Raw genomic sequence first — 120,308 nt, 5'->3', positions numbered from 1 at the left:
GATTGCTTGCTCTAGGGTTATGTGCATATGTTAATTTTAAAATGAAGCAAATGCGGAGACCCATCTCGACTTCCCCAGGCCGTGGGACACAAGGCTCCCTGGTACATCAGGAGGTGCAGCTGGGAGGCAAACATCCCCCAGAAAATGGGGGCAAACTTGAGTGACCTCAGAGAGGACATAAAGGAGAAGGAAAAACAGACAGAGACCTGAATGAAGGTATCTCACTCACTGGGACTCCTCCACTGCTGCAGAGGAAAGACATGCACGTGCCTTACTCTGTGTCCTGTCGATGTTCTCAGCCCCGTTGCACACCATTTCCCCTGGACTTGCATATATTTGTGAGTAGGACAGCCGGGCCCTGCTTGCTGGGGAAAGGGCAATAGATTTTTCCCGAGATGCCTCTGGTTGTCCCCTCAGTGAGGGCAGCCAAAGGGACAAAGGGGAGGTAGAAGCCGATAACATCTTGGCCTGGCTGCCTGGACCGTAAATCCAGCTTTTTACCATCACAGACCAGTGTGGAGCGGGTGCTTCATCCAGGGTGGGAGGTCTGCTGAAAGTCCAGTCACACAAAACACTCTGAAACCTCAAAACCAGTGAGTGCTGAGGAGACAGGCAGAGACAGCAGTGAGCTGCTTTGTGAGGGGTGGACATCCCTCACCGCCTGCAGCATCCCTCCCCTCCTCCTGTCCAGTGGAGCACCGAGGCCACACACTAGTGCCATGCTCAAACCATGCTGGTTATGGAGGCTTTGGTGGGTTTGGGGTTTGGCCAGGGGGCACAGGAGTGCTCCAGCAACCCCTTTTTGTGGGTGACCTGTTCTTTCGTGGGAGGGAAGGGGAAGCAGTGCACCCTCTGGTGTTCGGCTCTCTCCTGGGCACTATGGAAGGAGAGTTTCAGCTCTTCAGGCTTCTGCTGCTTGGTTCCCATCTACCCCGGAGAAGGGTTGTAAAGGCAGCTGGGGGGAGAACAGCTAGCGTGGGCTGAGACCCCTTTCAGGGCAGCACCCCATGAGACCTTTGAAGACAAAGGGTTCCCCAACGTGGACACACTCAGCCCTGGAGACTGGGCTGTGAAGGCAAAAAGCCAAGAAACAACCCCAAAGCGGGGACGCCGCCTCGCTGTGCTGTTACCCCCCTCAGACAAGGCCATCCTGGCTGCGACACCCCCGGTGCAGCTGCTCTCGTCACCCCTAAAAGAAGCCGATGACCCAAACTCACACGGCCAGGTGTGAAGCCCGGCTCTCGGCGCAGATGGCAGGACCGAGCAGCCCCCCGGGGGGAACAAAAGGCGCCTCACGGCCCCTGCTGCTCTTTTGGAGGGAAGAATGGAGCCTGCCTTCTGCCTCCGCCTCGCTTGTGGGCTCGTGAAACATTAATTAATCTTTGTGCCAGCGAGGGGGAGAGCCTGCGGGGCTCTGGGAGGAGGAGGTAGAGGTCTGAGGGCTGGGATCCTGCCTGCTGGGGGTGCTGGGACTGCTTTTAGGGGGGGCAGCACTGGCGGCGTGCCCCGCAGGCGCTCGCAGGCTGGTGGGGAGCACCCAGCACGGGCGGCAGCAGGATGCTGGGTGCTCCCGGGAGGAAAAACACGGTCAGAGCCCCACCGTGCCCTTCTCCCTCTAGCAGGCACCGTGTGTACAGCAGCAGAGGTTGCGTAGTAACTGCAGCAGGAAGGCGTCAGCTCTGCCCGCCGTGCTCCCGCACACAGCCCAGCGGAGCGAGGTACGTGTCGGCCGCACCAACGGGCCCCAAAACTCCCCAAACTTCCCCTTGCCAAAAAGGGGGAAGCGCAGGGTTTTGGGGCCGCGCGTGGCGGACGCTGCTTTGTCGGGAGCGGCCGGTTGGGGTTATCCGGAGAAGTGAAGGGGAACGGGGTGTTTGCTGCCAGAAGGAGCAGGGGGAGAGGCTGAGATTTAAGGGGGCATGAGGGGGGACGGCGTAGAAACCCCTCAGCACCTCGCTGCCTTCCTCGGGAGGCCTGTGCAAGCTTTTACCCGGGGCTAAACGCATTTGGAAACAATAGCGGGGCCGGGAGCCGGGGGAGGAAGCGAGCTGAGGGATGGCGAACGCCTCCCAGCCCCGCTCTGCGCTGGGTGGGATGTGCGGGAGAAGCCCACCGGGACCCAGCTGGGTGCGTGTGGCCGCTGGGGAAGGCGGCAGGGCTCCAGCCTTCATGCCTCCAGCCATGGGGCTTGGGAAGGGGCCTTCGTGCTGCCCCCAGCTCGTCCTGCTGGGAGGGAATAGGGGAGAACGCAGGGCCAGGGTGGGGGGAGGCACCCCACAGGGCTCCCCAGGGCAGCCGGGCAGCACACAGAGGGATGGGTGGTTTTGGGGGTCCCCCGTTTGAACGGCCCCAAAGGAGTCATGGGGGGAGCCCAAAGTGGGACGGCACTTTTTGGAGTCCTCTCGTCCCTTTTGGGACATGGCTTGTGGCTGCTTTTGGTCCTCTTGTCCCTTTTGGGACACCAATTTTGGTGCTCTCATCCCTTTTGAGGTGCCACTCTCGCTCACTTTTGGTCCTCTCACCCCTTTTGGGGTGATACTTTTGGCGACTTTTGGCCCTCTCGTCCCTTTCGGAACGCCACTTTTGATAACTTTTGGTCCTCTCGGCCCTTTTTGTGCCTTCCCTCACTGGGCTGTGCTCCTGCGGGCTCTGGCAGGGAAAAAGTGGGAGAAGAGAGATGGAAAAAGCGGTAAGAAACAGGGAGGGGGGGGGAGAAGGAGAAATAGGGACGGGGAAAGAATGGAGGAGGAAGGAAAAGGAGGCAGGGGGAGGAATGGGGGAGGAAGAAAGGAAATAGGGGAAGGGGGGAGAGAAAATGGCGGGGGGGCCGCGAGGGGCGGGGCGGCCGCGAGGGGCGGGGCGGGGCCGGGCGAGGCGGGCAGGGAAGGGGCGGGGCGAGGCGCGAAGGGGGCGTGGCAAGGCGGAAGGGGCCGGGCGGGAATCCGGAAAGGGGGCGTGGCCTAGAGGGAAAAAGGGGGCGTGGTCATCCCGAGGGGGCGTGGCGCGGCGGAGCGGAGCGGGCCGGGCGCAGCGCGCGGGCGGCAGCGGTAAGGGGCGGGCGGGCAGGGGAGGGGGGGCCCCAAAGCGCCCCAAAAGGTACCGAGAGCCATAGGGGGCGGGGGGGAGCCTGCTGGGACACCACAACATCAAATAATAATAATAATAATAATAACCCGGGAGGGAGCTCGGGGGCGCTTGGTAAAACACCTAAAAAAAAAGAGTAATAATAATTTTCTGGGGGAACTCGGGGGGTGTTTGGCGGAATTCCTATAAAAGCAGGAGGTGAATAACGAGCCCCGCTCCTAGGGACCGGGCACGGGGCAGCCCCGCAGGGCAGGCGCTGCCGGGCATCGCCGCTGCCTCGCTGGCTTCTGGAGCTGCCCCATTCCGATGCGCTCACTCACCCAGCGCCTCGCTTTGGGGTTTTTTTTAAGGCGTGCTCTGAGTCACGCTGCCAGCGCCGGGATGCCCGAAGTGTGCTCCGTCACCTGGCTGCGGGGCTGCAGGCTCGGCTCCTCGCCCAGCCGCTGGCCTCAGAGCATCCCCCATGTGGGTTGATCGCGGGGTGCTGCGTCCGGGGTGCTCCTGAAGCACAATTGGGGTGCAAAGCGAGGAGAAATCCCTCCTGCCCGGCTCTCTGTGCTTCGACTTGCCCACCCAGAGTGCCGAACCTGATGCACAGCCATTCATTCAGTGGTCAGGAAGAGCTGCCGAAACCCAGCACGTGTGAGCAGTTTTAGGGGCTGCCTCCTGAAGGCTGGGCTGCCCCGACACTGCTGCTCGCAGCAAGCTGCAGAGAGCACAGCCTGCCCACTTGGCGTGGTCTGACCTGTATCCAAGGACTGAATGGGTTTGAAGAGTGTTGCTGTGCTTGCTTCTTGGCCAGCGGCAGAAATAACAGCTTGATTTTCCATTTTCAGATCCTAGCTCAACTTCCAAAATGGACCTTGACATCCAGTGTGAGGAGATGGACCCATCTCGATGGGCTGAGCTCCTGTCTACCATGAAATCCTGCAAAAGCATCAGGTAGTCACTAGCTGCATTCCATCTCCTCAGAGTAAGAGTTGTGTTTCTCTGCTGTGAGAAGAGGTACAAGGCACAGTGCATGTCAGTAGCAAGACTGAGCTGTACTATTGTTGACCCGTGACTTAAAAGAGGCATGGGAACAGAAATGATTTTACATATTTTTGCCCTGAAAGTTGATAAGATAAAAGTGCTCTTGCAAGGATTTATTTGGCCTAGAGAGGAGCATCCCTTGGTGTGAACTAACGCTGCCCTTGTACTACGGCATGCACACTCAGCCAGGTGATGTCTTCAGTGGTTTTCCACACATTTCACCACTGCTTTGGTAATTCTTGACAGTCAGATCCCTCAGGTGAGGGAAGGCAAATGTCCTTCGTGCTCATTAAGTTTCATGCACACTGCCAAGAGACTGTTCTTTGGTTGTCATGCACGAGCCCCATGCAAACACCTCTTAATTCCACAGGCAGTCTCCAAAAGTACCCTCCTGGAATGCTGAGCAAGCTGCTTTGGGGGGAACCGTGTTCCCCAGAGCAAGCAGGGGAATGGGATGAGGCTGTTCAGGAGATTTGCTTTTGCAGTCTTCCCCGCAGGCCATGCCTGGGACTGTGAGGTTCTTTGCAATGCCTTCCTTACCCCCTGCCTCTTCTGTCTCGCCCTCTGCCCGTCCTGCTCTGTCCCTGGCTCCCAGTCCATTCCTTAACTCTCCAGCCCGTTCAGCTCTGTCCTCCTCAACTGAGCGGCAGCAGATAAAACCCTGGCATCAGTGCACGAGGCCGCTGTCGTGCCGCAGCCTTGCTCCACGCTGAGAGAGGCTGTGAGGGCTGCGTGACTCACCCGTAGGAGGCTGGATCCCCCAGGGGCTGGGGAGCCTGGCTGCGGGCCTGGCTGGGCTAGTTGCAGTGCAGAACCAGTCTGGCAGCCCATGAGCTGGCCTCTGGCTAAACGTGGCTTCAGATGTGGGTAGTTTGCTGCTAGTGAAGGCCAGATGAAAGCATTGTCCTCCGGCTGCAGCCCTGCCGAGGGGGGCATGACATGTGGCTGCGCAGCGTGGAGGAGGCCTGGGGCTTGGGAAGCTGCCGTCAGCCCCTCTCGTGTGCCACAGCCCCACAGGCAGAGAGTGTCTTCTGCCCCGTAGAAGCAGAGGTCTGGGCCACGTGTTGCACAACGAGCCACACGCAGCCTTCTGGAGGTGTCCCAGGGCCCAAGGAGGCGTAGGTTGGCCGCTTTGCTTTCCTGGGGAGCGCTTCAGCCAGGGAGACCCTGAGGGCTAACAGACCCCACCTCCTTCTCTTTCAGGCTGGATGACTGCAATCTCTCCAGCAGCAACTGCAAGGACCTCTCCTCTGTCATCAACACGAACCCGTCCCTCACCGAGCTGAAGCTGAACAACAACGAGCTGGGAGATGCAGGCATTGAGTACCTGTGCAAAGGGCTGCTGACGCCCAGCTGTAGCCTGCAGAAGTTATGGTAAGGCCACGCTGATTGCCTCGCTCTGATGGGCTTGCAGAGTGCTGTAGGTGAAGTCCCAAGGCAAACTAGTATGTGATTGTATGAGCAGAGCCGTGCTGGTGCACCTCAGCCGCTACCTAGGTCAGATGATTGGAATACTGCAGGATTTCTTACTTAGCTAGCATATTTGCTGTAAGACTCCAGATTATCCATCTGTCTTCCAGCACAAAGGGGAGGACAGGTAGAGTTTTCCCAGCCAAGCTAAGAGTTTACAGAGACCTTCTTTAGCGTATGTGCCGTTACGACACACCTGACATGCTCAGAAATGTGTTTTTCAGAGTACTCTTCTGCCAGTTATCAGCACAGGGTTTAACAGTCCCATCCATTTTGCTTGCTTCTTTCTCTGGGAACCAAGCAAAAGGGTGTTCCTGTGAGCATTGGTGTTCCTTGGCATTGCAGGAGCTGTCAGTCTTTCTGCACCACACCAAACTGACTCTGCCACAAGCCCTGTGTTGTCAGTTGGGCAGGGGCTGGATGTGGGGCTCAGCTCAAGCCAGCAGTTTTTGCAGAGGCACCAGCAGCATACCATGGCATTAAAAGACTTCCCCTAGCAAGCCCTACAGCCAAACCACGCTGCAGGAGCTTTAGTCAAAGCCAGCAGTTGCTGCCTTTGCTCTTTAGTGACCCTCAATGAGGTGCTGCCTCCTCTGTCCAGGAGCTCTTCTGCAGAGAACTGGAGTTCTCCAGCTCCTGAGGTGCATCTGGCACCTTCCTGATGCTACCTCATACAAATTGTTTCCTTTTTACACCAGATAGGCCTGCTTCAAAGTCACTGTGCCCCTTGCAACGAGGGGTCATTGGCAAATAGAGAGAGAGTAGGCTGAAACTAATCAAGCAGCAGTTCTCAGATGGGCTTCTAAGCATAACTCTGCTATGCTGTACTAGGAGACTGACTCCAGATATTTTTCAGAGAGCTTTGCTCCTGAGCCCCAAACTCTACAGGGCCCCAAGAAATAGCATGGATTAGGTTGCATCAGTTCTGTAAGAACATGATTGTTCACTTTTTCCCTAAGATGCCTTACCAGAACCCCAAAAGAGCAACCAAATCCAAGCCAAAGTTAGCACCACTATGCACAACACTTCTCCATTACAAGGGTGTCACGTCCAATAGCTCAAAACACCCTGTAGAAGTAGCAGCCCGGTTCCTATACAGCTTCTCCTCACCTGAGCACTGAAGCTTCATAGATCCTTCTTGAAGCATACACTAAAACTTCTGAATGATATATCCAGGGGTTTAAGCCAAGTAAGACAAGACTATTACTTTTAGTTACTCTGGATGACATTTCCAGGGGAATAAGAAATCGTAAGATGTGCTTTCTCTCACAGATTAACCTTATTATTATTAAAACACTGCTATAAAGCAGCTGTGGTACTGCTTAATGTAGGGTGGATCCTTCTTCTGCTACATGAGCAATTAGACCAAAGGGAACCTAGGAGTTCACGCTCACGTTACAGGTACAATATTAGCTGGTACAATATTTTGGCAGACCTTAAAATAACAGCACTTACCTGGATGTACTGCTTTCGAGAGAGCTGCACCCTGGAGGTGCCACAGTATCCTTCCTGTGCCCAAACCCCAGCAGCTGCACTTCTCCCAGAAGAGCCCCAGGGTAATCCTGGGGATGCATTTATCTCACCTGAGCTGCGTCTCTCCTTTAGGCTGCAGAACTGCAACCTGACGAGCGCCAGCTGTGAGACTCTCCGCTCCGTCCTCAGCGCACAGCCGTCGCTGACAGAGCTGCATGTGGGTGACAACAAGCTGGGAACTGCCGGGGTGAAGGTGCTGTGCCAGGGGCTGATGAACCCCAACTGTAAGCTGCAGAAGCTGCAGTAAGTAGTCCTGGGCGTTTTGGTCATCAGGCAGTTCGCATAGGTCTTGAATTTGAGACAAACAGGAGTTTTGTTGCCAGCTGTGGATTTCTTCCTGCTTTATCTGAACCTGATTGTGTGGGAGCGGGTCTTGAGGGTTTGTCAGAGCTGGGTGCCTGTTCCCGTAGGCTTTATTCAGCTCATTTGGCAGCGTCCTGTTAATGCAGGATGCCTCCGACTCCCAGGGGAAGGCTGATTCTGCTGCACCTGGTCCTTGCTTTGCCTCTGAGTTGGACCCAGGTCTCTTTGCAGTCTCCAGCTCCTCTCGGGAAGGCTTGGTGGCGAGGCTGCGTGATGTGCCGCAATTCAAAGCTGAGGCAGCCTGTGTGTTGCTTCAGTGGGGGACTAGAGTAAAGTTGGGGTGGGGGGCTAGTCTTGTTTGGTTTCCCTGCGGTCTCAGTTTAAGAAATAACATGCTGCAAGAACTAGTGGCTGCAGTCTGCTTATGGTCCTCTCTCCTTCGTGCATTGCCTCATCTCAACTTGGAGATCCCACTGGCACATTTTCTGCCTCGATGTGTCTGTTGGTAGCAGGACGTGGTGGAGACACTTTTTTTTGCCTGGGTTTCTTTTCTCCTTGCAGGCTGGAGTATTGTGAACTCACGGCTGATATTGTGGAAGCTCTCAATGCTGCTCTGCAAACCAAGCCCACCCTGAAGGAGCTCAGCCTGAGCAACAACACGCTGGGAGATACAGCTGTAAAGCAGCTGTGCCGGGGGCTGGTGGAGGCAAGCTGCAACTTAGAGTTACTACAGTAAGGAAGAGCTGGTCACCTCTAGCTGAAAATAACCCTGCTGCTATTCCTACCATGCACAAAAGAAGGAAAAACTCTTGTCAAGAACGCTTGAAATTTAGGCCAGCTTTTTGCTGGCTCAGATTTCCAGAATTGTGGAAACTGAAAGCACATCTGTTTTTTTTTAACTATCATGTGATTCTAAGTTCACTCCCATGTCTATTGGTGTGGCGTGAACACGTACCCCACGTTAAATTTGCAATTACAAGGAGTGGCTGTTCATCAGTGTCTGTGAGTGAAAGCGCAACAGCCTTCAGAGGCTCTAGTTCTTACCCCTGAGTTACCAGCTGGCTGAGCATATTTATTCAGATCCAGATTTTCTTCAAGAAAGAGATGTTGAATTTGTCCTCTTGTTGGCACAGCCCCTGAAAGGGAGGGTTCAAGGTAGAAGCACAATTGTTTTAACTTGCCCATGTGCTTCAGCACAGCCTGGCTGGAGGAGCACACAGCTGCTAAGTCACTGCTACGTAGATCTAGGGAGCCAGCTCCAGCTGTGCAGAGGCTTCAGGGCTCTGCAGCAGCCAGCAGTCCCTTTGCCTTCATTCCCCGTGTCCCAGTTTGGTTTGTGGCTGCTGGGGACTCACAATGTCATACGTCCAAAAGTTCCTCTTCAAAAAGACAGTCGATATAAGGGTGAATGTCCAAACAGGGCGTGGAGGATCATACCTAATGCGGCAGGTTTGGAGCAGCAATTCAAACTGTGCTTTTTTTTCCTGCAGCCTGGAAAACTGTGGAATAACCAGTGACAGCTGTCGGGACATCAGCGCGGTGCTGAGCAACAAGTCGTCGCTGATAGATCTGTCTGTGGGGGATAACAAGATCGGGGACTCCGGCCTGGCTCTGCTGTGCCAAGGACTGCTGCATCCAAACTGCAGAATCCAGAAGCTGTGGTAAGGGTAGAGAGGGTTTGCTCAAATCCCTCTTGCGGCCTCTGAGCTACCTAGGTTGTATGGTTGGTCTGCTCCAAAGTGGAAAGCTTCTCAGTTACACCCCCTAGTGAAACAAGGATGTCTCTACTGCAAGTTAGTTGCTTCACAAAACCTGGGGAAGGACGCCATGAAGGAGCAAGGCTGCACTGAAATCACTTAGACCAAATTCTGGGGAGAGGGTGAATGAGAATTTGTGATGACTTTGTCTTTTCCTTCTCGTGGGATGTCTGTCTACCAGAAACGAGTGTTCATATTCCCTTTCTGTTACAAACAACGTTCAGTGCAAAGGGTGGAAAGTAGAGAGAAAGCTCTGTGGTATGATACATGGACAAGTTTTGTAAAGGACTGAAGAGAATGAGATGCTGTAACCAGAAGTTCAGAGTACTAACAGAGAACTGTGTTTTCTAATCTAAGTCATTCTTGGGGGGGAAATAATATTTGGTTCTTCCCTGCAGGTTATGGGACTGCGATCTCACAAGCGCTAGCTGTAAAGATCTCTCCAGAGTCCTCAGTACAAAAGAGACCCTCCTAGAGGTCAGCCTGATAGACAATAACCTGAGAGACTCAGGAATGGAGATGCTGTGTCAGGCGCTCAAGGATCCCAAAGCTAACCTCCAGGAGCTATGGTAAGCTGCTGTGAGGCTTCACGTACCCGATACTTTTTTGGAGACCTAACTAAAGAGAGATGTAGGTGAAAAAATACAAAATAAATCCTCAGTTGTGATGGTTCCACAAGTGAAGAGTATAATTGCTTATTGGAAGGACTGGATAAAAGTCAGCACCAAAACCTGTGGTGCCAACTTTACAATCTAAATCTAACCAGAGAAAGTTCGGATGACAAAACCATTCCCAGCATTCTCACTGCTGACAGCATTACATTACATTACAGGTTGGGGTGCTCTGCGATTGCATGGCCTGGAGGGGGAAACTGTTCTTTCACATAAAACTGTAACAGGCAGCTCTTCAGCTTTTCTATGTCACAAGTTCAGCTCCTACACATCAGTGGCGTTCTTGCCTTACCCGAGTGGCATGGGAATTGGTGCAGTGCCCCAGGAGTGCATGGTGGAGCTGAGAGAGCAGCATGCTTTTCTGAACAGGAGTCTGTTTCTGTGCTTCTGTCTGTCCTAGATACATACTCTGAGACAAACAACCCAAATATAAATGGTGGGAGAGGTGCTGCTCTGAAAGGATTGGCAGACAGGGGGGTGGAGAGAAGTTCAGTGGTTGTGGGAAGGCTTCAGTTCCTCTTTTCTCACTCTGCAGGCTCCTCTGAAGTAAACGTGAAGTGAACAGTGCTTGATGCTCTCTAGATCCCTGGAGTTCTCATGTCATTTTTCCTTTGCAGGGTTAGAGAATGTGGGCTCACAACTGCATGCTGCAAGGCAGTCAGCTCTGTTCTCAGCGTGAACAAACACTTGAAAGTGCTGCACATCGGTGAGAACAAGCTGGGGGATGCAGGTGTTGAACTCCTGTGTGAAGGGCTGCTGCACCCCAACTGCAACATCCACTCCCTATGGTAAGGGAGTCATCTCACAAGTCATCTCCTCTTTTGTTGTGTTACCTGTTTTTTTTGTTTTGTTTTTTTTTTTTGCTTGGGGGCCAAAATTCCCACTCTGCTGTGCTCTCTCCTTGCCCTTCAGGCTGGGCAACTGCGATCTCACCGCAGCCTGCTGTGCCACGCTCGCCACCCTCATGGTTGCTAAGCCGTGCCTTACGGAGCTGGACCTGAGCTACAACACTCTGGAGGATGAAGGCGTGAGGAAGCTCTGCGAAGCCGTGAGGAATCCCAACTGCAAGCTGCAGCAGTTGATGTGAGTGATGTTTCTGGTCTTGCTTGTGTTCCCCTTGCAAACAGCAAGCTCCAGCCAGGGGAACCGGTCCTCCTGGTGACCCCAGGGGGCGTGAAGCACCAGCTGCTTGTTGCAAAGCCCTCCCTGACCCTTCCGAGCGGTGTGATCATAATGGCTTAATCCACTTTGGTCCCTGAGGCCCGAGGAAGAGGAGATGGTGATGCTATGGTGGGAATAACACGGTCCAGTTCTGTAAGACCCATAACGGGTTGTTGGGGCAGACTGCCCAACCTAGATGGGGCCCTTTCTGTTGTTATGTGGTCTTCTCATAACAGCAATTTGTGGCTCTTCCTGCTCTCTCTTACCTTAATGGGAGGATCCTTGCTAAACCAGCTTGCCTTTTTGTTTTGGTGCAGTTTGTATGACATTTTCTGGAGTTCTGAAGTGGATGATGAACTAAGAGCCCTGGAAGAGTCCAAGCCTGAAGTGAAGATCATTTCATGAGTGGTGACTGCCTACAGAGCAAAGTCAAAGCAGTGTCCTCTTCTTAATCTGAACTTTTCGTACATAAAGCTAATTAATTTAATATAGAATGTGCTTTTACCAAAAAACACTTGTGGATTCCCTGAGTGGGGTGTCCAGGTAGCTGATAAGCCTTCTGTGCAGCGCTGAGGCTCATGAAAGTGTTGTACATTTTCACTGCAGCATCGTTATCCTTGAAGTAAACAATTACTGGGCATCTGCTAGAAGTGGGTCTGTACCCTTTAGGAGCTCCTTAATCCTGTAATCCCTCCTAACGCATTAGTTGGGCTCTAGAAGAGAGCTCCTTCCCAAAGGCAAGGGAAGAACTACCTACTGTATTATCACTGGGTGGTGCCTTTGCCAGGTCTCTGGAGAAAGCTCTCCAAAACAACAGCAAAACAACAACCAAGCCACATAAGAAATGTGGTTTTTAATCTAAAAGTCAGCTCTCCACTGCCTTTCTGTAGAGGAGTTGTTGGAAAAGCAGTGATGACCAGGCTACTAGAGGAAAAAGAAACGAGTGGCTGTTCAGCTGCTTAACCTCAAGAATTAGCACCCCTTGAAAAGTGATTTTTCCCACAAACAAAAGATGCTGTACATTTCTGCTGGTATGGGAAAAGATTAAATGGTTTGATATGTTTGCTCTGGCAAGAGTGGTTTTACAGGAATTTTATTAAAATCTGTTTGCAAATAATTAAATGCTTCGTTTTTCTACTTATAAAAAGAAAAATAAGATACAACCCATAGCTTGAATCTGTATATTTCTTCTTTAATGCCAATCCATCACTCTGAACTACTCTGCTACTTGTAATTTGTTTCTTGTTTGCTTTTGGTTACGTTCCTAGCTGAAGCCTGTCACGAGAACTTAGTCAAGCCCCTAGGAAGGCTGCAAGCCTAGGAAACATATCCCTTGTTTCAGGGGTTATTGACTGGGGCTACTCGCCCCAGTTGGAACTGTAATAAACCTTCTTGCAAGGGAAAATAAATCTGATGCACACTTAAAATGCTGCAGTGCAACAGAAGAAAGAATGTAGTTTAAAAAATGCAGGTGAGAAGCCCGATGTTGCCCTGAGCTAACCCTACAGAAAGCATGCAAAAGAAATGAATTATCCTGCTTGCTCACATCTCTCTCCATGCAGCAGTTGCTTAGTGTGGTGTGCAATTTGAAGATGCCTTGTGATGCTCACATATTCATCTCATAGAGGCTGTAACTGGCTGTTCTTGGGCTGAGGTAAATCATTGATCTGAGCATGCTTCCAACAAAGGAGAGCATTTGCCTGAGCAGAGTTCCTCCACACTTCTCTTGATGCTGCCCCAAATGCTAAAAACTTCCCTTTTTCTATAATTACTTGGTTTCCATCAAGGGCAGAACGGTTGGACCTCGGGTACCCTTTTACCAGCAGCTCGCAAATACTGGCTTTCTCTTTTATTATGTTATGAAGGTTAATAATAAAATAGAAGATTGAGAAATCCAGGTAGAACTTTCAGTTCATGGCAGACAGCTCAATGCCATTGCAAATTTTGTGCAGCCCAGGGTTATAATACAAATAGCAGGCTAATTTACGCATAAACAAGCTGCTGTGCACCATCTCTCTGCACTGCGTCTAACCCCACAAGTGTGTTTCCAAACACTGACATCTTGACACTTTAAGCAAACCCTTTTAAAAAAAAACATGGCTCTTGAGATCAAATAGATTCGGGAGCAGAGAACTTGAGTCTAGAGCTCTTATATTCTTTCACAGGTTTGTATTTTACATCTCAGTAGTGGCAACAGTTTAGTTTGTGTTAAAATGTTGGGTTTCTGCTAGTAGTTTAGGACTCTGCAACAACCTTTTGCTCACTGCATCATATGATCTAAAGCGGGGAGGTCACGGTGTTCCAGCTCCATTGCCAGAAGCAGTTAAGTGAACATTATTGGCCTCACAGGCAGGTTATACCCCAGCTAAACCTGCTGCTTGCTTTGGAAGAGCGTCGTTTCACTGCTGGCCTGGCAACCCGGGCTGCAGGAGCTTTTAGGGGAAGGGGATAGAGCACAGCAGGGCACCAGGTGCCCCCTCTGAACAACACGGATGCTAACAGCAATTTCGGCTCTCCTGAGCTTCTCCTCTACTAGGATAGTCTGAAACATAGTTTTATGTCCTGCCCTACCTCGCCAGGTGCCATCACACCCCAAGAACCAAGAGGTGTTGGGACAGACCTTCTGCAAAGCCAGCTTTCCCTACCCTAACTTCTTGACCTGATATGCATTGTTTTTGCCTTGTTTCACACTTCATTTAGACGCTTAGTTGAGACCCTAATTATGCTTTGCAGATGATGCACAGGGTACAGAAGCACTCCCCAGGCCATGCTGTAATTGGCTGGGAAGAATTGCCTGCCTGCCATCACTTTGAGGTGTGCCGTGGCTAATTGAGCTCCTTGTAGCCAGGTTTGATGCCTCAGCTCATCTCTAATGTGCAGCAACCGCAAAACAAGGAGCGAGGCTGTGCTTGGGGATCACCAGAATAGAAAGCATCAAGGAGTTTACTCCTCAGCACCTCCCACGAGGAGAAAGGGCTACTTTGTTCAGCCCTTACAGCAGAGGGGAGATGCTGCTGTCTTCACAGCAGACTCCCAGGGGATTCATTCCCCCCTTCCCTGCCACAGCTTGCAAAGCAAATCTAAAGTAGACATGCTGCAAGCAAGGATGCAGCCACATCTCCTAACTGCAGGGATCAAAGATAGCTGTAATCCCAACGGGGTGGGCTAGTGGCTGCTAACACATGCTCTGGGGGAAGAAATCTGGCTGGATTTGGGTGACTGGATGGACAGAGCAGAGTTCCTGACTGGAAAGACCAAACAAGACTGATCCAAGTCCTCAAATCCAGATGGGACAAGGAATGAGAACCAGGTGAGGGAGGAAGGAAAGCCCTGGAGGATGCTGTTCTACCTCTTTCCTCATCTCCCTCCTCAATTCTTGGCCCTCTAATTGCCACATGGCACCACCCTCTTAATTCTGAAGGAGAAAACCCTTCCTACCTTTCAGGTGTCTATGGATCTAGCTCTGGTAGTGTGTGCAAAGACTTCCCATCCAGCTGCCTCCTGGTATCCAGCTGCAACAGCCCCAACATCCACAGGACAGACCTGGGAAAAAAAAAAAATATATATATATCCTATTGCTTTGGGTAAAAGAAGAAGAGTTAAAAAACAACTGCACAGCAAAAACAAACGAAGAGCATGTATTCTTATTCTACTCACCTATCCCATGTTTTCTGGAGGCTTGCACTCACATGTGACTAGACCAGCATTTGCCATGGTTTCGTGATTTTGCCAAGAGCAGCGGAGGGTTACAAATGCTCCTCTCCCAGAACCCAGAAGCCCAGCCTCTCCCCTTCATGCCCTGCTTAGGACCTGCTGGGAGCTGCAGGGTTGCTCAGCATGGAGCACCTCTCGCGGTGACCCTCACAGCCAGATTTGCCAAGTGGGCACCCAGAACCCCATCCCTCTGCAGCTCTTGTGGAGTTAACTGAGCGGCAGCCCTGCCATCGCATTGTTCCACATGTACGCCCTGTTCCGAACCCGCTTCGTCAATATTGGCTCGCGTCTTGCTGAGCAGGGTGGGACCTTGTTTTTCTAGAATAACAAACCGATCTCGCTGTGTGCTGGCGGTGTGCAGGCTCTCAGAGGGCTCCCAGAGACCCGCTTTTAAGCCATTTCTGAAGGTATGATTTTTGTTTAAGTCGCCCAGTGTTGAGTTAGGCACCTGGGAGGAGCTGGGGGTGGGATGTTTGTGTGGGGAGCACCTGGCCTGCTGGAGGCTGCCATCCACATGACAAGGAACGAGTGACAGCCAGATTTAGATGATGGGGACATTGGACAGGGAGATGGACGTGCCATGCCAGGCCTGTCCTGCCCCATCTGTGCGATGGCAGAGCGGCCGTGCACATTTTTGGGGTTGGGCTAACTCACCCAGCAGTGCTGGGGCAGCTCACAGCAGACCTTGAAAGGTGAAGCTGATTTGGAGCAAGTCCCAGGAGTGCCAGGCTGAGTGTGATGGTTCAGGAGCCATTCAGCCTCGCTGCTTTTACTTAAATAGCTGCTTTCCTGCCACGTAATACAGATGCACATTCTTAAAAATAAGAAACCTCTCAGGAAAATGACAGCCAGCCACAAGCTTTAAGGTCTCTGGGTCTGCAGTGCAGAATCAGGACTAATTGATATATGCAATTGTTTGCCTGTTAAACTACAGGTTCTTTTAATTTCGTGCTATGCTCTTCCTGAGGGTTATACTGTAGGTGAATTCCTCTGGATGCCATAGAACTGCCCTTCAGCCTGCTGTGATTCTTTGAGCATTTTTATGGCACAACTACTTATTGCAGGTTAGGAGTGAGTTAAATTTCTCAGCCAGTTTTAAAGGCTCCCCTTAGTCCATTTTTTTTTTTTTTTTCAGGGAAGTGTTTATTTAGACTGAGATTTAGCTCTCACCCACACAAGGATGTCTCTGCCAGTCACTTCCCGTTCATTTCTACTGCTTCATCTCCAGTGGAGGTGGATGGGGTACGTTACACAGAGCATATACCCCAGCAGCTGCACGTGGCCCTGCAACAAACGTACGGATAATACAGTCAGTCATGAGAAATCATAGAAGAAAATAGCTGGTACGAACAGCAACACCTTCTGAGGTGAAGAAATAACACACATTTAGGGATTCTGTGCAGAAAGCTTCACTAAACTGATTCCTGCTTTCAAGCTTGCTTTGGGCTGTGTAAACCAGCAGTAATTTCTTGGAACAGACCTCATCTGAAGCTGGGCTCTGTTTCTTGGCTGCTCTTGTTTGCTAGAGTTAGGTGAAATGTTTGCTCCCTGCAAAGATTAGTGTTCTAATCTCATCTTAAGTAATCATGAAGAAAAAAAAAAAAAAAAAAAAAAAAAACAAAGAAAAAAAGAAAAAAAAAAAACACCACCAAGTGCTATTCCTAACCAGAGCTCTATTGTGAATGTGTGTAAAGGCCTAGGGGGAGGGAGCACTCATCCCTGCTCCTCTCCAGATGGATTCAACCTTCTCCTGAGAAGGGAGATAATGCTCTTAAAGGATATTTACCCTAAGAGGACTGGAAGAATCCCTTCCTCCAGTCCTCATTGTGGTTACTTAGGCTAAGCAGGATGAAAGGCTATGGTGAGCCATAGCCTAATGGACCACTGCCATCTTTTCTCTTGGAGCAAAGGAACAGAGATGGAAGTCCAAACTAAGCGGTTTGGGTTGGAAGGGACCTCAAAGATCATCTAATTTCAACCCCCACCACACCAGGCTGCCCAACCTGACCTTGAACACCTCCAAGGATGGGGCAGCCACAGCTTCTCCGGGCAACCTGTGTCAGTCCCTCACCACCCTCTGAGTAAAGAATCTATTCCTTATATCTAATCTAAACCTACTTTCTTTCAGTCTGAAGCCATTTCCCCGCGTCCTATCACTCCACTCCCTGATAAAGTGTCTCTCTCCAACTGTAGGAGGCAGCAGCGGTATGTGGAGGGCAAGGAAGCAGGCTGAAAAGAAGCTTGCAGGGAAATCACAGGTGTGGCGCATTTCCAGCAGTCTTTCATCTTGGAAGACCGTAAGCTGCTTTGTCAATTGCTCTGGCCAAAAGCAGTGAAATCCAGCAGAAGCCTGCCTGTGTGGCAACGATGAGAACAGATCCGTGATGATGCAGCACTGATCCAGTGAGCACAAACACACATAAATAATATTGCATGCCCAGCAACATGACTAGTTCTGTGCGTGTGGGCCTAAGCTGCAGTTTATGTATGACTTGAATACAGACCTTTTCCTTCCCAGCCTGCATCCTGCTTGAGTCATACAACACGGAGAGGCAGTGCTAGCAATGCTAACCCCTTTCTTCCTTCTCTCTCTCTCAGAGGAACAAGGCATGACAGAGGACAGCTCCATCTCGCTTACCTTGCACAGCTTACAGCTACCCTTTTCCAATACCTGGAAGTATGGGATCTTGGCAATAGCCATCCTTTTGCTCCTGGTGGCCCTGACCATCTTAGCTTGCCAGGTGTGTCAGCTCCGGAAACGCCACAGGGCTAGAAAAGGTAAGTATTGGGCAACAGTGCTCAGCAGCCACCAGGGGCCTGTTTCTGCTACCTTTTCCTCTCAAAAAGCAACTTCCATCCTGGACCAGATGCAGGAGCTGAGCATTGCTTCACTAACAGTTATGTCCTCAGTTTTTATGCTTCCAGCTGCAAGCATTTCTGTCACAGTCACTGTGCCACACACCATGCCCACAGTGCCCTGACATGAGGCAGGTGAAGGACCAGGTTCCACTTGCTGACATGATATGGAGCTGGGGCAGGCCACCTCTCCTGGCTGTCACCTGTAAGGAGACAAATGAGGCACACATTTCAGGACCCCACAAGCATGCCTTGCACATACAGTTGTAGTAGCCTTGCTTTGCCAGAAAACCAGCTGCTTCTTCACCAGGCCAGAAATGTATGCATGGCTTCTCCTGTCCCTTCAAGCCCATCTGTTATCGCAGGCCCCAGGTGATGCCAGGCTCACCAGCTCTTCCTTGCTCTCATTCCAGCTCTCCTTGGCCTCCTGTCTCCCAGCCTCAGCAATCCCTCTCTGCTTGGATGGCTTTTACAAAAGAAAAATGATGAAAAATCCAATCCTTCCCTTCCTTTCCCAGCTGCATGGTGTCATAAGCCATGCTACTGAATGTGACTCACCCCACTTCTCTTGTCTGGGAGCATCAGGCCAAGTGCCATCTGAGCACAGCTTGCTCGACAGCTCCAAGCTGCATTTTTATTGTAAACGTATTGCAAGGCTGTCCCCAAAAGTCTAAAATATAGGGCATTCACACCAGGAGGTTGGTGTGAAAGTCTTCTCTAAAGACTTTCAGAAATCCCAAATAAAAATCCAATACTCAGACTTTCAGCCTCCAAACATCATCATCTCCATCCAAACTGGACGTGACTCACTTGGCTTTTCTTTATTCCCACAGAGAAGAAATACCACAGTGAAGACAGGGTGAGGATAAAGGCAGAGAACGGCTTTTGGGGGAAGAAGATGCCACCTCTCCTGCTTGACACCTCTAAGCCGAGCAATGTGGATTTCAAGGCAAGTACACTGATGCTAGGGCAAGGTCGAGAGCCATCCCTGTTTGCAGAAACCCCACAAGAGGTGGGCTGACTGACAGCCTCTCAACTCTGCTAGAAAACAAGATGCAAAACCCTGTGGCAAGAAAACTTATAAAGAGAGACTGTCTCCAGCTGAAAGGAATGGAGGAAGAAAAATACCGCTCTTTCACTTAAGTAACAACCTTCATGTGGGGTGCCAGGGCCAGACCTGTCTGAGGGCCACAAGCCCACTAGTCCCTGTTTCCCAGGCATGACCAGACAGTCCCAGAGAGACACAGGAGGAAAGGGGGGGAGCAAAAGAAGAAAAACACTGACACACAGTGACCCCAGTGCAGTGGTTTTATGGGTACTGCAGTCTGCCCACAGCCCCAGTGCACTCAGGCCATGTGTGTCATCATCCCTCAGCCTCTCAGTGGGTACTGGGAATGCCCTGGGTGAGTCTGGGTGACAAGTTCAGATTTAGACATCTCCTAAGTAGGGCTGCTAGGAGATGCTCCAGCTCTGCAGGCTGCAACCAGGTGTTGAGGTGTGCAGCAGGGACCTTTGCAGCTAATTCAGGTGTTTTTGGGGCAGTTGTAGAGCCCATGGAGTCTGTTGTTGAGGGAAGTGAAGAAACCCGCCGTGCCATTTCTGGGGAAACTGGTGGAAAACCTCACTTGATCACAAGTTTCACTTCTCCTTGCTTCTCTTTCATCCAGAATTTATCTGGTTTTCTTAAAGAAGCAATCTGTGGGCCTTTCCCATCCCCTCTCCCTCCCCCACAACCCGCTTTCTTCCCCACTTCCAGCCTGTGCCTCTGTTACCGGAGGGATGTGGTTTCCAATAAAACGAATTCCTCAAGTTCCTGCTGACCTCCCTGCAGCTGGCCAGGCCTCGCTGCAGAGCAGGAAGCAGAGCAGCAGTGAGGCAGGCGCAGACGGCTCTGCAGCGGGCAGAGAGCCTGCTCAGCAACAGCCCCAAAATACCACCAGCAGCTGCTGAGTACAAAATGGCTATCGCAGGGCTGCAGCTGCTGGGCTCTCACTGGAGAAAAAAAGCAAGGCAAGAAGGGAAAAATGCTTAAAGAGTGGCCATCCTGCACGGCCAGGTGGCTGTGCTGATGCCCATGCTCTCGCCGGTACAGTGTGGCTGTTGGGCTCCACCGTGCAGGGTGCTCAGCGTCACGTCCACAGCACTCATTTTCAGAGAAAATGAAAGCAAAGAACACTTTGAAGCTTCTGGGGATGCCCTGGAGAGGCCCCTGTGGCACAGAGCCCAGCAGAGGATGTTTGCAGAGCAGTACCTGGGGGTGGTGGGAGCTTGAATGCAGGTCCCGAGGGCAGCAAAGCTTCTTCGACCTCTTTCTTCCCGTGGTCTGAACCAGCCCGTGAGGCTGTGCTATGCCAGGGAGCTGGCCTGTCAGGCGCTGGCATGACAGCACGAGCAAAAGCACTAGGTATCAACACACCTTCTGTGTCTACCATTGTAGGAAAAAAGAGGAAAATTCAACACCACCACACTTTAAAAGACCCATCTCTCTCTCTCTCTTCCTCTCATCCTTGTTTTCCTTAGATGACGGAGTTACGAGCAGAGCCGGGCGAGCCACATTCCTGCCCCTCCTGCAGCACCACTGAAGACCCGAGCAGTGACGGGGGACCCCTGCCCAGCTCCCGGGGCAAACTGAAGTTCTCTCTCCTCTACCGCAGAGAGCAATGTGAGCTGCTCGTGAGCAGCCTGGAGGCATGGGGGCTGCCAGGCCGCGGGCACACCGGCTCTGCTGTCCGGGTCCGACTGCTGCAGGAGGTCCCATCCCGCATCCCCGGGCTCCAGTGCGTGGTCCAGGAGTGGAGAAGCCGGGTGGTGAAGAGCTGCAGCAGGCCAGCCTTCAGGGACCATTTTGTCTGCTCCCTGCGGGATGCCGAGGTGGAGAAGAGCACTCTGAAGTTGGAGGTGGGCTGGGTTGCGAGCTCTGGTAGCAGGCATAGAGGCCTTGACCTCAAGCCTCTTGAGGTGTCTCCATCTCTTACCCCTCTGAAGAACGAAAAAAGGGGTTGGTAACTCTCCAGGCTCATTTACCAGCTCCTCTTGGATGACAGCCAGCTGAGATGTTGGCTCTTTAGTGACAGAAATAGGGCCACGGTCACCAATGCCATGTGGCACTGACAGACAGAAGGGTCAGAAAGCCTGGAGATCCTAAACACTTTGGCTTTCAAAGGGGTGCCCAACTGGTTTCGTGGGCATTTTAAGGCTGTAGGGATGGTTTTATTTCCCTGAAATCTGTATTTGCTTGTGTTCTCTTGTCCTTTGTCACAGCCATCCCCTGGTCTGCATGGTCCTGCAGTAGGGTATGGCATAGAGGCTGGGGCCTGGGGGAAATGCATGGTTGCCCCCTGAGCTGAGGGATATCCCACAGTGCTGGCAGGGCAGAGGTAGCTGATGGGGATAACTTGGTGAGCAGATGCAGCCTGAAACCTCTTCTACCTAATTCTTCCTTACCATGGTTTGATAGCTTCAGACTTACCTCACTTAGAGCCAGTTCAGGTCTGCCCCTATAACACTGCAGTGTACCCATGAATGCCCAGGGATTTAAAATGTGCCTTGGCAACAGATAGCTGTGAGACACCCTATACACTGGGGTGTATTTGAAATGCATGCTGAGGGGACAGCAGCAAAGGCATCACCAGTGAAATCCACAGCAGACAGGACATTTCCTTGCCAGTCCCACTGTTCTGCCCACAAGCCAGCAGTCAGACATGAACCAGCAGTCAGCTGGGGCAGGAAGATGAAGTCTTTGTGCTTTCTTCCTTTTTCCACTTTATACCACGGAGCAATTTCTGTTTCAGAAGGCATCAGTGGGCTAGACAGACTGCTGGTCTGAATGTGAATGGTGATCCCCACGTGTTGCTGCAGATCTCATGTTCCCTGACTAATGTCCAGACTCACATTACTTCAAAGCCCCTCTGATTTGGCCATTACATTTTCCTGTCTCGGTTTTGTTTACTCCTCGTTCAGTTTTTGAGTGCCCCTTTCACAAGCAAAAGCACTTGGCGGGTTTATCAAAGGAAACCACCGCAGCAAAGCAACAGCTCGACATGGCTGCAGCGGAAGGGCAGGAGCACACTACAAAGGGGAGAGCTGGGCTGTGCAGGCAGAGCAAGAGGTGGAAGGAGAGACGGAGGTGGAGCTGCAAGAGACCTCAGGGGAGCAAGACTGCTAGCTGCTGAAGTGGTTTCACGCTGCTCCCTTCCAGACCCTGGCAGATCTGTGCACTGACATTGAACTATAGGCTCCTAATGTGACAAAGCGACAGCAGTAAATCTGTTCCCCATCAGGCAGCAGTTTTAAGTGATTTCATTTGAAAACTAAAACACGCCTGCAAAAAACATGTGCGCAGAGCCATGGCCACACACTGTGACCGTGCTCCCGAGAGGGAAGCAAGCAGCAAGGCCTGGGAGCTCAGAGCAGAGCAGGGAAACGGCTGCATGCCGGAGAGCAAACTGCTGGGGAAACAGCTGCAGAGGGCAGGCACAAATCAGGACTGAAGCCACGTGTGAGCACATGCAGAAAAGGCCCCGAGCTGGCCCCGAGCAAATGTGGGCAGCTGTCAGAAGACACTTTCTTGTGCAAGGGGATTCCAGCAACCACCCGGCCAGCTGGGAGGGAGCAAACCTTGCACAGAGCAAGGGCAGGATTCAGCAAGGCCAGAGGGGCCAGGCTGTTAGCAGAGGTGGAAGCACTCCTTTGAGTGATGCTACTACATCTGAATTTTGCTTCTTGCCATGGGCATCCTTTGCTATCAGGACAGCCTGGCTCCCAAAAGCCTGGTGCAAGGTTTGCTCCCTCCCGTCCCACACCTCACCCGATGGACATGCCTTTTTCCTCTTTCCCACAGGTTCAACGGTTTGACAAATACTCCAGAAACGCTGCGCTGGGGGAAGTCAGGGTTGCCCTGAGGGAGCTGAAGGCTTCCCGAAGCCTGGCTGTGTGTGCAGAGTTGCAGAAGACCACAAAGGTAATTAATGACTAACACATGGCCTTACCCAGTGTGCCCACACACTGCCAGGGAGCTGCATGTCAGTACAGCCACCCCTTAGTTTTATTAGTGGAAAAGCCCAGCCCTGCATCCCTGGGATCCGTCTGTGGGATGCAGGTGGTAACAGACCCCTTCTGCTCCCAGCACTCTGCTCAGGTAGGCTCTGCAGGAAGGCTGGGTGCGTGGAGTTTCAAATTGCCTCTTAAAGGTGAGATCTCCAGGGAAGGATCGAGGCGTATTGATGACCAGGCTTATGTTGCAGCACCTTTTCCCTCCTCTACCCACAGAGACAAGAGTTCACAGCGCATTTGGTTTGTTTAGAGACTGATGGTCCAAAAGGAAAACACGTGATGTGTTCCGGTAAAGAATTAATAATGGTTTTTAAATGATAGCTGTGCGTTTTAAATGGTTGCTAACAACAGCAGGGCATAATGTAACAGAGAAAAAGTGGCATCCCAAGTCCAGCAACCGGAACAATTAACTGTAAGAAACATTGATTTGTTGCTGGTACATGGGAACTTGTTGCAAAATGTGAGCAACATGAATTTAGTTGCAGTCCTGCTTCTCATAGCACCCCAAAATGTCACAGTCTGCAGCCTCTAGCATTTCCTGTAGCCCTCTGGAAAAAAACACTGTGGTACCATAAGAATTAGTATTTTAGTACCATGAAATCAGCACAAATTAGTCCGTACGGTAGTACCTCATCTCTCACCACCCCTAGGAACAAGAGAGAGCTGAAAGCCTCTTTCGTGTAGCCCAGAGCAGCTTGTTTAACTCTGCTAAGTGATGGTTCAGGTACTGGTGCTCTGTGGTGACAAACCAGTCTGTGTTTGGTGAGCCTGAAACTCAGAACTGCACCCAGGTAATACAGATGAAGGAGAACAGGGGCCCTTTTGTTCCTCATCAGGAGAAAGAGAAACTGCTACACCGAATGAATAAAGAACCAATGCTGGCAATTGCTGAAAGTTAAAAAACTAAAAGTCAGTCACAATAAAAATGCTGAAAATCAAGGTACGGCCAGAATGCTGCAGTGGTCCTGCAGGCTTGGTTGATGGGCCACTAAGAGCACCCTGGTGAGCTGCAGAAAGGTTGGCGTGTGGTCCCGGTGGCAGCAGATTGTTGCACTGGCTGCTCACTGCATGCCCTTGTGCCCTCCACAGGACATCGTGGGAGAAGTGCTCGTGTCGCTGAAGTGCCTTCCCATCTCTCAGAGGATAGAGGTCGGGCTGCTCAAGGCGAAGACGACTCCCCCTCGCAGCACTGCAGGTAAGAGTAAGGGTTTTATATCCCCTGTTGGCTGGGCTTGTCGCTCCTCTCTGTTCTGCTGCCTGCTACCTTTATCTCACCCACTCAGAGGAGCGTGGGGGTGTCGGAGAAGCAGGTCCCTTTCATGCCCATCACACCCCAGCCTTGGCAGAAAAGCGCTGCTGAATCAGTCCCCAAGGCCCGTCACACTAATGAAACACCCAGCTACTTCTTTCAGGCAGCGCCTTTCCTCCTCTTCCCTCCATCACAAGACTTGAATTCCCTTTCTCTGCTCTGCAGAGACCCCAAAAGCTGGATTTCATTACAGTCCTGTTGCCCTCAGTATGGAGCAACAATTTGCTTTTCCTCTTGAGGATGCCCTAGGGTGAAGAAAGTGCAGAGGTACTACGGTGCTCCTCGGGGTTGTAACCAGAGCACCGCTATCATCCTTCAATGTCCACCAACGAGATGACACCTGAGATCAGCCTTAGAGATGCTCTGCATTGTAGATAAGCTGTAAACAGCTCCTTGCCCTGAAAAGGCTGAGGTAGAGCCACCTTTTTTTCCTATAACCCAACATTTGATGCAGGCAACCAGCCCGACTCAGCCACACTTCACATTTTGCACCCTTGTCTTATGTGGATTTCTCTCCTGCACCAAGCAACAAGTTGGAGGACGAATGGAAAGCCACTTTCCCTCTGCAGCTCTCAGCACATGAACAGCATGAAGGCAGGCAGCTCTTCCCCTTCCCTCACTTTGTGTCCTGCTCTCCCTCTTTGCTGTATTCCCAAGATCCTCAGTCTTTGGGACTGAGAGAAGCACAGCAGACTTTGATATCCCCAGGCTGCTGTCTCCTGGGCTGAACTCTTCCCATGGCCTTACGTGCTCAGATCTCTTATCTGAACCTCTAAAGCCACACTTTTCCATTTCGCTAATTAAATACAGCTAAAGCAATGGCAAAGGCTCCTGTCTGCTGTTTCATTCTGAGCCTTGCTGCAGGTGTTGGGTTTAGCATAAGCATTAGTAGGACTAACAGAAGTAAACTTTCCTCCATCGTCCTGTTCCTACTAACTTCAGAGCTTGTTACACAACTGCAGAGCTATTTGGAGGTTGTCCCTGTCAATTGTGCTTTGCCTTTTGCAGGATCACATAGGTCTTACTAGCTACTTACCTAGTAAGATGCAATTGCCTTGGCCAAGTAGTCTGATTTCCAGCATTGCTGAAGCCAACCGAGACAGACAGATGCTGCAATGCTCCCAGGCACCTCTCTTTCCCTTTCTCTTTCCCTCCCAGACGTATATGCGAGGATCGATGTTTCCTGCAGGCACCACAGACAAAAGCACCAGAAGTCCAGGCCGCGGGCCCACACACCGCTCATCATTTTCAACGAAACTTTTCTGTTCCACATGCCTGAGCCTCCAGTGTGGGACTGCACCGTGCTTGTCTCCATTTACCAAGTGGGCTCTGACCCCAGGCACCTCATCGGACAGGCCACGGTGGAGAAGAGCAGAGCGAGGGAAGCGTCCGACCACTGGGACCTCGTGAAGAAGTCCATCCAGCAGCCCGTAGCTCAGTGGCACCCTCTCCTCGTTTAGAGGAGCACCGGTTCCTCATGCTGAAGCTGGCCAAGTTGTCTTTCACGAAGACAAAAGAGCAACGCTCATGGCGGGCATAGCTAAAAGATGGGTCAGAGCCTGGAACTGTTGATAAGGCAGAAATAATGATCTCTTCCGTGTTTGGCTCCCTCCCACTCCGTGCTGCTTCTCCTGGCAGGGAGAAGGTTCTTCTTCTCTGCTGGTCCCGTATCATATTTAATATAGCAGCAGGGTTTTAGCACCGCCTTGGGCTGGAGGTTTGCCCCTATGGAAGGAAATAACGCCTGCCCTGAGGTGCTCACTGCTTTGGGTGGACAAGAGGAAAAAGGGGATGGGGAGGAGGAGTCACAGCTTAACATTTCACCTGTCTCCCTGTCCTGGTCTGATAAGAGAACCATTTGGCATTTCCTACACTTCTAGCATGTCCTTCTGACTGATTTCCCAGGCTTTCAGGGTGGCACATTCCCTCACGTGGATGGCAGCAGCCATCCTCCCTGCCTGCCTGTGGACAGGTGTGGGGTGGAACTCCAACTTTCCCTTTTTTACATTTTTTTCTTAGTGACAGTCCTCAAAAATCCTACCTCTGCTCCAGTCACAAGACACGTAAGATGTCACCTTATGAGAAAGCTGTTAAATGTGTTTCTGCACACAGCGTGACCAAAAAAAAATATGGTAATTTAGGTCACAACAACTTACGTGGTGTGGGAAGCAAGTGAAATGAGGCCAGCAAAGAAGAGAGAGGAGGATGCGCTGGTGCTGATGTCCTGCAGCCACCAAGCCTTGCACAGCTCCCCTCTTGTGTTTGTTTGCCTCGAAAGGTTGCAGCACAGACCTTTAGTTGCGCTGCTCTTGCAAGCAATTACTGAATGCACGTGGCCAGCAGGTCTGAAAGGCCCAAGCAGCTACAAATTTAGGAAGAAAAAGGTGGATTATAAATAAAGAGATACTATTTCTATATGAATATACACATTATACAAAGACATACAGGCATGGATACAGGTGAGCAAATAACTCTGCAAATCCTACCAGGAAAACATCACCAGAGCAAAGCACTGTCAAACAGCAGGGCCATATCGTTCACTTACTTTCCCCATCTCAAGGCCAACCTGCAACAAATAAATCAGCCTCTAGCTCACAGGTGAACACGCCGCTCAGGAGACTGTCAGTGCAATGAGTCAGTGTGTTTATACTGTTAAACTATTAAGATAATTTTAATCCTTGAACTGTCAAAGCTTCTATAATTAGCCTCCAGCAACTTCAGATTTGGAGCTATTAAAATGAATTGGAGATTTATTTCTGTGCAATTGCTCATCCTGGCTGTTGGCAATTTGGCTGGTTTGGGTGTGCCTGTGCTAGCAGGACTCTGAGCACGAACCACAGGCTTGAGTCCTTGCACAGCTTCTCCAGCCTACCCACGGCAATTACAGACAGCAGCGTTCTTGGTGTCGGAGCAGAATTCCCTGCTGAATTGAAAGGAGAAGTGTTCGTCACCCACAAGTTCCTGAGGAAGGATGGTCCCACAAAACACGCAGTTACAGAGAACATCCCAAAAGCAGCACTGACACAGACAATAGCAGCACGAAGCGCCAGGGATTTCATGTGCTTGAATGTCATCTGAATTCAGAGAGAGATCTTAATTACCTGGAAATACTTTTTTTTTTTTTTTTTTTTTTTTTTCCAGTCTTTTTGCTTCCTTGGTAGGAAATTTCTCTCTGACAGAGTAAATACTACAATATGTGCAAGTAGCTGTGTGTGTGACTGTCATTGCCCTGCACCCCAAGTAGTTACCGCGTCTGAGCACGGCTTCAGACAACGTCATGCTGATGCTTCCCTAAGTCTCACCAAGCCCCAGGCAGCCAGTGGGACATGCAGTGTCCTCACACCCCCTGTGCCTATGGGGAGCAGTGGCCCAACAGCCTGTACAAGCTCCCGGGGACCTTAGCTGTATTTAAAAAATGAGCTATTGGGCAAGACACCTCGCAGAAATGAGCAATGGCTCCCAGGCGGGCAGGATGCTCACAGGCTGCAGGGCTGGGAGCGCTGGCAGGGCATGTCCTGCCTGGCAGAGCATCGTGTGGGGAGCTGACACAGAGCTGCGGAGGCGGCCGGGCACAATAAATACCTCGGGAGGGAAGGCCAAGGACACCTGCGCCTGCTTACCGGAGTTTGAGGGAAAATAATCGAGAGTACAACATCTGCTGTTTCCTCTCTGCTGCTCTTGGGGCATCGTTACCAGGGTGACAAAGAATTAAGTGTTCCCGTTGCCAAAGCAGTGGGAAGTGCCTGTGCTGGCCGCTGCCTGTCCTGTTCCCTTGGTCGCATGGTCCTTGGGGACAGCAGCCCCCTGCACCTTTGGGGTTTGTCCCCCCGGGCACCATGCACAGCCCCATGAGCTCTCCCTGGCACGTGTTTGAGATGCAGCAGCTGGGGAGGGAGCATCTTTCTCCTTGAGAGAGTGCTGTGCCCCTGTGCCCAAGGTGGGGCCGCTGAGAACTAAAAATAATATCAGCTGCTCATGGATTTGCCCACGGAGAACAGCCACCAGCCAGGCAAAGTCATTCTGGGGGTTGGAAGTCCTGCACTTTGGTGCAGGGGCTAACAGCAATGCATTTGGTCCACCTTGCTCCAGCACTGCGCACAGAACAAGCACCAACCTTCACTCAGGGGTCTGAGCACCCACCAGCATTAAACTGGGCACCTCCACAAGCCCTTTAGTTCTGTGTGGCACCGGGTGCCTGGGCTGCCGAGCCCCTCTGGGATCTGGCTTTTGCTTGGGGTGCTTGCTCGGGTCTCAGGCTCGCTTCGGGTTCTTCCCTTCCCCACTGACGCAGGGGAAAGCCATCCCCCCGTGCCTCTGGCACCCCTCCAGCCGTGCTGTGCCAGGCTTTCTGGCTCTGTGCTCCCTGCATGGAGCATGGAGAGTTCAAGCAACAAACACAGAGCATCCTCCGGCTGGGGAGCAGCGGAACCGGGGCGGAATTCCTGAATTCAGCAAACATGATCCGCATCTGGCTGCTGTCATGACGGGGATGTGGCAGGAAAAGCAACACTGCAAACAAGGTGCATGCGTGGGGGCTGAGGCAGGCAGAGGAAGAGGTGTAAGCAAAAGGAGGAAATGCTACACGGGGCCAAATGAGACTCTAGGGAGAGGCTCCTTCAGGTACAAGTGATTCAGCCAAATGCAGCCTTAAATTTGTTCTTTGATGAGAGGCAAAGACTTTGCTTCTCAGCCCACAGCCCTAGGAGAAACTCTGAGCCTTGGAAATGAACCCTCCTGCTGCTCTCTCCTGCAGCCAGTCCTGCTCCTACAGGGATGGTCTTGCAACCCAAACACAATTTTCTTTAACTCTTTTCAGAGCAAAAAATAAAATTTGGGCAGCCAAACCTTGTAATTCTATTTGAAGCACCCAGCACAGAGACAAAAGGTGTCTGAAGGCTTAGCGATGTCTTTTTAACACTTGAGGTAATTCCTAGTGCATAAAGGGGGGACACTTATCCCCTGGGGATGATAAGCCCAGCTTCAGAGCACAGCACCGGCCAGGGACAGCCTCTCTCAGAGGAGTGCCGTGGTCCCCGGACAATCGCAGCACTATGAGTCAAAAATAGCAGCTCCGTCCTTGCCATGGCAACCCTGCAGACACTGAATTCAGCAGATTTTGTGAATGGAATGACAACCGAGTTTCTCACTCAGGGGACAGGTCTCCGTGGGGCACCTTGCACTTTTTCTGTACACACTGCTGGACACAGGGACCCTGCTGGATTCATTTCTTCCCCCAGCAGCTCAGCAAACCAAATGCATTTTGAATTTCTCTTATTCCAGCCCCAAAGAAGTCTGCAAATCCATCCACAAGCCTTATCTCCGAGGGCAGCAATCTGACTTTTCTTTTTTTTCTTTTTTCTTTTTTTAGCTCAGCAAGACTGACAGCTGGAAAAATATATTTAAGCCAGCATTAACAGGTATCGATAAGGAGAGTCCTGGAAAGGATCCAGCTGGTGTGGGCTGCAGCATGCCCCGTGTGTACACAAGGTTCCTGCTACACCAGCAGCTACGGGGTGGTGGCCAGGACGGGGACGTAAAGCAGAGATAGGTGGCCACATGGGTGGGGGAGCTGCTGAAGCAAGATGTTGATGGCTTAGGGAAAGTTAGGATTATGAACCGGCCAAGGAGAGCCCAACAAGTTTTCTGTCTGCCCTAATACTTGTGTGGGGTGCAGCAATTTTGCGTTTGCATTGCCTTAGTACATTACAGCAGCCACCCAGGGCCTGGGCAGCTGAAAGCCATCAAGGAGACAGAGCAATGTTATTGCTTCTGGATTTCCCCTTCTGACAAACCCTCCCCTGGAAACCCCCTCTGGGAAAAGGAGGCTTCTTTCCACCCCTGGTTTGAGAATGGTGCTTCAAGATCAGCCCTAATGTCACCCTCTAACGTCACAAAGCCTGCCAGTGGAACCCAGCTCCCTTTGCAATATTTCATAAAAATTAGGTCTTTTCTCCTACCACCACAGCTCCATTTTTAAAACAAGGACAAATGCTTATCCATCCGCCTCCCCCCCCCCCCCCCAGTAAGCAGGCACGAAATGGGACAACGTGCTCCCCAGGTGACATCATGGAAACAGAGCTCTGGATATCGTTTTCCTGAAGCACTTGGATAATGGAGAAATATTTCACGGGCCCTCCTATGCCTAAGGAGTTTCTAAAACGCAAATTGAAATAAAACCCGGCTGACCAGATGCCAGATTCAGACTATCCAGTAGCCTGCACATGTCCTCGCAGATTGTGAAACCCCCTTTTGTAAAATAGGTTCTGCTCTGCAGAAACACCCGGTGCTTGCCATGGCCCAGCTGGAAGTCGCTGCTCAGGGGCTGAGCGTGTTACGTCTGCCCAAGACCCCTCTCTGAGGCTCAGCTCAGCCTTGTCTGCAACACGTTTCCCCCGCTGCTCCGGGGACTGGTGATGGGGATTCTGCTTAAACTTGTTCCCAGAGAAAATGCAAGCCTCAGCGGCGCCCACGTCTCGCTGCCAGCTGTGTAAAGATCTTTGCTTGCAGTAACGTTTTTAGAAATATACATGCACCTCTGCTGCCCCAGACTGCTTGCTACCCAGGTCAGGTAATTGTTGCACTTTGTTTACTTAAGATTAGGCTCTTTCATCTGGGTATCCAGATAGGGAAAGGTTACCTTTTTTCTTTCCTTTCCTTTTATTTTTATTTCTTTCTAATTTTTTTCCTTTTATTTTTTCTCTTCTGTTCTTTTATGTATTTATGTATTTATTTATTTATTTTTTAGGCTTCCTGCACAGGTGCTGGTGTTTTGAAGACAGCTCTGGTGCCTCTGACCAGTCTGGTTCCCTCCAGAGCCCTGCACAGCACAAACCTGTTCCTCACGCGGCCGTTTCCCCAAGGTCTACAAAAGATGGTGGGATTTTGAGAAAACGCCCTCAGCAAGCAGTCTGCAGGCGCCTTGTTCTCACCCATGGGAAGAGAACTGATCCCTTCCCTAAATGAGAGAGAGACAGACTTGTAGATTTGGGTCAAAACCCACATTAAACGTGTGCCCACAGGCGTCTTCCAGAGAGTGTCCTTGACATCTGGTTTTAAACATATGTTAGCAAGCAACCCCATGCCTCCAAGCAAAGTCACGGTTCCCAGAAGAACGTCTTAATCATTAACCACAAAATACGTTATTTCCCTGCAATTTAGAAAGCACAGCTTGAGATTGAGATAACAGCAAAGGCCACCAGCACAGGCACACGGGCCCAGTAGCGCCCGAGGAGTGGGGAGAGGTTGCAGAGGGCCTGGATTTGGGCCAGAAGTGGGACATGTGAGGTTCCCTGGAAACCCCCAGCAGCACGGCAGGTGCTGGAGCCCTGGCACAGGCTGCTCAGAGGGGGCTCCTCCTTGGGGATCTCCAAAAGCCACCAGGACGTGGGCCTGGGCACCCTGCTCTGGGTGGGCCCAGAGCTCCCTTCCCACCGCAGTCATGCCGTGGTTGTGTCTGCAGTGAGTCCAGGATGGGACTCTGACTGTACACATCCCCTATGGACTTGTTTTGGTCTCTACTACCTGAAAAACAATAAAGGTTTCTCACACAAACGCCTCTTGCTAGTCCGAATGTTTTAACCAAAAGCATCCAGACATTGCCAGGCAGGTCTCTGGTTCAGGGAGGCCTTCAGACCTGCCTGTGCTCACTATGTGATGGTTTTACACACAGGAGGAAGGGTTCAAGTCAGCAAAAGGTACCACAAAACGAAGCATTTAAAACGAGCAACTGCTACCCACAAAGTTGTTAATCAAGATGTCCTCAAGCTAGTTTGTTTCTTTTTCTGTATATTCACGTGTTCAGATGGCCTCCTGCAAGTACAGACTGGATACTTTTTGTTAAACAAATGGACCCAAAACTCTCCTGTGGCCCTGGAAGGCAGAGCTCTGCTTGAGTTTCTTCAGGCTGAAGACAAAGGAGCCAGTGAGGGCTGCAAACAGAGGTCGTGCTGTTGGTTTTCCTCACAAGGGCACCGACCTGGGGGCAGATCCTCTCCTGTGGTTGGCCCAGTATCTTTATCAGCTGCCCCACAACCAGCCTGCCCTGCAGCCGGTCACTCACTGCACACACAGAATTTGCTTTCAAGTACTGAAGCCGAAACCAAGATGCTCCAAAGGATGGGCAGGGCCCAAATCACACAGACCTGGAGATCCCTGGGTCTCCAGCAGCAGGCGAGGAAATCTGGCACCGAAGCAAAGCAAAGCCAAGCCCTCTGCCTTCTCCCCTCTGTTTGCAGAGCTCATGCCGTCCTTTGCCTGCATCTTAATGCAGATTTCAGATAACTTTCTGCTGGAAATCTGAGGCAGGGAGGAACGGCAGCCCAGTAACTAGTCAGCGCCTGCTGTCTTCATGGCAACCCTGCCGTAATAAACCACTAAACCAGCAGCCGTGAGCCGTGTCCAAACCCAAACCCATATGGCACAAGCCCACAGCCACTCTTGCTTCACATGAACACACATAATGACAATCTAAGCCCTCTGTTTTTAACATTTTACCTTTTTCCATCTAAGTGGGTGGCAGCAAGACACATCTGTAGTACGTCTCTTTGCCCCACAAAAGACCTTTTTTTAAATTTAGTGCTTTTCCAAAGCTAAAGGATCAGATATGAGAAGGGCTATCACAAGGTAATTAAATCTGAAGAGGAAAAAAGAGCAAAGTAAACACTTGTAAAAGTAAGTAGTTGCAACATGAAGCCATAAAGCACATGGAAAATATGGCTACAGCGAGCAAAAGGGCAGAGATCAGCATACATTCTCTGGCTCTGTAATAGAGGGAGGTGAAGGTTAAGCCAAGGAAAGCTGTTGTTTTAGCTGGGGCATGAGGAGAGAACACTGCTGAAAGCCCTCCTCTTCTGAGTGACATCCTCTTCTTCTGCACTGGGGTTAGAAATTCGGCACAAAGGGCAAACGGCCTTCATGCGAGCTGCCCCCAGTTCTTTAGGGAGGACACAGCAAGAGCCACTAAAATCCCTTCCAGTGACCCCAAAGAAGCTGGAACTGCAGGCAGAGGTTAAGCCCAAAGCTCCCCTGAGGAAGGAGTGGGCTAAGCAGAGCCAGGATGGGCAAAGCTCTGTTGCAATTTCTGGGACAAAAGGTGTAAATAAGCTTGTCGACCCCCTGACCTCCAGCTACCACAAGGGGACAAACCAAGCAGTAACACTTAGCTCCACTAGATCCTGAGTCTGGCTCCCTCAGGACCAGATCTGGTGAGCACCAGTTAAAGCTATTAAAATTATTTCTTTCTTCATCATACACTGGAAGGGTATCAAGCTGCACAGGGTGGTTGCTCTCCAGGCTACGGTGACTCACTGGAGATGGGTTCTGAAAGCTTCCTACACTTCCTGCCCTCTGTCTCTGTAACTTCACACATGTATCTGGAGCCCAGCACATCACCACGTGTATTTCTGAGAAGTTGGCAAGCTTGTACTCGCAGAGCATTCAGCTTTTCCAGAGACAAAATATTAGCTGCTTTCCAAAATAAAGCTGTTTGATGTGTATTTATGCCCATGTTACCAGGTTTATGCTGTTCTGCCACTGAAAGAATCTATAATGCACAAGTACACTGGAGTTAAAGTTACTTTTAGAGCAAAATATGCAGTGTGAACAGAAAGTGATTACTGCATGTATTTGGTCAAATCCACACCAAGATTTCTGCAAACCTCCAGCAGCTAGTGAAAGCGAGAAGCCCGGTTTGTGTGTCAAAAGTCAGTGAGGATCTGGTGTGCCCATCCGCGGGGCATTCTTGTCTGGAGGATCTTTGCTTCAGATCCCCACTCCCGCCTCCTGGGCTCCTTTAAAACCACCCCATGTTGTCACCAGCCTTTGCACAGTGCAAAGCTGGAGGCACGCAATTAGGAGCATCGTTCTCACCCTTCCAAGAAGGAAATCCTGTTTTCTAGCACTTTCATAAAGGAAAAGGCTGAGGCATCCCAAGACAAAGACCGGCACTTGTTAAGAAGAGTTTTGGGACACCTGGGAGGCCACAAAGCAGCCAGGCAAAGGCAGAAGCACGAGCCAGTGGTGGGGGACCCTGCTCCCTGGAAGCTCCACGCTGCAGGACACGCTTTGCCCACCCAGGTGGGGAGCCAAGAGGTATTGGAAAGGCACAGCATGGCATTCCCCTGCCACCCCCACAGGTATGCACCAGCCACGGAGGAGGTTTAGGGTCAAACCAGTGACTTATGCCACCAGGGCATTTGTGCAAATGCTATTTACAGTGTCTCCAGTTTCGCCCTTTTCTCCATTCCCTTCCTCTTTTTGGGGTTATATTTACTTTTTTGGGAAGTGAGAACGCAAATTTTGACACAAACAACGGTTTCATATCTAACCTCATTGGACCACGTGTCCACAGTGACTGCTGCTTGGGTATGACAACTCGTTTTTCTTTTTTTGACTTTTTGATGAAATTGAATGGTAGAAATTACCATAACCATGTGATCTACATGCTCCTCAGGAAATAAACTTGTACATTTATAGGTGTACAAAATCCTACTAATATAAATAATTTATAAAAGCCTGCATATTTATAAATAAGTGTAGGGAAAGGGAAGGGAAGGAAAGGAAAGGGAAGGAAAGGGAAGGAAATTAAGATGTAATGGAAATTATTCATTTTACTTTCAGTTGCTTACACTTTCAAACTGGAATGAAAAACATCTCAAAGTGAATTTCAAAAACCTTGAGTTTTGGGTCTTCACCCAAAACATAATTTAATGCAAATAAATGATTTATTTTATTTCTGAAGAGAAACCAGTATTTTTCCAAATTACTCTACCAAAGGATTTATGAAATAACCATTTTCCTTTACAGCTGTACCCTTCTAATTAGACTTTCTTTATAAGGTGACTTTTTAAACCCTTCAAAACTGAGACATTACACACAATCCTCTATAATCTCTTCCTGGGGAAATTATTGTATTATTTAATACTCTTTGTCTCGGGTAATTACAGCAGGCTTCCTTCCGCCTTTCTATTTGTTGTTCTCTTTATTTACATCTGCAATAGGCTTATATGGCCATGGTCTATACTGACTTCCAGTTCTCACAGTTCAGCGTGGTGCAGTGAGATGTAGCTATTTAAATAAAAAGAACACGGGCAAAGAGGGATTTTGTGGCATGGAAAATTTGGGTTGCAATGCCCTTTCCTTTGGTGTAGACAAGACAAATCTTGCATGGTCGTTTCCTGACAAGCTGCAGGAGGATGTGCAATGGCAGGGGGAAAAACCCAAATGCAGAGGAAAGTCTGAGAGTTTCCAGATGGCAAACACCAGAGCAGAGTTCAGCAAATTTTTGAGATTATTGCAGGCGGAGCAATGACCTCAAAATGTTTGATTCTCTGCCCAATTGGAGGTTAAGCGTGCTACTTGAAGGTAGGAGATGCCCTCTCCAAGCAAGGGCACAGGCAATTGGTAACGTTTTGACCCTTTACAAGGCTCTGGTCTCTTCTAGGCTTGGTGGGAACAGGCAGTTTCTCATGGATGCCATCACAGGCTGCCAGAACTCCCAAGCTCTGCTGGTCACCATTTAAAATCTGCTACGGTGCCACCTTAGACAACAATTGCCAAATCTGACTTTATAGCACCTTGAAAGCTGTAGGTTTCTGATATTAGGAAAGATGGCTGATTCCTGGGTCATATTTTACTTTTATAATAAGGGAATAACAAATAAAAATAGCATTCTTTCTGGTGTGGCAGCAGAAACAGCATTTGCAAGGCTTTCTGAGCCAGCAGAGTGGGCTGGACCTTAACTGCTGCGTGCTATTTATTCCCGGCTCTGCCACAGACCGTCTGTGACCTGTAACAAATCACACCACCTCTGCTTACCCTTCTGCCTTTTCTAGCACCATTCCTCAGATGAGCACTTCAGTCCCATGCCGGGCTGAGGCTCAAACCAATTCTCTGTCAAGAAGCTTTCTCCTAAGGCAGCGCTGATGCGAGTCAGACCGGGCTGCATTCAGAGTCCATTGGCTGACCCCTGCTTAATGAGAACAGCAGATACAAATCATATGCGTCTGTTTGCACATTATAACACAATCACACTTAACCCCGAGTCAGTAGGAGCTCTGCATACTTTGAAAATGAAAGCCATAAACAGTGAATTTCACATCAGGAAAAAACAAATGGACTGTTTGCCAGTGATCAGCTTTGTTGCCTGGGTACCAAGTACAGTAGCTCCTTTTTGCTCCCTGCCAAGGCCCTGTAAGTGCATGCTGTATTTTATTTCAGTCCAGAACCATTAGGGCTATTTATTCATCTCCGGTGAAAGCTCCATTTGCTGTTTCACGTTGACATAGGCAGGCAGGCATCAGAGATGATCCTGCCTGCATGCAGAGGGAGCCTAGCCAAAGCTGCCTCAAAGATCTTTCAGGGAGGATTTGAATTGTTAAAAGCCTTATTCTTTGTAAGACACAGCAAACTGGGCTTCTCCCCCCTACCTGCTTTTTTTGCAAGTCCCAGAAACAATACAGGGCTGTGCTGCACTGCCTGGCAGCTGCTGTCAGCTCCCAGCACCAGCTGTATCTCGCTGCTATAGCTGAATTGTGGTGGAGAAACAGCAGCAGGTCAGTTGCATTCCACCTGCCGGACTTGTGATTTTACCCTTCCTAAGAAGCTGTGATGATTTACCATGGACATGGTCTGCAGAGAAAGAAAGCTTGTACCTTGAGGCATCAGCAGATCCAGTCACTGTGATTTAACACAGCATCGCTGCTTAACACAAGAGAAAGTACAATCCTTACTGAGAGCAGCACATTTGATTGAGACATGCACGCACAGAGGAAGGGAGTGACATGTTCAGATAACTACTTTTCAGAAAGCAGTTTCAAAGAGAAATGTTAAACAGTTGCATTAAGTTTTTGTTTTAGCATCTTCAATGCTGGGGAACAGGGATTTGCCAGTGTAGCTTACACTGAAAGTCTCACTTTTGTCAGTTAAAAGCAGGTCCTTTCTCCCGTGTCTGAACTTGCAAGGTGATATGAACACTAAGATAAGAATTTGAGTAGTGAGATGTAAAGTTAAAACAGGAAAAAAAGCTCAAGCACAAGTTTTCTCTGCAAATCACATGGATTAATCAGTTTTACATTGCCTGAGATTAACTGTAACTATTTTGAAGCTATAAAATAATTATAACCACTTTTATGCCAAGCCCTATGAATACAGCTTCACAAAACAGCATCTCATTACACAAGTGCTGATACATAGAATCATAGAATATCCTGAGTTGGAAGGGACCCTTAAGGACCATCAAGTCCAACTCTTGACACCGCACAGGTCTCTGGCTAGTTTAGAAGTGAGCTTTAACCATTGTTACAAGACTACCCCAAATTAAGGGACTATAGGAGAAAACAGCAACTACAGCAGTCTTACATGTTCAAAGGAAAAAATGATCTATCCTTAGCAGGCCATCTATAGAAAACTACTATAGAAAATACAGGAAAAACTGCACTTGGAAAAAGAGCCTAAGCAATAGTTTCTGCTCACTAGTTTTGAGTTACCTGTGTCCTCACTCAAGCCTACCATGTGCCAGGTGTAAAGAACCTCCCCTCTTTAAAACACTCATTTAAAAGAGGCACAAGACAGCATGTTTTGTTTGTCTTTGGAGCCTCCTCCCCTAGAAGGAATACAGCCCTTTTAGGAATAAATACAGCTCTTTTCAACTAGCTTCATAACATCATTCTGAATTGTTTCCATCCCTTCCATTATCCCCTGCCCTTCCCACTGGATTTACTGTATGCAGAAGCATGTGTTAAATGAAGCCTTCAGGAACCTTGATAAATTACCCAGATACTCATACTACAAATGCTTCATGTGGTATGTCAGTAAAACAATACATGCTCACAGATTTCGCCTTTGTTTTTAGCATGGTTAACAGGACAGTGTTCAAACCAACCCATTAGCCATTTACTGTAGTTAATGGGACAGGAAAGCATTGAAACCTAAACCTTTAAACTGAGCTTTAGAGGCAAGTGTATAGGTTTAATCTATACTGCCTTTCTACCTCATTCTTTCTAATAGTAATCAGTTATACAATAAATGCTGAAGATAGATTTACGTAGAGCATTTAAGTAGAAGGGATACCCCACCACATTGAGCCTGAAGTTTAACTTAGTCTGCCTTTAAGGTAATCAAGGAAGTACTTCCAAGCACAGATTAAGGCTAGAAACAGCAAGTGGTTTATCCTGCAAATACAATGAAGACTTAAGAATATCAACTATGGCATTTTTAAGTGCTTTATATTTATTATAAAGTATTAATAGTTGCATATGCAAAATGATTCTCTATACTAGAGAATAAAATGACAGCTTTTACAAGTTATGCTATACAGTACATGAAATGCTGCACATTTTCTTCAACTGCTTGGAACAGTATTTGCTATACAAATGAAAAAGGGTAGACTTAAAAGTTTATTATATTTATAATACAGTGTTAGAAAGCACAAACAACGTTCAAAATAAAACGAGTTCCCCCAAAAATCTAAAGAAATCTTTAGATGACATGTACACAGATTATACTCAAGTTTCAATATACACATTATTGTTCTCCACAAGACGCTCCACTTTACTGGATTGCTGGAACATGAAAATTGGAGGTACAAGAAAAGCACCTCCCAAGCCACATAAGCATTGGATGGGCAGAACAGCAATTTCCTGAAGTGTTCTCCGCAGTCTTTGGCTCTACTGTTCCTTATAGCCATATACTGTGGCAACAAGTCAAGAAGAGAGATGGGCTCCAATTACAAGTATTGTCAACGTCAATCCAGTTGTCTGGGGAGTAGCTGGAGTAATTCAAGGCACTCTTCCCAGTGCTGCCAGCCCACAGAACCCCCTGTGCAGGACGCAGCATTTTAAGAGACAACCAGGTCGGGCTAAAGCATGTTCTCAAAGGATATGGAATGAACAGTTCAAGACAAACTCCTTCAGAATGTCCAGTTCAAAGTTCATTCATACTTCACAGGCACACCAGCTTAAGAGAAACATTCATGTCTATGTAGATAACACCTTAAAGCATAACACTTCAAGGTGTTTAGCTGTTTTATGGTTAAAGTGGTGTAACATATCAGCAGCTTTGAAGATAGTGTTCACGGGGCATGTTGAATCTAATCTCACAGTAAGATTTGAAGATTTGAAGTAAGATACTTCACAGTATAACAGTTGTCTCCTTTGCTTTTCCTTCTCATTAAGGGGCAGTGTCTACAATGCGTCATTACAGCTGTTCTGCTTCCAACATTCACCCTAATGTCAGCACACCCCTAGAAAACATACTCAGAGTAACACTGTTTGCTCTAATGCACATGGTATTGACACTTAATTGTAAGCTTCTCCCACAATATAAAATACCTTCTAGATTAAAAGCATTTAAAGATATTGCACTGTTGTATTTTTACTTTTGCCTCCCCACCGCATTCCATGTATTTATGAAACTGTAAACAAGTCATTTCTATACAGCCTTCAGTATTGTACACCTGCCTTCCAAGGAACTGGAATTCAGTGACACCTTCGTTACAGATACAGTAGCCTAAGCACAGTGAAAGTTCTGTCCAGCTGCCCTCTTCATACAGTAACCACCAGGCCGCTCCTCTCACATTCACACCTTCAGCTTCTTCTTCTGATCAAAGTATGCATCAAATCTGGATAATGCATATTCCTGGGGAAATAAGGAACGTTCATACAGTGAACAGTTCTGTTTCTTTATTTGGTATGGGGAAACAGTGAAGATATTTGTGTTACTTTAATCCATCAGCTCAAGTAATTAGATCTATTTGAGAAAGATCTCCAAAGGTGGTCTCGCTTCTAGAATTTCCTACGGTCTTATTTCAACTCTAACACTGTTAGCTGCTACCAGAACATCAGAAAGAATAGAAATTTTAAAAGGACAGGATTTCACTAAGAAGAATGGCTTCTGCAACAGTTCCCACAGGATTTTCTACATACCTGAAAGTTATATCACTTTGCAGAACACTAAGCATCTTGTACCATGAATTACTGATTTGTAAGCAGAAGCTCCCTGCCATTGATACTGTTGCACAACAGATATGAACCTGTTACACATGCACTTGGATAGTGTTCACTTCACAAATTCACACCTACTGCATGGTAGCTTCCCTCTTGCATGGGACCTCTTACTGCAGAAGAATCACTGCACTGCAAGACAGTCATGCCACTGCAGCATCTGCCACATAAGGCTAGTCTATGTAACAATGGCAATCATTTCTGAAATTTATAGAATCTTAAGTGTTATCATGCTAAGGAAAGAGCACAAACTAGTACTGAGTTGATTTAAGTTTTTTGTTACTCCACTTAGAAGTTTAGTTGTGTCAAAAAGCCATTTCATTTACTCTGATGTATCAGATTCCTTAGAGCATACATTTTTAATTAAAACTTTAATCATAAAGATCTTACCAGGTAACCAAATTCAATGGATGAGATCTTTGCTTGTATAATAGACCACAGACCCCAGAAGAAGTGTGATGCAAGGGCAAACCTGAAATAACATGACTGTATTTACCAAGATATCCAGCTATAGTCACAACACTTATTTCAATATCCCATTACAAATGATTCCATTAGTTCCCCCACTGAGTAATATTTTATGTACTCCACTAAATGCATGTCACATGTCTAATATTTGACTTTGACAGATTTTTCTTTACCATAAGGAAAGAGCTTAGTTTCTCCACCCAATGAGGTATACATGCAGGCAGCATGGAAGTTTCAAGACAGCTGAGAACGGTAAGTTACCTGTTAACTTCTATCAACACTTCCTCTTCTAGCTTGAACTTCTCTTCATTGCTCAGATTTTCAAAGCCATCATGGAATGCAGACAGGTAACTGGAAATAAAGTGAAGCTAGAAGGCAAGGAATCAGAAAGTTACAAATTTGTCTCAAAACATATTTGACTTCTTTCAGAACTTAGCAGGCCTTTTCATGTGTTATTTACATTTTCCAAACATTGACACTGTTGAAGTTAGTTTTAAGACTATCAGCAACTCCACTAGTTGCTTGGAAGTTTGGTTTACCAAAGGCATATTAATACTACTGACATTTTGTTACTGCCAGCTTGTTTCAGTGCTGTACTCCCCAACTACAGGATTTTGGTTTTGTGGTGCATATCTACATGGCAAATCATAAATACTCTATCCTGAATGGCTGCTTGTAATGAAGTTTGTAAGGTTTTAAAGCAAGGCAGTCAGGATTGTATCAAGTATTATACATGAGGAAGTCATAGAAGAAAGGGTTTGTGACAAAGCAAGTCCAAACCAGAATCAGAGGGTTAAGATCTGAAAACTCTGGACTCTGGCTTATTACTTATTTTAATGTGCCTACCTGTTGCTTCTTTGAAGGATATTTCAGAGCGCTAGCTTTGAAGAATGGATACTTCTCATACGTGTAATCATACATCCATTCACAGAAGTGATTTCCAATGTCAAAACCTCTGGAAAAAAAGAAAGCCTTTATTTACACACTAGTCATCTGTTCTTGCTTAAGCAAGCCTAAAATCAAGTTTAATAGCACAAGGCTACTCAGAACTTGCTGCAGTTTTTGCAAAAGGAGGTAGAGATGAACTGCACCTTTTTTGCAAGTTAAGATCAATTAGTAAAAATGAGCAGTTATAAATCAAAACTCTACCATGAAAGTTTTACATCAATGCAGTCACCTAAAATACCCAAGTATGCATTACTTCTTAAAGCTAAGTCAGATGCGTCTAACATCAGCATTCTTGCAGGCAAGATCATACTGATCAAGCTACTTAACACACCCCACTTTTATATGTTGGCATTCAGAGTTCTATTTATGTTTCAACTCTGCTAACATTTAAATATGTGGAGTTGTTGGGATCATTAAGTCATCCATAAACACACGACTGAGATGACTGAGGTAAGAACAGAAAGCATTTTGGGTAACAGAAATCCTAGGATCACTGTTAGCATTGTTTGCACAGATGAGAAAACCATTCGAAAGAACTTCACAAAGTAGAAAAGCAAAGCTTTTCCTGTATATATTAGGTACAAGCAATCCACTATTATCATCTTGCCACTAGAAAGAAGTTTTGATGGGCAGACAAGCTATGTGTGTATAAACAGGCTCTCTAGTCCAACAAGCTCCAGCAACTGCAACCATGCTGTTTCTGCTATGCCTACGCAAAGCCATCAGGACCAAAGCTGTTTTGACTGGTTACATTTCTTGTCCACCACTAAGAACAGAACACATCTCATTAGAATGAAGAGATAATCAGCAGTGCAGCACTTGCTCTCACTGTGTCTTTTACAAGGCAATACACATGTTTGCTGATCAGAAAAGACTAAAATGGGTTACCGGTAATTATAGCTGCTGTATTCGAAGTCAATGAGCATCAGCTTTTGTTTTTCTGAATTCTCTCTGCCTTCCAGAAGCAAGACATTACCTAAAAATGGTAAGATAATATTAAGCAAGATAGTGTTAAGATGTACAGCATATTCAGTGAAGTCACATGAACATTACAGAAAAGCAACACCACTTTAAGAACCATTGTTCAGATCATCCCAGTTATCCTTTACATCCACACAGATGAACAAAAGGAGTAGTCAAGTTGCACTGGCTATACACCAGCTCACTGGAAGTTGAGATAATTGAGATAAATACTACAGAACTTGTGAAGCTGAAAGCAAGGTTTTCTTCTGTACAGACCGGGAAGTAGTTTCCCCAAGGGTCCTGCTTCTCCATTACAATGTTTAGCTTGCAGCTAAATCAGGTGACACCATCAGCCTTGGCAGCCCTTGCTGAATTGCTTCTTTTCAATGCTTGAGGTCTAAATTATGCAGCACCTCTCATATGTGCACAGCACTATTGCTGATCACACAACACTTGGGACAGGAATTGCTTTTTAGCAGCCTGAAAGCCATGGCCTTGATTACTTTGCTGCTCTATGTGGCACAACAGGTACCCACTGAAAAGCTCAGCCTTCTGCTGTATGACGTGGTTTAACCATCCTTTCAATTCACTGTCACTACAACTCATCTAAAAGTCAATGAGACTGCCTGTGCCAAGTGATAACTTTTTACTGCCAGTAAATCAATTTATACTAATTCTAATTTCTCTAATAGTTTGCCCCCTACCCATATGTACACCTGTCTTCTATGCCCTACCTTTGCACCAACAGAGCAATCACAGTATTTTTCCCTGTGCCTTCAAATACTTTCCTTCTGCCTTGGAAATTTAACTTGCAAAGCTCACCCCAGCCCTGTCATGCTCAACTCCTCTGGTATCACACCTTGCCCACACCAGCAACAAGAGCCTGAACTCCACCACTACTGAGCAGGCTCTTCAGAACTAAGACCAGTGGCTTCCCCCATACCACCACCTCATGCTACTTATCCCTCAGGACAACCCTTTTCCAGGCCCATTCCTCAGCCTTAGCTACCAAGGCTGGGACCCACAAGAACATGATAGCCCCACATATGGTCCTAGTACAGCATCCTTCCAGCTCAGCCCAGCTTACCCTCCATACAGGGTAAAGGAAGTCCCGGCACAGCATACTCAGCACCTTGAGCCCTGCCTCCTCTTTCCTCACCTCCTTGGAGAACTGGTTTAGAAAATGTATTATTCCCTCCATGACTCCCAGAGAAATTAAGAACCAGACAAAATCCCATTTTCATCAGTAAAAATTGACAACTGCTGACAATCTTTCCACATCTCCATTTTCACCATTCACTGTACTTTTCCATTATTTTTCTTTCAAAAGGGCTACGGGATATCCTACCCTACTCATATTTCAGACCACTAAGAAAGGTATACAGTCTTGATAGGAATCACCCAAGGCTCCCAGCATCAGCTGACCTGCGCTAACAGCAGGTGTTAGTACAGGTCACACGCTTGGTTTAACACAGTTATGACACTATAACCTGTCTTGGAGGGCTGTTAAAGTCAAAGCATTTTGCCTTGCCAGTGCTGCCAGGGCAGTACCAGGATAATGGGACTACCTCTCAGAGAGCAAACAAATGATCAGAAAAAGGCTGAACAATGCATCATTGATCACAGCCATTAGTAGCTCACCTTCCTGACAGTCATTGTGGCAAAATACAACCGGTGATGGAGTAGCTTCAAGCATAGCTCTAGAAAACAGCAATAGAGAACCTAGTCAGCAACAAATCCTTACATTCAGTTCAACTTCCAGGTAAAGGACAAGTTTTGCTGTGAGAATTTTAAGTACTATTCATTTCTGTCAAGACCCAATTTCCTCAATTATGAGCACAAGATCAGGACTGAAGTTGGACAGTGATCAGCAAGTGATTATCAATTTGTAGTAACATTAGACTCAAGTTGGTCACAGAATCACAAAATCTCCAACTTGTCAAGTGAAATTAATAGGGTATTATGCTGTTCAATGTGTTAGAGCAAACATACACATTTGTAATAAAACTGTGTGAGGTGGAAGATAGTAGATAAGCTTACCTCAGATTTTTCATTTCCTGGGGTAGATTGTAACTGAGGAGTTTGTTCAGTTTCCTAGTTTTGGATTCTCTGGTAAATTTAATCCTCAGCACTTGATTTAGATACCTGTTAAAAATAGAGAAAACAGCACAGTGTTTACGTCACAGACACGTCTTCCCGTATTACAGTAAGATTTAAACTAAAAATAAGAAAGTTTAAAAGAGTGACTAAATGAAACGCCCCTCCACCCCCAAAGTTATTTTAAATTCCATGGGTAACTACAGAACATTTTTTGGGTACTCTGCTTACAAGAAATCTTGTTTCATGTAGTTTAAAGTAACATAAAACTTACTTTTCCATTGTCCCAAAAAGCCACTTCGGTTCTTTATTAAATGGCATTTTCATGCCATGAAATCTAGCCATCTTCTCAGCTATTTCAGCGGATATGTCAGGTAAGCTTAGTTCCTCAGTATTTAGTTTCCTGCTCTGTAATAAAATACAGTATTCTGTAAACATGGTTGAGAAATACAAGTACTAGCATGAGATAGTACTCAAGCAATACACTTTTCTTCCATCCCAAATGAACTTTCAGAACTGCTGCCTTTGGAAAAGCCAAGTTAACTAGCCTACCTTACTTATAACTTAGTCAATTTCCTCCTAGATCAAGACCTGGGGAATATCAAATCTCACACCAAGAATATCCTCAAAGCAGACTGAGCAGAAGCATTTAAGAACATCATAAGTACCTGCTCTTGCTGCTGTTAGAGGAAAGTGTTACCCTATAGCTTCCAATGCTATGTTTGGTATCTAACAGCCTTTTTATCTTCATTTATTAGCCTCTGCTACAGCTGAAGAGGTTTTAGATATCTCTCCCTGGCAAGAGCTATAATTGGGCTCTCCAACACCCAGTATAACTGTATCAAATTACAGCCAGCAATTACTACAGACTGCCAAGTATTCCATTCCCACATCCCTGCTTTTCCGGGCAGTCCAGAGACCTTCTTGTCACAACCAATTAAAACAACTACCAGCCCAATAAATAATCATGAACAGAACTTACGGGAATAAATTCCTCCAGTCGCCCTTGTGGAAAGATTCCATACAGCTTTGGACCAAGAGCTCTCTCTGCAAGAATGGCAAACATAACACTTTCCAAAACCATGGCTTCTGCCCCCTTCATTAAAAAAATGAAATAAAAAAACAAAACATAACATTAGCTGGTGCTTCCACAACAATAACTTAGGTATATGCTATAGCTAAACTGCTTCAGAGTAAGAAATTTTAGGGCTAGCTTCAAGAGAACTTGGCATTTTACTAACTCAAGTTTCCTGACTAATAACAAGTGGTAATTAACATGGCAGCAATACAAATGTTTTACTTTCAAGTTTAAAACTGGGGAGGAAATAAGCATGACTTCGATACCAATACATGGGCCAGGTCAAAGGAAGACTACACAAAAAGCAGACTATTTTCTCCTCCCTAACCTGTGGGAACTCTGCAAATTTATTTCCTGAAGCAGCTTATCCTACTGAAGCACATCACAGAAACTATAAATATTATTCTTAGCAATTTTAACACAAACTTTGGAGCACTGCCTTACAAAAGGACATTTTAATTATGCAAGTGAATGAAGCAAGTGACTGAACTAACCAGTTTTTCATTCAGAAGAATGAATTAGGATTTGTGCCTGTTAAGCACATTTTAGGTCTTTTTTTTTTTTTTTTTAATTAAAGGGAGAGAATAGTTTAAACTCCTGCTAAGGAGAGGGTGAGTGGGTGTGAATAAGCATTATTCCTTTGCTATCTTCAAACATGCCTCAATCTTAAAGTTTTCCTTAAATTAATAAACTCGTTCTGTAGCTATCACAGGCCAGACAGCTTTCTTCATACAAAGGCTTTAAAGTTAATAGAAATATGGTGTATGTCTCAAACTACTGAAGTACAGCTTTCTTGACATGTAAGATTAGTTTTAAGTAAACAGAAGCCACAAAATAATAAATCAGTACACCTAGCCATTATATCAACAGGCATCCAGCCGTACTTAAATCCTAGAGGTTTGCTAATTCTTCCCCCATTTGTGCAGCTTGCCTCAAAATCTGACCCACAATTCTTATAAGCATAAGCAGTAAGAGCACAACACAAGGAAAGCTCTCAGGTATTCTGGACTACAGAGCATTTTGCATTACTATCTTCACTGCAGATAGTAATAGACAGTAAATAACTCAAGTTCCACTCCCAAGAGAACTTTGGGCAGTTCCATTGCTTTTTTATTGCTGTCCCCTACACTTGTTATTGCGGTATCTTCTAAAGAAAGTCTAGCATTTCATTACAAAGTACTGGCACAACATTCTGAAGTTTTTATTAGAGTTAAAAGTGAAAAGGCCATCAAGAATCAATTGAGAGTGTACGATGCCTTGTATATGGATGCATTACATCCATGTCCGCCACGGCTTTTCCATCTCCTTGAGGAGGAATGCACGCACCAAAATATACTTTTAATCATTTCACATGCACTCGCCACTATAGCTGTGAACTTTTCAGTTCACTTCTGAAGCCCAACACTAAAGACCAAAAAGCAAATTAGATGTAGGTTACTAAATGTCTACCCCAGTGCCAACAGACACTAAACTTGTGTTACCAGTACAGCTACAGGGCATTTTAACAATCTGAGTAGAGCAATCCTGTTGGCTGTGTCCACTAAGATGTTAGTTCCTTGTTTCCACATCTTACTAGAAGAATCCATGTTTGGATAACAGCAAGTGGCAAAGAAAAGGAATAACCCGATATGACCGGATTTCTCAATTACCCTTCATCTCTGAGAATACCCTATGAGTTCCTGTCACTGCAATCCACTTTCTGCAGGGGAAGTGTTTTTCTGTTCCGATTTCAAACTTATGTATTCCTTGAACCCACCTAGTTTGACACCTTAGCCCAAAGAAAGTTCAAAGAAAATATATGATTCATTAACAAAAAAAAAAAACCTCTAGAATGGTTTATAATCCTAGTGTTTTTCTATAGTCCTTCACCTACAGAGTAGAACTTCAAGTCATATTTTAATAGCAGAGCTTAGAGGGGCCATGTTTTTCACAAGCCATGTGCCTGTTCCTTTTCAAGATGTTCTTTAATACATCAGGAATGACAACCAGAAAGGGTGAGATTTCCTTTTACTTACAGTTCACTTCTGGGTTACTTCTGCCATGTGTCTGCCTAATCCTGTCATGTAAAACACTCTAGAATTTAGAACATTAAAATAATCCAAAACTATGTGCTTGCAAGTTTGTAAACTTCTGTTTCAGCAGTATTAATGACAGCCTCTCTCCATGAACAATCTGCTTCAAGATAGAAGTATAGGCAAACACTACCTAACAGCAGCAGCACGATGACATTTGAGTTCAAATGCTCTGGGGCCTGGCTCTTAAGAGGAAAAAGGTTTAAACAAAGCAGCAAAAGAACTGACTGCTCTAAGACTGGTCACTTGAGAACAAGGACAGTGAGAGCTCTGGAGTAATATAATCTACACATCTCTGGTGCCAGGGTTCCTCCTTCATAATATGTGATGGACCTCCACTCCACACACTAATGTCAAATACAGGTGTGGAAATAAACAGCTCTCTCCAGAGTATGCCATGGACTCCTATGATCATATCTCACTGCAATTTTTACCTAGACTCAAGAAAATTATCAAGTGTCTCCTGAAAACAATTAAATTCACCAATCCAACAGTGAAGTTCCAGCAACATGGAGTTCCTAGCAGAAAACAGTCTACCAGCACTGATCACATCTTAGAATCACTATTTTCAGGCAACAAATGAAGACAGCTCTGAAGTTCAAAGCCTTGCTTCCTGTACTGCAAAACTTCTGAGTTGCTGGCACCAGGGTGGGGTTTGTTTTCTTTTACAAGTTCAGGAACATTTTTATTGGATTTTAGTGGTGGTGGGTTGTAAAATAAATAAATAAATAAATAAATCACCTCCGTAACTAAAAATTCAACAAAGCTTCAGAAGTAGTCCCTCATGAACAACGTTAAAGCCAGTTTAAGCTGAGTTGATTTCCACTCACTAGAAAATAAATGCTTGAACTGTTTTCAGATGGTATTCCCAGAAGGTAAAAAGCAGAAAAGAAAAAAGCAGCACTTAAATAAGATGTACTTCTCCCTCATCACTACCAGAACTATTACAGAACTGAGAAGTGACAAGGAAAGCATCTGGCTAACATGCCAAAATGATATTTCTTTGGAGAAATATCAGGGTAGAAATCTAAACTACCAAATTCTATGCTAATCAAAACCACTTTGTGCTCAAAATGAAGTTCTCTCCAGCTCCGTATCACTTTCCTCAGAAGAGCTGAATGATTATAAAGTATGGATTAGGTAAAGCAGAGTACCAGTATTCCTCTACCACATAAAGAGCCTAGTACCCAAAACAGCTGTAGTGTTATAAGGGTTGGAATCAGTAAAAAGCCATTTAGTGTTGAAATAGGGATGTTTAGTGCAAATGTGGAATGCTTAAATCTTTCTAAACTATGTACAGATACTCACATTGTGTCTCTTCTGTGAAGAAATAGATTTCTTTTCTTTATTACTCTCTATGGTTTCTAGAAATCCAGCCCAGACACCAGGCTACTACTAACTACTGGTTCAGAATGAGCAGACTCGTAACATTTCTCTACTACTTATAAAATTCTGTCAAGTAAGCAAATTTAATTACTTACTTGCAAGTCATTTTCCTTCTGAGACTGTACAGACTCTCCTTTATTACAGGACCTCTATGAATGAGAAAAAACAAACACAATGAGAAGATGAAATTTAACATGATTAACCTGCAACCACCAGAACAAAGGGAGTAGAAGTGCCAGCTACAGTTAACTAGATGCCTCAACATTGTCTTGATCTGTGACAACTACAACACTAGTATCCATCTCATCTCTGACCACAATACTATTTCACCAATTCCAAAACCTTTCGAAAGGATGTGCCACTGAGACCAAGCCACTCCCATAAATAGCCCAGGAGCTGGGTTTCAGCTTTTTTCTTCTTGTTGTTTCCCAGTATTTCAGAACTGGAGTTCAATGTATCAGAAGCTTAGAGGAATGTTTTTAACTAAGAGAAAATTCAGTTCCTCTGAATGACATCTAGGATGACATTCCTCTTGCAGCTAAAGCACTTGTGATAAATTACATAGATTACATAAAAGCTTTAGAAGGACTATTAGTAAAGGCATGTTTTGAGGCTTGCAAAGCACTTGCAGCTACCTTATTTTCCAAAATTCTCATGGCTAGGATTTCTTAATTGTAGACTGTCCAGGCTATATGTGCATAGACCACAATGCACCGGCTGTGCAAGTCCAGGATTTTTCTTCAAATTAAATGCCCACATAAGTGTAAGTATACTGCAGCTCTTACTGCTGAATCAAGCAAAACTTTAACCAATTCCATGTATAATGAATTGTGTTAGGTTTGATAATGGTCATTACAAGGCAGTTTGAGTTATTACAACATACCCTCAGTACCCAAACCTTCAGTGGCACATACTTTCAATGGAGCTGCACATTTAAAATTCAAGATGCGATAAAAAACCTTGTCCTTTAAAGGTCTGAAGGTAAGGAGAAGAGAAAGCAAGTATTTGCTTAGATTTAGTGACAGTTTGTGGCTGCTACTTATGTTGCAATTCCACCGCTGACTGTTTAAACCAGACTAGGTTCAGAGGCCCATAAAGGTAGCCTGCATCTCCACCTTCTGAACAAAAGCATTTCATTGCCAGAACCGGGTGCATACCTTTCTGTTCCAACCTTCTAACATGTCCAAAACAAGGGTGGAAGTAGGAACTTAATAGAATACAGTTAAGCAACACCAGCTGCCTTAAATACAGTACAACAAGCTAATGATTTACACAAGCTATGCAGTTACAGTACTTCAGAAGCTATAGAAGAAGTATAGTTAACAGGAAACGATGGTCTTTCAGCAAGTACTTCCCATTCCACTAGGACAATAAGCTTAAAACAAGACAGTAGGAGAACTACTATTAGTTTATATTCCTTTCAGGGAAATTAATAAAGTCAAAACATTCACTAAAGCTAAATGTGTAGCTACACAGTAATATTAAAGTAATTTACAGAGGGCTTCTCTGAACAAGCATGTCCTACATCAATACCACTATTTCATCTTACAGATTTTTCTTGAACAGTCAGAAAGTTACTCACCATCCAGGAGTCTTTCCTGATTAATGGTGCTCTCAGAATGGGTCAGTTCATCAGAAGGTAAGCAGATTAGGCTTTTCCCTAGAACCTGAACTGGCATCCGCTTTACAGAAGTCATACTGTGTAAAGAGCTAGCCAGTTCTACGAGTCCACCTCAAATTAGCGTTGGAGATATCCCAATGGCACCTACCGTGCCATTAGAAAGAGGCAGTTAGGGATGTGCACCGCAGAGTCATCAGAAAAGGAGACTTCTGCAGCATCCCTTCCTCTTTTCTGTTCCCTCAGCACAGAGCGTTATTGTCAAGATGAGAATGAATATCAAGTAATTTGTAAATAACTTGAAAATGTGAATGGGAGCTTGGAGAGGATCAGTCTTCACAAGTGGCCATGTACTCAGCCTAGAATTAGGAAAGCCTCTAGTACATGTGGTCAAGGAACACAAAGTAAAGCAGGTTGCAGTTTTATATAGCAAGAATTTTAATTTAAGAATTAAACTCAAACATTTCATACCATGACATTTTTCATCTACATTTCTAGCTTGTGTTCTTGGCTGAAACTCCAATAGCACGCTAACTAAAAAAATCTGGGAGCTATTTACATCTACAGCAATGAGGACATTTTATTTACCCCAGAGAACAATTAAGTAACTCCAGGTTTTTAATCATTCCCTCTAAACAGAAATATCAACTAGTAAGGGGCATGCTGTCTACATCTTTGGGAGCAACCTATTTAAAATAGTTCAGTGTTCTGTTGCTGCAATAAGGCTTATTCTCAAAGCACATTAATAAATCTCACTACAGTCTTAGCAATTGAGGATAACTAGATGCACAACAACATCAGAAGTTGTTTATAGTCTCTACAATTTACTGATCATGTACATTGATTTTAAGGCAGCACAATTCAGGTATGAGATTGAAGTCCTACAAGGGGTGACACTCCACATTACCTGATCTCTGACTAGAAAAAGATGACCAGACAGTGCTTACACTTCTAGCAACTTGAGAGAAAATAGAGTTCTTCCAGCACTTTCTCCTTATTTTATTATTCTCACATTTCTCTTGTAGCTAGATCAACGCTACATAAAAACACCAAATGGCGTGTGACAGAAGAATTCTGTACAAAGGAGGGAGGAACTTTCACCTTTTTCTAAAATAACTGTTGGCTCTGCCTGCAAATTTAATTCTTAGGTTTTAACTCCACTTTTTTGAATATACTCAGCTGTATTTGTGTTCAAGTTGGTCTAAATCAAGGTAGTGCACTATTTTCAAATCCTAAGGAATTACAACACCAAAAGGAACTGCTTGAGAAGTTACAGAAGCAACCTATGCAGGGGAAGCTTTTTTAATTTCAGAAGCTAGTGGAAGACATTTATTTGAACGGGATAGGAATGCGAATTTTAGATTTAACAATACCTGTTTCTTCTCCTGAGGACCTGCCCTTGATCACTGATGGGAACTGAAACTAGCCTGCTGAACTCCTAGAGCATGAAATATTCACAGTTCAAGTCTTACAAAAGCCACAAAGACATCTCTAATCCTCTTCATTTCAAGTTACCATTCTCTTATGAGGGAGCAGAGGAAAGGAAGGGGCAGTATTTTGGTATTTTGTTATTGCACTAAACATTCAGATGCACAGACAGTAGCTGGTGCTACATAAGCCTTATTTTTAAACAAATGAAATCCAGTACTAAAGAAAATGAAAGCTGTAGAGAACGCTCCAACTTCAGAGATCTCATACTATACCGTGAATCGTGTCTGTCACCTGGAAACCAGAGTGCTCTAGGCACGATCGCATGGGCAAGCCTGCAGCAGAGAACACATGCATATACAACTAAAGTGGTACATTACCCCCAGAACACCCTTAACTCCACCCAACACAAATATATCCCCGTAAGAGGTGCTTGGTTTCTTTCAAGCCGTCTGCCAGTGCCAGGGATTTGTAGTTACTCCATGCTACAAACAGACATGGACACCAACAACCACAGAAGACGTTGATAATTACAGTTACACAGCAGTCTGCATTTTATTTAGTTAAAAAAAATAAAAGGCAGCAAGGCAGGTATGGGAAAAGATCTACCACAGAACAGTGGCAACCATTTATACTTATTCCGTGTCTGCTCACAGAGAAGTTGAGAGAGCAGAGATGAAAATTAGGTACACTGGTTTGGTATTCCTCATTTATATACAAGATTTTGGTTTGGCTATTGCAAAGTAACAGAGCCCCAGTGAATCGGAGTTCAAGGTTCTTTTGACATGTGTAGAAGACTGGGAATCAATTCCCATTTTACCTTTTGATAGGTGAACTTTGAAGAAATTCACCTTAATTTGTGCTTCTCTGTTGTTGACGCTAGCACATGTTGCAATCCTATTGGCATTTCTAAGACTTGGGAATTTTTGATTGTTCTGAATTTAAGTAGAACCACTGCAGTGATCTGTATGAAATCCAATCTTCAAGTCTGAACGTTAAATACCACTGTTGGAGAACCTTTTGTGTCAGTTGTTTTAACTGAACACAGCCAACAGTTATGCCATTTTGCAATGAGGAAGTTTTACTTTCAATGCTCCCCTTTCAATTTAGCTACTAAGCTGGAGCAATAATATAAGCAGCAGAGTAAGACATTTCCCTTTTTCCAATGTATGACATATCTGCATTGTGCCTCAAACATTTGAGTTTTAATGTGGTTAGTACTTTAACCTGTCACAAGCACAAATTCTTCTCTTAAAAAAAAAAAATTTCTGCTCAAGGATATACTCAAGAGAAGTCCTTGATTTTGAAACATCCATGCCAGTGCGACCATTCATAGTAATGGCCAAGTCAGGTCAGTTCATATCCCCCCAGCTCCCCCCAAAACATTCATGCACACAAAAAAATTGGCTTAAACATATCAGCTATGACAGAGGAAGGCACAGAGCCTTCCCTGTGTGGCAGCTTTAGCCAACTGGCATGGTTTATATTGGATGAGTTTCATGTACTGACATTTGTGTCTTCCAAGATTCATAATAAGCAAACTGGGGCTATTTTCAAACTGCAAAGAAAGGTTCTTTTAACAGGTGGCTCGGAGAAAATGATGGATTATTCACTCTTCAGTTAGTATCAGGTATCTATTTTTCATATCTATGCTATTCAATGTTTTAACTTAAACTCATCAACTGTACCTATATCAATTTGGTATGGATTGCTACAGATCTATAGTATTTACAGCAAGAAATAAGAGGAGCTGCTATCACTGTTTTGCACTCCAATTTCAACAGGAAATAAAATGGACAAGAGTTAAAACATGCTACAAAGGCTCAAACAAGCAGTAACTACTAATACCCAGTGGCAGTTAAAGTTAAGTCATTGAGAACAAAGTCTCAATTTTAACATTAAGGTCTCAGAATTCAACTTGCTAACCAGTGTCCCTTAATTTCTATGGGGCTTTAAGCTTCAGTGACATTAGTAAAAAAAAAATTATCAAATCACTCCCTTATGACAACAGGCTTGTCATAAGATTCTGTTTATGCCACCTTGAAATTCATACAAATCCTAAATGAGGCTTTCAAAATACCCCAATAAAACAGTTTGCTTATATTTTAATTTGTACTTAAGGTATAGGGGCTGGAAGAGACAAATGTTTATTGACAAAAATTGTGAACCTCAATGCAATCTGAAAGTTTTACCTTGGGACTTTCTCTGCTTACTTAACCTTTAGTGAACTGCACCAACAAGAGCAGTCATTTCACTGCCACTATGGAAATAAAGGAAGTTAGACATCTCAAAAGATCCTTCAACACCAAGAGCAGAAAGGTTAGAAAGTTATGAACACACTTTCAATTTTCAAACCAAATTAGTTCTCTGATTTTAGAGACCAAAATTTTGTTTTGATTTCTTCAGTGAATAGGGGCACAGAAAAGACAAGTTCAGAAAAACCCTGAGGGAAGAGAAGGGCAACCAAACTCTGAAATCTACATTTCCTTTAAAAAAACAGGAGAAAAAGGAGAAAAGCTACATTTCTTCACAGCTCTTGGGCAACACAAGTTCTATCACTATGTAAGTTTTACAGCCCATGATCCTACTGAAGCCTTCTACGTATCAAGTCAGCATTGCATTAAAGCCATTATTATGAAAAAATGTTATCAACCCTAGTGACTTCAAAAAGTTTCCCAAAGTTTTTTTCCTCCACTTTGCTTTTGATTTCTCTTAAGCCAAAGGACAGACTATTTAAGCTGAATCTAATAAATTTCTACACACTTCTCTTGTTTACCAGTTTAACTTTCTCAACACACGTATGGTGTTGTAGCCAAGGGTTCCTTGTTATTTCAAGCCACTAGGATCTTGTACATATTTCTGGTAGTTTGCTACCATGGCAAAGTTAGTATCTCACATTACATAATAAAATACTTTAAAGCCAGTTAAGTGACAATATCACTGGTATTTTTGATAGTATGCTTGATCAAGGCAGCAGATGCAGGAAGAATGGGCTGAAATTTCAAGAACAATCTCCTGCAGATATTGGATCAGTTACTCAAAGCAAGTAACTGATAAAGCAAGTAACTTTGATAGATACTGAGTATTGGAAAATATCACAAATTTATAATAGATAATGAAACCAGACCCTCAAAGTCAAATTGACAACATCCAAATGTAATTTTACAAAGCTGCAATTTTTTGTAAGGTTAAACACTTGTTATGATTTATTACAGAAGAATCAAATGTCTAGCAGAGATGGGTAAGAAAAGATCTGCTGTATAGTCCTATAGTAATAGCCTGTAAGCTTTAGAAGAGATCACCTTTACAAAATTGTCTTGATTTTAAACCTTGCAATTTGAAACGGATTTGCCAACCATTTCTCCTAAGGCTTGACAAATTTCAATGTTATTTCCGTTTTGCTATTTTTACTGATCAGATAAAAGAAAAGGAACAGTGGAAGATTTTGGTAAATGTCTTAAGTTTCTACACCAACTACGGGGCACATCACGCACTTAGGAAAACGTATTTTGGAATGAGATAGCTATATGATATTGATGTTTGTGCTTGATTTTTATTCTAACACTACAGATCAAGTTTTCCAGTAACAGTTACTCATGTCCCTGAGAAAATGCTTGAGCATTGTATCGGTTAAGTTTGACAAAAACTTCAATCTCAGATTCGTAAGTGCTACCAAGATTAAAATTAAGCGGTTTAGTCTCTTGCAATCTTGCTAGTTATGCCAGAGCCCTACAATACTGTACAGAAGCAGATTTTAATAACTTTTCTGAAACACCACAGTCCAAACTTAACACCACGAACAAAACATTACTGATCAAACGGACAGCAAATGAGCCTTCAGCTGATACACGCCAGTCAGGATCTGTGTAGAAAGGAGTGTAAGTTCTAGGCAATAACAAACTATAAAGAACTGCCTTAAGCTAACAATCTACCCCACTGCCACTAAAACATTCCCAAATGGATAAAGCAGCACACTTGCAGTGTGTCACAGATGAAGATCTCCAAACATAGCACAATTAAGCTACAGAAGCCCTCCCACTCCCAAAGCACTCTATGTACTCACCATCTGCAGGATTGCACCATATAAGCGCAGGAGGACTTTCCGTGGTTCGTCTGCAACTGTCTCAATGGTATCGGGTAGAGAGCACTGAAACAGCATGTTGCTGAGGCCACCTCTGCAAAGACAAGGGTGATTAGTGATTATCTAATTTGGATGAGCATGTATGGAGACATACTAACATACCTATACACATGACAGATCTACTCTCATGAGAAACAATTTTCCAACACTACCAGTAATCCATAAGACTTCAGGAAAAAGATGGGCAGCCCCATGCTTCCTAACATACAGCTCACTGTAATCCACATTACGGTTTGAGCTATGAACAAACTGTAGTGAAACACATTACACAGCTAAGATGTGGACTTCTGTTAATGTAAATATTTTCAAGACTCCTAACTAGTCTTGTCAGAAATACTTTTTTGCACAAATGATCGAGATGACAGTAGTTTCACATCATGCAGTGCATACAAAACTAGGTGTGAATTAAGAGCTGGTATCACTGAGCTGCCAACTACAAGAATTAGCTACAAAGATTTAAAAGCTGACTATCTGTGGTACTGATGCAAGTCATACTGTGATATCACTCTGACTCATTTTAAGAGTAGAATTAAGTTTTAAATTTGAAACAATTCTTTAAAATAAAGAAATCACCCAGTCTTATCAGATAGGACACAAACTGGGGAGACCTGTGCTTCAGTCATTGGGGGTTACACAAGTACACTGGCTTTTCATATCATCAGGGAAAAAGTGACAGCGTCTTTGTATGCTATGGATTTATCAAACAAAATAGATACTACATTAGAGGTGAATTTCCTTGGTTTCTGGTAGTCACATTACAGACAGTCTAGTCAACTTTTTTTTTTTTTTACTATGTTGTCTAGATGCATCACCATTTTTCTTAATATGATCACAAATACACTTGCTGCAGCAGATTTTTTCCTATTTCTACTTCCTCTTACAGTAGAGAGAGTACCACCAGAATGTCTGGTTTACTTGCAGAACAGAAATGCAAATCAGTTCTACTGCAACACCTGTCTCATAATTAAAGAGACACCCTTCAAAAACAGATACAATCCAAACACAGAAGCTACCAGTAAAGGGATGAGGAAGCAGAGATTTAAAAGCCAGGTAAAGAAGCATGCTACAAGTGATATTTATCCCCAACCCAATACTCATCTCAACATTTTTAAGTGATTTTCTGGATTCTCTTACAATCTTTGTGGAAGTAGTAAAGACTTTTAGGGGAAGGCTACCAATTAAGTGGCAGACAGTTATATACGGGGAGATGACACAGAAAAGCTGACTTACAGACACAAAGCCAATGACTGAGAAGGAAAAAAAAATCAGGAGAACAGGGTAAAACAGCAGCTGTGCAACACGCTCAAGAAAGCGGGCAGAGGAGAACCAGGTGGCTTGGCAGGCATTCAAAAACAGATGTTTAGAGAAGTAACATGGAGTAACTTTGAGCCATGAAGGTGAACAGGTAGAAAAACCAGATGGAAAGGGTATCAAATGAAGAGCAAAACCCTACTTTCAGAGGGGATCAACACTGGTTAGTTATACCAGCTACACTTTGGAGTTCACTGGAACCATTCCAAGACAGGTTTTGAAAATCATCTTCCAACTTTTCTAAGTCCATAAGGAAAAAATCAGTATTTAAGTAGGAGGGAAACACATTGGAACTGACTTCATAAAAAACACTGGGATAGAGCTAAACAAACACGGTATGAACACTTAAATTACTTGAACACACACTGCCTGCATTAGAAGTTACCTCTAATCAAGGAAATTAATACAGGAAGGTAATAAAAGGTATGCTCCTTCTAAAAAGTACTCAGCAGCTTAACACAGTTAAAGGACCCTTAGATAGATAAGCTACTAGTTAGTCTACTACCAATTAATGAAGGGTAAGCACTTCCAAAAGGGTCACCTTTTTTCAAAACTATTCATAACCTCCCCAAATAACCACAGCAATCAGGTGTACTTATGTTTGCATTCTGATTAGGCATGGATTTCCTTCATTGGAAACAAAGAATATGGACTGCCTCATCCTATGATATCATGTACTTACTTAACTGGCATTCATAAACGTCATTTGTACTAACACAGCCAAAACAGCAGTAGCAACTGAAGAACACACACTGCTCAACTGTTGTGAAACCAGAATCTGCAAACCAACGTGACTGTGTTCTCCTTACAGTGGTGAAAAGGCTTTTGCCAAAATAAATGCAACCACCAGTTCCCGTGAGCTAACACATTCTTAAAGTTCAGCCCATCTTCTCTTCCTCCCAATCAGAAGATACCAAGCAATTTCTCAAGTAGTATTTTAGAGAGGAAGTTTCCAAGAAGCACAGTAGTAACTGTGCTAAAACCTAAGACTTTAGAAAGTACTAGAGTCACCAGCACAGACTACTAAGGATGAAAACAGAATCAGGCAAGTCAGATTACAGAAATATCAGTGTGGTGGTTTCTGTAGCCTAGGAACACTGCCTAGGAACAGCGCCACTTTTTCTAAAGACTCTCTCCCTTTAACAACTTATTATGTCAGTAGCATTGTCAAGTGAGCAAAAGTACTTTACAAATACATTTTCTGTACTGACTCTTAAGGAGTTAATCATGCTCACATATATATCTGAGATCTTCATCAACAGTTTTATACTTTATCATCACTGACTGAGAGTATTTGCATGTATTCCATGAATACAGAGTAGGATAGATGTTAGGACGATTAGGAAAGCCACATATTTAGAAGCATAAATGATCAGAAAGGCAAACTCGGAGTGAGCCGAGGTGAATAATGGACAAGTGTGTCCTTTAAAACCACAGATGTTTGATCAGGTGGGATGACTGCGCATCGACACACCACACAGCCTGTAAGCGAAACCCTGAACTAGCGTTGGCTGGACGAGCATACAGGGCAGCCACACCGAAAGGCGATGCAGTCCTGCAGGAAAAAAGGCGAGGATCCTGCACACATCCCTCAGGGCTGCCGCAACTCCCCCACCTCACGCCCAGGGGCTGCCAAAGCCCAGTCTCCCACAAGCTGTCAGCGCGCTGAGTCACGAGCGGTGCTCGGCACGGCCAGAGATGCTCCCCATCCCCGACACACGGCATCCAGCCGCTCATTTCTGCGGCTCTGGGCATCCTCGGAGCCTCTTTTCCCCGGGGGAGCCCGGCTGGGGGCACAGAGCGGCTCCCCGTCCATCCCCTCACCCCCCGAGATGGCGGCGGAGGATGCAGCGAGGCTGGGGCTTTCCGAGTGTCCGCTCCCCCCCCCCCCCCCCCGCGGTGCGATGGAAGCGGCCGGACCCCAGCGCTCCCTGCCCTACCCGGACCCCACCATTACCCGCCGCGGGGGGTGGGGGCGCACCACAACCGTAGGGAAATAGCGGGGGGGGGGTGGAGGGGCGTGCCCGCGGCGCCCCGGGGGAGCGCGGCGTGGGGCGCGGAGAGGCGAATTTAGGGAAACTGAAGGGAAATAAAGCCAAGAGGCGGCCCCGGCACTGACCTGATGGGGTCGATGCGCAGCTGCTCCTCCCGCAGCCCCCGCCAGGCGCCAGGCAGGAACTCCTTGCACCACAGATAGGCCCTGCGCCGCGTACGGGGGTCGAGCGGCGGCTCCTCCTCGCGGGCCGGCGGGGGCAGCGGGGAGGAAGGCGGCGGGACGGGCTCCTTCCCCTCGGGCTCGGCGTGAGGGAGAGCCGAAGGGGGCTGCCCACCGGCGGGGAGAACACCACCGCCCCCGCCGCCGGCAGAACCGGGGCTGCAGCCGAGGAGGAGCCCGAGCGGGGACGGGTCGGCGTCGCCGTTACAGAATTTGGTCTTCATGGTGCGGGGAAAAGGCGGTGAGGAGGCCGTTAGGGCGATGAGCTGACGGGCGCGGCTGGACTCCCCCTCCTCCCACCACCCTTCCACCTCCAGTGCCAGCTGCGAATGAGCCGCGCGGCCGCTGCCGGCCGCTTTTTATAGGCGGCGCGGCGCGAGGCCCCGCCCACCTCGCGCTTTTTCTCTGCGTTCTGATTGGCTGAAAGGGAGAGTAGGGGGTGCGCGCCTTCTCCAGGCTTCCGGACGGCCAACCTTAGTGGGGAGGGGAAAGGGGCACGTTGATTGGCTGTTGTCATGGTGATGGGCGAGCCTACCTGAGGGCGTGTGGGGGGTGCAGAGCAAGGTGACTCCCCCCGCCCGCCGCCCCCCACCCCACTCAATGGTCGCGGCCCCGGCCGCCTCAGGGAGGGGGGGAAAAGACCCCCGGGGGCCGGGGGACTGCGGGCAGGGGGTTCCCGTCATGTGCGGCTCTGGGGGGCTGTTTCTGCGCTAATCGTGGCCCTGGGGAGCCCCCGCTGCCCTTGGGGGGGGGGAAGCGTTGCCCTGTGTGATGTGTGAAATCCTCTCGTCGTGTTGCTGTGAAGCAATAAATCACCTTTAAACTCCGAGCTGCCTCTGCGCTTCCTTCATTTTCTTGTCCGCTCTCGGTTATCCTCCCTCCTTTGATGGCCTTCTGCTGTGGGGAAGAGGAGCTTGCGGGCTCTCCTGATAATAATTGCCGTTGTTTTGTAGGTGGTTGATGAAATGGGATTTGGGGGTTGTGGGGGAGGCTGTGGCATGCTCCTTCCCTCATCCCTCCCTGAACTATTTCTCATTTTGTCTCCGTGCGTCACTGTGGCACTCCAGTGCTGGAAAGCCCCCAAATAGCCCAGGGTTTGGGTTTGTTTTGAGAAGTGGAAGGGCAGCTCCAGAACTGGCTTCAGAACTGCTTTGCGCTTGCAAAGTGGCTTCAGCACCGCTGACGCTGCCATGGCTGAGGCATACCAGGCCCTAGTTTACGGGAAGAGTGAGGTATGGGTCAGGGATGCCAAACTGGAACAGAAGATTCCTTTTTCTTCCTTTTATGCCTCAGCTTTTCATGTGGAAATAAAATCCCGTAATCAGAGCATGGACTAGGGTGCTGGAGAGGGAAGATGCAGTGGCTGCTGGAGATGGCAACTCAGGGCTGGGGGGGAAACCCCTTCTTTTGCAGGCCCCTGTTGAAGTAGCTGAAGACACTTTGAATAGTTAAATATCAAAAAACAAAACCAAAAACCAGTTCTACAGATGGAAAGCTCATTCTGCAACAACCACCAGTGATTTCTGCACGTGCAGGAAGAAGCAGAAAATAAGAGAAAATTTTGCCTTTCAAACTGTCCTTTCTGTTTCCACATGCTTGACCTTCACACTACTTTCTTGCAGCATTGGAAACAGGACTTTTAGGTTTGTTTTCTTTCTAATTAGAGTTATTTGAGTGATTTTTTTTCTAGATTGCTTTTAATGTGGAAAGAGAAGGCAGAAAAGTCAGAGAGTGAAATGGCTTGTTTTTCCTCAGTAGAGAGTATTCTATCCACTTTAACTTCGAAAACTCCTGCTTGTTGATATTGGCCATTTCATCGACATTTGTTCTTACCAAGGCATGAGCTTTGCTTTAATACTCAAATAATCTCTTTCAAAGCCTCAGAGAACTTGGAAGGAGATACGAAAATCATGGCTCTGTTTGTTTTATATCCTTCTGATTACAACACACTCACCTTTTCGTAATGTCAGTAACTTAGGCTCCAGTCGTGTAACGACTTCCGTTTCGATACGTAGTCTGGATCTGTATGAAGTCTATGCACATATTTCCTAAAGGAAGCAGCTAAAGCCATTTGTTTTGCTCATTACATCATTTATTATTTTAACACTGTATTAGTAATTAGTAACTCATTGTGATTTCTTGTTGTATGTACGAAAAGGGTGTAGCTCACTTGAAAATCGTTCAGAATGTTTTACAACAAACACAGTCTATCTTCTGGAGAGCCACACACGTGTACAGTGCAATAAAGGCAAAGAACAAACCAGCAGAGGAACACGTGATAGGAATAGAGGTGAGTAATAACAAGGGCTTGCAGGCTTAGTTCATATAAAGGCAAATCAATATGTTACTTCTAAAAAAAAGTCTTTCTTTCATTATTCCCAGAAGTAAATGTGGGTTAGGGAATTCACTAAATTGTTGGTTAGATTTCACAAAACATGAAATATGTCCCCCACAACATAACTAACTTTCTGCTCTTACCCAAGATCTCTCCTCGTTGGGCTTAAGGCACACAGGAGAATCAATGAATGAGAAATTCACACTGCTGTTCTTCATGCAGTATATTTTAAATGGATGAAAAGAGAAAGGTTCTCATTCCATAGCTACTAAGGTGGTGTTTTCCATAAGTTTAAAGTGCGTTCAAATAAAACAATCAGAAAAAATAAATAAAACAAACATCTTCCTTCTACTGGGATACGTGTGTTGTTTTTTTCTGCTACTAAGGAAAAATTTCTTAAATAATACATATAGTCAAATTCAACAAAATTAAGGCTTCTGCTAACATCAGAATATACTGAAAACTAAAAGGCATCAGAAAAAAACAAACAACACACACACACAAAAAAAAAAAAACAAAACCAAAACCAAACAAAAAACCACAACTCAAATAAGGGAATTAAGTACCGAATTATGAGCTCAAACACTCCAAGACTGAAAATAACTAGAATCAGAATTGAGAACCGTGATTATGTTCTCAGCAGCAACTGATCCCTCTCCCTATTTCCATTTCTTGTGTGCTAGAAGCACCTTGTTGTTAAGTAACACTGCACTATTCTACCCACTGGATTAGTCAATCGACCTGCCATCTTCTTAAGTAATGGAAAAAGGCAAATGCATCTTCATGTTCCTGATGTCAGATTTTATACCATAGCAACCAAGCTGCATTAGCACACTATTTTTGGAGATAGCAAACACAGGTTCTGTATTTATGTTCAATTTTCGATTCCATCTAATAGGTTAATCTACAGTAGTGTCTAATAAATGAGACTTATTAAGAGAATAACTCTTCAGCTGCCTGCATCCCCTGGATAACCTACCTTGTCCTGTGAAGGAAGTAATGCTGAGATAAGTAAGAGTTAGGGCACAGACAAAACACGAGCGACTAATTATGCTGTAAGTAAGGAATGATCTGAACTAAGGTTCCCTGGGGCGCAAAGAGACTCCAGAGTTTGTATGACCTTGGCTATCAGCATGGAGTGACACAAAACTTCTTGTCACAGAAGCCTCCTTTTCCCCAAACAGGAGCTCACTTCTTTTTTCACTGTAATTTACTTTTTCCTCAACGCCCATACCATGACCACATAATCTATTCTTTCAATAGCTGAACAGAATGCAGTGGTCAGTGAGTCTACTATGTCCTGTGAAATAATGAAGATGCTTCTTCACCAAGTCTGGATGGAAATTTCTACTTTTCACCCATTATCAATGCAGTCAGTCAAATATTCAGTCACAAGAGAGCATGTCTTCTTTCTCTCTATGACAGCATAACACGAAACATTGGTCTTTATTAATTTGTGTGATATTCTAAAGCTATGAAGTTTTTTTCTTTTTCTTTTTTTTTCTTCTTTTTTTTTTTCTTCCCAGTTTTCTGTAACACTTGTATATCTTCAGCAAAGGGAATTGCAGTTGGATTGACGCATGACTTTATTCACCCCAATTGCATTAGTGTGGTAGAAATTGCTTATTGCTCACAAAAGAGCTAAGTCTAGAATTCTGACTCATTGCTGCTCTATTTTCTTTCACAAGTCTTTCTCATTATTATACAGAGAAGCAGCAGATTTTACTGGCAAGATCAAATGCCAGCTAAGCCCAGAACTGCCACATGACACAGGGAATGACACTTGTGCAGAAGGATGCGGATACTTATATCAGCTGAAAAGCTTGCAGACGTCTTAGCAGTTGTCAATAAACATTCTTTACGTACCAGGAGCGGGTTGCTACTGAGATTCTGGATCCCATTTCTGAAACTAGGCTGAGGCCAGAGACTTTGGCACGGGAGCTGTGCAGTCATTGCGAGTGTGGGTGAGAGTTCAAGGCTGTCCCCGCGTCCCTCTGCCTGGCAGCTCACCTCCTTAGGAGGGGAGCATTTTGCTGTGGCCTAATTCTGTGTTCAAATTGCTCTTGGAGCAGAGAGCCTGCTTCAATGGCATGAAGCTGCAACAGGGGAGGCTCGGGCTCGGTTTTTGGAAAATGTTCTTGACTGAGAAGGTGGTTGGCACTGGAACAGGCTCCCCAGCGAAGTGGTCATGGCACCGAGCCTGCCGGAGTTCAAGAAGTGTTTGGACAACGCTCTCAGACATATGGTTTGATTTTTGGGTGGTCCTGTGTGGAGCCAGGAGTTGGACTCGATGATCCTTGTGGGTCCCTTCCAACTCGGGATATTCTCTGATTCTATGCTTTCATTTTTCAGCTCCTTGGTTCTACGTCTGGTAAGATCCATGTTGAATTTTAAACAGATATTAAGGGTACTGTTTCTTATTTCTTGCATCAACAGCCAAAAAGTGCTACTCTGAAAGCCAGGGATTAGGAGGGTTGGAAGTTGCATTAGCCACCTAGGCAAGATGCAGGCTGCACTGCTGTCCTGGCTTCATCTTCCTTGGTGACAGGAAAGGTACTGGGGTCATGGAGGACAACATCCCTTTAGGTCCAGCAACAATACTATATGGAAAATAGACAATGAACAGCCCGGGCAGAACAGAGTATTCCATCCAAAGCCCTCTTTGCTCATTCCTTATCAGGAGAATTTGCAACAACATCTATGCTTTGACGCTTAGAGAGAATTTTGGGACGAAATTTGAGATGATCCATAAAGATAGGTTGTTTTATGTTCCTTCTGTGTTTGCTTAGCTTCCAGCACAAAATGCAGGCCAAAACCAAGTTGCAACTTGGGACTTGAAGTGTAACTGCTAGAGCATGTACGGGCCAAAGACGGGGGGTTATCCTAGGAACTGGCTTGGTACATATGCCTCCCACGACTGTAAGGGAAGTGTTACAGCAGAAAGCAGCCCTACCAGAAAGATAATATGCTCATTCATTTGCTATGTTGGTCTAAGATAACTACAGAGACCTAGAGCTTGTACAGTGCCAGGTACTCCAAGCAGCATGCTGAGATAACATTACTTGGCTGAGGTTCCAGAGAATGACTTTTCCTGGAGTCAGACTGAGCACACCTTTATTATATTAGAAGTTACTTAATTTGTACCAATTTTGTCTCATTGAATAACCTGGCTGAGGAACTCAGGACCTCAAAGGTTTCAAAAATCCAGTAGGAATTAGCTAAATGTTCTTTTCTGTTAAAAATCCCAGCTTTGAAACTCCTGCTTGTGCAGGGCTTGTGCAGTAACAGCGTCAGCCCGCAGAACAATGCACCATCAGCCGAGTTTTGCTTCTAACAGCCCCAGTTTAGTAATCTCTCCCATGAATCCAGGCACTTCAACATCTGTTTTACTTTTGGACGAGAGTCAAACTTCTACAAACCTACCTCAGCCTCCCCCCAAACCCCAGCAAGTTCAAGAGTGCAGCCTTCGCCAAAGGAGATGTGCGGAGCAGCCTCCCCTCCTGGCCCGGGGACTGCGCAGAAATCCCCTCACAGGGGAATCCTCCCAGCCTATGCTCAAAGAAGAAAAGAGTTGCTATAGTAACTGGGCCCCTACCTGCATTGATCTGGCTTCCTCCTCCTTATTCATCATCTCTGGGTTTATCAGGCCAGATTTTGGGGCCGGAGGAGAGGCCTGAGGTGCCCTGCAGGCACAGGGGCACCATCCTGCGCACCCTATGCTCTGCTGGCAGTGACGCTGCTGCTGTGCCCTGTAACCACCCAGCCTGCAGAGGAACAGCCTCTTTTCTTCCCTTCTTGCCTTGTGGGATCACTTGCACATCCTTCGTGGCCTCTCTGGGATGGATGTCAGCCCAACAGCTGAAAAGGAAACTGGATGCAGTCTCTGTTCTGCAACAGCGCCTCTTTGCAACTCTTCCCGTGGTTATAAACGACTGTACTGATTACTGAAAACACTTAAAAGGTTCTAAACGGCACAAAATTGTTTTTCCAATATGCCTCCTCTAGTCAGATCTCAGACTAACAGACTAATGACTTATAATACATTACAAATCCCATGGCCAGGAGCCAAAGAAACCTGCTGTAAGAACGTGCCAGTGCCACCTCCAGCCATCCCAAGCGTGTGACTGCACGCACTGGGACGTGTTCCCCTGCCACAAGGGGCCTCGTGTGAGGCCGATGTGATGTGACTGGGGAGAAAAAAATGTTAGATGCTCTCAGCCCGGATGGCCATAAGGAACCCAAGAGCCTTCACTGGACACTTCTATGGACAGAGCAGGTGCAAAGCCAATTAAAGGAGTTCCTGTTCCTGTTCAGGTTCATGTTCATGTCACTGTCATTAACACGATATTGAATGCTCTATATTTAAGTGCCATGCAATAAAAAGATCCCGGAGCATGCTCACATCAGAACAGTGCTGTAATCATGAGCAACAGCCAGCAGTAAAATAAAAATGTGCCTGCATTTCTAACAAATTTCAAAACCTATTTTTTACCCAGACAATGAGGTAGGTCACAGACTAATCTTAAAATGGCTTGGACTTCTAAGTGGTCATTTTTTCCTCCCTTTCGCTCATTATGCAACAAAGTGCTATGCTAAGTATGCATAGCAATGGACTAATACCAAGCTGAAATAACTGATTTGTGATGGAACTTGCAGCTCCAGTACTGCTGGTTATTCAGGCATGCTGCAGTTCTTTCCTGTATTAGGTTTTAAAACGGGTGAATTCCAGATATGGATGCCAGACACTACGGTTTTGACTTGGGCGCTGTTTGTATTTAAGTAACTATAATGACATAGCTGTTATGGCATCCTTGCATAGTTTATTGTTTAAGCCAAAGAATGGTTTCTAGCTGGCTGTCTCCTCGTGGGCTGTCACACCTCTGCCATTCACAGTGGGCACAGCTGGGGCAAGGAGGTAGCAGGGTGAAGTTTCTGAATCTTCTGGGAGCCAAGTCTGCAGATGGGGCTCCACCAGAGGCAAGGTACAGGATCTAGCTTTAGCAATCCATGTCACTCAGACACATTTATTCCTTTCCAGTGATAACAACTAGCAACCCGAGATTAAAGAAAGGTCATCAAGTCAGAAAACGTTTCCAAATATGCAACAGTAGGATTAATTAGGGAGCCGCCTGACAGGGAAGTGATCGCTGGACTTCAAGTATATGCGTGCTGAAGAGCAGAGTGTGTAAATACAGGAGTATCTGCAGAGCAAAGACATTAAAACATTTCAGAGTGCTGCCTGTGTTCTTCCTGAGAGACTGACTGACTTCAAGTGTGCTAGACTGAAACCTAGAAAATAATAGGTGTTGGCTGTTTTACACAGACACTGAGGATTTCTTAGCTTCTCTGAAGAGTGTTAACTCAACGTTTCCATTTAGAAGGGGAAATACATCCCCCTAAATTTCCTGTGCTGATTTATTAATTAAAAAATTGCTTTTTTTAAGGGTAACTTTATACACAGCCAAAGTGATTTTGTGATGTACCTCAGCTTTGCCTCAGTTCTCAGCTCGCTGCTAAGTTTTACTGGAATCATATCGCACACCACAGAGTTTTGGCTGTGGCATTTTGTAATTATCTAATTATATCCTACTTTTTTTCCATCTTGACCCAGGAGAATAACACAATTACACGTGACAATGAGAAAATTGTCATCAAGTAATTAATCCAAATTAGGATCCCCCTGAAAACAAACCAAAACCCACTGTTGGTTTAACTGGAACATGTGGTACTCCGTTACAGGCATTTGAGAGTTTCAGGAATTGAACACAATGTGCTATCAAGAATTTCCCCTCTCCGCTCTGATGATAATTTGCACCAACTGAATTTATAAACCTGGCTTGTTATGTATTAACCAGTCATCTGGGAATCCTATTGAGTAACAGAGCAATTGTTGCGACACCAGGACTCCCATATAAATCATGCCCAACTCTTAAGCAAATATTGGTTCGCATGAGAGATATGACTGCAGTTTAAGAGGTTACAGGTGCCGGCTGAACTGCTTTAGAGAGAACTGCTCCCTCCATTTGAGATCCGCATCAAAGTCATCACTTCAGCTGGAGTTCAGGGGAACAGAGCCTTGCCCTTCACTTTGGGTATCAACACTCTACATCAGAACCTAGTTTTGATGCTCAGAATTGAAAGGTGCCGTACCCTGTATAAGCTCTACGTTATTTAGCTAGTTACACTGCATATAGATGCAACTTGTGGGAAGAGGGGAGTGAGAGAAGTTATTTTTAGGGGGCACTGAGAACAGGGGGAGAGAGGAACCTGTATTTTTTTCCATCATACAGATGGTGTAACAACTGCTACCCAAAAAAAAAAAAAATACAGAAGAAGGAATTTGAGGTGAAAGAAATATATGATGATAAAATGGAAGAGTATCTTCCACACTTTGGAAAATAGGAGCCTCTCCTCAGTCAGAGGAAGACTCAAGGGAAAAGAATTGCTTGTTTGTTTTCACAGTAACACAAGGTTTTGTGAGCCACAGCCACACTGGCAATCTGCTCTTCTGTTGTGATACAGGTATCTCTATCGCTTAGCCTTGAATCCCAATTGTTCTTCTGAGTAGGAGGAATACATCTCCTTTTGGAGGCATTTCACAGTTACGTATCTGAACCAGAATGAGTTTCCCAAAGGCTCCTGGGCACTTATGTCTCAGCAAGTCCTAAGCCAGCAACCTAGAGACAAGAGCACATATGCTGCCTTCCAACCAGTATACATAAGTGGATTGTGAATAATACAAGCCAGCTGCTCTAAATTTCCAGTTCATGTGAATATTCACTTGTAAGAGTAGCTCTGTAATTGCTATATTCACTAAGCAAATTATTCAGAAAAAGAAATATGCATCTATGCTTTGTCTTAGCTTTCAGAGTAACACTGTTTTCTTAACAAAACTACTTGTAAAAGGAGTGGTTGGAATCAAAGCTTAGGTCATCATACCATCTGATACATTATGTAAATCATAAAATTTGGGAAATAAATACCTCAAGGAGGGAACCTTCTGGGCCTTAATCGTTATTCTTATCCAATACCATCCAGTCACTAAATTCAGAGTAATTAGCCCAAGAAAATATTCTCTGGTAACAATTTGACTATGGTATGCTTTTCACAATGCCATGGCACATGCAGAAAATTGCTGTTCAAACAGTGTCTCCACACAGACTCTGCTCGCCACGTGCACGTCCCATACAAGCACAACAGAGCAGTGTTGGCCTGCAGTATCTGCTGGGGTTGACACCACCACGACCTCCCTGTACCCTGTGGGATGAAGGACAGAATGAATTCAGTTATCCCTCCGTTCTTTCTAATTGCCCATACCTGCAAAACAAAATCCTCACTTATATCATTCTCCAGCATATTGTGCAATTTTAAATCCTTTCCTTACGTTAGCTAGCGTACCGCTCTAAATTGTGCAAGAAATTCTTTTGTCCACTGCTTGACAAACTAGTTAAGGAGCTTTATGCTATTGCAGTCTAGCTGCTGTGACTAAAACAAAGTCCTCTTGGTTCCCGGCTGGTCGCTAGCCACAAGTTTTTGACCTCTCAAGTGACTTTCAGGGATCTCAGCTCTGCACCTCACCAAAGCGTGGCATCCCTCACAGCATTCGTCAGATAATGCACACAGAGATGTGCTCCCACATCTGGGCAGGAGGATGAGAGTGGTCACAATAAGTTGTTACTCTCCATATATATATATTTCTGTGGGATGTGCACCCCGGCTGCCCAGCACAGCTTGTGCTGTCCTTCATGGAAAGAGCCCTGCTGTGGCAGCAAACAGCGGCACAGGGAACTGGAGCTGTGCAGTACCCAGACGAATGACAGCCACCTCAGACACACACTGAACTGACCAATTTGGGAACTAAATTCCAGCACTGCTGCTCTGTACCAGCTGCAGACCCTCCCTGCTCAGTAAAAAAGATCTCTTCAGCCACTTTGAGGCTCTCGGGGCAATGCTGGAGCAGAGAAAGTATTTCAGCATGGGCTGGTCAATTGTTGTGTAATTCCCTCTCAGCACCTTTCCTGTGCTGAGTTCAGGGAAAAGGAGAAATTTTGTACTGTTGTCACCACAGTTATAATATTTAGAGGATTTTCTCCCTGAGGATGAGAGTTTCTGTTCAAGGATGTACCTGAGTTAGCACCTGTGTGTTTTGGGCATGCTTGAGATGGAAAAGGAGCAAAATATATTTCTTATCTCAGCAATTGGTGCTGCTAAGAGAAATAGTTCCAGCTCATCAGTCATGCAATCAAACACTTGCGATTACAGGCCTCCACACTAACAGAGAAAAACCCAACTGAATTCAGACTCCAAGCACAACATCTGTTAGAGCAGTGTTATCCTGAGGTTTTCAGGGGACTGTCTGCAAGAGATCCCAGATGAGAATAAGCCCTTCCAAGCATGAGTAATTAATTTGCCTTAGCCCTGTATGGGACCATGGTAGATTTTGCCACACATCGTTTTGCAAGGGGTTTTGAAGCCAAGCGTGCTGTTAGTGGACAAGAAATCTCCCTGGGCCCATTTAAGCCTTTGTAAAAGCTTTCCTTCTTCCACATGTGCCTGCCAAAGCTATGGCTCTTGCTGAAGAGGCTGTGGTTCAAGAACGGAGAACTGGCTTGTCCTGTGACATTCCCCTCCACCTGGGGAGGTCGAGGACCTGACACTGAGCCGCTTACCGTGTCAACAGGCGAGCAGAGCCAGGACACTCCTTCCTGCTGTTGGCCCATTTGGCTCGGGACTTTGTGTATTTGTCCTTAGGGGACACCAGCGTCCCTGTACCCGCCTGCCAGCTATCATCCCCTGGCACAGCCCCAGCAGCCCCAGTGCACTGGGGAAGTGAGAGGCAGAGGTTCAGCGGTGACAGCCCCAGCTGGGTCAGGCCATTCTGGCACTCGTGCATGACCGTGATGTCTGCATGGCCTGGGTGACGCCACCAGCGCTGCCGTTCGGAAATGCTCTTCATGGCCACATGGCTCCCGGCCACAGCCAGGGGCTGCTCAGTTAAAGTTCAAACCCCGGCTGGAGTCACAGGAATGGCTCCTGCTCCCTCCCTGCCCTGAATTAGAATGACCTCGGAACAAACAGAGTGATCTCAAAAAAACAAAAATAGAAGTGCTATTCAAACACCACCTGCCTTCCTAGAAAATCCAATTGCCATCCTTTTCACCTACCGGGAAGCCCCACGAGGGCTTTCTATCGGCACCCTAAGGCCTTGCTGTCCAGCAAGCTAGGCCTGACATGGGGGACTTGCTGCCTTCCTCTATATTGAATTCTACATTTTTCCCCATTCAAAACTCTCTGTGTAACCTCAGTAGGGTTACAACCTTAACAGGACTTTCTTGTTCTTAGTAGATTGTTCATTTACAGTCTTCCTGTGCCCCTTATCTTCCTCTCATGGTGAAAAACAACTCAGCCCCCAAGACCTCCTCAGGTTTGTGTGAGACTTTATTGCGCCATGGCTGGGATTTCACCACAGACATCTGCCTCTCAGCTCAGCTCAGACTCTGTGTATGGTCAACAGCATCAAGGGCAAGGCTCACATCTTCCTGAAAATTCTTCAGACAAGCACCGATTTCTTTTGTTTGGCTATTAAAGGAAGCCAGACCAGGCAGCTTGGGTACACATCCGCTTTGTAGATGCCTGAAATGAATACCACCCCAAGTGACTCTGAATTCTGCCTGAATCAACATTTACCTCTTGACTGTTTCCACACAAACGAAGCTGAGCCATGCACCCTCAGCATGCCAGGAGCATGTTCGTTTTTCCAGTAGGAGGGCCAGGCCTGCTCTTGCAGCAAGGTCTCTTTCCTAAAAATGATGCCATAAATGAATGAGATTAGATCCACCTAAATTCAGCATAGTCCTCTACATCTTGGGAGAGACAGCCTCTTATTTCCTTAAAGAACATCTGCATTGCAGAGAAGTTCCCACACAATGATCAGTACCCACATTTTCCCAGTTCTGGCCCTTATAGGGGCTTTTTGGTCAGCCATGAGTCCTTTCCCTTCCTTGATTTGAAACTTGGCAACTTGTCTGCAACAGGGGTAACCTAAGGAGCCCCTGTAAAAGGCAGAAGACTGATGAACACATGGAGGAAGAAGGAAGACAAGGGAGCAACTGATAGAGGCAGATACAGGCAGCTCAAAAAAAACTACCAGCCCTTAATAGCAAAAGCAAGACAGAAGAGAAGGAACGTGTTACAGGTTTGCACGAGGAGGGCAGGAGACTGTCAGCCTGCTGGGAAGAGGGCAAGAGGCTTGTTCTGAGGTGGTGGCCAAGCTTAGGTAGCCCAGGTCATCTGGGGCAGGATGGAGGTCTCTGTGTCCCCTTATCTACTCAGGAAAGATCTGGAGAGGTGTCAGTGCGTTGGCATGAAGATTCGGCACATGTGCTGCAGAAGTAGAAGAGGTGATCCTTTCTGTTCTAGCCTGGCTGTTGCTGTTGGCTGCTAACCAGTAAAAACAAAGCTTTCCTGTTGTTATTACCACGTTTGAGGGATCAGTGTGAAGGACAACCCTGCCATCAGGCAGAGTAACACAGTTGAGAATCTAATAGCTCTCTCCTATCCTTTTCTTTTAGACTGTGTTAAAATGATAACACTTACCTTATCTGCAGACTAACAATAGCTCCACTGCAGCATAGGAAAGTTAAACAAGCCTTAAGTCAAGGGGATGTAGCCATCACCCCCAAGCACTGACTGATGCTACAGACCACGTACTCTTCTAGGGGAAAAAATGCAAAAGGAAGAGTTTTTGAGCTGGTACTGATCTAAAACTACAGTCACAGAGTCCACTGTGTTCCCTCCTATAAAGAACTCCCCCAGGTACTGAGTACAGGCTATCAAAACCAGAGACTTTCTTTAAATCAGAACGTAGCCATATCAACAGTAGATGTTATAATGTTCTAATGTGGGTTGTGAAAAACAAATATAGTTAAAAAAAAAAAAAAGGGCAAACCAAAACAACAACAATAATAAAACCTGACATCAAGCCAGTCATTGACAGACAGACACCACAAGGTGACTGAACTAATGTGTCCCCAGGGACTGCACTGCTACAGTGCAGTGCAATAACTCAGCTGCATCACGCCAAGCAGAGCAGGATCCCTGTGCATCTGGAAAGTTTTTGTGCTATGAGTTACTGAAGTCCTGGTCAATACACTTCCCATGGAGCACACAGCAGTCGTATGATTATCCTCCCATGTTACACCAATTTAATTAAAATATTACAGACTCCTGGGCAGGGCTTTGTTCGTTCCAAGCTGTATTTTTTTCATGTGCTTAGCTTTTCTTTCAGTAAGGTGTGTTCTCCCACACCCACCCTCTGGCCTTGAGAAGGCCAGTCCCTTAAGAAACCACTCCACGCTCTGTTTGTTTTAGTAATTCTTACCCAAGGTCTTTATCTCAGAATCCTGTTTGTGCAGCTTTGGACAAGATTCAGCACTCACTGGGGAGGGTGAGTGAGGGGGGAAGGATTTCTTAGTGCCTTTAGTATTTAATATGTTATCTTCCCCAGGACTGTTAAGTAGATGATTTACAAGCTTGTTGTCCCTGAGATGGTGTGAATCTCTACCCCTTACAGTAGGAATAAACACAGCTCAACACAGCAGCTATGGGGAACTGCAGATTTTGGAGCACGCACAAGGCAACCAGGAAACCTGAGACGAAAACACTGCAGTAACTATCCCACTGCAAATCCTCCCACCTGCTTCTGGCAGGTCTGTTCATGACGGCAACAAACCAAAAACCACCTCCAAATCCTCCTGCAGTTAGTTGCACCTGCAAATTCACAGCTTGTGGCACTACCAGGTAGCAAATTTGCTAATTAGAGCAATGGATCTGAGAACCAGCCAGCGTTAACAACATGCACGTGGCTGAATGAGAGCCACTGGCCAAGGCCAGGCTGCCGTAGCCCAAGCAGTATCTGGAGCTGTGTGAGCTTAGCAGCACAGTGCAGGAATGCCAGGAATGCTTCGGCCAGCAGGTACTCAGGAGATTCCTCTCTAGGAAACGTCTGTGCTGCTCATAGAAATAGGCCTCCTGCCCCTGGCCTCCCGGAGACAGCAACAGCGGCCTCCCTCTTCTCCCCTATAAGCTCCACACGAAGAAAAACCTCTCCAGTTCGGCTTAACCTCAGCTCCCCTTTCCAAGGCAAAAATCATCATGGGAAATAGAAATTCCACAAGTCAGCAACGTCCTGGTGCCTTTCCAAACATGCTCAGGGGCTGGGTAGGGCCTTGGAAGGCAAGCTTGTTTTTAGAGGATGGTCTCCTCCACAGCAGTGAGTCCAAATATCTGCAGTCCGTCAATTTAACAGCTTCCAACAGCTGGAAAAATGTTGCTGATCTGCCTGTTTGAGATAGGTGGAGCTACCATAGTTTTAGAGAAGACCAATTCTGCCTTTGCAATAACCATCCGTGCTCTGTCCTCATCTTCCACCACCTCCCCAACACTGAAATACCTTGGAGACATCAGAAAAGTGCTTAGTCAATTTGCCAGATCTTCTGATTTTTCTGGCTCTGCAAAGCAATGTCTGGTAAAAGAGGCTTGTCCCTACCACATAACCACCAGCCCTGCACACACCACCAGGAAGAGCAGGAACATCAGGGATTGCACTACCATGTCTGGGGCTGTTCTTGGGAAGAGAGACGCGAAATGCGGAGCCCTTCTCTCTGCCATGTCCTAAAGATGCATATTTTCATAGAAAACAATGTTTTAAGGGTGAAACACCTCTGTCTATCAAATTATTTCCTATCACTCCTGGACAGATAATGTGACTGGCAAGAAACGTCTTCTGCTCTTTTATAATTGGTCAAGAAACTTCACTTCTGCAAGGGAAGGTTGTGAATCACTGTAGCTGGCACTGAAAATGACATGAAGTGCAGATGTGTCAAGCTGGGGATAGACAGAAGCAGAGCTAGTTGCCAACTGAGCAGTGTAAACCTCTTGTGATAAGGATCACACCTGCAGGAACAAATGAACCAAACAAAAGACTGGCTATTCCAAAACACACCGCAGTCACTGCATGCAAGCAGAGGTCTCCTAAGCAAGCTGTATGTCTTATATATAGGCAGGATAAGCAGAATTTTCTGAAAGGAGAATTAAAGCAAGCTCCAGCATTGCTTGCACAGTGGTAGGCACAGCTCATTGACTAGCTGAATAGAAAATATTCACTCAACGCATAAATAGGAGAGGAAGAAAGGAAGAAATTCACTTAACACAAGTTTTCTCTGGGTTCAAAGGAGAGAAACAGATTCCTCCAAGGTTCATCCTTACCATCAACTTCTAGTAATGCCAGAGGGGGCAGCTCAGCCCATCCTGGGTGTGCAGGGCACAGAAAGCCTGAGTAGGATGCCTCCATTTCGGTATGATGAAACCCATCCGAAGACAAGTTGCTTCTGCTCAGTGTTCAGGAGGAAAGGGGCTCTGGCAAAGGACTTAGACCAAGGACCAAGGATCCTTAAGAGACAAAGCTCCAGCCCTCAGTTGAGGAGCCTGTGCCCTGAAGTTGCAGTACCAGCAGCAGCAAGAGGTGGGGTGCTGCTTCCAGCTGGAACATTGAGGACTGCAGCTTATGCAGCTTTAGCATCATATCTAAGTGATAAGGGCTGGCTGCCATTGAAGAAATCACACAAGGAAAGGGGAGCACCCAAGAGAAGCAATGGGCAGCTCTAGCACTTTGTATTCAGGAAATGTCCACTTCTGTAAACGGCTTTTAAGGACTCAAGAAGAAGAGGTAAGGGAGGGGGAAATAAGATTCAAAACAAAAGCAGGGTGAAAAGCAGGTTATCCTCCTGACGAGAGCTGTTCGGTTATGATTACACACTACCCTACATCCTTTGATCCTCCAGCACTGCCGTGCAGTAATTCAGTTGCTTCCCTATTTCTTCTCTCCCTGCCTCTTGTTCTCTACTTAACTCCTGCAGTTTTTCTTCCAGGGTCTCAGCTGAGATTGGTAAGGCGACCCTGCTCACCCAAAGCACACGCGGCTTATTACTGTCAGCACACACCTTGGTGCTTACTGATCCCTTTGTGCCTTCCCTTCCTATTTTGTATCCTCTTTGGACACCATTTAATTCCTGCCTTTCCTTCCCTGGCCCTCTTTCCTGTGCTATTTCCACAAATATCCCAAGGATCTTATATCAGTACAAAGGAACAAACTCACTCCTCTTGTGCAACTCACCCTAACAAAGGGAGAGCTCTAAGCATCTCTAAGTAATCCACTTACTACTTTAGAAGCAGCCAATGCTGTGGAGTAGTAAGGAACCCAAGTCCAGCACGTCTCTACAATAATTCAGTTTATTATTTAGCAGATAAGGCCAACGATTTTCTTTTGTGCTCACAGCTTGTGTAAAACCCGTGATAATTAATAGCCAAGTTCTGTTAGAGCCTGCAGTGATCGGTAACTCCTGGGCATCAGCTCTTCAGCCCTCGTGGAACAGGGCCTTGCTCCACCAGAGGGTCTCTTTCAGTAGACCAGGATCTAGTGAGCCTTTGTACAGCAAGAGGCCAGAGATGGAAATGATTCGGATTAACAGAAGCTTTCCTATCGACTTCCAAGGCTTGAAGTAATCGCAAAAGCTCAGCAAAGAGGATATAAAAAATAAGGGGGTAGTCCTCCACGATTTAGTGAAAATGAGCGTTTTAATAAGGGAAAAGCAATCTGTGCCAAAACTCACAAACAAACAAACAAACAAAAAAAAACCACCTCATCTAGAGTGACAGGTTTTTAAGCCTTGTTTTAAGCACCCCCTCTTATGCAAAGTAAGTAAAAGGAGCATCTGCCAAAGCTGTTAAGCCAGGAGAACCGTCTGTTCTGAACGAGAACAGGCCCGCACTGAGGTCACTCAGGTCCAAGCAAACCTCCTGATCTTGCTTTTAAGAAGCACCTGGCCTAAGGCAGCCCCAAAGTTGCAGAACCTGGCTGGAGTTCATGCCAGCTGTCATGCAGACCAGGGCAGGCTGAGAGCTGCGACCACGTCCATACAGGACCCGTCCTGCAGGAAGGCATGAAGGCAGAGCTGCAGGACACCGATTTCACTCGGTCCCACCATTGCCTGAAACTTCAAAGCAGATGAGAAATGTCACCTGCTTGGACCCGCTGCCCTGCTTGCATGGACAGTGACCCAAAGCTGCAGGGGAGGGGTAAATGTGCCATGCCTTGGCTTGCATGGAGGGGAATTGCCTTTAAATCATTACTGCTCCACCAGCTGTAAAAACTCAGATTTCTATTTCTGCCCAACAGTTCTCCAAACAAAGGCATTATATTGACATGTTTAATTCAAATCCACATGCCGGGGAACTGCAAAATTGCTTGCTCCCTCTGAAGCAGTAGCTCTTGGAAAAGTTGGCAACCCCAGAGAAAGGGTGAACTCAGCAATTTGGGAGAGAAAACAGAAAACTTTTACTCATAGATTTCTGCTTTCCACTACATACTGCATGTGTTTACCTGCTTCACTGCATGAGAAAATGGCTGCACAGGTGCCTGGAAATCACAGTGCAAGGTCCCTCCTCCTCGGTACAGTTTAGTCCCTTCATCTTTCCAAGGCCTTCCCTCTCCTATTGCATTTCCATCTCCTGGGCCACTGCTTCCTATTTTTCCTCCCCTGCCAAGGTCACTCAGCTTCGTTCTTGCCCCAAAGCCCTCAAACCCAGCTGCTGGAGCAATGTTCCTGCTATACCTCTAGGCATAAATGTTGCTGTCCTTCTGCGCTGGGTGAAGGCACATACTGCAGGTACCGGCATGGAGAAGTGATGCTCATTCACCGACCAGGATCTGGCTGTTGGTATTTGCAGCTTTCCCCCTGCATGCCAGGTTTAGCACCTTAAAGCACCACCCCACAACCCTCTGGGCACACATTTTGCTCTCGGAGCAGGGGTGACGCAGGGCATCCTCTCAGCGCCCCGAAAGGAGGACGAGAGCCCAGGGTTTACAGAGCCCAAGGGGACAATTTGCTGGAGCGTGTAATGTTGGCCTGGAGCTGCTGCCGAGCTGCTGCTGGAGGTCAAGGACGAATCTGGTTTATGTGGCAGCAGTTACACCAGTTGGTAATATAAAAACAAATAATTAAATAAAAAACACTGCCCTTGGGCTGCTTTCTCTGTCCCCTAGTGCAATTGAAAGCTTCTTTCAACTCCAGCCCTGCAGAGCAGGCAGTCAGTAGGGAAGAGCCCTCCAGACAAACTTCCTCCTGTCCCTAGCAGCACTTCCAACATCCCTTAACCAGGTTCCTCTACAAAAGGAGAGGATCACAACCCACCTGAGGCCTCATTCTAAATGTCAGCTGAGCTTAGCTTCTTGCAACAGCTTATCCTGGTTGGTAGTTTCTCCTCTTTGTTTGAATAGGCCCCCAGACTCAAGTGAAAAAGCTGGTTGGAAGGCCATCTGAGAAGAACTCAAGGCACAAAAGCGAAGCAGCACAAAGCACTAAATGAAACATCCACGAGATAGAGAGGCGCTGAGATGGAGCCTGAGAAGCTTGCCAATGTCAACAAACAAAACCTGCTGCACACCCAGCCCTAGGAGGAAGCAGGAATTCCTTGCCCAGAGAAGAAACTCCTGGAGATAAGCTCCGTGAGAGTGTTGGCCCTAGGAAGATACCTGCCAACGGGGCTACGGTGAGATGGCAAAACAGGTTCCTCTGAGCTGAGCTGGCACGTGCAGTTATCTCAGAGCATTTACAGCTTGCAGCCCAGGCAGGCAGGGTGCTTATATCAAAGTTCAAGCCATCTGTGTTTCGGTGGACATGTCATTCCACAGTCCTTCTGTGATCTTTCAAGCCTGGGGAGGTCCAGAGTCTAAGGTCAGGCCCTCATAAATGGGAATTTACTCATGCTCAGCTGACTCTGATGTTGCCCTTTGAATGGACACATCAACAACACGGGCTGAGCTGTCTCACCCACTTCCACCTCCCCTCCTTTTCTGATGCCTTTTTGTCAATGCAAACTGGAAGATGACAACTCAGACCTGCTGTCGTGAACTTTGGCTGCAGTGTGAGCTGTTTGCCTTGACCACCTGGCAGTATCGCCCACCAGGCTCCAAAACCAACATGAACTACACGATCTGATGGGCTTAGATAACACCTGCTAACAGCAGGCAGGGCAACACCAGAGAAGTAAACCATCCAACGACTCTGCCTTGTGAATTACAACACAGTGCAGGGGTAATAAATACACTACGCTATCCAAAAAAAAGGCACACACAATTTCGCAACCAAAATCCCAAAAAAAGTGTGGGCCTAGATGTGTTTAAGTCAGAGTGCTTTCTGTACTGGGGCTGCTCAGAACACGGCATTTCTGCATGCACTGGATCATGCCTACTTGTACAAGCCTAAAAGAAACTCTGTGCTCCTATGTTTTCCCCTCTTCCTGGCTATGCCTCCAGCAAAGTCATCTCCTTGCATTGCTGCTGGCACTGATGCCCTGTCCTGTCCTCCTCATCCCGTCCTTCAGAACTGTGCCCATTGGAAAATTTCCCTGAGTGGGAAATTTCCACTCTTGGAAAATTTCCCGGAGTGGTTCAGCTGACAGTAGCACTAAAAGTCACAGCGTGTGCCTGCAGATGTCTTTGTATCAAACATTCAGAGATATAACAGCAGAGATTTAATTGCCACAACCCTGCTCTTAAATGACTGCTGCTATCTCAGGCTATGTCCTTGCCAGAGACGACGTGGTGCAGATCTCACTCCCCCAACAACTGCAGAAGTCTGAGTTCGTGCTGAAAAATCCACTACTCAAGTTTTTCCCTTCATTTCAGGGTCATCCCCCCCCCCCAAAAAAAAAAAAGAAACCCAACTCTTAAATCTTTCTCCAGGCACACCGAGATAAGGAGTAACTCTCTCCCAAGTGCCAGTCACCGGGAAGACGCCGGCTGTTGGAGCAGATACCTTGCTCTGTCCTCCTCGCCTCGTCCTTGAGAACTCTGCCCATTATTCCTTGGAAAATTTCCCAGAGCAGTTCAGCTTACAGCAGCACTGAGAACCTCAGCATGTGTCAGGAGATGTTTTTGTATCAGATGTACCAGGATATAATGCGGCAGATGCTTAATTATCACAAGGTTTTTGCTCCCTTGTATCCTCTGTCGCTTATTACTCAGGGAAAGAATGAAAGAATGAACAAAAGGGCCAGCAAGAAGCCACAAACCCTTCCTTAAGCAGTAACCAGGCTACCATTTTTTGGAACTTTTCCTGATGCAACAAAAGACAGCGTAAAGACAGGAACTTTGGCGGTGGCAGTTTTGAACTCCACAACCCCTCACTTTGCCTTGGTTTTCTATGCGTGCATTACTGGAAATGCAATCGACTGCCGGGCAAACAGTCAGGCTTCAAACAGGTATTTAAGAAGTAGCAAGCCTCCGGGAGCTGCTATTCACTGAAGCAGCCCCAAATTCCCGAGTGAAGTGACGTCCTGTTCTGTCTGATCACTGCCACCGCAGCGGCTGCAGGAGCTGCCCCCGAGCAGCCCCGCTCCCAGGGGAGAGACGGGCAGGGAAGTGGCACTGGGATGGGGATGGCTTCAGCTGGGGGAGCAGTGGCATAATAACGGGCACTGGGTTGGGGGCTGGAAGCCCCCTTAGGGCACACGGTTGTTGGAAAGGCAGTTTGGAGCAGGAAGGAGGCGAAGGCAGCCGGTGCATGTGCTGCCAGCACAGCAGCCTCAAATGGCTGTCACAGACCAAGGCACGAGAGTGGCATGAGCCAGGAGGCTCATGTCAGGAGGCCAGGAGGTGATGGCAGAGCAGCTGAAGATGAGTAGGGTGACGAAAGGAGGCATCCACAACATCCCAGCAAAGGCCTTTCAGCTAGAGCTGCAACAAGCTGATTCATCCCCCAGCTTGCGTGGCCTGCTCCCTCTCCTGGGGAAAATGGGCAGAAAAAAGCCCAACACAAGTGCTCACAAGCACTCCTCAGAGTGAATGTCGGGGTGAAAATGCCTCTTTTCTGGGAAGAGGACAGAGATCAGCAGTTCCAGGCATGAGTGGCTTGGTATTTGTAGCCACAAAGATAAATGTGAGCGTCTGTGAGTGAGGAGAAGGAAGAATCTTGAAACGTACTCTTGTGGTGAGAAATACTCACCACTTACCTACCCTTGACTCCTTTGGGATTCCAAGGACTAGTTAAAATCTTGGCAGTGAAGCTGGCTTGGGAGATCTTGCAGTAAGATCAGAACCAGCTGGCCCAGCATGGGCCAGTAAATGGTACTGGCAGCCGCCAGTAAATGTCCACATCACGCAGCACTGGTCTGACTGGGAGAGAGGGAGAGGTGAAGGGCTCTGCTGAGCTTCATAGTGCAGGGGCACAAACCCTACCGGCTGGTACTGGTGCCAAACCAGTGCTCCTTTAGCCTCTTCCTTCTCAATCCCAGTCAAAGAACTTTGCTGTAGGAAATGTATGACAAACAGACACAATTAAAATCGAGAGGACAACTCCCTCAGTTTTACAGAGGGAAAAAGGGGGACGGGCTTGACTGTGCGAAGGAAGAAGTGGCAGGGCTGTGAAAAACAAACAAAAAAAAAACAACTAAGGCTTTTCATATTCCTGGAATTTTACCAAAGTCATCCACCTTGCTTAGGTGCACAGCCTGTGCCAGCTTTTTTATCCTGGGGATGCAAGGAGGGAAAAAAAAGAAAAACAAAAAAAAAAGTCTTGCTTGATTCTTACTAGTCTATGAGAGTCATCAAGTGATATCACACTGGGCAACCACGCAATCAGAAAATGTCACAAGGCCTACAGCTGTTCCCCTGTGGCTTTACAGCTGCTTTCTGAAGCCAAAACTCCTCCTTCTTACCCCGTTTTGCAGCCATGCCTGTCAGCTGCTGAGAAGCCCTCCCATAACAGTTGGGTCTGCAAAAGGCAGCCCAGCTTTGGGGAAAATCCACTTTGCCTAAACACATTCCTACTGAATGCAGCTGCATCTGTGTGCCAACATAAAAGGGGTGTAAGACTTGCTTTTTACAGATATTCTAGATCTGAATAGAGGGAAGAAAAAAAAAAAATCCAAGAGAGAAAAAGGAAAAGAAAGTTACTATCACCCACCCTATGGCTTCTACAAGCCATAAAAGAGGCCTTTAATTATTTTAGTTTTCATTCTAGCAATAGGAGTGTTCTAACAACAGGAGTTATGCCTACGTAATTCAAGACTGATAATACATACAGAAAACTTTGCAGGGTAAGAGGTCCTTGTCCTGAGGAGCCATAGCTCTGTTAGGCTGGTGACAGGCAGTATTATCCCTGTCATACAGACAGAGCACAGATCAGGAGCCAAACTTCAAATTCTTTTTCGATGTGTAAGGCAAGCCCAATGAAGGACAGGAACAGGAGAAGTAATAAATATAAGGTGGAGGAGTTCAAGACTATAAAACAATGATGCCTATTGCAGCCTTTCTGACTGAGGCCAGCAAGCGTTGTGATTGCCAGGCAACGTCAGGCGACGCTTGAGCCTGCACAGAAGGTGGTGCATGGGTATCGAGCCTTTTCCTCTACACTATAAGCAGTATTTAGGAGACCAGAGTCTGGCACTGCTATGCCATGCACCCTTAGGGAGGCCAGTTCCCATTTCTGTGCCTCGGGGCCTTCAGCAGAACGACTGGCACCTGATCTCCTTCAGCAACCACTGTGATATGTGGAAGGTTCCTGCTGTGTTGTTCTTGGTATTTCTTGATCCACAGAAATTCAGGAGCAAAAGTAACAGCTGAGACTTAACTCTGTGGCCTTGGTGAGAGTAACAAGCCTGGAGAGCCAGAACAAAGAGCAAGGGTCACGTAGGCCAGCCGGAAGGAAGGCCAGGCAGTGCTGGCTGCATCTTCACAGTTTGAGTTCTCCCAGAGCCTTCATTCAGATTTCATATAAACGAATCTCCTAATCGCTTTAGGTAATCAATCCCTTGCAGTGTGGGAGAGAACAGGAAGCAAACCAAGGATGAGAGATCAGCCTTCCAGAAAGAGATGCTGTCAGGACAGCCAGGCTCTTCCCACTGCCGACAGCGCTGCGAGGAGGTGCAGCCCCCGAGGAAACGGCGATTTAAGAGCAATATAGCAGCAGGAAGGGGCAGCAGCCAGCTTGTTCTCACTTGATTTTGGGAGGTGTAAGACCAGCCAGCAGCCCTTCCCCCCCAAGAATGCATGCAGCATTCCTGAAGCAAGTGTTAATGCTGGATCTGGACCAAGCAAGGATTCCTATAGACTTAGTGGACGAGAGGAGAGTGTTACGTTGCTTGCTTCTTTCCACCAGCCCGCTCACCCTGCACGTCCCCTCATCTGAGGATCTGTGGCACAGGGGCTGCTGGCTGGAGGGGAGGCACAGCAACACACAGTTTGGCAGGAATTATTCTGACTAATGGAAACAGCAGAAACTCGAGAGAGAGGGGCATGAACAAGGCTAGGCAGGGCTAAAGGAGGAGCCACCTCCTGGTGGAATGGGGACGTTTCAAGTTAGCGCAACTGCATTCAGCATCCCGTTAGCTCCAGTTCCCCCTTGCCAAGCACTGTTCAGTAACCTGGATTAATCCCTCCCTGCAGACAGCTGCTGGCTTTCTGCCCCGGCTGTCATTCAGGTGCACCCTTGGGATAGCACAGGAAAAGCAGTAAGCAGACAAACAGCTCGTAGCAAACCCTTACCAACTGGGAAAGGGAGCTGGGCTGAGAGATCCTTCTCTCGGAAGGCGAGTGCCACCTTGTGCTGGGAGTGGTAATGCCAAAGAGATTAAAATTTGTAAATCCAGAGCGGGGCAAGAAGCGGAGCAAAGTTGCGTTCGGAGCTCTGGCTTTTGGTACCTCCTGGTACCAGCCAAAACCCCTCCCAGCCCAACACAGCCCTGCTGCAGGTGGTTTGATCTTTTCGAAGGGACGGCTGGACTGCAGCGAGCAGCTCCCTCCAGACGTGCCCTGACCCCAAACGTCAGCACGGGCCTACCCACACGAGTCAGGCCTCAGATGTAACTGTGCATGGACCACGGATGACTCTGTCCTCAGCACAGACATCCTGGGATAAACACAGCAGAGTGTCAGAAAGCCAAGGTGTGCTCAGTGTTATTGACTTCCATGCTGGAGCCTGGTTCCCAACACGTAAGCCGCTAGGTAACACCACTGCGAAAGCCAAAAGCTTTTTAGGCAGCAATTTCCAAATGTAAAACACTGCTAAAGTGGCTGTCCTGAACCAGCATATGCCTGGACACTCCTGGCTGAGAGCTTCACCATGGTCATGGACATGTTTATTTTGTTTAAAAACAGGAGGCTGTTACTGTGTGAAAACACAAGCTCCCTATGGATACAGAGACAGTATTGTTTTGAGTTTTATTTGCTTTATTTTATTATTATTATTTTTTAAACAAGCTTGAGAAGGAAAAAGGCACTTTCTCATAAATATTTCTGTGACAAAGAAGGAATTCCTTTGCAAACACCTTGGAAATGAGCAGGGCACGAGTATCCTGTTTGTGAAAACTGTGCACAAACAGAATCCAGCAGTTAAGGATTAAAACACCACGTGGACAATACTGTGTTCCCCCAGAGCAAAAGCAGAAAGATGATAATGTTTGGAATGCGGTTATATTCAGAAGAAAGCTGGATGTGCCACTGAAACACAATTAAAGCATATTGCTGTCACCTCAAAGGGTTTTATGAAGTTTAATCCCAAAGTCACGTGTCCAAGCAAGTCCTCCTGTCTCCTGCAAGACCAGGGACGCATATAAAGTTATCCTCTACGCACATACCCAGAAAGCTGAATCAAACTAAGAGCTGGATGGATCATTTTCCTCATTACTAATTAACCCCTGTGACTGTGTGGGCAGGGGGAGTGCGTCCCAGCTTTTTGACAGACAGTATCGTAACATCCCGAGGGAGGAGCACCACCAAAGCTGGATTTTGCCTTCCATTTCCCTCTCCCAGGTCCCTGCCTTCTTTGGTATGTGCAGCATACAAGCCCTGGCATAGCAGGACGGATCATTTATGCTGTCACACAGTTCAGCAGCTGAGGTGACAAAGAGATGCCCATGCTGGCAGCCAGTGCCAGTCACTGTTGATTGCTCCAGCAGTGCCTGTATGTGACCAAGAGATGTGACCCCACTGCATCTGCACAGGGATGGAGGCAGGTCTGAGTATGACTGCGGCAGTAGTCCTGGAGGTGATGCTGAACTTTCCACATCAGCAGAAGGGCAAAGAACAGCACTCACTGGGAGCATCCTTCAGGGTTCTGGCTGACTGCTAGCTCTGCAGTCCTAGACCCGACTGCTAGATATTCAGAGATTGAGAAAAAAATAATAAAGACCAAAAAATTCTTCTTTCCCTCTATAGATGAACCATTTCTAGCACAGCAGCTGCATCTTGCGTGCCCGTCAGCTGCACAGGACCGAAGCATGACATTGGAAAAGCCCTTAAAGAAAAGAGAGGGGAAAAAAAAAAAAAAAGAGTAAACCAGCACAAACTGGTGCTGTTCACACCTGATGCTCTTTGTGTCCGCTGAAAATAACTGGAATAACCAAAACACACAAACACGGTTAGTTTCACCAGAAATGACATTTGCCATCCTGTGCTGGAAACTAAAAGTAGACATACTGAGAGCTTCGGGCTTTATTTATTTATTTATTTTTAAATATTAATCCAGAGAAGATTTTCATTCAATTACATGGCGTGTTTCGCAAGCTGGAACTGTTCCCTGTTGGTCATCGCCAACAGATGCATCATCTCTGACACTAAATGCCTGCTCCACAATTCCCAGCTTCACCCTGCAGAAGGGGTCTCACCCTAGACTTGTTCATATGCATGCAGCTCATAGTAAGACCAGTGCGGATTTGGGAGGGAGTTGAAACTGTTTTTCCCACTTGATTTTACAACATTCAATATAAAAGTTAACAGAAAGGTGAGAGAAGACGGGAAAAAAATGTACTGCCTCAAAAATATGCCTTCCTCCTCCTCAACAGAAGAATACAAAAGTATTTTTTCATTTCAAAATATTTTTAAATGAAAGCATGCAGAAAAGGCATCTACAGATACTTTAACATTAAAAAATATGTATCTTGTGATATTTGGCTATCAACAGATTACTTTGAAAAAATAAAACCAAACGATCATTATGGTCCCTTCCAAACCAAGCCATTCTAGAATTCTACGATTTTCATTCTCTACTTTAGTTCTACCAGTTTCCAAGCAATTCTGTTGTAAAAGGTTGCAGCTGACATAGTAATTGGAGCAGAAAAACCCTGTAAATCTAATTATAGAACTGACTTCTGATGCGCATCATAAAGCACCAGTGGAAAAATCCATGTTTTGTTGGACCCATTGGTAGCTCCACACCAGCCCACCACCAAAACCACGAGTCTGCCTGTTGGGTCAAACCAATTCCAGAGCAACCTAGGCTAGCTGGTCCCATCCACACCTGTTTCAGAGCTGACATCCCTGTGCTTATAGCAAGCGGGCCTCCAGCATCACCTCTCAAGCTGCTCTTGGCTATTCTGCTCACATTTTATGTATGGATGAAGTGAAATTAGTTAAATCATGTGCAGCTGCCTAGTTCAGAGAAGCTGCAGATTTCCTTTCCCTGTGGAGAGAAGGTTTCAACACTATTGTGTTGAAATAACCACCTGTGCCTTGCAATTGTCAACACGTTTCATGGGATCGGCGTGGTATTATGACTAGAACAGAAGTCACATGGAGGCAAAAAGGAGTAGCTGTAACAGGCAATAAAGAGCAGATATGTACTAAGTGTTACAGCCATGAAATGATGCTAAAGAGAACTTAACGTGGTAACTTGAGAAACCAGGAGTTCAGAAAAGGGCAGTGGATTATGTGAGGCTATAGGTTTCTTTGTGACCCAACCCAAAGAAGAGAAGAGGATTTAGTAAAACACATACCGGAGGAGATAAGGCAAACTTAAGTGACTTTGCTTTTTGTTTTCAGTAAGTCTTACTCCACACAGATCCCCAGCCTTCAAACCAGAGCAACGTGGGGAGCAGAGGAATTATGTTCCTGAGTTTATTTTAAAAAGCGCGCACTGGCAGCTCTAAGCAAAACTGACCAAACAAACCAAAAAGGTGAGCCAAAAGCAGACCTGGATCCATGCTTTGGGGAGCTCCTGGGATGCATTTATCACATACTGGCAGGTAAGGTAACTGGAACAACACTGAGTGACAGTAACCTGCAAGAAACAAATACCTGAGCGCTCAAAGCAGACACAGGAACACCCCATTGCCAGCAAATACGCTGGGGGAAAAAAACTTTGCAACACCCCCAGTAACAGGACATTCATAAAAGTCTTGCAAAAAATCTGGAACAATTTTATGAGAAATAGTTTTTGAAGTCCAAACCCTGCTGGTAGGCTGCTGCAGCTACAAATGAGGTAGACATGAAGATGCTTGATTAGCTCAGACGCATTTCAGACAGCGTAACAAGAGCATTTCACAATTGCAAGCTTCTGCTGCTTGCAGAAACCAGAAGGCTGCTTCTTTGCACAAGCAACTTTCCACAAATTCCCTGATGTCCAGGACAACTTTCCTGAACATCTGAAATGGTGAGGGCTTGATTCCTATTTGGCTGTTTCTAGCCAAATCGCTCTGGAAATGACTATGAAATTATAATACTTATAAAACTATAAATTATGAATTTTATACGCCAAAGAGACACGGGAAATAGAATCACCTGCTTTTGCCTTACTGTTGCTCCCTATTGACTCTCCATGCCAAAGACACAAGCCAGCCAAGTTACAGAGCTATCCTTCCTACCACCCACATCCAAAAGCTCTTGCTAACCCTGCCCTCACCTATAAGGGCCCTCAGCACGCACCACTTGTGCAAGGACGCTTGTAAAGCAGCAGCCAACCCGCTGTCTCTGGGGTGCTTGGAGCATTTCTTTAGCCTTGCAGCCTGTTACACCTGACAGCCAAAACCAGCCCACGTTGAAATATGAGTTAGTAGGAACAGCTATCCCAGGTAAGTTTTCTACTTGTAATGGAAGTAGAATGGAAGAAAGAATAACTGCGGAGCCAAGAAGGGGCACTGGAGGGCTGGTGTCCCTGCGCACACTACACTGAGCATCATGTTGGACACGTCCCATCCTTTGCTCATACAGCCACGTGGATTTTCACCCAGTGAAAACAAGAGTGAGGGTTTGGAGAAAGAGCCGTATTTGTCATTAACCGTTTGCTGGTGAATTTCCTACCACAAGGGAATTCTTCAATAATTCTTCAATTCTCTTCTCCTTGTAACCTACTTTTTCAGTGACTCACTTTCACACGATGCACTCCAACTACAAAGCCCACAAGACGATCCCCCACAGCTGACTCAGGACTCAGAAACGTCAGCATACTTACCTAAGCCTTTTGCATTCAGCCTTCCATTAACCACGTCTGACGAAAAAAGCCCTCATATATATATATATATTTATATACACACACACACTGTACATGAGACACAGCTGGCCTTTAACAAAGACTGGACATTGTGAAAATGAAGTTACAAGTGTTGTGTTTAATTCTACACTTAATTCTCTGCTCAGAATACAGACGCGAGGGTCAGAGCTGGCCAGACCCCTCTGCTCAGCTCATACGCAAATCTACTCACACGTTACTCAGTGCTTTCAAACCTGGGTAGGACAGCTGTCACATAACTCAATTTCTTGCTCCTCTGGGCAGAGAGGGTTGGACTTGACATGAAAATACTATGCAATTAAGAGGAGATTAAACTAATACAACAGTACGTGATTTTTGATGTGACTTCTGTTTCTACACCCTTCGATACAAGAACTCTAAACCTTAACCCATGGTTGAGTAAGAACACAAATACCAAACTGCTACACAGTTATGACAACTATGAAATATGGTAACTTTAAAGAGTTTCCTTGAAACAGGTCTGCAAATTAGCTGATTTATACATCAGAACAAGTTCATTGTGCCCACAAGTGGTAAGTTTTCCTAATGTTCTTTTATTTAAAAAAAAAAAAAAAAAAAAAAAAAAAAAGGAGCCAAACACTGCCCTGGTGCTCTTCATTGTTATAAAGTAGACTCTGAAGTATCAAGTGAACTACATAAAAGCAAAGAACTCCAACTGATGCAGAGTTTAAAACTAGGTTTACAAGTTCCTATTTTATTGGCATGGATGTATTTCTAAACTTAAAAACCCTTCTGGCAAGTTATCTCAATTTCTTATGACAAAATTTCTCACAACACACAAATATTTACAACATATACATATTTTTTCAGTCTTTTACAACTGGTTCTTAAAAGACAAACATTTTATAGGTTACCACAGAACAAAAGCTGTGACTTAGTTGTTTTTAATTTCATAAAACTATCATAAGTTAAAGTGAATAGATTTTCTTTAAATTCCTTGTAGCATTTTACAAGTGCAACAGAAAAAATATGAAGAACCAATTCAGGATAGCTGCAGTTCATTGGATAAATGTTGCCCGTTGTAATCACATTATTTCACAGCAAATTCTTGAAAAAATAAGCACCAATCATTCTTGCAAAGAACAATTTTATCTAAAAGTATTGAAAAGTGTTAAATACAAGGTGTTTAATTTACATAACAAGCAATAAATACACCATATCCAAACTTTTATTCTGCATACTGCTACCCTTGTACATATAATGTACTAAAAAGTCAGCAAATTGTCAACACCTTTTAATTTTTTTTTCTTTTTTTTAAAGAAATCAATTTGACTTCCAACCAACGGTTTGCTACTATAACAAAGGCCACAAACAGTACGTCTGGGACAGCATACAGTGTTAAAACTGACAAACTCCAAGGGGAAAAAAACATCTAGCAAATAAATTGAAAAGCTGTAGTTCATTGCTGGTGATATTAACATATACTAGAAAACCTTAAATATGCTGCTACTATGATTTTTTTTTTTTTAATTGTTTAGTCAAATATTGTAAGAGCAAACTAATGCTCTTACAGATCAAAAATAATTGTGTAGCCACACTGTATTCTCATTGTCCTGCATGGAAAAGATTTGATGCAATTTCATAACTTTGCTTGAGCCTTTATTTTACAACAGAGCATTACCTCTTACTCTAACTTAGAATTGCACATAAGAAGGCTATTAAAAAGTACAATAAAAATCTGCACAAATCAGACTTAAGAAGAGTCAGTATGCTGTACACTTTCTACAATATTATGTTGATAGGTGAATAAACAATAAAGAAGTGCTGCCACTAAGTCTTTCAGAGAGTTCTTCAGTTGAGGAATAATCAAATGGAATTTTTATTGTTTTTTTTTTTTTTTTAATTTTTAAATTTTTATTTTTTAAAAATGACATCCAGGTCAGTTTAAGACCTATAAGCTTATGCATTGAGCCTTAAAGACTGATCTTCTCTCCTCCTGGAAGAAATATCAATATCTATTGAATCCTTGCCAACAATGAGCCTTAACCTCTTTGCTGGAGGAAGAGGAATAAAGTCATCGAATTCATCATCATAATCATCTTCCTCTTCATCATCTTCTTCTGATGAAGATTCATCTGCTGTTTCCTCCTCATACTGAGCATAATCATCTACCTCCATTCTCGACTCCAAAAGGGAGAGAGTTTCACTACAACACACACCATTTTCATGAAGGTCTTCAGGGTACGTTCCTCGGTTTTCTTCCTCTCGTTTTAGCTGTATTTTTAATTTTGTTGAACTATTGCCTGATCCTGAGTTAAACCCATTATTTAGCTTTGCTACATATAAATTATTATCTTTTTCATGGTCTTTACTTAATTTGATGCTTATTTTTGAAGAATTCATTCCATCATTTTCTTGGTCATTTGCCTTGCTACTGCTATCGTGGCGTCTACGAAGAGTCAGTTTAGGGATCCCAGAGCTATTTTCAAGGATTAGTTGTGCATCATACCTCGTGATTCGTCTTTTCTTTTTACTTTTTGCAGTTCTAAAGCTGTCCTTCGCTTTAAAATTGTCAGATGTTACAACAGAGCAGCCACCAGATCCAGGGACGCAGTCTTTATAGCCAACAGGTGTCTCTACCACATTATTCCTCTCTCCGTGTTCTGAATGAGAACTGATCAAATCTGGTACTTCATCGGTCACAGGTGTATTGTGCGTACTATCAGTTTCATCCGTTTTTGCAGGTGGTTTCACCACTTTTCCTTGTCGAGACTTCTTTTTTGACATGCCTGCATCGTTTTTCTGGCACCTAACCTCCCCTTTATGTGATGCTCCATGAGCCACATCATTTTCATTTGTCACATGAGACTGCTGCTCTAAAACGTCCGATCGCGTTCCAGTCAAGTTATTCTTATAGCTATCCAATGTATTTGGTTCAAGCTTTATGTCAGAGGTCTCCTTCAAACTCATCCTTGTTCTCATTGACCTCCTTGTTATGTATGTGCAGGGTGGTATATCACCATGCTCATGAGCACCTTTCACAGAATTCAGTTTATACTCCCTTGCTGCATGCCTTGTTAAGCATCCACTAGAGACTGCAACTTTGACTGGTCCCTCTAATTCTTTATCTTTTTTAATGGGCAAGTTTTTATATAAAACTACTTTAGGCTCTTTGAGAACTAAATTTCCCATTTCGAGCTTTCTAGAAGCGTTCTTCTGCTCTGGCCTTTTGCACTGATTTCTCAGCTTAATCTTCGAAAGTAAAGGCTTTGCAGGCTTTTTCAGTCTCTTTGGTACCCTGGAATTATTTAGATGAGTTAGTTTAGATGAGGTAGAATTTGATGATGCTGGAATTCTTGATATAGACTGTCTGGTTAATGTTCTATTTTTGCCGTTCTTTTTTACACCAATTGAAGATTTTCTGTTAGCTGCAAAAGAAAGAGGTGTTAATGACACTGATTTAACCCAAGGTTCCCACTCCCCAAACACTGTAGTTATTTTATTTATTTTTAATCAAAACTTTAACTAACTAAGGCTCTAGCAATCACTTTAATCAGAATATGTCAAATGGCCTATAGAGTATGCAGTAAGGAGACAAACTGACTAATGTGCAACTCAGAGATGAAAAGATTGTCAAAAAAGTCAAAAGTACTTCTACATTCCAGGTACACTTCCCTTACTACCTCTAATATATGCAGTTTGGTGGGTTTTTGTTTGTTTTATTTTTATTCAGTTTCTTCTTCTACTGAATTTTCCACAAATTGATCCTGCATGATCCTCAGCATTTACTGAGCATTATTCCAACAAAAGCAGAGGATCAGCAAGCTCTTGTTTTAATCCCAGGATTTTTTCTTTTGGGGAGACAAACCCAAAACTTAACTACTGTAATGATTTCATTTTCAAGTCTCCAGTTGTCTGTTACTTACAGCGATAAGCAACTGAGCATAGCCTGCTCAAGCAAAGCTACAACTCCAAAGCTTTATAGCTAGAGATCATATAACTGGGAAAAGGTTGTGGTTTTTTTTTTTTTGTTTGTTTGTTTTGTTTTTCAGCTTCAGAGCAGCAAACAGGAGACATATGGAACCAAAATATTTGAAGTGACTCAAAAACTGTTCAGTTAAGTCAAAGTTGAAATTACTTATATCTTGCCTATATTCTGTGAGGAAAAAATGAGACTTCTCTTCATCAAGTAGCGAGTGTCAAGAGCATCAGAAACAAAAAACCCCTCCCATTTCTTCTGAGATTACTAACTGTACACTGTCACTTCAGAAGAGGTATTTAAACTATCAGTCCTGGATGTGTAAAGGGAATAGGTGCTCAGTTTAAAGCATCTCTACAGGAAGTGACTATTTTGCTTGGTAATCTCAACTAGGAGTATTTATATAAAAACTGTTTTCCTACGGAATGTAGATACCTCAAGCTCTATGAGCTTTCTTTCCTAAGCAACAGTACTGCATGTGATTATTTCCCATATTTCTGAAGTATGTAACTTCCCAACAGAGCTCTTTAGCTGACAAATTTAGAAATATGTCACTAGCTATTAGCTACTGGTGTACATAAAAAACGAAAATGAGAACATACAAACAAAATAAGAATGTACTACCTTTCATCACAGAAAGGCTTAAGGAAATCTGTTAAATTGCTATATAAATTACCTTTGGATTCCTGAATCAATTAGTTCTAAAAAACAGTATTTGAGACGCATCTCAACATTAAGACAGCAATTCCATCACAGTGAAAGTTTTTCATTTTTTTATGAATCCTTTAGTCCTGCACTCCAAGTTTTTCCCATACTTACTTGCATTAGCTTTTTCCTGAGTGGTATCTGCATCAGTGTTAGAGCTGACAGACTGGCTGTCTGAATTTTTGCTGCTGTCACCCAACTTTTTGAGTCTATTCAATCGTTTATCTGTTTCTCTCAGTCCATATTTACTATTAATCACAGGAGTAGGTGCAGGCAATCCCACTCTTGATTTAAAAGCACCAGTTCCGCGTCTGTAAAGAAGAGGATGACAATATATTAATAGCTGTTAGTATAAACTTACATCTTTGTTTCATATGTTAGTCTGAATCTTGTTGTGTTTGGATAAACAATATCAAGAACCATTGAATTTATTAACATTTTATTAAAACAGCCTACAAATATCCACATAGATATCTCTTTTCAGCAAGAAGTTCCGAAATACCTTCCATATATTTATTGGAAGAAGAACAAACCTAATTTGCAATTTTGCTTTTTGTCTATTTTAGTACGTTTTCATAATGAAGTTATACAGGTGAAAATGAAATACAGTAGTTCAAAACACTACTTGAAATCAACTGAGGTAACAGTTTAAATTAATTATTTTTCTTACTCACAACAGCCTAATTAAAAAAAAGCTAGCTGCAGTTACAATGCTTGTTACTGCATCAGCAAGAGTTATAAAGTGCATAAAATCGAATAAGATTATCTCATATTTCTGTTTACTTTTGGAACTGACATACTTTTAGTCTTTATTTACCACAAAAACATCTGAGTTAACTTGAAACTTTTTTTAAAAAAATTAATCACAGAAAAGGGTGGAGATTAAGAATTCCATCACTTGCATTTCAAACACTACTACCATGTTCACTTTGGTACTTGTCATCCAGTAAGCTTGCACTTTGGAGAATTATCGAAGACAACTTCAGTTTGGATTCCAGTGTGCTGCACTGGAAGAAAATCCACAAAGCGTAACCAAAAGTACGCCGGAAAGAGATTGGAGAGGATCTCAAGTGTCACAGGGTTAAATATTATTATGCATATACAATAATTGTTCTCAAATTAACTGGTATTTCTTTGATATGGAACATTCTTTCAGTATTATTTTCAATTCCACAAATTACAGGCAGCTAAAATAAGATACTAGGCTGAACCCAGCACAAGCAGCAGTCGCTTCAGATCAATGCCATAAATAACCACAACTGCCTTCTGACACAACTTCGGTGCCCAGTTATCCCAGTTAGACATCATGAACAGCATGCTCGCTCACCTAACAGTGTGAATGCACATTTTCTTGGTGATGGTTTTTGGAGGCTTAAAAATATTTGTACAGTGCTCATCTTCCCTCAGCTCCCAAGTATATCCCCTAGGCTCTTACAAGTCTAGCATTTTAACATTACAAAACTAACAATCTTTGCAGAATAGTCAAAATGTCATCACTTAAAAATTATTTTTCCTGGTGTTCAGTGAGATGACTGACTTCACTACACATCTCCTTTTTCATAACATAGTCATCCATTAGGTTGGCTTATCTGTGCTATTAAAGACTCATTTTCCCTTGCTCAGCTTCCTTAAACTCAAAACTTCCCATATTTGACTTCTGTAACATAATTTTGTGACTGAAAAGTAGATTCTTGAAATGAGAATTACCAAAGTCTTAGCTTTAAACTACAACATTTTCATGGACTTAAAATCCAAAGATGACTAGTTTGAAAAAATATTCTGACACAAGATCTTGGTCTGTCCTGCAAGGAAGTATGTCCATATTACATCAAAAGCAACAAAGAAACTTGAGCAAAAAGAAAAAGAAACATCTCTCTCCAAGAAGCAAGGAAAAATATTAAATGGTACCCATTTATTCAACACTTAACAGCTCCCAGGACTGATGTACATTTTTACTAATAACTCTTTAGATAAATCCTAAGACTGTAGCCTTCACTTGGAATGATCTACCAACATCATATGACCTTGGAGGCCCACAGCAGCAGGTCTTCCCTTGAATTGCAAGAATTGTTAGTGACCATAGTAGCTAGTAAAAATTAAGGTTGGTAATGAAACTATTTACATATGTATGCATTAAACTATTTCTCAATATTATTAATATTTTGTCCTTCATAGGTTTCTTCTCTCTACAATTAGCTCAAACTAACAGAATTGTTATGGGTTCTGCATAGTTCCTCTTGGAACCAGGCAAGGCTGGCACAAATCATGTTGAACCACCATGCTCAAGGTAAGAAGTTGTTTAGCCATGGCAGGAAACAACTATGAAATTCTTTCAACTGATTTTGTGAAGAAGCTAGGTTGTGATAACCTGGGTAAAAAACAAATAGAAACAAGTTTGCTGTTATGGTGCAATGGACAGATACAGTCAAGTACTGTCCAAACTTGTAGACCTTCAATAAACAATTAAGTTCTAGTAATATAAGGTGAAAACTACTTTGCCTATTTCCATCAGAACAGGACTTCAGATTAAGAGAGAAATTTGCCTTCTCTAGTGGAAAAAAAAAAAAAAAAAAAGCTGCCATTAGGAGCCAGATGCTAATGAGCTCATAGCAGCTAAACTGCTTTTCCTTGCAATTCTACCTTATTCAGAAAAATATTTTGAAGAATCTAGACTACTTTTTGTCATTCTGGCTATTTCTAAGACAGAAAACTAAAAGAAAAACAGAATGCAGGAGTTATCAGGAAACAAGATAATTCAGTAACAATTAAAAAAAATCATTATGATGAATAATTAGAAGGCAATAATAATATATCAAAGATTGGAGTACTCATAACCAGGTGCCTTCAGTTTCACAAAATATATCATGAATATGCCCAATTGGGAAACTTATTTATATCAACTTTCAATTGGAAACTTACTTATATCAACACATACCTTTCACAGGTGTAACATTCGCAGTATTCATTATTTTCTCCAAAAAATCCATCTCCGTAGTAACAAGAGATTTCTTCTCCAGGCTCAATATCTCTTAGAGCTTTCACACATGCTGTATCTCTTCCAGTTGACACAAACTTGGGAAGAAGATGACAGGAAGGGGAGGAAAAAAAAAGTAAAAGAAAGGCTAGTCATTAAGGTTGAACAGTATCTAAGTGAGAAAACAAGAAGTAAAACAGCTGGGGAGGAAAAGGTGAAGGGACAAAAAAAATATAAGAGTGGGGTGTTTTATTTATTTATTTTTAATGTCTTGCTTACCTTACAGTTAGGTCTGCAATCTGAAAAAGGTCCAAAAGATAAAGTCAATTAACTGTTGATAAGACCTGAAACATGAATAGTTGTAGATATCTAAAGTAAGGATTCACTCTGACTTCAGTAACTCTAGAATCTCAACTAAATACTGGGAGTCATATTAGTATTGCATGAAGGTATGTACCAGGAGATATTCACTTTGATATCATTTGGTTCCTGAGCTCTTCTTATGCTACCTGCAAGTTTTCAAATTCCCTCATTTTTAAGGTAACAGGGTTTATGGTAAATCCTACTCACTTCTCCTTCAGCATACAAATGCAACAGAATAAGCAAAGGGTCTGCGTACAAGATTGAAGGAGCCACAATGAGTTCACCTAAAAAATACGTTACAGCTGACTACGTTCACAAACTTTGCTACAGCAAGACAGAGTAGACCCCAATGCGCTCCACTAATTCAACCGCCAGTTCCAAAACCTCTGTGAAGGAAGAAGGCATCACTTTCCAGAGCCTCCTTTTACTTTCCCAGTTCATAGCTCATTAGCTGTTGTTTGTTAAACTCCCAACAGAGCTTTGTCCTGCACTACTCCAGTATAACAGATTCAGGTATTTTCTCTAAATTCCCGTGTCATTTATCTCACATACAATAACACCTTTGAACAGAATTGCTTGTGTCATTCAACGTAGTTCCTATATTCGTTACTCACCATGATTGATAAATGCAGCAGGACCAAGCCACAGCTGTGCACAGTTTTTCCGTGTGGAATACATTACACTGAAGTCGTTTTCCCCATGTCTCAGCAGCATGTTTTCTTCCATTTCTGATAGTTCGGCAATACACCCAACGAGTAATTCTATTTTATCATTCCGTTTCCTTTATTGTAAGTAGTAGTAAAAATAAGAATATGTATCAAAAATTACGAAGTATAATAGCATGGCATTTCTTCACAAAAAAAAAAAAAGCTGTCAATAGTTAGGATAAGTATATTTTTTCATCTATATGAAATAAATGTTGTATTTGGTACCGTGTAGTACTATATACAGTATTGTATAGTACTATATAGTACTGTATATATATACAGTGTATATATGTATGTGTATATATATATATATAGTACTATACAGTACCAAATGCATCACTTCTGACAGACATCACCATCATTGTTTCTATGGTCTCTGAAGAAACAAGCAAGAGACTGAGAGTCGATTACTTCATCTACTACAGTTGTTAAAACTAAAATGATTTTTTTTTCATTTTTACTTACTCCCTCAAACCAAGCATTTTAAGTGCAAAATTATCCTTTTATAGGGACTGCTAAACATTCCTTATTAGCATTATGTCTGAACAGTAGTTTTCAAACTACTGACTATTTTCCAGCTATTTTGGAGCACGACTTTTGTTTGTCTCGCTCAGGTTGTCAGGCAAGATTTTGAGCACAAGAAGTTGATTCATTTTCAACACATCTAAATATACAAAGCTTCTACCCCAAAGAATCAGGCAAGGGAGAATTAAAAACAAAATCACACACACACAAAAAAAAACAAACCACACACACACACAAAAAGATTATACCATGATTGTGGAACTTCCAGCTATAGTCATGATATAGAAACTGGCCTCAGCCTTCTTGAAGCTTGCTCTCCCACATATTGAGGCCCCAGCCCCACAGTAACAGCATGGTTATTTGGTATGCTGCCAGTGTAATGCCTAGCCACTCAATCCTACCCAGCACAGAATAGCATATCATCATCCCGGATGTGCTGTTACGAGCATCCAGAGACACACAGCAAAGCAAACAGAAATGTCTGGGGGAGGGAGGAGGTGAGGAAAGGGAAAATTAATTTTAAAATCTGGGTTAATTTGGCTATCTTGTAGTGCTGCCACTGACAGGTCTATCTTGAAACTCAAACAGGAAAAAAGGAGAAGGGAAAAATACACCAGGGTTCCAGCTTTGTGCTTCCAAGAGATATTTATCTTTCACAATCAAAATATGCAAATAACATCCTTCAGTTTCACAATGGTAGAAAACTCATTCCTCCCCTCAATTACCTGTTTTGTAACAAATCTGACATCATCCGAGTCTTGACATGGGTTTGTTTCTCATAGCAAACGAATGACTAATGATTTGAGGAAAATAATTATCCGACAGAAACAAGATAACAAATGTGTATATTGAAAACTCTGTGACTAAGTCCAGCTATACAAGGGAATACCTCATGGATGCATGTAGCATGTATTAACTAGTCAAAGAAAAATTCCCAAATTTGATTTATAAGTAGAAACAATAAATAACAGGCAGAAACAGAATGCAACAGTAAGCTGTATTACTTACCATTCTTTCGTTGCAACTATTTTGGCTCCGTTTTGCTCAGAAGAATACCGATTACAAGGCAGTATCTCAAACCCACTGTCAGTTGCAAACATCCGTAAATAAATAAATACCTGCAATGAAAGAAAAAAAAAAATACTGTTCTGTTAAAAGCAAAACAAAAAAAAAAAAAGCAAGAAAAGCTGTATATAAAATGACGTAAGAAAGACAAAAGAAATACATTGCAAAGGAATGTTTTGTGCTGAAATGCATATATTTATGTTTTTAAATAATGCGTATAGTTAAGATGTTAACCTTATAACCTTATTTCTTCAAAGTGACTTGCAAAAATTCTCACATGGATAACGTGACCATCCAAAAAATTTAAAGCAGTTGAAGATGCCTTGAATGGAACGAAATTGGCCCTGCTAGTGAAAATGGATAATTTCTTCTTTAAGTCACTGAATACTTGTGTTCAAGAATTCTTCCCGGGTCTTTAAGAACCACTCAGACCTAACAATCTCATCGAGTCCAATTTTATTGATTTCTCCATGAGAAGTCTAGCTACTGAATTCAGGGACTGCTGGATCAGTTCAAGTTTTCAAGTTGTTCCTTTTGGTGGCTTTAGTTAAAAGAGAGGTTTTATTACTCAAAAAAACATTTTTAGAAGGCAGCATTTGCTGTTACTTTATTCTATGCTACTACATTTGATCCATTTTAGACTAGGAAAAGGCCAATTCCTTTTGGATGTCTGTGCAAACAATATACTCTTTCTAGAAGGAGCTCTTTTTTTAAAAAAGTAAAACAATATTATAATTTCTTTGCAAATTTGTGTGTCAACAACCTTCGTGCTATACACAAAATTCATTTTGGGATGTTAGAAGTGGAGGAAGCAGAATGATGTTTCTACGTAAATGCCCTATACCCAAAATAGCTGAGGTATACTGCGGTATCAGGGCTTCTCCCTTTTCCTTCATCTTTGACCCACAATTTGATTTACAGTAGCTGTACATTAGAACAAACCCCAAAATCCATAATGAAAACAAACCCAAACCAAGAGTAACAACAAAAAAGTCCTCCAAACTCTTTTCTCCCAGCAGTAGGACTTCTCTCTTCTGCTGAGGACTTAAGCCAATAGCAGAAGGAACTTTGTTTTTTTCTACATGTCTATTAAATAAAAGGCAATGGAAAGTTAGCCTTTTCCCAAACCCCCTTCTCAAGTTCTCTGGGTTTTGAAAAACACAGGAAGTTCATGTTAAAAAGCAGTCAAACAAGTAATATATAACAGAGCAGCAGATTACTTCCCTTTACTACTGCTACAATCCTAAGAAACTTGTACATTTTCTTAGCCTTTCAACCATCTGAAAAAGCACATTAATTACAAATACACCTACATGTTCCTTGAACAACCTTTCCTGCATTTTGTTCTTGTTAAGAAAATAGTGCCGGGCCCAGTCACCTGACGTCAAGGACTTGAAGGCTTTTTCTAAGTGCTCATCTTTCTTAAAACGTTCAATCACCTCTTTTAGTTCTTCTTGCCTTCCTTTTATAGGTCGAAATCTGAAATAAAGAATAAAGCTATTCCAGTCCACTGTTATTCATTTGCAGTTCTTCCTCACAGTAACTCACAGCACATAGATCTTCTGCTAGCCAGATGAATGCATAAAGAAATCGACTCCTAGCATAAAGAAATTGACCATTATGCAATCAAATCACAGCCCCTCATTTCCTGAGATAAGGAGAAAGGTAAGGTAAAGCCAAGCGTACTGCTTGGAACTTTGAAGCCCTCTATTCTGCTGAGAGGCACATTTTATTTATAAAACAAATCGCTAAGATTGACCAACACAGTAACGTTTCAATATTTTCAACACCTCTCATTTGGAAAAAAAAACAACAGCTAAAGAACTAGTATAATAGAAGTGTCAGTGGTTAGGAGATTTAGGACAATTTAATATCACTAGAAACACATGTACAAGAAAATCCAGAAAATTAATTGGATGCTGCAAGTTTCCTAATAAAGGGATCTATGCACAGTTCTGGCTTTTGTAGTTGGGCTGGGAGATAGAAGTGTCATTTGAAATTTAAGCTCTTTACAACTTCACATGTTGCACTTAGGATTTTTTAAATAGCGAACAAACAATTAGATGATGCAACTGAAAAGTCTGAGTCAGAAGAAAAAAAAATCTCAAAATAGAAAATAAGGAACGATTTTCATGAGGGATTCCAGATCAGCTCTTGCCCTACCAAACAAACTTACTACTTGCATTCATAGAAAATACACCCATTAGTGACTTCACAAAGTTTTGATAATAAGTAACACATAGCACAGGTAAAAAACTGTAGGAGTGATCTTCCACATACCCATAGAGTTTTAAGATCTTTTCCCCAAAAATACTTGCTACAGAGAATTTACATAACTAAAAATCACTGGTAGACAAAAATCTGGAAATAAACCCCTGTATATTAGCAGAGAATTCTGGCTTCTTCCCAAAGCTTGAGATTTAAGACGAACTGTCCTTCATACATGTATTTTCAACAGAAAAAAAAATGGTTATGGAAAAAACAATGCCCTATATCAATGTAAGAAGGAGCAGCCCCATTTCTGAGCTACAAAACCATCAAGAGAAAGTAGAATTTTGAGATTATGTCAAATCTCTACAAATTATCTTTAAGCATATACCCACACATAGTTTTGAGGCAGAGGGAGGGCGTGGAGTTGTGTGCTTTTAATTGGATAGCACGCCCCAGGGGAGACATCAGAAAGATAGAGAATTCCTAGGGCCACAAGAAACAATTTTCTGTAGCTCCTTCTACAGCTCACACAGCGTATGACAGAACAGTTAAACAAGTTAATCTTATGGATTTAATCAAAAGCTGTTAAGACCTATTATTTGCTTCTTTAAGTGTATACCAGCTTCCTTATCTTTAGTGGGGATTTACCATATGGATTTTACTTCCCTCTTACTTACCAAATGAAGCCCGGATTTGACGACAAAAGCAAAAAAATGGGAAACACGTTCTTCAGTTGTTTAAGTTTGTGGAAGGAACTTCATCAGCTCCTTGGCTAATAACCCTAAGTGCTGCACATCCCAATTTTAGTTTAATTAGAAATAGCTAATAATGGAGGGGATTCATTAGGAAGAAAAATGCTGTATTTATGCTCCTGATACAATAAAGAAAGGCCTCCTAACAGTACTATCACTTCTAGGGACAGTGCAGGTTAATCAGCTTTCCATGCTTTTACACAGAACTATCTTCTCTGCAGTCTCCATCTGAAAAAGCTTCTGTGTAAGATAATGACTCTGCAAGTCTTCAGATCTTTTTGAATATTGCAAAAAAAATATCAGCATAACCCTGTGAGCTTTCAGAGCAGAAGATACAGTACGTAGTTCTGAGGGACTTCAGGTAAGTATTCTTCTGGCTGGGATTAGAGCTAAGAAAATTACAGTATTTCTGTCAAGAAACAGATGATGCGCTTCTAAAACATACCCACTTAAAAATGAAGCAAATATTACACCAAAGTTTCAAATTAAGATTTTAATTAAAAAAAAAAAAAAAAACCAACACAACATACTTATCCTCTCTCCCTCCGAACAAACTGCCTAACAAGCTGGTGAGACCTTATTGTGGAAGAAAATTCCCTTCAGATGACACACTTGGCATTTTAATCTGTAATACAAAGTCCTCCTCAACTCCCAGTCAGATACAAGCTGGAGACAATCTTCCAGTTAGCCTAAAAATACAAAGGAGCTCTCCCAGGTTTGATAGTCCTAACTCATAAAGCATCCTCAGGTATGACAGGAATTCAAAATGAGATTGCCTGAACTGAAGCTGACTAGTTTCAGAAGATGACACTTGTTTTCAGTTGGAATCGTTGACACCTCTCAAAACACAGACCCCTCTGTACTGCAGCACAAGTACAGAGCATACGCCACGCACAAACCTGACAGGTCAGCAGTTTGTTTACACCTGTAACTACAAACGTTACACGAGGAAAAGGAGTAGGATTTGCTGCTAAAAACTGGTCTTCGGCCATTCTTTCTGGGCTAAATGCACGACTGCCCTCTCCTTTTCATTTTCTGTGTTAAAATTGATCTCTTTTTCCCTAGAAGAGCTATCTGCAGGAAAAACCATCACATTCAATATTGCATTAGCATCTGAAAGATGTTTTGCGCTGATAGACACAATAATACATTAAGCAGCATTTTGGTTCAAGCTGGCTAAAGAAAGCAGCATCTTAACTCCCAGGAAGAAAAAAAAAAATAAAAGCAGATGCAAAGCTTAAACAGTGTCTCTTAACACACCTACAGAAAAAGAATCTACAGCCTATGTTTTCTAGGGATTAGAAGCACATCTAATAGTCCCAAAGTGGCTCTCTTATTTCCCTTCTTCCACAACATATTGTTCTCAGAGGCTGACTAGACACCTAGCCTGGACTACTTACCATAAGTAGCTCAGAACCAGGCACCAATCCTGCATACCTCTACCAATCACATTCAACACGTGTTTCTGCAGTTTTGTTTTTTTTTTGGTCATTCCACACCACTAGGAGAATTCCTTTACTAGTCTAGCTGTAACTCATGCATTATCATTCCTGGCAAGCAGGAACAGTATGTCCCCGAGCCTTGAAAAGACCAAAAAGAAGGCTAGAAAACGGTGAAGGGATAGCAAACAAATCAAACCATTAAAAGGTCAGGTAATGTTAGGGTGTACGTCAGGCATTTGAAATCTGAAATGGGAACTGGGTCTTTTGGAGTACATGACTCCTTAGCCAAGGGTTCAAAAATCTTAGCAAGGATCTCCTGCAGCATCTCTACCAAAATGTTTTACTGAGATTACTTACATGGCAAAGAGACAAAAAGACAAAAAGGTGTCCAAGCAAGCAACAGAAGTGTCCAAAGGTACGTGGAAAGAGACTGGAAACCAGCAACATGATGTAGAGCATCTCACTTCAAGGGTTCCCAAAACTCAGTGCGACAGGATGCCGCTTTGTACCTTGAGGTAGCGAGCTTTTCACTGCTCACCAGCACATGTAACTGCACTGAAAGCACGAAGACTGAGCTAGTAGAGAACACTGCGAGGCCGATTCCACACGAAAGCCCCGGTACTTTCAAGTGGCTATCGCCATATAGACTGGAACAGGTACCTGCCGATTTGAGACACTACGGAAGCCGACGTGCCAAGAAAGCCTAAAACCTTTACCTTCCTTAAGAACCCGAGGGCCTGCTGTATTTAATAGAGACACTTGACTTCTCCAAGGAGCATTATGAAATGTTCCTACAAGGAAGCCAACTAGTTATGAGAAACTATTTTAAGTGCTACAATTTTGGTGTTACAGGGCTTCCTCATTCACACACGACATTAACAATCTATTTATCTACTGGAAGCATCTACATGACTGTTTACCAACACCACAAAGAGATCCTGAAGAGACACTGCAGCTAAATGTATTAAAAAAAAAAAAAAAAACATACCTAAAAAGGCTTTTGTGTGTCAGTAAAATGGGAGAGTACTTCAAAGAGAAAGAGAGACAGAGAGCACAAAAAAACCCCAAACAACAATCCCAAAACTCCCAACAAAACAAGACACCCCCGTCTCTGAACAGAGAGCCAACTGAAGCCTGAATTATGCTGATCCAAACTTCTGGTTTGCTCCCATGAATAGCACCTGTATAAGATTCCATCATGGAAACTGGACAAGATGCTCTTTGAACCTGACCACAGGCACTGACTCCTTGAGCTATCCTACAAACAGCTTCAGGGACCAAGTCTCACAGACCATGGATGGAGTCTGCTGCAAAACAGTCTGGCTGTTAGAAGTAAGCTAGGAATGACAAACTCAGCTATCCCAGTATCCTTACAAGCTGCAGAATAGAAAACTTTAAATTTCCATAAGAAATATTTATTTTTCCCTAGTCACCAAGATCAAAAAAATAACCTTAGGCTACTGCAATTTTCAAACCAGCTAGAGGATGATCTTATCCCAGTTAAGGACCAAACTGAGGCTGTCTCAACAAGCAAGACGTAGGAAAATGGCTTGGTGAAGCAAAGCTCTTTCTCTCTCAAGTTTCTCTTACCTCCGGAATACTTAAAGAATCTTGAAACTCCAAGGTATAAAGCCAAAGGTCAGTGAGATGCTTGCCTATAAAGGAAGTTAAAGGAGAGGTTCTGGTAAGTTCAGAAGCACAGCACCTTCCTCAGTCACTGAGAGCAGTGAGTTTGAACAAAAAGGATAACAGGCCCTGAGAGGGTTCTGCAATAGAACCCCATGTAATGCGTGCATCTGACAGCACCACCGCATGGCAAAGAGTTTTGCTGCTAGGCCTAACTCTTAAATTCTGACTGGGAATGCCAGGAAGAGTGAATTTATCAAAACACAGCATCCCACTGGCCTCTCTCATCAACAAGCCCTTGATAGGTATTTTACTTCAGTGGCTGTAGAAAGACAGCAAATTACTGTTTAGCTCATTCCAGAGATTCAGCACAAAGCTAGCACTGCAAGGCTGTTGAACATTTCAAGACAGTATAACAAGAGCTGAAAAGAATCTGTTTATAATCAAAGTGGAAACAGTTTTTTAGTTAACATTCCCCCCCCAGTTGTTCCACGTTTAACTGCCAGTGCTGTTATCAGAAAAAAAGATGCCATATTCTTTCAAGGCCGAAGTTCAAGATCTCATTTTTTAATGATAATCTGCTTTACTTAAAATTTCTTGCACATACCACTGTGGTCAAAGCCCAAATACAGCCTAGACAGAAGTAACAAAAATTCCAGCAGCCACAAAAATCCATTCTTCTTAATATAGCTGGCAAATAAATGCATTTTTCAATAAATGCTAGGGACAGAACACAGCAGGGAAAGCCCACGTCCCTTCATTCTTACCCTGCCACTCCACACAGCAAATTTAACTTAACAGTCAGCTTGACTACTGTGTGTAAGCCTCTCCATCCTCTGGAAACAGAACACTTCTTAATGCAGTGCAGCTAAAGGTGCAACTAGAAAAAACGTGCAAGAGTAGCTTTGTTTTGTTTTTTTTTAGGTCCAAAACATTCAGCAGCAGCAGAGCAGCTAATTCCAATGTGTCACTGTCTTTGGAAAGGAGGAGAGAGGAGGAAGAGAACCAGGAGCAAGTTAGACAACTTTACTGAATTCAGTAAAGTACAAAATAAAAATAGGGGAAGATGGAATTTACACCGAAGTCAAAGTCATTTTTGGCAGTAAGCACACAGACACTGGTGTCTGAAGAACATACAAACTTCAGAATGAAAAAGCGTATCACTGCATAAAAGAGCTGCGTGCCTCTAACACAACATCTCCACAGTGCCACAATGCCAAAAACAAACTACAAATGGCCGTGCCACCTCCCTCAGCAGGTGCCAAATAACTTCTTCTACCTCTGAACTCTATTCAGTCAAGATGACTCTTGACTCCTTTAATTATTAGCTTGCAGTAAGCTGAAGAGAAGAGATTCAGCACAGACCCGTGGATGTAAGCGATATGGATCTGCTCTGCCCTTTTTGCCTTTATTGCCACAGGGACTCCAAGGGGCAGAGTGGCACAACCTGTCGAGCTCAGGAATGAGCAACTGCTTACACTGTGCTCTGGAGAGAAAGCAGCTTCAACTACACCATCCCCAAACACGCCTTCTCACCTTTGCTCTGGAAAACAATTGTTCTTAAAGCTTGCTCCTTCATCAGACAAAACCACCAGTTTATAACTTCACTCAAAGCAGCAGCACAGAGCTCAGAAACACCCCTAACTTCTCCTGATACAGGCTGTGATGGGTTTGACTTCCTCAATTGCCAGGAAACTTAAGACGGAATTGCTTTCAGTGATCCCCAGCACGATGCTGAAGTTTGAGGGTATCAGGAAACAAGAGGGACAGGTAAGAGCAGCAGTATGATCAAGAGACTTGCTTAAGATTGAAATACTGACACTAGGCAATCTGTTACAAGGTGGATTAGCAATCGACACACGCAACTTCGGGACCCAGCCTCAGCCTGGGGAAAAGCAACTGAGTATAGCACTGGTGAGATAAGCAACAAGTCACTTTTTCCAATTGTCAGTTTTAATCCCTAGTGTTTGACAACCTTCAAACCAGAAAATAATAGTTTGCAAAACAACAAATGGGTTTTGTTTTTTTCAAACAGAACACGCATACAAACCGTATTAATGATACACACAGGATAGCCTTTGTCTGCTTTCACATGAGTTGTACAAGAAATGACAAAACCTCTTGGAATATCTACATTTGACAAGATAATTCTTACTATCACTTTTTTTTTTTTTTTTTAAAACAAACAAACAACAACAAACTACTAACCTGCTCTTTTGCTGAGATATGAGCTACCAATATGAGGAAGATGAGCAGATGGCCTGTAAAAAGAGGGCCAGAAGCTCTAGAAACAGATCTGCTTTTCTCTTGGAAATCCAAGATGATGAAAAAAAAAAAAAAAAAAAAAAGTAACTTTTGGGTAAAGCCTCTAAAGACATTTCCAGATACCTTTTATGCAGTCTGTCAAATCCTTGGTGGCAAGAAAAGATTTCAGCGAAACACTGGACAAATTCAGGTGGGGATCCAACCTAAATCTTTTGAGAACTAGCTTTCAGCTCTTCCAGACATTACTGACTTGACAGCTTACAAAGCTAACAGCCCAATTCCCAAGACGGAATTGGGGACCTTCATTTTATTGCCTCAAGGGAAAAAAAAACAAAAATGCAGTCAGGTTCTCATCACCACTCTACTACTGCGTCAGTATAAAGAAGATGGTAAACCAGAAGAGAAGAAAGAGTTTCCAGTAATCATCTAGATATTTTCCTAGAATTGTATACGTTTCTTCTCTGACCAACATACTCCTGGCAAAACCAGAGAACTTTACAAAATCAGTACTCAGGTACTGATATTTTGCAGTTGGTCTAGACTTTTCATATTCTCTTTCCCCAACCTCCCCTCAGAGTTATATGGCAACAAGCAATCTCCACAGTTGTAGAAAGACTGCAGCTTGTTAGACAGAACAAAGATAATCCAAGATATGTAGCTATAAAAAGCAGAAGTCATCACTGCACCAAAAGGCAAATGAGAACTATGCTGATATCTTTATTTTCATTCACTGCAATAACAGAAACCCTCTCAACTGGACATTAAGAAAGAGTTGAGAAGATGGGTTTCTGATGGAAGTTGTAAGCCCCACCTAAGTATTTCCCACAGCACTCCAAGATTATTAATTACTGGCTTTGACGACTGCCTGTAACTATTCTCCAGGTCTGAGAAAGAAGTACATGGTGATAGCCTTTGTGTAGTCTTTTCTTTCAAATTAATAATTCAAAAAGTATTTTATGCGTTGAAAACATCTGCAGAAACAATAATGTTTAAAAAAGCAGCCTCTCCAACTATTGAACAATATAGAATTCCCTTTTTTAGGGAAAAGCAAAAGTATGAGCTACTTCTATAAAGTTTTAGACTATCATTCATGCAACAAAGACAAACAAAAATGGGGTTTTGAGCATATATATTTAGCTCAATTAACTGCTGGAAACACAAACATACAATGACAACTGAGCATCTACCAAACGTGGACAATCTATTGTGACCAACAGCACGGAAAGACCAGGGAGACTGCCAGGATTCCTCTTAAAGATGAATGTTGCACACTCCATGGAAAAAGAAAAATCTCTCTGTAGCAAGTCTTTACAGTTACTAGACCCACACTGCTGCAATTTCATGTAGAATTGGCGAGGCCGGTTTATACCAGCGACCATTTATGTTATGTGAGAACACCAATTAATCTAGCATTCATTTGTCAAACAATCACCTTGTTACATACACACAGAATCTACGCAACTGATACTCTGGTTATGCACAGGTTCTTCTTTAAAAACATCCACAGCAACAGTTGTGAGGGTTGAGAAGCCTGCTTTTCATGATGTGCTGCCTGGAAACCCCAGCTCAGACCAAGGTCCCCCCATTTATTTGTACAGTTAGAAGCACATAGTTCCTGTCCTTAGAAACTTATTTGTATACAGCTTCTTCATTAAGCTGCCAATACAGATCTTTTGTGCAAACAAAAGCTTAATGGGTATCTACAGAGCACACTTCTAATTGGTGGTACGTCTGCAGAACAGGAAGAAGCATGCAACAACTAAACTACAGGTCCACATTGAATTTAGGCAGGAGTATCCGTACAGGCGCGTAACAGTGCAAAAGCATTTGCAATTCTGATAAACAGGCTCCCAGTGTGCACGTTAATTTGTCTTCCATATACAGACATATCTGAGCAGCATTTCTTCAGCATGGATCTGCAACAACTTGAGATCAAGTGGCACCAACACTGGAGTGCTCAGAAGTAAATCTTGAGATCTTGGACAAGTTAAAAACAAACAAACAAAAACTAACCCATGAAATAAATAGAAAATACACTCCCCAAACAATAACTCTGATCTTTGAAGTGTTATTTCAAATGACAAAAGGTTTAAAACTTAGGATTAGTTAACTGTTTAAGCCAGAAAGCAGTGTCTATTAACATTCTGTTCCACAGCAGAAGCTTTTGTTAAGGCTGATAGGACGACCTACACCAGCGGTACAAACCCACACCGCTACAGAGCTCTGAGTTCCAGTCTCAAAGGCAGCACCACTTCAAAGGCTGAAGCCACTTGCACATTATCATTTTTCAGACTTTTGTAAACATGCAGGAAATTCCACAGTTATCATCTTAATTGATGTAATCAGAGGACCATTTCTCTTCTAGGAAAATAAAGACAAGTTACCTAGTATTCATTTTGTGTGTCTGAAAACCTAAATAGGGATCAAGAACCAAGCTAGTTGCTAGGTCATCGTTTTCACACAGTTCCTTGGCAGACATTCCAGAGGAAGGCACATAACGACTTTGACCCTCAAATCCTGAAGCACCGCTACCTGCAAACGAGAAAGCATAAAGCAGATATCATTTATGGAACGTTCTAAAACTCAGCTACAGGGGGGTGAATGAGAAGCAACTGCAGGTTGCAGGTTAAAAAAAACACACAAAATAAAACAGAAACAACAACAGAAACCACCCTGAAGATAATAGAATTTCTGAAGAAGCAAAAGCACAGTTAAATTTCTCACTCTTGCTTTTGCTGGTTAATATAGCTGACAGCAAGAATATTTTAGAATATATTTTATGTGTGTCTTTTATTTTGGTTTCCTGCTCTCTCCACCTCCCCAAATGCAAGCAACTCTCCAGAGTAAGCAACCCAATCATACCCAACTCTATTCAGGTCTATAGGTGTGACAAAGCCGTGAAAGTTTAAACCAGATTGTCCTAAAACCCGAATCAAGGGTTTACTCCAACTTTATATTTTGTTCTTCACCCCAAGTCAACAGCAAAAAATAAAAATCCATGGTCCTTAAAACGGCTTCATAGCTATTATTGATACACGTAACCTCCCTGAAAACAGGGATTACTTCTACATGCACATTCACTAAGAGTTGGGCTCATAACTCAAATGTGATCTTATCTACTTCCAATCACACTAGGTCTCAGCTAGTGCCCATCATGTATGTAAATTCTGAACTGGTTATGTGCAAAATACAATTACTTAACTTTTAAACTGATCTGAAGAGATCCATATTCCTGAAATTAGTTACTACATCCAACACATACAAACCTACTTCATACTGCTGGTGAGAGCTTCATGCTGAGTGCATACCTCCTTTGCGAATTAAGATCTGACAGAAGCTGACTTACAAATTGAAGGAAGAGCCACAAAGAACAATAAACTGCACAAATGTGTACGTACATCTGTTTGATCTTCTCTCGACTCCATTTTTGCCAGTCTTCGGATTCTCCTTTCCTGTATGCTGCAGTTTGGTCTGATTCTGTGCGTGGTCATTAGACGACTTGCTTCCACTTCTCCTGCCATTCACCACCATGTTCTTGGATTCTCCCAGCCACTTCATTCCCCCAGACAGCCTGACCCAGTTGCATTTAGTCTCTTTTCAAAAGGCTCGGAGAAGTGGATGAATAATTTCAGTTCCGATTCCTACTGGAAGAAAAAAGATAATCATAATTAGAACTTCCTGGGAGACCTGTTTCCAAGACACAACTTTTAAAACCAACAAAAAAAAAAGTGAGCTGTATTTGCATTAGGAAGAATGAAAAGTAGTTGATTAGCACCGGTACGGGAAACTGTCACAAATACAGACATCCATGGGTGAACTTCTGTCCTACAACTTACTACCACATCTGGAAGCAAAGACAGAATCCTAAAGCCGATAAATTAAAGGCAACATCTATACAGTGAGAGACACACCCCCTATGTAATTATACTGAGACACACACAAATACACAGCTATGTGACTCCACAAATGTCACATACAAAGTGTCTGACTCTAAAATGTCACTTTTACATATACCCCCAATTAAGATTGGATTTCCTAATAAATGTAACGTAACCTGCTTTGAGCTCTACAGCTACAAATGACATTATACAAACATCCCCTAAAAAGCAGTGAAGACGACAGTGAGATATTAAAAAACACAGAAAGCTGGCAGCATTTTTGGAACGGAGGGGGGAGGAAGATGTTACAACCTCCTTGGAGAATTAGGGTTCAAAAAATCTTCAGTGATGATCTAGAGGACCTGGGCAGCTATTTTAGTTACTGGTCCAGGTAACAAAACCAACCAACTAACCACCCACCCCACCAACCAACACAGCACATTGCTGGCCCATTGAGCCAGCTGTGTTACGTGGGGTCACAAGCGGAGCATTAAACGTACAGCATAGGAACAGGCAGCACAGCACACGCTAGTTTTCGCCTGCAGGCTGGATACCTTTTGCATAAATAATTATCATACAAGAAAGCTACTAATGCTTTTGTACATGGCTGTGTCTATAACTGTCCATAACTTGCAAGGAAAAAAAGCCTAACGGTGATCTGCACAATTTTACAATTGCATTTATGCATTTGATCCATTTACTTGGTTTAAAGTCATTCTCCTCTTTGCAGTTTTGGCACAAAGAAATTGTGCCTTTTTTATTATTAACAAAACTCCAACAGCATTAGTGCTCAAGCTGTCTACGCTCAGCACATGTTATCAGGGAACAACCCCACTTAAATCCAGCGGAAGAAATTCATCAGAAACTACCAGACGTTTTGAAACAGCATCTTGTGTAGGAGCTCTGCTTTTCATCAGCCAAGGCTGGCAAAATACTGGACTTCTGCTGGGCACCGATGTGTTCAGGCTCCTTAAAGCCGCAGCAGTATTTATGGCCAGATCATAAGTAACTACAAGTTACTTAAAAGATTCAGAAACACGAGCCATTAGACAGTGGAGACTTAACAGCTGCATTGCCTCCAACGTCTCACTAGAGCCACCACCCGGAGGTTTACAGGTTTTAGGAGCTTTCACAACTTGTCACAGGACAGGAATATTATTGACCAAGTGCAATGGGAGTAGACCGAGGACAAAGCAGCCAAGCTATTGCCTCAATGTGGAGAGGAAAATAAGAGGAGTTCAGTGGATGAGGAATTTTCTTGCTGCCAGTGACAGAAGGGGTTGGCTTTTACCTGAAGATAAATATATACGCACAGATACGTTAGCAAGGAAAATAAAACTTCTTGCCACCCCAACTTCTTCTGGAATACAGCCGCTCTGGGAAGATCTACCTGATAAAACAACCCTTACCTTTCACTCTCTCCGCTCCTCAATCCACTGATTGAACAGGTCTGCATATGCCACTTAAATCCTGGTGCTCTGTGTTAGTAGCCATGGTAATAAAGAGCATTAAACCAAACTGCTACAGACTTCTACCAAACTCAAGCTCGGTCTTTGTGACCAGGAGCAAGCCCTGGCACGGCAGAGCGCTGCAGCTAGGGAGCCGCAGGCAACCCAAGAGCAGCACGAAGCCACCCGCACACCAATACTGGCACGAGGCAGCAGCTGACTGGCAGCTACCAAGTATGGGAGCTGCACTCGAGCTAGGAAAAAAAAGTGGCTGCTGCATGGAGAAGGAAACCCACTTCTGAAGATGATGCAAGGCTTTAGGAGGGCGGCTGCTATCTGCAGCAAGACGCTTCTGTCTAAACACGAGGTGGCAAAGGGAAGTACGACAGCAAGGTAAGAAGGACCACGGCTACAGAAGAGCACTCACACCACACTGAGCATTAGGAAAAATAAATATTTGCTTCTGCTGCAGAACGTATTTACAGAGGTGACACCAAAAGTCTCCCCCGCAGCAAAACCAGCGAGTAACTCAGTGAAGCCCAGCAAAAATCCTCACGAAAACCCGTTCTTTGTTTGAGCCCAGCAGCCGGGTGAGCAAGGAAACTTCTGTCTCCACTGACTGCTGCCTCTTATTTTCCAACGCTGGCCAAACGAAGAGCTTCAGGCACCCCAGCATGCGTCTGCTGCCCCTGCTCCCCTTCCACCAACACACAGATGCTGCTTTCAGGAGATGGCACCAACAGAGGCTCCTTCACAGCGAGCATCACGGCTCCTTATGCCCAGAGAGAACCGAGCGAGAGATGCCCCACTGATCACCACCGGGAGACCCTCTAACAGCCTCAGACATGACTTGCTTGCCCCGTCAGGCTCACACCGACTGACAGGCCCTTTAGGGATAAAGGGAGAAGAGGAAGAGAGGAAATCCACCTCCCTGCTCAAGCAAACAGCTCTGCCTGGAGCCCACCTGCACCTCCACACTCCTGCAGTCCTGGGGAAGGGCTCTGCCACCGAATGTCTCACCCCGCGCACAGCTCACCTACCGGATGGATTTACCCATGCTTTTACAGCCCCCAGCAAAATCACAGCTTCCAAGCAACACTAATTCGATGGAAACATCCCCACTGTTTTAACCCTTTACCCCTCCTCCTACTACTTCTTGTAACTCTGCTGCTTTTTACACTCCTCCTGCTGTAGCTTTACTATTTCCCCAAGCTTCGAAACGCAGCTCAGCTGTGCCTCTCATGGAGCACTTCAGTGCTTCACTGAAACTGGGCTTTCAAAACAGAACCCCACTTTCCTTCACCTGATGTGCAGTCTCTTGAACCTGTCAACACATTTCCCAAGCATTATTTTGTTTCAGCCCCACCGGGAAGCACCTGAAGCACACTCACCCTGCCACTGCTCAGCAGGCCCTCCCGAAGGCAGCTGCTGCCACAAGTGTTTCTGAGGCTGACTAACGAGAACCCTTCTGATTTGTATTGCATATGAAAGGCTTTGTACAGTAGTAAACGTAGTAAAGTCTCCATGCATTTGAGTAAAATAGTTCTGTGACTGTTAAAATAGACTTCAAAGGCTAGCTGATCCTCCCGAGCTCCAGTCTGTGCTATCTATGCAGTCAGTAACGGCTTGTTGGGAGGGAAAAGAGAAAAACCACAGCTGCACGAAATCAACCAATCACTAAACCCTACACCATACAAACGTATAGATCAGCGACCCTAAAGAATTCAGCTATCATTTACTTTAGTCTTCCATAACACAGCTTTGGCATATAAATCCTTATTATTTAAAGGACAGGGACAGTTTTGAGCAGAAACAGGGGATCTGGTCCACCAGGTTCCCAAACAGGCAGGGTCATCCTCCCCTCCAGTGCACAGGCAGGCAGGGTAAGCGCTGGTCCCTGACCCAGTCATTTTGTAATTTAATTACAGCTGCAAAAAGCCTTCCTCAAGAGGACAGCAGCTAAAGTACATGCAGGCTGCAAACAAAAATACCCACTGAGCACATCTCCTGCTTCTCCGGACAAATGAGTGAGAGCAAGAGAGGGGGGACGTTCCCTTGCTGGGAGCTCTAGAAGAGGAGCAGACCTCTGCATTCAGGAGGCAGAGCCAGAGCACGCAGTCAGTTTCTCTGTGGGATCCCCAGGCTGTAGATGGTTTCGCTGCGACCGCCTCACCTGGGCAACAGAAGATGAGCACTACTCAAAGCATTCAGGTTGGGGGGATATGAGAGAAAGCCTCTGGGCAAAAGCTGAGCTGAATAAAAACCTCCCGTAGCTTCAAGTCATTCTTACAGCTTTCCTACACCTGATTTCTGTTACTACCTTTGAGGCCAGCAGCTCTCTGTGCCTCCCCTTCTGCTGGCTCACAAAGGGCCCAGCGTCACTTCCAACGGGAGCGCAGTGCCATACGTGACACCACGACCTGCTGTTACGGGTAATAAGCCAAAGCAGATCTGGCCACGGAGCAGAGGTCTCTGCAACCACAGAAGGCCCCAAAAGAAGCAGAGATTTGGTTTATGTCCCACAAATCTCTGGAGCCCAAGCCGTATCTTACAGAAAGCTCAGGCGGTCCCAAAGCACCTCAGGGATCCAGGAGCTGAGGCTGCAGCTCCTCAGGGGTGTCACAAGCACCCAGGCAGCAGCTTCTGCAACCCTGCTGCTGCGGTGCTGCCTTTGGCCACCTGATCCCACACCCCCTTTAGACTTTGCTTGCCCCTGGCATGGAGCTGTTCAGCAAATTAAAACACAAGGAGAACATTTGCTTTTCCTGTAGCATTTCAACTAGTTAGTTCTCACAACTGGCTCAGGGCAGCACGGGACGTGGCTCAGACATGGCACTGGAGGCTCCAGGACCACGGTAAAACTCACTCAGGACGACTCAAACACTTGGAGAGCTGCAGCTCCGGGCTGCAGGTTCGTGACAGGACATGGATTCAAAACTGACCCCAAACTGGGCTCCAGTCCCTCCCCAACAGCTCTGTCTACACGTTCCACCTTCTCCTGTGCCCGTTCACAGCCACAAGATTTTTGCCTACCAGTTTGGAAACTAATCCAGTTACAAGGTGGGCACAGAAGGAACAGCGTGCCAGTATGAAGAGGCAGAGAGGGAACGAACGGACAGCAGGGCTTGAGCAGCTCCTGCTCCTTCTCTCCCCTCACCTCTGCCACCACGGTGCCCCTTTGGGGCGAACCTGAGTGAAGCTCAGTCTGCAGCAAGCCAACACCAAGCACCCTGAAGGGCTCCACATCGTTAACCCAGCAGGCAGGAGCAGGTCCCTTCTGCTGGCTGAATGAGCTCAACACATTCAGCCAAGGCCGCAGTGGGCACGAGCTGGCTGCCACGAGCACTTCACAGCAGCCTAACAGCAGCACTACAGCTGAGCAGGGACCGGCAAAGCCCCAACTCCAGCAGCGAGCAGCTCGCAGGACACGAGGACGGTGTGGGGAGGCAGCAAGATGCTCTCCGGGAAGCGGTGAGCAGCACTCAGCTCGTTCTGCTCCCAAATCCTTCTCCGAGCTGCCCGAACCCAGCGTTGGGTTCGCTGCTCAGCCCGGGAGCACCCTACCTGCCGCCCGCTGCGCCGGGGCCGCTGCTCCCCGCGAGGAGCACACTGGGAGCTGTAGTCCTGCCGCGGGGCAGCGCCAGCGGGGCCAGAGGGAGCTGCAGGAGCCGCGCTGGTGCTGCCAGCAGGTGCAGGCACCTCCGCCGCACGGCCACCAAACGGGCAGCACTGATGCCGGGCTTTGAGCGGGTCTTATCGTCCAGCTCGGCCGGGCGTAACGCGGAGCTGTTTGTGTGTTTCTGCCGGGCTCCAGAAACACAACAGCACAAAGGTAAACAAAAAAAATATCTTATTTTTCGACCAAGGGAACCTGATGTGCTTACTCGATCTGACTGAAATCTTTCCAAGTTCCTCACACGGTGCCACTTCAGTGCCTTAAGCCTTCCTTTATGCAAAGGAAAAGTTCCTTTTAAACGAAAGCAGCAAAGGATGCTTCAGCGGCAGGCCTCCCGAGCAGGGCCACGGCTTCGTACCGATTGATACTTCTCTAACAAGCGTTAGCCTCGTCGATTAAAGGCTCCCACCGCTCTGGGGTTCCCACCCCCGGCCACCCCCTGCGCGCTGTCCCGTGCTGCATGCCCGCAGCCCCGTGCCGCAGCCCCTCCCATTGTCCGTGCCGCGGCCGCACGGGGTCCCCGCTCCGCCTTTCCCGGCGAGTGCCGCCGGCTCCGCGGCGGGCTCGGGAGCGGCAGGGCCCGGCCCCAAACGGCCCCCCCGGCCCGGAGGGTGCCCGGCCAGGAGGCTGCGGGCCGGGGAGGGCCGAGGAGGGCCGGGAGCCGCTCCCCGTTCCCCTGCTGCCCCCTAGGGCCCGGCCCCGCCTGCGGCCGCCCCCCGGCCCCCAGCGGCCCCGCAGCGCCACGCCAGGCCCCCCCTAACCCCACAGCCCCCCTAACCCCGCGGTCACCCCCTCAACCCCACGCACCCCTAACCCCGCACCCCCCCCTTAACCCCACCACTCCCCTCTTAGCCCCTCCTTAACCCCAGCGACCCCATTAACCCCCTCCTTAACCCCACACCCCCCCCTAACCCCACACCTCCTACCCCAACCCCACAGCCCCCCCTTAACCCCACAGGCCCCCTCTTAGCCCCGCCCTGAACCCCAGTCCCCCCGTAAGCACCCCCTTAACCCCACAGCCCCCACACCTAACCCCAGCCCCCCTTAACCCTAAACCTCCCTAACCCCACACCCCTCCCCTTAACCCCACAGCCCCCCCTCACCCCCACACCCCTCCCTTACCCTCCCTATACCCCCCCCTTACCCCCCCATCCCCCAAACCCACAGCTCCCCCCTCACCCCCCACACCCCCCCCTTCACCCCACACCCCATACTCCACCCCACACCCCCCTCACCCCACAGCTTCCCCCCCAAACCCCACAGCCCACAGCTCCCCCCCCCAGCCCCCTGCTCGCAGGGCCCCGGGGGTCGCCGGCCGCCATCTCGCCCCCCCCCCCCCCTTCCCCGTCACTCACCTCCCGGCCGCCCGCCGCGCTGGGGTGCCCCCGCCGCCGGTGCTGCCCCAGCCTCCGCCGGGGGGAAAAAATGAATCATCAAAAGGGAAAAGAGCGAGAAAGGACGGGGGGGAGGAAAAAAAAAAAAAAAAAAAAAAAAAAAAGGAGGAAGGTGGGGGAGAAAAAGAGGAGAGCCGGCGAGAAAGGAGGAGGGGGAGGAAGAAAAAAAATCAGGAGGAGAAAAAAAAAAAAAAGCGGCGATAATGGTAAAAAAATAATTCCGAGTGGGGGGAGGAAAAAAATGGCGGATTAAAATCCAAGATGGCGGCGCCGAGGGGCGAGCGATGCAGGGGGGAGGCGATGGCGAGAGCCGCCGCCGGATCCTTCCGCCGGCCCCCGCGAAAAAGAGTCCCCCGGGCTCCCTCACGGAGCCCCCGCGGGGCGGCGGCGAGGCCGGGCCGCCGCCGCTCCCCCCTGCTGTCGCTTCTCCTTCTCTCCGCGGGGAGCCCTCTCTCCACCGCTCCGGCGGTCGAGGCGAGCCGCGGCGCTGCGAAGTTTTCCTTCTTCTTCTTTCCGCCGCGCAGCCCGCGACCTCCTCGCCCCGGCCGGGAGACGCCGCCTGCCCGTGTGGTGCCGGCGGCGGAGGGACACCGCGGCCGCCTTGCGCCTGGCGGAAGGATACGGCGCTCGAAATAAACCTCGCCTTCTCTTCAACCTGCGCCGCCTCTTCCTCCTCCTCCTCTTTCTCCTCCTCTCCCTCACGCCGCCATCCAGCGAGCCCCCGGAGGAGGCTCGGCGCGGCTCGCAGCCCCCATGGCGGCGCCGTGCAGGCAGCGCAGGGATTTGTTGAGGGAGGGCGGAGGGGGGGGTAGGAAACGAGGTCTGGGGCGGCCCGGCCGTGTGAGGAAAGAAGTCCCGGCGGAGGGATCCCTCCGCGCGGGCTGCCCTTTAAATGCGAGGCGTCCCCTCAGTGTGGGGCTGGGTCGGGCAGAGCCGGGGTCGGGTGGGGATCGCACTGAGCCCCCTGTGTTTGAACGCTTCTTCCCCAGCCCTGAGGGCTCGGAGGAGGCTGTGCGGGGGATAATCCGCCCTGTCCCGCTTGAGGCAGCCCCTTCGTGGAGCATCGGACACCTGCTTCCCTCTTCCGCGTCCTCGCAGGGCCATTTAAAAATGGCCCCGGCGGGGAGGCGGCGGCCGCCGGGCTGCTGAGGGGCCGGGGGCGGTGTGGGGGCGCCCCCCGGCAGGAACAAAAGGCGCCTTTGCGCCGGGGAAAAACCGCAGCGGGGACACCTCGGGACCTCCCGCCAGCAGAAAGCGTGTTTCTATTCAGTGCTCGATTAAATATATGCAAGGGGAAACGCGGTGCTGCCAACCATTGTCCCCTTGCAGGAGGTGGAAAAGTCAAATGTTTTCTGCTCGAAGTTGAGAAGTTTTGTTACATCCTTAAAGTACTGAGTTGTCCTTTGTGTTTCTTGACGTATGATACACCCGTTGCGGTTCTTGTTCTCCAATGTGTTTTATTTTTATAAGTTTACCAGAAGCCTTTTAGGCTGAGTTCATTGTAAGGTGCCATCAACGCTTGTGGAGAAGGAGCAGATTCACCACATGGCGACTTTCCACAGCTATTTGCCAGGAATATCAATTCCTCGGTTGTCTTCTGGTATTATCCTTAGTAGGGAACTAAAGATTTTAAATAAAATGTAATTTCACATTAGAACTGGTGTTAATTGTTCTTTAATTATCCAAGCGATACAATATCTGGGAATGGCGTGTATTCCAACAAAACAAATTTTAAATACATTGATTTTACTGCAGTAACAAGAAATGACTTCTGAAGCTGAGATTTGGGCTGAGTTGTTAAACTAGATTAGCACAGATTTTTACACCTGAATTATAAACCCCTGGAATATTTACTTCAGGTCAGAATCGGCTGTTAACAAGGCCACAAGCAGTGCCACTGATAGTATTAGTAACAATATTTGAATATTGTTTTATAGACGCATCAGCTTGTTTGGTGTGTTTACGGGAATGACTACAGCCATCTCCTGAGTTCAGATATTGCCGGACGGGAAGATGCCAGCTTTGGTCCTGGTGGCGACAAGGGTTTGCCATAGCTCCAGCAGTGGGTGTAGCTGCAGCAGGGCACACAAAAAAACTTATTTACTATGGACTCCAGCCAGTGATCTGACAACAACACCCTGGCTGAATCCGAAAGGATGCTTTTTCAGAATACATTTATCTAAAACTTGCTTCTTCTGCTCTTCAGGTAGCAATTACAAAAGTTAAAGAAAAAAAAAAAAAAGACACTTTTCCATTAGATTATTTTTCCCCCTATTTTTTATCATTTTCCCATTGTAGTTCTTTCATTTTATTACACAAAATACTGGCACTGAAATAAGGAAGTCGGGTGGTCAAAGCCTGAGAGCATACCTTACTAAGTTTACTATGTTAAATGATTTTGACTGCAATTTTTATTTTTTTTTTCTGAAAAACCATAGATATGTGGTGACTAACTCTAAATAAATGTAATTTCAGAAATTTATTCTGAAAAACCCATCAATAGTTTCAGTGTTGATTTCACTTCCTAAATTAATGCTACCGTAATAGGCTTAATCCTCACCAGAATGTGAAGGGACTCAAATCTAAAACTTGTATTGTTTTCTTACTAATTATCAAAGGACTGTGACAAAGGCATTATTTTTTGCAGGAGTAAAAATTTCTTTCAGTTACGTTACTCAATATTTCAGTCACATGGCAATTTTGTGACTTCTGCTTGATAATTTTCTCCTGATAACAGAGGACTGAAAGATTTAGAGCATATGCCAGGCAACAGATGAGTTTATTTCAGTGTGCATTGGCAAGAATTGGTATTTTTTATTTCCCAAAGTAGTATTCCTAAATTGTTACTGTTATAAAATTTAAAAGGAACTGCATTTGCTCTTTGCTGATTCTGTAGATCGTCTCACTTTGGGAATAGTAGCTTTTGCATTTTCGACATCCCATAGGCACTATGGCACTACACTCCTAATGTAGCAAAAAGTTGGAAAGCATCCAG

General features: G+C 45.2%; 4 protein-coding genes and 1 long non-coding RNA gene across 13 annotated transcripts; 3 read left to right on the top strand and 2 right to left on the bottom strand.

The window, feature by feature from the left end:
• Positions 1-1,541: 1,541 nt before the first annotated feature.
• RNH1 (ribonuclease/angiogenin inhibitor 1) lies at positions 1,542-12,162 on the top strand. Of its 2 annotated transcripts, none has more exons than XM_082762730.1 (10): positions 1,542-1,718; positions 3,921-4,026; positions 5,320-5,490; positions 7,192-7,362; positions 7,984-8,154; positions 8,913-9,083; positions 9,578-9,748; positions 10,468-10,638; positions 10,763-10,933; positions 11,329-12,162. In XM_082762730.1, exons 2-10 carry the CDS (start codon positions 3,941-3,943, stop codon positions 11,414-11,416), a joined length of 1,371 nt encoding a protein of 456 aa, XP_082618856.1. In that variant the 5' UTR covers positions 1,542-1,718; positions 3,921-3,940; the 3' UTR covers positions 11,417-12,162. The 2 variants fall into 2 exon arrangements, with proteins under 2 accessions (XP_082618856.1, XP_082618857.1); XM_082762731.1 differs by lacking the exon at positions 1,542-1,718 and adding an exon at positions 3,013-3,047.
• Positions 12,163-15,027: 2,865 nt separating this feature from the next.
• LOC309879098 lies at positions 15,028-18,500 on the top strand. Of its 3 annotated transcripts, XR_014317667.1 has the most exons (4): positions 15,083-15,132; positions 16,919-17,128; positions 17,324-17,503; positions 18,415-18,500. It is a non-coding gene; the product is annotated as an uncharacterized lncRNA (long non-coding RNA). The 3 variants fall into 3 exon arrangements; XR_014317666.1 differs by lacking the exon at positions 16,919-17,128 and having other exon boundaries at positions 15,028-15,132; XR_014317668.1 differs by lacking the exon at positions 15,083-15,132 and having other exon boundaries at positions 16,718-17,128.
• A 1,601-nt stretch (positions 18,501-20,101) lies between these two features.
• On the top strand, positions 20,102-27,521 carry LOC309879285 (synaptotagmin-6-like; the record flags this gene model as incomplete). Its single annotated transcript, XM_082762824.1, has 4 exons — positions 20,102-20,479; positions 22,422-22,541; positions 23,723-23,828; positions 25,101-27,521. The coding sequence occupies 4 exons, from the start codon at positions 20,102-20,104 to the stop codon at positions 25,400-25,402; spliced, it is 906 nt and encodes a 301-aa protein (XP_082618950.1). The 3' UTR covers positions 25,403-27,521.
• Positions 27,522-38,145: 10,624 nt separating this feature from the next.
• CHKA (choline kinase alpha) lies at positions 38,146-59,978 on the bottom strand. 2 transcript variants are annotated; one of them, XM_082761638.1, is made up of 12 exons: positions 59,570-59,978; positions 56,062-56,173; positions 49,048-49,101; positions 45,399-45,512; positions 44,691-44,824; positions 44,360-44,464; positions 43,961-44,019; positions 42,245-42,332; positions 41,255-41,363; positions 40,670-40,776; positions 40,331-40,412; positions 38,146-39,575 (listed from the first exon to the last, which is right to left on the bottom strand). In XM_082761638.1, exons 1-12 carry the CDS (start codon positions 59,887-59,889, stop codon positions 39,516-39,518), a joined length of 1,344 nt encoding a protein of 447 aa, XP_082617764.1. In that variant the 5' UTR covers positions 59,890-59,978; the 3' UTR covers positions 38,146-39,515. The 2 variants fall into 2 exon arrangements, with proteins under 2 accessions (XP_082617764.1, XP_082617765.1); XM_082761639.1 differs by lacking the exon at positions 49,048-49,101.
• Positions 59,979-88,946: 28,968 nt separating this feature from the next.
• Positions 88,947-118,124, bottom strand: KMT5B (lysine methyltransferase 5B). 5 transcript variants are annotated; one of them, XM_082761533.1, is made up of 10 exons: positions 117,275-118,124; positions 110,316-110,561; positions 109,302-109,449; positions 99,935-100,100; positions 98,565-98,674; positions 96,939-97,105; positions 96,241-96,260; positions 95,923-96,059; positions 93,102-93,298; positions 88,947-91,731 (listed from the first exon to the last, which is right to left on the bottom strand). In XM_082761533.1, the coding sequence occupies exons 2-10, from the start codon at positions 110,473-110,475 to the stop codon at positions 90,263-90,265; spliced, it is 2,574 nt and encodes an 857-aa protein (XP_082617659.1). In that variant the 5' UTR covers positions 110,476-110,561; positions 117,275-118,124; the 3' UTR covers positions 88,947-90,262. The 5 variants fall into 5 exon arrangements, with proteins under 5 accessions (XP_082617659.1, XP_082617660.1, XP_082617661.1 ...); XM_082761534.1 differs by having other exon boundaries at positions 110,316-110,558; XM_082761535.1 differs by lacking the exon at positions 117,275-118,124 and adding an exon at positions 116,128-116,281.
• Between the last annotated feature and the right edge of the window lie 2,184 nt (positions 118,125-120,308).

The sequence above is a fragment of the Aythya marila genome (assembly GCF_965140915.1).
Source record: "Aythya marila genome assembly, chromosome: 5".
In the NCBI taxonomy this organism is placed as follows: Eukaryota; Metazoa; Chordata; class Aves; order Anseriformes; family Anatidae; genus Aythya; species Aythya marila.
The sequence above is the reverse complement of the archived record's forward strand: the minus strand, read 5'-3'. Positions and strand labels throughout refer to the sequence as shown.

What these genes read in the sequence shown, in the direction of transcription:
- RNH1 (XM_082762730.1), top strand. Translation starts at nt 3,941, where the DNA reads ATGGACCTTGACATCCAGTGTGAGGAGATGGACCCATCTCGATGGGCT. An exon ending in TGCAACTTAGAGTTACTACA is followed by an intron (nt 8,155 to 8,912) that starts GTAAGGAAGAGC and finishes TTTTTCCTGCAG; the next exon opens with CCTGGAAAACTGTGGAATAA. An exon ending in TGCAAGCTGCAGCAGTTGAT is followed by an intron (nt 10,934 to 11,328) that starts GTGAGTGATGTT and finishes GTTTTGGTGCAG; the next exon opens with TTTGTATGACATTTTCTGGA.
- CHKA (XM_082761638.1), bottom strand. Translation starts at nt 59,889, where the DNA reads ATGAAGACCAAATTCTGTAACGGCGACGCCGACCCGTCCCCGCTCGGG. An exon ending in CTTTTTGGGACAATGGAAAA is followed by an intron (nt 44,465 to 44,690) that starts GTAAGTTTTATG and finishes TATTTTTAACAG; the next exon opens with GTATCTAAATCAAGTGCTGA. An exon ending in ATCCTTCAAAGAAGCAACAG is followed by an intron (nt 40,777 to 41,254) that starts GTAGGCACATTA and finishes CTTGCCTTCTAG; the next exon opens with CTTCACTTTATTTCCAGTTA.
- KMT5B (XM_082761533.1), bottom strand. Translation starts at nt 110,475, where the DNA reads ATGAAGTGGCTGGGAGAATCCAAGAACATGGTGGTGAATGGCAGGAGA. An exon ending in AAAGGTTGTTCAAGGAACAT is followed by an intron (nt 98,675 to 99,934) that starts GTAGGTGTATTT and finishes CTTTCATTGCAG; the next exon opens with GTATTTATTTATTTACGGAT. An exon ending in GAATGTTACACCTGTGAAAG is followed by an intron (nt 93,299 to 95,922) that starts GTATGTGTTGAT and finishes TCTTCTTTACAG; the next exon opens with ACGCGGAACTGGTGCTTTTA.